The 144,179-nt window shown below is 37.7% G+C and overlaps 6 protein-coding genes, 5 long non-coding RNA genes, 2 other non-coding genes and 2 pseudogenes across 44 annotated transcripts; 7 read left to right on the forward strand and 8 right to left on the reverse strand.

Annotated features, from left to right (window-relative positions):
• Nucleotides 1-15,807: 15,807 nt before the first annotated feature.
• On the reverse strand, nt 15,808-35,158 carry LOC126628377 (alpha-N-acetylglucosaminidase). Its single transcript, XM_050298047.1, has 19 exons — nt 34,815-35,158; nt 33,935-34,008; nt 33,136-33,347; nt 32,647-32,768; nt 31,355-31,440; nt 31,112-31,206; nt 30,828-30,909; nt 30,444-30,550; nt 30,249-30,279; nt 29,742-29,859; nt 28,935-28,985; nt 19,865-19,974; nt 19,599-19,701; nt 19,248-19,346; nt 18,104-18,214; nt 17,399-17,646; nt 16,778-17,015; nt 16,382-16,460; nt 15,808-16,292 (listed from the first exon to the last, which is right to left on the reverse strand). The coding sequence occupies exons 1-19, from the start codon at nt 35,028-35,030 to the stop codon at nt 16,048-16,050; spliced, it is 2,427 nt and encodes an 808-aa protein (XP_050154004.1). The 5' UTR covers nt 35,031-35,158; the 3' UTR covers nt 15,808-16,047.
• LOC126628400 (uncharacterized) lies at nt 24,664-26,223 on the reverse strand. Its single transcript, XR_007625411.1, has 2 exons — nt 26,108-26,223; nt 24,664-26,008 (listed from the first exon to the last, which is right to left on the reverse strand). It is a non-coding gene; the product is annotated as an uncharacterized LOC126628400 (long non-coding RNA).
• LOC126630879 (small nucleolar RNA snoR138) lies at nt 31,904-32,056 on the reverse strand. The gene has a single exon (XR_007626153.1). It is a non-coding gene; the product is annotated as a small nucleolar RNA snoR138 (small nucleolar RNA).
• Nucleotides 32,106-32,217, reverse strand: LOC126630876 (small nucleolar RNA U19). The gene has a single exon (XR_007626150.1). It is a non-coding gene; the product is annotated as a small nucleolar RNA U19 (small nucleolar RNA).
• Nucleotides 35,159-38,140: 2,982 nt separating the features above from the next.
• Nucleotides 38,141-42,489, forward strand: LOC126628379 (bZIP transcription factor 17-like). The gene is made up of 2 exons (XM_050298050.1): nt 38,141-40,064; nt 41,773-42,489. Exons 1-2 carry the CDS (start codon nt 38,282-38,284, stop codon nt 42,213-42,215), a joined length of 2,226 nt encoding a protein of 741 aa, XP_050154007.1. The 5' UTR covers nt 38,141-38,281; the 3' UTR covers nt 42,216-42,489.
• A 523-nt stretch (nt 42,490-43,012) lies between these two features.
• Nucleotides 43,013-45,945, forward strand: LOC126628393 (uncharacterized; annotated as a pseudogene).
• An 815-nt stretch (nt 45,946-46,760) lies between these two features.
• Nucleotides 46,761-61,376, forward strand: LOC126628392 (uncharacterized). 2 transcript variants are annotated; one of them, XM_050298065.1, is made up of 3 exons: nt 46,761-46,936; nt 47,580-47,981; nt 61,046-61,376. In XM_050298065.1, the coding sequence occupies exons 1-3, from the start codon at nt 46,894-46,896 to the stop codon at nt 61,069-61,071; spliced, it is 471 nt and encodes a 156-aa protein (XP_050154022.1). In that variant the 5' UTR covers nt 46,761-46,893; the 3' UTR covers nt 61,072-61,376. The 2 variants fall into 2 exon arrangements, with proteins under 2 accessions (XP_050154022.1, XP_050154021.1); XM_050298064.1 differs by lacking the exon at nt 61,046-61,376 and having other exon boundaries at nt 46,761-46,906; nt 47,580-48,798.
• LOC126628396 (uncharacterized) lies at nt 52,556-58,472 on the forward strand. Of its 2 annotated transcripts, none has more exons than XR_007625406.1 (2): nt 52,556-52,763; nt 57,865-58,472. It is a non-coding gene; the product is annotated as an uncharacterized LOC126628396 (long non-coding RNA). The 2 variants fall into 2 exon arrangements; XR_007625405.1 differs by lacking the exon at nt 52,556-52,763 and adding an exon at nt 56,494-57,149.
• LOC126628394 (uncharacterized) lies at nt 59,831-61,376 on the forward strand. The gene is made up of 2 exons (XM_050298066.1): nt 59,831-59,996; nt 60,632-61,376. Exons 1-2 carry the CDS (start codon nt 59,954-59,956, stop codon nt 61,069-61,071), a joined length of 483 nt encoding a protein of 160 aa, XP_050154023.1. The 5' UTR covers nt 59,831-59,953; the 3' UTR covers nt 61,072-61,376.
• Nucleotides 61,377-62,254: 878 nt separating this feature from the next.
• On the reverse strand, nt 62,255-83,823 carry LOC126628374 (putative disease resistance protein RGA1). 29 transcript variants are annotated; one of them, XM_050298043.1, is made up of 10 exons: nt 69,234-69,685; nt 64,883-67,534; nt 64,595-64,666; nt 64,258-64,522; nt 64,092-64,169; nt 63,782-63,858; nt 63,626-63,674; nt 62,830-63,093; nt 62,603-62,748; nt 62,255-62,453 (listed from the first exon to the last, which is right to left on the reverse strand). In XM_050298043.1, the coding sequence occupies exons 1-4, from the start codon at nt 69,537-69,539 to the stop codon at nt 64,259-64,261; spliced, it is 3,294 nt and encodes a 1,097-aa protein (XP_050154000.1). In that variant the 5' UTR covers nt 69,540-69,685; the 3' UTR covers nt 62,255-62,453; nt 62,603-62,748; nt 62,830-63,093; nt 63,626-63,674; nt 63,782-63,858; nt 64,092-64,169; nt 64,258. The 29 variants fall into 29 exon arrangements, with proteins under 29 accessions (XP_050154000.1, XP_050153998.1, XP_050153993.1 ...); XM_050298041.1 differs by having other exon boundaries at nt 64,811-67,534; XM_050298036.1 differs by having other exon boundaries at nt 64,739-67,534; nt 69,234-69,684.
• LOC126628398 (uncharacterized) lies at nt 75,963-77,948 on the forward strand. Its single transcript, XR_007625409.1, has 2 exons — nt 75,963-76,027; nt 76,111-77,948. It is a non-coding gene; the product is annotated as an uncharacterized LOC126628398 (long non-coding RNA).
• Nucleotides 83,824-88,549: 4,726 nt separating the features above from the next.
• Nucleotides 88,550-90,580, reverse strand: LOC126628402 (uncharacterized). Its single transcript, XR_007625413.1, has 2 exons — nt 89,123-90,580; nt 88,550-88,994 (listed from the first exon to the last, which is right to left on the reverse strand). It is a non-coding gene; the product is annotated as an uncharacterized LOC126628402 (long non-coding RNA).
• A 4,127-nt stretch (nt 90,581-94,707) lies between these two features.
• On the reverse strand, nt 94,708-96,271 carry LOC126628397 (uncharacterized). Of its 2 annotated transcripts, XR_007625408.1 has the most exons (4): nt 96,255-96,271; nt 96,011-96,170; nt 95,778-95,905; nt 94,708-94,897 (listed from the first exon to the last, which is right to left on the reverse strand). It is a non-coding gene; the product is annotated as an uncharacterized LOC126628397 (long non-coding RNA). The 2 variants fall into 2 exon arrangements; XR_007625407.1 differs by lacking the exon at nt 96,255-96,271 and having other exon boundaries at nt 96,011-96,196.
• Nucleotides 96,272-118,926: 22,655 nt separating this feature from the next.
• Nucleotides 118,927-124,101, forward strand: LOC126628890 (pentatricopeptide repeat-containing protein At3g46790, chloroplastic-like; annotated as a pseudogene).
• Nucleotides 124,102-125,050: 949 nt separating this feature from the next.
• On the reverse strand, nt 125,051-128,486 carry LOC126628385 (phenylacetaldehyde reductase-like). Its single transcript, XM_050298057.1, has 6 exons — nt 128,293-128,486; nt 126,536-126,705; nt 126,144-126,335; nt 125,885-126,047; nt 125,535-125,721; nt 125,051-125,348 (listed from the first exon to the last, which is right to left on the reverse strand). Exons 1-6 carry the CDS (start codon nt 128,399-128,401, stop codon nt 125,204-125,206), a joined length of 966 nt encoding a protein of 321 aa, XP_050154014.1. The 5' UTR covers nt 128,402-128,486; the 3' UTR covers nt 125,051-125,203.
• Nucleotides 128,487-144,179: the final 15,693 nt, after the last annotated feature.

A 144,179-nucleotide genomic window follows, 5' to 3' on the forward strand; every position in this document is an offset into this window, starting at 1 on the left:
AAATTACATCACATAAATGTGCATTCCTGAATGGGACAGGGCCCTTACCGGAGGCATAAGGTGACAAATACAATTGAAGTTGTTGTATTCCTTGTATATTTATTGTGTTTGTAGAAAAAAAATGGACAGATAGTGGATACAGAATTCGAACAGGGTTGTTAACGAATATTTGAATGGGACAAATCAATTTATTGAATTTGCAGTTAGACACAACCGAGGTTCAACTCATATCAAGTGTTTGCGTCAAAAGTGTAACAACTCAATAAGAAAGACATTCGAAAATGTTCGATTTCATTTGGTAAGAAATTGGATGATTCAGACCTATACTAGATAGAATCATCATGGGAAACGATTAGACCATACTTTGTCTTCATACGTGACACAAAAGGAGACTGTTGGATCTAATGTGGATGCTAAAGAATAAATTATGGATATTCTAAATGACACTTACCCATACGCCTCGACTAACGACTATTAGTAAGTGGGAGATGATGTGCCTCCCATCATGGACAATGAAGCGTTTGAAAAGTATGAAAACCTATTGAAAAGTGCCAAACAAGAATTATACCAGGGTTGTGAGGACTTTCCGGTGCTCAAGGCCATTGTGGAGTCAATGCGTGGAAGATCAAGTTTCTTATGTCAAAGTGGTGTTTTGATTACTTTTGGGAGGTTTTCAAAACGCTGCTTCCAAAGGACAATTGTTATCCTAAAGATCATAAAGTGCCTAAAAGGTGTTGAATGGTTTCGGATTAGGTTAAGAAAAAAGTCACGCATGTGTAATAATTGTGTATTGTTGAGAACAAACCGTTGGACTAATGCCTTGTGTGCAATGTCTTACTTAACAAAGACCAGTCGTCACCAGAAACTCAACGCGACGACACTCTATTGTAACCTTAAACTTGTGCGATGAGAGACTTTGTCCCTTGAACTTTGGTGCGAGAAATGTCTTTGTCGCAATTCTTCGTCGTGCAAAGGATCTTGAACGACAATATTTTTTGTTTTTTGTATCGCAATTGTTTGCTTCTCGACCTTTGTGCAACAACATATAGGCAACAAAGTTTTCGTCCTGTCAATTTTGACGCGACAAAACTTTGTTTTACACAACGAATCTGTTTTCCTCGCGAAGCTATTTTATGTAGTAGTACACTTCAGTAGTAGTACGCGTGATTTAGAGACGCAGAGTACGCTTCGGTAACACAAAGCAAGCTGTAGCAACGCAAGGCAGGCAACAACAACGCAAGGCAGGCAGCAACAACGCAAGGGTTTTTGACAGCAGCAACAACGCAAGGTTATGTAGGTTTGGATTACAGTAGGCAGTGGTCAGAGGAACCCCTAGGGTTTCCGCTCTGATACCAAATTTGTTTCAGTACATTCTTCCTCTATCTACCATTGCGCTTGCTGTGTATATTATTATTCGTCATAATCCACAGATAGATCTTGCAAAGTCTTGAGAGTGACCCCAAATACCCTGGAGTAAGGAAAAAAGATTTGCGTCCCTAATTTTCTTTTTGTTGTCTATCACAGTTTGACATCAATTATTCATGTGGTGTTAAAATGGCAAATTAAAGAAAGATAGCTATATATATTGTTATTACGTACCAAATGTCCTTATTTAATTGCTTCGTAATCATAAAGCACCTGCAATCACCCCAATGCACATCTATCAAGTAATTACCAGTATATATATGATACAATTATCTACCTATGACGAAGATATTAATTATCTATCTAAGACAAAGAAATATAAAAAAAATTATATATCAATGACGGAAATTAAAGGATTATTTACCTATGGAGAAGATTGACATCATTATCTACATACAACAATATTATACAATAAACACAATTTTGTATCTATTGCAATGAAACAAAAAGAAGAAGAATTGAGTACCTACTAAATAGGTTGCAATGGGTAGAAATATAAGACGAAGACTTGAGTATGTTAATAGAAGATAAGCCCATCCATAATTTGAGCCAAATTAGAAAAGAGGTCAATACGAAGAACATGACCTCCTACATATCTCTTGTCGAGGTAGATATCATAGTAGTACGAGGAAAGAAAAAAAGAAGTATACCAATTGCATATGTATAAATCAAGTTAAGAAAAAAGAGAAAATAAAGATGACATATATGGAACCAATATGGAGATTGACCTTGCCACTTTGTTTGAATTACGTTTTTGTTTGATATTCAGTATGAAAATGACCATAAATCACATTAACAAAGATTAGGAGTTACATATGAGTAAACTCATTAACTCAAGGGCATAATAAGAAGTTAGTTGAGTGAAAAATAGGATCAATGTGTTTATAGTTTTTTTTAAGAGAAACAATAGCTTTATTGATGAAGAAAATTCAACCAGAGTTTATATCTTGGTAGAGTACATCTCTTATATCATTTGTGGATTCCTCAAGCCAAATTATAGAATCCCCACTATATATAAATTTGACTTGGCAATAGGCGATGAGCCACTCCATTACAGTTTTGCAGAATATACAAAATATTACACTCTTGTAACTTAGACGCCAGCTCATTAACATTAGAAGCAACAAAATTAAGTATTCAGTTACATTCATCAATATTTTTCCAATAACTAAAGCCGATATCTTTTCAGTAATACTAGGGAGACTAAGTTTACAAAACTTAGTCTACACGTTTAGTCTTCCTAGTATTATCCTTCTAATTAAGTTGGGCTAATAAAAATTGAACCTCTGTTGTAAAATCGACGGTTGGTGCAGTGGAATAAATGAAACAAGACACAAAATTTACGAGGTTCCTCTACAATCAGTGTGACTGGAGTACGTCCTCGGGGCAGCAGTGGTGCTTTCATTATAATCTGAAATAATAGGAGTACAAAGATAACTCTCTCTATTATCTCCTCTCATCTTCCTCTATTCTCTCTCTTCCTCTTCCTTCTCTCTCTTCCTCTTCCTTCCTTCCTCTCTTTCTTTTCCGTGAACTCGCCTCACTTCATTCATCTTCTTCCTTTATATAAACAAAAGAAAGCACTATTCACTTTACAAATTTTCCACAAATGAATAGTGAAAATACTGTGCATAAATAGTAACAAACTATTCATGTGGACCATCCACATAATATTTACAACACTCCCCCTTGGATGGCCACAAGTCTTCGATTGACTCGTTAAAATCTTGATCTGTCTTGGATGCTCCCCCTGATGAGTATCTCCCCCTGATCTCAAATCATTTAGGTTGATCGTTGATTGTTCTGCTTTAGTCTCTTAGTAAGAAGAATTGCTAAAAGAGTTGCTTTACTTATTGTTAACTTTCCACAGCCTTTTTCTTGAACTGGGTTGTAGGACTTTCTGCTAGACTAGCATTGAAGATCGGAATTTACTCCTTTTACCTGGAGCGGAATTTGATTCAAGAGTAATGAACACTTGATCTTGAATCGGACTTGTGATTTCTTCAAGGACCTTCGAAGCTTGATCTTGAATGAAATTGGACCATGAGGAGCTTCATGTGGCAAGTGATCTTCAGTTTTGTCAGGGATGAATCAGCACGCGTTTGTTGCGCTTGTCTCCACATGCTTCAATGTATCATTTTCACTTTCCTTACTTGCTCCCCTTGCTTAAGTAGTATTTTCCCTGCTTTTCCCCCATGCATGTGTGGCATCTTCTCCAGCAGTATTTGCCCTCTGATGCCGGAGTGGAGTGCAACCCTTGCATTTGGATGGTTCATCACTTCTTGGTGACTGGAGACCCAGCTCCAACCGTTGAAGATGACTACTCGAGAGCAATACTAGGTAAGCAATCAGGAAAGGTTCCAGGCAGTCGGTTCCTTACCGGGAGTTTGAGTGGAGGTTCCGACATATTGCTTTCTTTATCCTTGTTTTCGCAGGCAAGAACAAGGACAAAGGAAAAGACAGGGAGATTGCATGATATGAGATAATCTTGCTCTGGTCCCTGAAGATATGTGATAATCTTGCTCTGGTGTGACATGTTTGAAGAGGTATTCTCGGAGAGGAAGAAAACTGAGTATTTCGAGATGCTATGTTGAAGATGCATTATCGGAGATGAGGAAGAGTTAGGTATTCTTGCAGTGTTGCGGGTCTGCCTTGTTATGGAGAACAGAGGTCGACATATATAGAGATTTCCCAATAGCAAGTGGTGGTGCTGTGCTTTTACTCTTGTCAGCAACTGTGGTGTAAATAGAACAGTAAGATTTACGCGTTTTCAACTTTGTCAGATATCTTTGACAAAATTGCACGCGACATCTGAAAAAGTTGGGATTACGTCTGAAAAATGCCAACGAACTTTATTCAGGAAAATCTGGCTTTTGAAATTCGGAGAGCGGTGCCTCTTCGATCTTTGAACAAGTGGCTCTGCTGCCTCTTCTTTTATAGAGACATCAATTGTGTTCAAGAGTATGCTCAGAAAGTTGCTGCCTGTAGAAATTTCCTCTATCTTGCACTTCTGAAATTTTATTTGACCTCTGTTTTTCCTTCATCATTTCTGAAAATGACTTGCCCATCTAACATTTGTTTAGATTTGAGTCTTAGGAGTGATACAGACGAGCAGCGTCAGGATAATATTTGGCGCCCATCCTTCTTATCTTCTAATGGTCCTCTTACGGTTGGGGACTCTATGATGAAGAATAACATAACCGCTACTGTGGTAGCTAGGAATCTTCTCACTCCAATGGATAACAAGATCCTTGCAGAACGGTCTGAAGAGTCGGCCGTTCAAGACTCCTTGGCTCTCAGTGTTCAGTGTGCTGGCTCTGTGTCCAATATGGGCCAACGCCTACTTGCTCAAACTCGCCAAGTTGAATCATTAATGGCGGAGGTGGCAAGTCTTAAACAAGAGATCAGAGGGCTCAAGCACGAGAATAGGGTGTTACACGTGCTTGCAAATAGTTACTCTACGAGCATGAAAAGAAAGCTCGTCCAACTGCAGGAATCCGAAAGTCGGATTTAAAGTGATCACCAGAGGTTCGTTGCTAGATTCCGAAAGCAACTGATGCCTTCCCCTTCTGGTGTTTTGCTAAGTACTGGGGTGCCACATGATCAATCTCCAGTACCTCCCCCTTCTGGGGTACTTCCGAGTACTGAGGCTTCACATGAGCAACCTTTGTGAAGGCTCCATCCTGTTTGTTTGTTTTAACTCATGTGTATGTATATATCTGTAATTTCTTGGAGATATTAATAAATAAGCTTTATTTCATTCAATGTATTGTGCCAAATACAATAAAGCATATACTTCACTAAGATGTGGTACTTCTGGACCAAATATTAATTTATCTTTACCCTCACGAAGATAAATGATTATTCTTAGTGTCTTCATCATATGAGTATTCAACTCATAATCTTCAATCCATATGGTTCTTTTAATATCATAAATATCATGGATAAGATTCGTGTTGGTAGATTGTTCGATCTGCAGCTCGAGACAATAATTCCTTCAACACTTTATAATTTTTTTTTTTTTTTTTAGACTCTTCAGGAGTCCCAATTTAATATCATCAACTCTTCAAGAGTTCTAATTTAATGTCATTGACTCTTGCAAGAGATTTTAGTATGTTGCAACAATATTATAATGATAGTACTCACTAAGGCAATTTATATCATTCATTGGTATTGAGTACATATTTTATGTTTTACCCTTCAGAGGCTTACTTCAAGCAATTTGAATCCTTCAAGGGTTTTCTATACTTCATGACACATTTTCCTTTGGAATTTATACAGAGCAATTTGCTCCCATGTATACTTGAGGGATTTACTTATGGAGATATAATGTGGGCGACTCACAACCCTTCGTATATAATTCTCCATTCATATGAACTCGTTTACAACCTTGTGTCATATCATGTAAGTGTATTACACTGTATTACAAATGCCCATATATAACCTCCTTGGTTCAACATCCTTTGGCTATTTGTATTGTATTCAAATATATATAGGTTCATTTGTCCACGTTCTTACAAAATTGTAATGGAATTGCCTTTCTCCATTTTGGCCAATAATTTTTCTTTTGTCGACGAACAAAAGAACGTGACTCAATATTAACACAGCTCATTGATGAATATAGTAGCTACTTGTAAAAACCAAAATTACCATTGGTTATCATCAATCCGTGATCTCATATTCTCATGTGCATGCGCATGCATAAAAGCTTTTCATTTCTTTGGATATCCATTGCCTCTTCAAGGGCATGACGCTATCTCTTCCAGGATAGTCATAATTGAGAGAATGTGGATCATAACCTCCTCTTGAGCGTTATAGAGCTTGGATTTTAATCTCCACTTCCGGGAGTTGAGTCATTGGAACCTATATGTCTATTATGCTTCATGTATGAGACATCAACATTCTCATGTCTGTGGATTGTCCTATCTGGGACGTGTATCCATGCGGCGACTGTCATGCTTCTGGCATGCAACAGTTATGCTTCGGGAATGCAATAGTTCAGTAGTGCCATATTATTCTTCTTTCGAATAACTGAACCTTTTGAGTCTAAAAATCTTCCATGCTTCAGGCGTGCAACAGATAAATCATTTACTGTCTCATTATTTTATCCAACAGAGACATCAATTCTTGTAGGCACATTTGCAGTAAGTATATATGATTTCATCACTTTCGTTGCATCATTCAATTATTCATATTTCATTTTCTCATTGATTGCTTCGTGAATCAAAATAAGACAAATTCTCTTCGTTCTTCTGGAACGGTCTTTTCTCATCATTCTTTTGGAATGATATTTTCTCATCGTTCTTCTGGAACGATATTATTTTCTCCCCCTAATGGCAGGAAAATTGTCTTATCAAAATGACAGTCCGCAAACCATGCGGTAAACATATCCCCAATCAAGAATTCCAAATATTGAATGATAGATGATGTTCAACATCAATGCCTAATCTGCAATGATGCCTCATTTCAGTACGTTGTGGCAGTCTTACAGGCACATAGACAACACAACCAAAAACTCGTAAATGTATAATGTTTGGTTGGTTCCAAACCCGAGTTGTACTGAGAAGTATTGATTGTCGGTAACATGTCTCAACCGAATTAATAATGCATCATGTAAAGTTTACATGTCCCCATGTAGAAAATTGGCAATTTCGTTTTCATGAGCAGAGCGCGGGAAATCAATTTCATTCGCTTAATAAAGGCTTCTGCTAAACCATTTTGAGTATGGACATAAGAAACTTCTGGTCCTTATTTAATAGTCTGTAAACTGAGACTCTTATGGCTTTTATTACAATTAAGTTAAGGCACTGCGGCACTTCAAACTTACGGTACTCATCTAGGAACTTCATGTCCTGATCTTCAGGATCAAGGGACTTCATGCCAGATCGTTTTGTATGATGGAACTTCGGGTCCAATCATTTTATATGATGAGGATCAAGAAACTGCAGGTTCTGATCTGATCAAGGAACTTCAGGTCCTGTATATACTCATAGTAACAAAAGATAAGTACAATAAATAAATTAAAGCAATAGGCGGTAATTTCAGCCATAATGAATAAATTGCATTTAAATAAATAAAGCTTGTGACAAGGGCTTTAATTCAGCACCATTAAAACTTAAAGCAATAGGCGGTAAAACCGTCCATGGTAAATAAATTGCTTTAAAGTAAATAAAGCTTGTGACAAGGGCTTTGATTCAGCACCATTCACATAAATATCAAAGCTTTAAAGCAAAGGGTAATAATTCTACCCACTATAAATAAATTGCTTTAAATAAATAGAACTTGTGACATGGGCTTTAAACCAACACCATGCACATAAATATGCCAAAACAGAAAATGCAATGATTAAGTCCTCATGTTTTGCTTTTTCATTTTCTTGGTCTGCCACTTCTTTTGTTTCATCCCTTTTATTTTTATTATTATTTCACAGTTCGAAGTCATTTTGGTTACTCAGTAAATAATAGTAACAATAAGTTCCAATTGGTGTTCCTCTTCCGGTGAGTTTCGAAAAAGTCGAAACGATTCCCATAAGTTTTGGAGTCAAGAGTGTCTGCAACTTATGAGAAGATCAAACCGTTAGATTTAGTTCAAAATTTAGTATGATATGGATAAGAGGATACCAAACAACTTTCGTGAAGAAACAATTTCGATTTGAACTACCGAAATGGAGTTTTGGTACTCATAAGGTGGCTGCCCAGTTTTCTGCGGAAATTGGAAACGGGTTTGGTATTTCAGACATCTGCGACGATCGCACCGTTAACATGTTCTGAAATTTTGATATGTTGTAGATACTGAGCAGACGAACAACTTTCAAGAAGAAAGTATTTCAATCCGAGGTCCGCAAGTTGGAGTTCCGAGGCTATTTACATGGCTGTCAAATTCTCTTACAAATTTTGAGTCTTTTACTCTTTTGCTTCTGCAAATGATGATATACAGTCATATAACAATATATATAGTTGCTTCAAGAAAATCAATTGTACTGAGATTTGAAGATGAAATGAAATTTTTTTTTCTTATCTATGAGATTCCAGCTGGAGGAGGTGAACATGATTTGTGGCGTTGTGCTTTCCACTGACATGAGAGCTTCTCGTGCTGATAACGTGTTGTAAAATCGACGGTTGGTGCAGTGGAATAAATGAAACAAGACACAAAATTTACGAGGTTCCTCTACAATCAGTGTGACTGGAGTACGTCCTCGGGGCAGCAGTGGTGCTTTCATTATAATCTGAAATAATAGGAGTACAAAGATAACTCTCTCTATTATCTCCTCTCATCTTCCTCTATTCTCTCTCTTCCTCTTCCTTCTCTCTCTTCCTCTTCCTTCCTTCCTCTCTTTCTTTTCCGTGAACTCGCCTCACTTCATTCATCTTCTTCCTTTATATAAACAAAAGAAAGCACTATTCACTTTACAAATTTTCCACAAATGAATAGTGAAAATACTGTGCATAAATAGTAACAAACTATTCATGTGGACCATCCACATAATATTTACAACAACCTCAACATATGTGAAATATTTAAACATTACTATAGTGTGTACCCATCATGACTCAATGATTGAGATATGTTACTTACTGTGCCTTTTCAATCTTTGGCCAAGGTAACTTTTTCCAATATGAATAGATAGGGATGCCTTGTTCCATTTTCCATGTTAAAGTGGGACGGAAAGACAAAAATCTGATGAGTTCAACTTTACGTGCATTTCAAACGATTTAAGTCGGTGTGATCATATCATATGTCATTTTACCAAAACAAACCAAATCCTTGAAATGGAAAGTGACCTCCCACTTCAAGTCACATTTGCATAAATAATTGTTCGAAGGGTTTGCCTTTCTTATGTGCAATGATGTTTGGCCTTGGTTCTTTTTGAAAACACAAATATTGTATATGTATTTTTAATAAGTTGAAGTCCCAAATTCCACAACCTCCACTAGAAGCTTCTTTCTTGCTTTGGGTTTGGGGTCAACATGCTACTGTTGTTGAAATATCTAAATATCTGTTCGGAAAGTTTTGAGTTTGGACTAAAAAATTGATTTTCGTATATTTTTTTTATACTCAGGCACATTCATTTTTTTTATTTTTAATCATTAAACTAAACAAACAAAAATAATTTTACTACGTAAATAAATAAACATGTACAGAAAAAATTGCATAGAAATTGTTTTCCTTAGACAAGTAACAGCTGACTAGGTCTTTTCATCTATTGACTCAACTTGAATGATGCACTTTGAGACAGCCCCACTTATATATCTTTTTTGAACTTGTAGTTCCATTCACACATGTTTTTAGGTTTCCTACATCATTAATTCTTGACGGTTGACAATGAGAAGAACATTGTTCATTGAAATCAAGGACAACATTATACACCAGAACTTGCATTTTCTGGGGGACATAGAACCAAGATTTCAAAGAGGATAATGACAGTTGCCCGTTCGTCTCTATAGAATTGACCACCACCCGCACCGCCGCACATGAATTCTCCTTTTATCCCTAATCACTTTTCTCTCTTTATTCTAGTTTTTATTTAGTTATTTATTTATTTATTATTATTATTAAAAAGAAGAGAGGGAGAGAGTTGTAAACTATTACATTAATTTAGGAGATGGACCCGGGACACATACCACTACGGTATTGGACCACAACCTTTATTCTAGCCTTAGGGTCGAGTAAATCACATGAGAATTAAGGTTCAAAACCAATGAGAGGAATGTGTAAGGAGAAAATAAGAATGTGAAATTTACTACCTTCTTTCGTTAGTGCATAACTCTTGCTCAAATAAACCCTGAACTCAATAGCTACTTACAACTATAAAACAATTATCTCTTTGCAAAATTATTATATAGCGCCACTTCAAAATAAGTCACCATGTACTCCTTTATGATAAAGGACACATAAGGTAATACGAAAGTTATGATTTCATTCGTTGATAAAATAAGACTACATGTTGGTATATATACTAGTGACTAGTTCTTTGTTTTTTTTTTCCCAATATACTAGTGACTAGTTCACTTGTAATAACAACTAATTACAGCACATCTAACTAATTACAAACTAATCACAAAACTGTTACAATCAAATTATAACAAATTCAACTATCTTGAGTAGACTTATTTACAATACTACCCTTATTAGGAGGACTTGAAAATGTGCAAGATGGTTTTTTTAGAGTACCAGTCAAAAGTCCTTTGTTTGAGAGCATTTCCAATAATGTCAATAACAGCAAGTGTCCCAAAGTAATTATCATAGAGAAGGGTTGCTTTATTGACACCCCACATTTAGTTGACTACCCACAACTGGAATTGGATCCATCCTGGATCTTAGTATCCGGAGCCTAAGGATCAACACATCTGGATTGTTGATTAGCCTGTCAATGAAATCAGAGCTGTTGGTTTGTGTGTGATGAATAGACCCCGGACGCTAAGGTCCGGAGTGAATCCAATTCCCCACATACTTAATACGCCTCACAGCTACTTTTATATTAAAATTTATCACACCCCACATGCATTCCACTACTACCCTCGCATCCCACACCCTCTACATACACTCCACAATTACTAGTTAAACCCCACATCAAACTCATCCTCTTCATCATGGACAACTATTTAAATGTATATTATATATCGTATATTGTATGTGGGCGGTGAAGCCAACTTGCAGACATATTGATGATATACGTGATCCAAATAATGTTGCCTTTAGACTAATCACCTCTAATTGAATATTTCCGGAAAATTCAGTTTTGAATGCAAGTCCTTGCGTTAGTGAGTGCAAGGATTCATATTGGAAAATGGTGGATGCAAGTCTTTGCGTTAGTGATTACAAGGATATTGACACCCCATAATTTGTCTAACTTATCCACTTAAAATTTTAAATAGTGAATAACTTATACATACATTAAATGAAATGATTATTTAGGCCCTAAAAAATGTTTAGATACAATTTTGATCTATAAATACATCCCCAAGAAAGTCCACCCTCACAAGAATCTGGCTCATTTACTTTCCTTGTAATTATTCGATTCAATCTAACTGTGTTGATATGCTTTCTGTAAATGGAACTCTCTAGGTCTACTCTTGGAATTACATATGAATGAATACAATGGCTGATCGAAACGGTCAAGAATTCGGCAGCCCAAAACCTTTGGCGTCGCTGGTCTACATTTCAAAAAATGCAGATTCGCTTCCTTCAGTATCTATCTTCGATGGGACGCTTGACATTTCAACAGACAAACCGGTCTTCCACTTGAATGAATAGTTATCTTAATTATTTCGTCTTTTTTAATTTATTTTTCATGTATATCAATTGTTTTTCCAGTTTTGTTTTGTTGCTGGGAATTAATCAACTAACTTTTTGAGCAACGGAGAGAAAATGGAAAGACACTCATATCCCAAACTGTATATGTACGATGTACTTGATCTTTAAAAAAATAAAAAAGGTACGATATTCTTTAAGATGTGAAAACCGTACAAATTGAGGATAAGATGCATACATGGACCTCGATAAAAAATTTTGTCGGAGTTTTCAATCCGGTCGAAGGGAAAAAAAGCGTCCGACACATCTAAATTAAAGTTAACTATCCTCAAACCAAATCAAATAATACATTTTGATTTGAAAAATCTTCAAATAGCGCATCCAAAATTAATCCCGGAGGTTCATCACGCCACAGAATCTCCTGAGCACACCCCATTCCAGCACGTCCAAGTCTGAGCAACTTGATTTGCCTCCCTTTTCATGTGGCATGGCTTCGCATGAGAAAAATCTTTGAAGAAAGATCGAATATCTTTAATTGTAGGACCTAGAGGAGATGTATCTTCTCCTTGGCCATTTGATGACTGAATCTCCTTCGAAGACACAATTATTCCGGTTCAAACCAAGATTCCGGGCAAGAACAACAGCACATCATGGCTGCGATGATGTACTTGTTAATAACATTATATATAAAATCTCAAATATGTTTGTGTTGGAAATTTGATATTAAATTAATATTAAATTTCTACATATGAATGGATATTAAGTAAAGGGACTTAAGGATCATTAAGCACAAAATAACTCCCGTGTTAAAGAGTGTCTAAATATAGAGCACCGTTCCAAGTTGATAAAGCCTTCAAACTATTTATGCACAAAATAAATCCTGCGTTGGAATCGTGTTGTTTATTTAACAGGTTAAATGTGTCACGACTTGAATGTGAGACTTAACCCACCACCGCACACAATATTGTAAATAATATCATTAATAAAAAACAAAAAGTTAAAACCTGTTCTCGACCTGCATAACCTGTTTACCCACTTCACTCCACCTTCCTTGTCATCTCTGGGCCTCTCCATCGTCCTCCCACCACCACCCTCGCTCTTTCAAATAACTCCTCTTTCGGACCCAAGCACTCTTCTAAGACCATCTTCAACCCTTTTAAAATTTTAAATTTTTAGTCCGGAAAATTTAGGGCTTGTTTGGTATCCTATTTGAAAATTTTTATAATTTTTCAAAACATTTCTTAAGAATTTTTCTTGAAAACAATTTTCTTTAAGACTCAAAAACTTGTTTGATATGCGATTTAAAAATTTTAAATCTTACAACTTAAACTAGACAAAAAGATCCATAAAAAGGGGGTCGAGAGAGAAAGAGGAAAGAGGAGGAAAGAAAGTAAGAGATGATTGGAGGAAAGAGAAAGAAGTGAGAAGATCGGAGGAGTTAGAGAGAAAGAGGAGTGAGAGAAAAAACCGAGAGAATAAAGAGAGCGAATTGGAGGAGAGACGAAAAAGGTAAAATAAAAAAGAGAAGGGTGAGAGAGAAAGAAGAAAAAAGAGATAGATTTGGAGTGAGAGGGGAGGAGGGAGAGAAAAGAAAGAAGTGAGTTTAAGTTTAAAAACTCTAAAAACTCATTTTTTGTGTTTTTAGATAATAGATTATATTTTTGAGTTAATCATGAGTTCAGTTTTTGAAAATAGTCCTACCAAACAAGTTTTTAAGGTCTAAAACTTGAAAATTGTTTTTGAGTTTAAAAAATTGGATTCAAGTAGAGTACCAAACATGCTCTTAAGTTTTAAATCAGAAACAATTTTTTTGCTCCAACCCTTCTGAGTTAAAATTTTAGTTTAAAGAATGAATTTAGCCTAATTTTTTTCTTAAAGCAACTTTTTTAAAAGAAAAAAATTGGGTAGACTATCTTAATTTAATTTTATGAACATTTTAACCTAAACATAATTAGATTCAGACAAATATTGAAAAATCACTAACCGACACCATAAAACTCGTGAAACACTATAAAACAAATATGAAACACATAAAAGAATTTCTTTTTAATTACTTTAGCCGTTGAATTTAAATTTGGACCGCTAGATATTTTTTTTTTACCATTGGATTTCATCAAATTAAATCTTAATCGTTGAATTCAATGAATTTATAAATATAAAACTAATATATATATATAGTGGGCCAACCCCACTAATCCTGAGGGAATCCTGGACTAAATTTGACTCAGAAATGAGTTTTGAGTTTTAACTTATATTTGTCCCAAGGTTAGAGTAAGTTGAAGTAAGTTTAGAACCTAAAATTTAAATTTTACTCCAAGGGTTGGAGTAGGTTAAGAGAACAACCTCCTTTCGTTGCTCTGGAGACTGGCAGCACATTATCACTCGCCCCTCTCTCAACCTTATTATGCTTTTTCTTGTTGGACGATGGTTTCTGGAACTCATCGAGTTTATGGCTAAATTCAATCATTTTGGAACGGTTATTAGCAGTAGTCGCAAGTACTCGTTCCCGCCAAAATTCATCTGGGATTATGGATTGACAAATGGTTAATGACCAGTGACACCACAAAATGGGTAAAATGTGAGGGGTATTATGGTCCAACGACGAAGCTCCGAGGTGAGATCCGGACAGTCCTCTCTAGATCTTGGTATGCTTTCTTGCATGTTTGTTTTGTTTTTAGGGTTACGGTGCTTTAATTTATTTATGGTACTTGATGATGCCCAATTTTTGTGTTCTCATAAAAATTCTCTTGTTATGCTCAAAATATGTATTTTTTTTCATTTAGTTACTAATAACCAAGGAACAAAATATCGGCAAAATATATGACGATATTTTGTGACTTATCTTTTAATTATTGTTAATATATCGCGATAATATCGCGATATGAAATCCAAAAATACTTGAAAATTTCTAAAAAATCTCAATTTTGAGCATAGAAAGATTTGAACCCCTTCCATTTGACTCCTTCAACGCCTTAACCACCATATCACTTATGTTTTTATAATAATATGCTAAAATATTTATATATATGGTTTTGTTTTGAATTCTTTTTACAAGAAACAAATTTGCACATATTCCAAATTTTTTGTGGTATTATATTTTAAATTGTGTCAATTAATTACTTAGTCAATGGCATGTAGTTTTTAATTTTTTATTTGGTCACTTACATGGTAGGGCTAGAAAAAATTCCCGAAAATCCCAAACCAAACCGAAAAAGTCCCAAACCCAAACCGAAAAATCCCAAACCAAAACCATCCCGAAGTTCGGGAATCCCATCCCGAAAAATACCAAAGTATTCGGTTTCCTATTGACTTTTGGGTTTTGGTTCTTGAAAGCCATTGCTATGGTTGCTGACTACTCTTCACAATACACTTACTCTACACATAGAGATGATGAAAATAGTGAGAATTTTGAACCTCATAGGAACTCTATGTGGTACTAAGTCACTCATGTATCTTACCATGCAATGTATAAAGTGTAAAATATTGTACTAATTCAAATGATTATGGTGTGTTTAAACTTCTTTCATTAATTACTACATATTTTCTACACTCACAATGTATGCCAACTCGCTATATAATCAACTTAAATCAGTTAAATCCATCATGCAATGCATTTCCTTCCAATTTTTTTGTGATAAACTAATAGATAATTGACTAAATAAACATCCTGCAAAGTTTCAATAAAAATTTCCAAGTTTTTCTTACAATTTCCATGGTTTTTATTCAATTTTTATTGATATCGATAATATCCTGATATTTCCATCGATATTTCCGTGCTTTTAGACTACCGATATTTCCAATATCATCGATATTTTATCCCTTGCTAATAACTATGATCTCTCAACTAAAAATTCGTTAACCATTGGTCTCTTAACTCATTAAAACGTGCAGCTATGATCATGTTCATCAACTCCGTTAAAACATGAGTAAAAAAGAGTCACATAATGAAAACATAAAGAACAAACATATAATGTGTCAAGCTACTAGGAATAGCCTAGTGGTGAGGGTGTGGGGTAGATTAGATCCCAAGTTAGAGGCCTGGTGTGGGTGGGGTGGGGTTAAAAAAAAAAATATATATATATATATATAAAATGTGTGTTCATCTAAATATTTAACAAGTCTATTACAAAGTTATGCAAATTTCGAAATTTCTAATTGGATTCAAAATATTAAATACATTCTAATTCTTATCCAATTTTTTTTCGGATTTCGAATTTCGGTTTTGGATTTGAAACAGAGAATATTTTAGAAGAATGACCCAAGTTATTGTCATGCAATATGCAAAGGGCTCTTATGAGTAAGGAATAGACCTAGTACATGTTTTTGCTACTTTACAACACAATTGCTTCTCTCTTTTCTAACAATAAGAACCTATTTTGCTCGAACGAAATATTTTTCATACAATGCTTTAGAAATAGCAAGAGCATCTCCTTTTGCCTTCACCCGGTAAAGTTCGGTACCTGCTTGCCAATTGTTTGAATACGCTATCCATTCTTTTCTCCATTCCTCCAACTCGAAGTCCTTATTGTCTCTCAAGCTTTTTGACAAAAGACCAAAGTAGGTTGAAGCTCGAGGTAGATAGTAGCTTTTCAATAGCCCACTCCAGAACTTATTTGCTGTTGACAACGAGAATTTCTATGATACAGAGAAATAAGAAGTGACAAAGCTTTAAGTTAACACTAAGTGAGGTCGAAGTTTGGATTACCGTAATCATGAAGCCTGCTCTGGTTGGTTTTTGTGTTATCAAACCACATTGTCACCTGCGTCCTTGCATTCCACTCGTACTGAAAAAATAAAGTTTATAACATTTCGTAAGGCGAAATTTGGGCTGAACTCCTGATGTTTAACAGGGTGATGTAGTGCAGAAAACCCAGGAGAAAAGACAAGATGGCTCTTTTCCCTTGGATGCACAGAGAACATAAGCCTATAATGGATAAATTAAGAGCAGGAAATGGAAAAATGTGTAGCTTGCTAACCCCAATAATCGAACTAAGGTGTTGCGTCATGCTGATATGTCTAAACTAACTGTGCAATGTTATCCCCAAGAAAATTCTCATAAGCTAAAATCAAATAGGCCAAAGAGGGAAATATTTGCTCTCACCTGCTGCATTTCCGTAGGATTAGCTGCCAGATTTTTTGCACTTTCAAGCCAGGTTCCAAGTAAAAAATTATCATCAGAAGCGAGCAGTTCATCAATATCCATTATGAGTTGAACAAACTTTTGACTATGGTGACTATAAGCTTTTACATCCCTCCTCCGATAAGCTGTCACTGCATCCAGATATACTCGATTTGCTAGCTTTGAAAGTACTTGCCGTGTCAAATCAACCAAGTCATATCTGTCACGGTGCCAAGAATAATTAGGAATGATCAAATGTTTTATTTCCCTTTTCCTAAAATTGGCTTACTGGAAGTAACTGGATGCTTGAAGATAACTGTAAAATCCTATCGTGATCCATTTTTGTGTCTAAGGCGTTTTATTCAGCTGAGTTCCTTTGTCAAGAAACTAGCAGATAAAGAACTTGTATTTAACAACCTCTGGAAGGAAAGTGAACTTAAAGAGTGGTTACCATGCATGCTATGACACCAAGGAAAACAAAATCAAGACAAATGTTCTGCAGGGAGCAAGTGATTCATTCAGGAGAATTATATTTATCATGTGAATACAGGTCGGATCATATATCTCAGATTTCATAACACAAGAATGCGGTTTTTCCTTTACCTATATGTCAGGCTTCCAGAGAATTCATTTCCAGTGTCAAGGAATAGTCGTAAAGCATTGACCACCTCTTGAGTAGAATACCACAAATGTGCCTGAGGCAAATTAGAGCTGGTTTTTTGGAGCAAAACTCTTCTCTTTTTATCGAGCGGGATGAATGATTGCATCTGGTTTTGTTTTGAAATGTTCGATATGTGATTTGGTGATGGATCCCAGTCAGGGAGTTTGACTATGAAATCTGTGTTATGGTCCTGCGACAAGTTAAATATCCATATCATTCGTGGTACGGTGAAAAGACACAATCATTAACTGCAGGAATCAGACTTTATTTACATCCACCTCTCACTCCTAAGTTACTAACATCAGTAATGCATTGTAGTTAAAATTTATCGATTATGGAAACATCACATCTTGCCTCGTCAAAACTATTTAAATGAAATACATGAAACATAATCAAGGCCATAGATGCATCAAAAAGTGTCCATCCAATAACAATACCACTAACTGCTAAAGCATGGTTATGCTTTTTCCCCTTTTTCAGTCTGGATAATGTCATAGATGCATCAAATGACTTGAGATAACCACTCGCATAAGGAAGCACAGTGATGTATGATGCCCTTCATAGTTTGATGATCATTCCAAAATTATGTTTTTGAAGAAATAAAAAGTCATACGCATTGGATCAATGGAGTTTTTTGAGATACGTACAGCAATCCCATCTGTACAGTTGTAAATTGTCTGGTGAAGGATGTCCCAAGCTGCCTCAACTTGAGGAACTGCATTACCATAGCGTCTCCGGGAATAGATCTTTAGCCAATCCTGCAAAGAGCGCATGCGTACATAATTAATGTCAGCAACCAACAATCAACATAAAATGCTGTTTCTGTACTCATCTTAATTACTTTAAGTGCGTTAAGTCTATCATCTTTAACAGCTATTTGTAGAATGAAAAAAAGAAGACCCTGTTCTTTGAGAAGCAACTGCATTCTCCTCTTCCAAACATCTACGTTAAGAGGTTCCATTTTGTGATGCTTGACAATTGTATGTGTTAATGGTGCAATCATATCAGCAACCATTGAAGATAATGAAACTTTGACATATCTGTATCATGATCCAAAACCAAACTAAAGTTGTTTTCCTTATAAGTAAATAATGTGAGGTTTCCCAAGAGAGCTTGAAGTGTTCTAAATGATCAGAGCATCCCTTGACTCAATCACACATAATAGTAATGTTTTGGAAGATCAGAGCATCTCTTGGATCAATACATAATAGAAATTATCTAGACCGCAACATATGGCAACAACTTAAATAAAAAGACTGAAACATCACTTACTTAACTATTGTTGACCAACAAAATCATTTACTGTTGAAAGTAAATTATAAAATCTCCACACAGCCATGCATTGGGCTTATACCGTACCGTAAGTACCATAGCAAAGCAAGACTTATTGTACTAAATCTCTTTTGTTTAAAGCCTAAAGTTTGGTACTTTCCTGTACACTACTCTTCAAGTGGATCCTTTCATGAAAACATCTACCCTAACACCTAGAACACAAGAACTGTATTTCATCAGCTGACCATTTCAACTTGTGCGGACCTGCATCAACTTTGTTACACTTACATTGATGTTCAGAATATTTGAGAATAAATCCTTAACACTTGTTAGATGTCCAAACGGTAACTACTCATGCTCACCTATGTCCACGACTCCATGTCATAGTTGCAAATAGCCAATGTATAAACTATTTATTCTTATTAGAATACAGAAACAAATATTTACACACTTAAAAAGGAACTAACAGCATCCCTAACTACTCCAATTATTGCAAAACATTTAACAATTCATAAATACCTGAACTTGAACCTTTTCACTGCGAAATGCCATTTCAGACGTCAATTCATAAACAACTGGATTGTGCTCAATACCTTCCATGCACATGCCAACTCCAACCTATCATAATAACGAAAAGTTGCTTAAGTGTGCCTAAAATAAGTAATTTTTTATTACATAAAATTATCAAATATACTTTTACTTCCCAGTTTTATTTTATAAATAACTAAATAAATATTGGTCACAGAATATCGTTTTGTAGTGTGATGGCAAGATATTGGCACTTCTGTTTGAACATTAGAAAGTATAGACTAACATAAAAACATAAGTCTTTTACAGTAATAAGACATGCATGCAAGGTATCTGGCATACCATAGTAGAATTTTCACTAGTTCGGGCGTCAACTGGACCTGAAGAAATTGCATCCAATATGCCATACATTTCAATGTTTCCACCAAAATTGTGCAAGAGACACCTGACGTAGATAAATAGTTGGCCAAGTAAAAAAAACATTTTAATCACAGTGTTGAAACTTAATGTAAATACTAACAAATCAATGGAGGCGTATCTTGAAGATTAAGCTTCTCACTCAAGAAGTCAAGATTAACTAAAAGTTAACAAATTCAAGAGCTAATTACCAAATATAAGGAGTGCCATAAAATTGAGATGATGTTTTCCATATTGGTTTGACATCCGCAAATAGATCAAGAACTATCATTTTTCCAAACGGAACCGAATGTAGAAGAGCCTGCACATATATTTAAGTTGTTAAAGAATAAGACTAACAAATGATAAGTTTTAAGTGAAAACATGACTTTTCAAGCCACTGAATATTGCACAATGGCGTTCTAGGATTCATATAGCCAACCCCACTTAGTGGGCTAAGGCTTTGTTGTTGTTGTATGATTACAGAACCCTGACGGTGAAGGATGGAGCTTGTTCCTCTATTATCTTCCACCGAAAGCCCTACTTCAATGGCACTGCCATATACTTTTCATGCACATGGCTGGATCTGATGTCTTTCTGTTCAACTGCCTCCAGGTGTTCTGGATGCAATTAGTTCTGATTTTTTTCCCCTCATTACAGCGTTTACCAAAATGCTTAAGTTTTCCATTCCATGGTTATTAGTCACTAATCAACTTATTCCAAAAGCTGTACCAGGATTCCGGGAATCACAATATAACTAATTTATGAAGAAATCCCTTTCACATTCACACACACACACACATCAAATATTAAATTTTTTAGCCCTGCATATTTCATATGAGAACTCCGCCTATGTCTTACATGGCCGGTCCCAAGCCCGGATAAAGGAGGAGGGGAAGGGCGTCAGGTAGTCGACAGCCGGCACTCCATGATCACGTCGAATCCTTATGAAAATGAATCCAGAACAAAATTGCGCTAAAGCTAGGGCGTCACCCATAAGTGGCGCGCTGTGTGGCCCGAGCACAGTGATAAGTGAGCAAGGGTCGCTGTATCTCCATCGGCACCCGGATGCAGTGTTAAAGGAGCAAGGGGGCCATAGAAACTTCTTTTCGAACGACTCCACTCAAAGTTGTTTGGGAGCATATGCTCCTATCAACTTTACCCGGGACACACAAAAGAAGTACTTTGATCCTATTAGACGGGGGAGGGTGAAGAAGCTAGGACAGAAGGGTAGAGTTCAAGAGAGCAAAATGCGTTTAGGAACGTGGAATATAGGAACCTTAACGGGAAAATCTATGGAAGTAGTGGAAGTTATGGTGAGGAGAAGGATAAATATTATGTGCCTACAAGAAACTAAGTGGGTTGGTAGTAAGGCAAAGGATCTAGAAAACTCAGGGTTTAAACTTTGGTATTCGGGCACAAATAGAACGAGAAACGGTGTTGGCATCATCGTGGACAAGACCTTGGTACAAAATGTTGTAGATGTCAAGAGGGTAGGAGATAGAATCATGGCAATCAAGATTGTAATAGGACAAGAACTTATCAATGTGATTAGTGCGTACGCACCTCAAGTAGGGTTGGATACGAGTTCGAAGGAGAAATTTTGGGAAGATCTTGGAGACTTGGTGCAAGGAATTGCTCAGACGGAGAAGTTATTTATAGGAGGAGATTTAAATGGACACGTGGGCAGGGAGACAGGCAACTATGGAGGTTTTCATGGTGGCCATGGTTTTGGGGAGAGAAACGAGGATGGGGAAGCTATCTTGGATTTTGCAATGGCATATGATCTCTTCTTAGCCAACACCTTCTTTAAGAAGAGAGAAGAACATGTGATCACCTACAAGAGTGGGTCGTCAAAAACACAAATAGATTTTCTTCTAATGAGGAAAGGGGATCGTATAACTTGTAAGGATTGCAAAGTTATACCAGGAGAGAGCGTGGCTAATCAACATCGCTTGTTGGTGATGGATGTACATATCAAAAGAGTAAGACAAAAGAACAAAACTTGGAAGTGCCCAAGGACTAGATGGTGGAATCTAAAAGAAGAAAAACAAGCCATTTTCAAAGAGAAGGTAATCACCCAATGTGTGTGGGATAGAGAGGGGGAAGCTAGCCAAATGTGGGATTCCATGGCTAGTTGTATCCGAAAAGTAGCAAAAGAGGTATTAGGAGAGTCCAAGGGCTTTGCCCCACACCAAAAGGAATCTTGGTGGTGGAATGAGGAGGTACAAACAAAGGTGAAGGCTAAGAAGGAATGTTGTAAAGCCTTATACAAGGAGAGGACCGATGAAAATGGTGAAAGGTATAGAAAAGCGAAGCAAGAGGCGAAGAAAGCTGTCAGAGAAGCTAAGTTAGCGGCTTACGACGATATGTATAAACGACTAGATACCAAAGAAGGAGAGTTGGATATCTATAAACTATCTAGAGCAAGGGAAAAGAAGACAAGGGACCTAAACCAAGTGAGGTGCATCAAGGATGAGGATGGAAAGGTTCTTGCTACAGAGAACGCGGTTAAAGACAGATGGAGAGGTTATTTTCATAATCTTTTCAATGAAGGACATGAAATGAGTGCTTCTTTAGGGGAGTTGAGTAACTCAGAAGAGTGTAAAAACTACTCTTTTTATCGTCGAATCCGGAAGGAAGAAGTGGTTGTAGCTTTGAAGAAGATGAAGCATAAAAAAGCAATAGGCCCAGACGATATACCAATCGAAGTGTGGAAACTTTTGGGAGAGACAGGTATAACATGGCTCACTGACCTTTTCAATAGGATTTTGAAAACGAAGAAGATGCCAAATGAGTGGCGAACGAGCACTTTGGTGCCTATCTACAAGAATAAGGGCGACGTACAAAATTGCATGAACTATAGGGGTATTAAGCTAATGAGTCATACAATGAAGCTCTGGGAGAGAGCCATTGAGCATAGATTGAGGCAAGAGACACGGGTTTCGGACAACCAATTCGGATTCATGCCAGGGCGCTCAACCATGGAGGCAATCTATCTCTTACGAAGATTGATGGAAAGATATAGAGATGGGAAAAAGGATTTACACATGGTCTTTATAGATTTGGAAAAAGCGTATGATAGGGTCCCAAGAGACATTCTTTGGAGGATTTTAGAGAAGAAAGGAGTACGAGTAGCATATATCCAAGCTATAAAGGATATGTATGAAGGAGCAAAGACTGCCGTAAGAACTCATGAAGGACAAACCGAAAGCTTTCCCATAACTGTAGGATTACATCAAGGCTCATCCTTAAGTCCTTACCTTTTTGCGTTGGTAATGGATGAGTTAACAGGACATATTCAAGATGATATTCCTTGGTGTATGCTTTTCGCAGACGATATAGTGTTGATAGATAAAACTCAGGAAGGGGTAAATGCAAAGCTTAACCTTTGGAGAGAAGTGTTGGAATCTAAAGGTCTTCGCCTAAGCCGATCAAAGACAGAATATATGGAGTGCAAGTTCAGTGCAAATGGAGGCCAAAACGAGTTAGGGGTGAGGATCGGAGATCAAGAAATACCAAAGAGCGACCGTTTTCGTTACCTAGGATCTATCTTGCAAAAGAACGGAGAATTAGATGGAGATCTCAACCATAGAATACAAGCTGGATGGATGAAGTGGAAGAGTGCATCCGGCGTGTTATGTGACCGCCGTATGCCATTGAAGCTCAAGGGAAAATTTTATAGGACGGCAATAAGGCCGGCGATGCTGTATGGCACAGAATGTTGGGCGGTGAAACATCAACACGTACACAAAATGGGTGTAGCGGAGATGAGGATGCTTCGTTGGATGTGTGGGCACACGAGAAAGGATAAGATTAGGAATGAGGATATCCGGGGTAAAGTAGGAGTAGCCGAAATTGAAGGAAAGATGAGAGAAAATCGGTTACGGTGGTTTGGACATGTGCAAAGAAGGCCTACTGACGCTCCGATTAGAAGATGCGACTATGGGACAGAGGTTCAGGGCCGAAGGGGTAGAGGAAGACCTAGGAAAACTTTGGAAGAGACTCTAAGAAAAGACTTAGAGTACTTGGATCTAACGAAGGACATGACACAGGATCGAGCACAATGGCGTTCTAAGATTCATATAGCCGATCCCACTCAGTGACTTGGATTTTCCAAGTCTCCAACCGAGAAGTTTTCCTCACTCGGAAAATTAAGGGAACACTACCCCAACCTACATGCTCCACTCAGAAAGCTTCAACAAAAGAAAATTCAAAGAACTTAGCGAAGAAGGCTTTGGTGTATTTAACACAGTACGTTGAAATGAAGGAAAGCTTATTTATTGATATCCCCGATAAGCTACAAATATGTACATATACATGAGTCAAAATAAACACACAAGAGGGAGCCTTCACAAAGGTTGCTTAGGAGAAGTCTCAGCAGTCGGTAGAGCCCCAGAAAGAGAAGGCATCGGAGGGGGATCATTTGGAGCCTCAGTACTGGACAGAACCCTAGAAGGAGGAGGCATCAGAGGTTGATCATTTGGAGCTTCATTACGCGGTACAGCCCCAGAAGACGAAGGCAATAAATGCCTTTGGAACAAACCCACAAATCTCTGATGATCAAGTAAAACCTGACCATCAGTTTCCTTCATCTGGTCAAGCTTCCTCTTCATGTTTGTAGCATAGTCATGTGCGAGCCGGTGCAACTGTTTATTCTCATGCTTGAGCCCTCTAATCTCCTGTTTGAGACTCATCACTTCAGCCGCCAATGATTCAACTTGGCGGGTTCGAGCAAATAGGCGTTGGGCCATATTAGACACAGAACCTGCACACTGAACACTGAGAGCCAGCGAATCCTTAACAGCTAACTCATCAGACCGTTTGGAAAGTAGTCTGTTATCTTTGGGAGTGAGAAGGTTCCTGGCCACCACCGCAGCGGTCATATCATTCTTCATCACGGAATCCCCAACGGTAAGAGGACCAGTAGGGGAGACGAAGGATGGGCGCCATATGTTGTCTGGAGAAGGCGGGGCTGCCTCTTCAACAAGGTTCAAGTCAAAACGACGGTCGGAGGGGCCAGACATTTTCAAAGGTGTTGAAGAGAGAAGAGGTCGGACAAATCAAGATCTTAGAAGTGCAAGAATGAAGCTTCTACTGGTGGAGATTCAAGTGTGCTTTGGAACTTAATGCCAGCCCCTATAAAAATCTGCACTCGACGGAGCTTCAGAAATCGAAGAGGCGCCTGCTCAGAAATCGAAGAGGCGTTTGCTTTCTCAAAAGCTGGGCTGCTTAGAGATCACGAGGGTTGATCTCAGAAATCGAAGAGGCATTTGCTTTCTCAAAAGTTGGGCTGCTCAAAGACCACGAAGGCCGATCTCAGAAATCGAAGAGGCGCTCGCTTTCTCAAAAGCTGGGCTCCCCAGAGACCACGAGGGCCGATCTCAGAAATCGAAGAGGCACCTACTTTTCCAGCCTTGTCAGCACCTGTCACACGCACACTCAGCTTTGCGGAAATTATGGGCATTCTGTCGAAGACTTCTGGGGAAGTAGAAAACACATGAATCTTACTGTTCAATCACCCACTTCCCACACGCAACAATAGCTCATGGGTACCACAGATAACTTTGCCAAAGTTCTCTGCCAAAGTTGAGCACGTGAAGCTTGCAGCTCCCACTACATCGCTCTGACCAAGAAGGGTAAAAGAATAGCAAAGAAACAGCACTAACAAAGTTTAGACCCATAAATTTTGAAGGTCTAGCTACCATATTATTATCCACAAGGGTAAAGGAACAGTACCACTGCTGGATAATTGGAAAGTCCATGTGTGTCAACCTCTGTGCTTCGTGGCAAGGTAGACTAGCAAACATGCCCAACCTTTACTCACATTCGAGAAAACACTCCCAATAAGATTGCTTGCTCCAAAATCGAAGAGGCACCGTCCTCCGAATCTCGAGAGCCAGACTCCCAACATGACTACTTTCTTAAAAATCGAAGAGAGGGTAAATGAACAGTACCATTGCTGGATAATTGGAAAGTCCCTGTGTGTCAACCTCTGTGCTTCGTGGCAAGGTAGACTAGCAAACATGCCCAACCTTTACTCACATTCGAGAAAACACTCCCAACAAGATTGCTTGCTCCAAAATCGAAGAGGCACCGTCCTCCGAATCTCGAGAGCCAGACTCCCAACATGATTACTTTCTCAAAAATCGAAGAGACACTGCTCCCCGAATCTTCGAGAGCCAGACCCCTAGCATGATTGCTTTCTCAAAAATCGATGAGGCATCGTTCTCCGAATCAATCGAAGAGGCGCTCGCTTTCTCAAAAGCTGGGCTGCTCAGAGACCACGAGGGCCGATCTCAGAAATCGAAGAGGCACCTACTTTTCTAGCCTTGTCAGCACCTGTTACACGCACACTCAGCTTTGCAGAAATTATGGGCATTCTGTCGAAGACTTCTGGTGAAGTAGAAAGCACATCAATCTTACTGTTCAATCACCCACTTCCCACACGCAACAATAGCTCATGGGTACCACAGATAACTTTGCCAAAGTTCTCTGCCAAAGTTGAGCACGTGAAGCTTTCAGCTCCCACTACATCGCTCTGACCAAGAAAGGTAAAAGAATAGCAAAGAAACAGCACTAACAAAGTTTAGAAACATAAATTTTGAAGGTCTAGCTACCATATTATTACCCACAAGGGTAAAGGAACAGTACCACTGCTGGATAATTGGAAAGTCCCTGTGTGTCAACCTCTGTGCTTCGTGGTAAGGTAGACTAGCAAACATGCCCAACCTTTACTCACATTCGAGAAAACACTCCCAACAAGATTGCTTGCTCCAAAATCGAAGAGGCACCGTCCTCCGAATCTCGAGAGCCAGACTCCCAACATGACTACTTTCTCAAAATCGAAGAGAGGGTAAAGGAACAGTACCATTGCTGGATAATTGGAAAGTCCCTGTGTGTCAACCTTTGTGCTTCGTGGCAAGGTAGACTAGCAAACATGCCCAACCTTTACTCACATTCGAGACAACACTCCCAACAAGATTGCTTGCTCCAAAATCGAAGAGGCACCGCCCTCTGAATCTCGAGAGCCAGACTCCTAACATGATTACTTCCTCAAAAATCGAAGAGACACTGCTCTCCGAATCTCGAGAGCCAGACCCCCAGCATGATTGCTTTCTCAAAAATCGAAGAGGCATCGTTCTCTGAATCTCGAGAGCCAGATACCACAGACCACTTTTTCAAAGTGCTCTGACAGAGTTAAAACATGTGAAACTGGCAGCTCCCACTACCGTGCTATGACCAAGCAGGGTAAAGGAATAGCATTACTACTTGTTGTTAGGGAGACTCCTATATATGTCGACCTCCATCCCCAACGGATAGGCAAACCTGCAAAAATGCTCAACCCTTCATCATATTTGAGAGGGCACTCCCAAAGAAGCCTTTCGAAATATTCAGCTTTCTTTCCCCCCAATAATACCTCTGCAAACAAGCTATACTAGAGCAAGAATATCTCATATCATCAGGGTTAAAAGCAAGAGTATCCCATATCATGCTTTTTCCCTGTCTTTTCCTTTGGCCTTGTTTTTACCTGCAAGACAAGGAGAAAGAGAGCAATCAGTCAGCACTTGGAATCAAGCTTCCAGCCAGGAACTGACTGCCTGGAACCCCTTACCTGATTACTTACCTGGCATTGCTCTCGAGTACTCATCTTCAACATCTTATGTTTCCAGGGAAGATTCCGCATCTGCTTGAGGAACAGATAGGGCAAGTGCGAAGGATACAAGGAAGCATGTGGAGACAAGCGTAACAGCACACGTGCCGATACATCCATTACTCTGTCAAAAGCAAAAGTATCCCATATCAGCAGGGTGGAACGTACTCTAGATTTGATGGACTTGTTTTGACCCTCAAATTCTTCAGTCGGCCTTATACTTTGGAGGAAACCAGAAAACCCTCCAGCTCAGTTCAAGAATAAGCCTGTGGAAAGTTACTTCTTCAAAAGCAAAAGTATCTCATATCATCTCTTCTCATTTTTCTTCTCTTTATCCTTCATGCTGCTGCAAGATGGGGAGAAGGTGAACAATCAGTCGGAGCTCTGATTGCTTACCTTGTCTGTCACCTCTTTCAGCAGACCCCCTAGCTCGGCGACTTGGGGGACTCCTACTACATGGTTTGTATCGCGCTTGACCAAGCCTGAAACTACAAGTAAGCTTCAAGTGAAATTGATACATTACCTTGTGCATCTCCACCAGTTAAAGATACCACCCCTGGATGGAGGAAGAGTACTTTCAGAGAAGATGCCACATCTACCTATGAGACAGATAAGGCAAGTCAAGACGACACCACACTCCGATACTTAGAAGTTTCGTGATTACGAGATCATTCTCCCATAATATTTCCTAATGTCATTTGTACTAAATCATTCACTTGTACTCACTAAAGGAGAGCTTGAACCTATATACTTGTGTAAACCCTTCACAATTAATGAGAACTCTTCTATTCCGTGGACGTAGCCAATCTGGGTGAACCACGTACATCTTGTGTTTGCTTTCCTATCTCTATCCATTTATATACTTATCCACACTAATGACCGGAGCAATCTAGCGAAGATCACAAAAAGCGACCGTTTTCGCTACCTAGGATCTATCTTGCAAGAGAACGGAGAATTAGATGGAGATCTCAACCATAGAATACGAGCTGGATGGATGAAGTGTAAGAGTGCATCCGGCGTGTTGTGTGACCGTCGTAGGCCACTGAAGCTCAAGGGAAAATTTTATAGGACGGCAATAAGGTCAGCGATGTTGTATGGCACAGAATGTTGGGCGGTGAAGCATCAACACGTACACAAAATGGGTGTAGCGGAGATGAGGATGCTTCGTGGGATGTGTGGGCACACGAGAAAGGATAAGATTGGGAATGAGGATATCCGAGGTAAAGTAGGAGTAGCCGAAATTGTAGGAAAGATGAGAGAAAATCGGCTCCGGTGATTTGGACATGTGCAAAAAAGGCCGACTGACGCTCCGGTTCGAAGATGTGACTACGGGACAGAGGTTCAGGGCCGAAGGGGTAGAGGAAGACCTAGGAAAACTTTGGAAGAGACTCTAAGAAAAGACTTAGAGAGTACTTGGATCTAACGGAGGACATGACACAAAACCGAGCGCAATGGCGTTCTAGGATTCATATAGCCGACCCCACTTAGTGGGAAAAGGCTTTGTTGTTGTTGTTGTTGTGCATATTTCATATGAGCAAGGCTACCTTCTGCTCCAATAAACAACAGGAATTATTCAATGTATATAGCACGCTAAGATTTGTATCATTATATACAAACTAAATGCGTACTTTCATTTGAGGTGGTTTCCAAAAAGCAGAGTCTGAGTAGAAGAGCCAACCCTGCAAAATGACAAAACTTTCAGTCAGGAGTAATTATATGAATAACTGAGTCAAATTGCTCATATACAAGCAACTCAATTCCCATTTCCCACATTTATCGAACTTAGCATTGTCAAGGTCCATAACAAATAAATTGGTCATATGTGATACCCTAAAAACTAATAGAAACACCCTTGTGTATTTCCAACTGATCATGATATGAGCCAGATGATACTTTGGTTTATTTATTAAGAGCTTAGTGTACTGCCATGCAGGGTTAAAAACTTAAAAGTAAAATCATCATACCATAAATATATACATATTAACAATTGGAGATAACACCGATATGCTGCTTGCTTTTGAACTATAGCTGTGGTTAATGATTTGTATTCTGTCTCAATGCAAATTTTTGAGGGTTGGTAACCATTGATGCAAAGTATTTCCTTAATTAAAGATTAGTAGATAAAAATGAATTCATAGAAAGGGTATCATATAGCTGACCCCATTTTCCCCCTAAAGGCATTTTGAGTAGCGATTAGTTGTGTTCATTATACAATGTATAGCAAATTGACAGGGAAACTTATCGACATGATGAGTACCACTCATTGCAAACTTCGTAAATCACTGAAATCATTCAGGTCCTTCCATTTAAGATACATTATATTCAAGTCAAGAGTGGAGAGGACAGAAACTATTAAATACTAGAATTATATCATAAAAATTCAATTGAAATAGATTGAGAGGGGAAGGAGTGGTTTGAAGAACTTAGGAGCATACTTGCATTAACCACACAGCATCCTTATCACCTTTGGACATTGCTTTATACACAGCAGCTCCAAGTGATGAGATATATGCTGTATCATTTGTAGGTGGAGTATTTTCATTGAAGGTATCACTGCATTAAATACAGTATTATTTACATAAATAAACTTAGTATGCAAAATTTAAGAAATCTAATAATATGCAAGGAATATCCCGCAGTTGTCTGGAAAGATGCGAGAGAACAGTTAGTTAATAAAGTTCAAAGACGACAGAAACACCCTGCCTAAGACAGGTCTGAATGGTCGACCATAGATGCATTACCCTTAACCACCAAGGGGCGCCCAAAGGGGAACTACTAAGAATGTAAAGGTAGTTGCAACAGAAAAATATGAAAGTAGTTCGAGTTGGAAAATAACATGATTTAATAACATACTATACAACAACAAAGCCTTTTCCCACTAAGTGGGGTCGGCTAAATTTAATAACGTACTATACTATGAAAAAATAAGTGTGAGAAGTTACCAGTTATAGATGTCAGTCACATCCCCATATTCTGTACAAAATGTAAGCCATGAAAATTAGTCAAACAACCAGAAAATATAACAAGAAACTGGAGACATCATGGTTAGATTCAGTTAAATCATCCATGGTCACTATCTATGCACAAATGGACGAATGTAGCAAGTTGAAGTAATAACTAAGAGACATGAAGCAAACCTTCAACTTGTCGCCTAACAAAAGCCATCCCAATTTCAACAAATAAAGGATCAGAAGGATCAAGAAGGTATGTACAGCACCAACGAGGATCACCATCAACAGTGTTCCTAATCATAACAACAAATATGGAAAATCTCAAAAAAAATATATAGCAAATCTATTTCCAACATATTGTACATCCAGAAAGGGACACTTTTCTAACTGAAAACATGGAAGTCAAAATGAGGGTGGTAAATCTAATGCGGTTACTTTATATTTTTTGTTCACAAGTGATTTGAAGTAATTCAGCTGTAGAAATTCAGTGACCGTCTAGGTTTCATAAAGCTACGTCACATGGGACCTCTATATCGTGACAAATTTATGGTAAAATAAAAGATCACATACCACTCTCCAAGTCTGGTTATATTCGCTGAAGGATATACCTTCTTCAAAGTCACTGGAACATTTCCAGAGAATGACGGCAGCACTGAAGCAAAGAAGAGATCACACATAAGTAGCCACATCATCCAAGTGACATTGTGCTATGTCACTATATAACCCCTTGAAACATAATACATGTTTAGAAGATACGTCTAAAAGAGTGTATCACTAGTATTGGTGGAGCATCATTTGACAAAAAATTATATCGGTAATATTCTAATTTTGCAGTTAAAAAAACTTGCAATCACCTGGAGTCATGCCTAGCTCTAACATCCTAGATAATATCTGTTTCTGCAAAACCAACTGCTGGTCTAACCAATTCTGTGATAAAGGCCCACCCCACCTGTGACAAGATTAATGTCAGTTTCTTTACAGCAAAAGCAAGTGATCAAGTGCACAAGAAACATCTAGTAGAGCCTCTTCAATTGACTTAATTTTGTTTTAGAAGGCCTGTGCACAAGGTAATAAAATCTTGTATCACCTCCACTTACGCATGTAAGTTTCCCATGCGAGCCCATGCAAGGAAGGCAGATCCACCAAAGAAATCATTCAAATCTTCCTTACTAATATTGAAATCCTACAATAAGAATATTCTAGTCAAGTCTGATGAGAAGAATGATGGAGGCACCAATACTATGCTTACGTACTTAGCATATGTGCATTGCCTAGACTTTTGATAAGGCAAAAACGTTAACAGAATATAAATCTAAGTCTGAAATATCAATTATTCATTTTCCATTATGTAGAGTATCAGTCATGCTGACTTCTAGAATGAAACAAGATTTTCTTAGTAGTGTCCTTTTTTTCACTATATCAGAATTTAGAACTGGAATGACATAGAAAATTGACCAGACTGTAAGCTCCAATGACAAAGTAAAATCATCTCTAGTATGAAACTTAGTTGCAGCAGCAGAAGTGTCAGCCAGATGGGAAATAAAATAATAACATCCACGGGCAAAGTTTAGAAACTTAGAAACAGGAATGTTTATTTGTACTGGGAGTTCACTTCAGTTTTAAAATTAAAATAATTAAATGAAGTGAAATATTCGAAGCAAAGTTTTGATTTTTGAAAGATGAACCAAGGATGAAAAATGGAGTTCATCACCCTCAAATAGCTTTCAAACATCGTGTGCTCCAGTTTGAACCAAAGGTGTGGGATTTGTTTTTCGCCTTCTGGTTATTCGAAGGGCAATGATTTAAAAAAAATCAGAAAGGAAAAGGGAGGGAAAAAGGTTAGTTAGAGAATGTGTGAGGCTGCTTGGAGGACAATTGATGAGAAAGAGACAAAGAGTCCCCTCAAAAGGCCTCAGCCACAAAACGCCGAATCACTATCTGCCTCATAACTAAGCCATATATGAAATCCAAACCTATTCATAATGGCTACTCAAAAGGCATTCAATAAACATAAAGTTACAAAAGAATATCATCAACAGGAAGACACCAGAGACTAGCGCAGGTTCAAATCTATCTGTACTCAGTTGTAAAATTGTATTCTAAGTTTTCTAACTGTGATACGCATGAGCACAGAACAAAACGAGCGTATACACAATACATTGTATAGTTAATCAGAAAATTGAAAATTGAAAGTCTCTCCTGTTGAACATTCAAGGTTTTATGTTCTCCTTTTAATGCATGGCAGCCATGTGCTAACTAAGAAACTCCAGTTCCTATAAGCAAGCTATGCATACTCTATGTTAAAAGCAGCAACATATGCAAGACATATAATGTAGAAGCTTAGAATTTGATGAACACCTTCATATATGTAAGAGCTTTTATAATTTACCATGAAGACTTTCTGCCAAATTGATTCTTGCCCTGTGAATGCTAAAGGCAGGTTAATCCCCTGAAGAGCCATCCAGTCTATTTCTTTCTGCCATCTCTCCCAATCCCACCAAACAAATGAATCTGCAAAAATGTGTCATATCACATACAGTTTATTAATTTTCCATTGCCACAATAAACATATCAACTAATGTAAAAGTATTACATTACAAGTGTTTTTTTAGTGCAAATTAATTATACTTTCTTCATTTCTTAATTTACTTTTCATCCTCTTATTTCTATAATGGTTTTATTGTCAAACTCATTGAGTTTGAGTCGTAAAACCCTCTGTGAAAACACAGGCACAGTTGTTTACGTCTCAACCCCCTAGACTCCACATTAGCAGACCCTCATGCACTCAGCTGCCTTTCTTACTCTCAATGAGACAAAGTACAACAATGTATAGACAACCTGATCGAAGCAAAAGCAGATACAAAGAGTCAATACTTACAGCTAGATGTAACAACATTTTGATAATAGTTCCACGGGACTGGTCGTTGTATCCTTAACCCTTCATCTCTTACACGAGGTAGTGATCCTGGACTTGGGATGGAAGCTAGCTGAGCACCACCAGTCTTGTCCCAAGAAACATGAGCCCCACACCAGTACTTCAAATACCAGTGGAGGCCAGATGCAATTTCAACTGCTGTGGTGCCTTTAACCCTGACAGAGGACCGTGATAATCATAAAATTACAATTGCAGATGTTCCTTCTCAATTTCTTATAATCATGAGTTTTAAGCTATCTAGCTCTTCAGGTCAATTTATCCTTGCATGCTTGTGAGATAAACAATATATCCATATTGCCAAAGCAAGCAATTGAGAATATCACAGGTACGAATTAAAAAAAATGAAAACATCTAGTCATAAAACGTTAATCCCATTAGTAACTGGTTTTGGTATATCACACCTTCTTCAAATGGGACTAACTCTTGATGAAAATTTATATAATAAGCTACTTAAAACACATATCCCAAACAAATTTCAAGCAGTGCTGAATCAATACTTAACAAGTTTACATAATGTAGCCAATCATTCCCCGTCCTCAAATTTCTATGATTTAGAATGTTAAATTGTTCTAAGATCAGAAGTTTCGTTCTTACAAATTCTGCAACAATACTGAAGGCTTTAGTTATATTTTATAGGTTGAAACTTTGCATGCAAGCACATAAATATATGCCAGAACTTTTGTTTCAAAACTGGAAAAGAAGAAAAAAGTAACTATATTTGGCAAGACATAGTTCAACATACTGTATCTCAGGACCATGTCCGCTTGACAGGTTGTAATTGTTTAGCATAAAGCAACTGCGTCCACCACAAGCATCCTGATATTGAATTTGAAACAGTTAGCGTGATGAATTACAATGAAATCAATGTTTGACTAAAGCCAGAGATAGTTACAGGGAATGCCAAAGCAAAACCGAAAAATGTTTGCGGCCAATCACGTATCAGTCACTTCAATCATGAATGGTATAGTTTAAAGTTTCATACTTGCCTACGTTTTCTCAACAAGCAAACATATCATACAACCATATAGTGATTGGCCCTACTTTGAGATTATGTTGGGCCCTACTTCCTGTTTTTCGTTTTCTCCCTTTTCTCAGTAACCAAACAGAGTATCACTAGGAAGGTAAGTTTAAAACATGAAACTGGACAAGCAAACAGAACATAAAGATTTGAAAGAAATGATACCGGTCAAAAAGAGGCAATAATTAAGCAGAAAACAAACTACAACCCAAACTCAACCAAAAAACTTAAATTGAAATGCCCAATTGAAGTGTTAAAAGTGCTTTATGAACAACCAAAAGTGCTTCTAACTACGTCAAGCGGAAATACTTAAAGGCGCTTCTGTTAGTAGAAGCACTTTCTGGAGAAGCAGTTGTTAATGTTATGTGCAAACCAAACTTCATCAAGAACTTCCAGTGAGTTGACCAACAAAAAAAATTAAGAACTTCCAGTGCATTTCCACGAAGCACTTGTATTTGTAATAAAATTTTCTACATGTTTATAACAAAAGCGCTTTCACGAGCAGAAGTGCTTCCAACAAAAAGCATAAAAAAAACAACACAAATAGTCAAACCCAGAATCCAAATGTGAGAATTTTGAGCAAAAAAAGGAAAAAGAATAGTACTTGGGAGACAATCTTGAAATCGAAACTGTGAACATGGGTAGGAAGCAATCTTTCGAGAACAGCTTTAGCTGCAGCTTCTTGAACCGAAGCCGACGACCGTTTGGAGTCCAGACGGCGGAGCAACGCCGTAACTGCTTCTGCTTGTGCTGATACAGCTAGGATTGGTACAATAAAAACAGCAATCAAAATCAGCAGCTGGATTTTGAAATTCGACATGGTTTCCGATGATATGATAGAGTGGGTGGTCACCGGCTCAATTCTTGAAATTTGTTTTGAGAAGAATCATTGTTGATTGCAATGCCCTTTGTTGGCAGGTTACTGGCAGTACTTTTTTTTTTTTTTTTTTAACAAACCATATTTACCAACACTCAGAAGGGGAGGAACGGTTAAATTTCTAGTTTAAATTCGAATTTTATGAAAATCGAATATAAATATTTTTTTATTTACAGAAAAAATATATATAATTAGGTCGTAATACTAAATAAAAGAATAGTGAACTGGTAAGCTCGTTACCAACTCAATACAACCCAACATAATCACAAAAGAGCGGATCATCCTCCTGATCAGGCATATCGGGCCGTTTATTTTTTATCCAACGGCTACAAATAGAAGTCCTTCTAAAAGTTATAATAATTATAACCGTTGGATAAAAATTAATGGCCCGATAAGCTTGGTCAGGAGGATCCTCTCTGCTCAGGCTCAGGAGAGGATCCTGATCCCAAAAGAGCAGCCCCAAATACAATATGCGGACAACCAAAATATGAACCGCCAAAGCAAGCCCAAAAATAAAATTTTGAGTCCAAAACAGAAAAAACACTAACAACTTGAGAACTAGCTTCCTGCCACCACCGAGATCGGAACGCCGCTTTCCACCCGTCAGAACCAATGCTCCCAGCAAAGATCTGAATTCAAGTCATACAGAGCCCAAAAAATGAAAGAGGAAAAGACTTCAAACTCCTTCAACAGACACGACATCGTTCGGCACCGCGCAATGAAAGAAGGAAGTTAAGAAGAAGCCCACTAATAACAGTGCCATCAAGGGCATACTAAGGGAAGGAGGTGGCATAAACAACCGATCCGGACCTCTACACACCTTTCAAGAAAATCTCAAAGAAACGTGAAAAATTGCGCTATAACGTGAGAAATCGCTGTGAAGACAAGTGGGTAATAAAATGTACAAAATTACTGTTTTTGGTCAACTCCCTTAGCAATTCGGTCTAAACGCACCATGTGACACGCAAATCACCTTAGGAGTACATTAATATTAGGCAAAACACTAACAATTTAACTTAGTGAGACTTGGAGTAGATGTATTTGCAGGCTCTCATTGCTTCTCCAAATCTGATTTTTTTTTTTCTTTCCCTTCATACTTTTGGTTTTTTTCTTTTGATTTATCTATAATAAAAGGTGAAGAAGTAGGCTAAACCTCATAATATGCTAGTAATAATATGGTTTAAATTCGTCTTTGGCTAAAATCGAAACTAAGACCTCTCACTTACAAATAAAGATGAATATCACTAAACCGTAGAATTAAGTGTCTATTTCGGTGTTATTTTGACCAAAAGAAAAAAGTAATGAACGTGGGGCTCATGGGTAGAAACCTAATACCTTATCTAAAATATTGATCGCATACAACATGAACAACGATATTGGTATTGATTATCAATGCTACATTATTGATGTATTTGTTAAGAATTCTAAACCCAAGCCCTTAACCCTAAGCTCTAAGGTCCTCTTAAGAGCAACTTCACCCCTAAAAAATGTGCTGGCACACAACCCATTTAATTCACTAAATGAACAATGATATACCCCAATGAACAGTAATTGGCCAAATGCATATTCACCCTTAAAACTAAATAGCCTAGTCAATTGTTTTAAAATATTATTAATTTTTATTATAAAATAATAAAAAATAATAATTTGATTTTTAATTTATGACTTTATAAAAAATATTATTAATTTATGACATTTTATTTATTTTTTTTAAGTTTTTGGCCGAAAAATTTGGACCGATCTGAAAATCGAACGTTCCTAATTGTACCATGTCAGTAGCCATTAATTTTAAATGTCAAAATCTTTTGCTTGGGCTGGCCTATGGATTAGCTTGAGCTAGGTGCCAACCTATTTGGATGGGCTAGAGAGTTTTTAAGGGGTGCCAGCCTATGTGATTGGGGTGGAGTTGCTCTAAGAACAATCTAAGATCCTACACCCATAGCGATTAACCTCATACTTTTACGGACATTTTAAAACTCTAAACTCAAAATGATCAACCTCATACCTTGACGGACTTTATAAAACTTTTCCCTCTTAAATCTAAAGCACCTTCTAAAATCCTAAAAAAAAGAATAATCTTCGGAAGAAGATAATAGTTTTAAAATCACGTTCAGACACATATGAAAGACTTAAGTTCATGCACCTCATACACTTCACACTCACCTCATAAGTATTTTTATGAATATTTACACTAATAACTATAAGTAAATGACAAAACTAAATAGGTAAATGAATATTTTTTATTAAAATATCAAAAAGATTAACTGCAGACAAACTCAAGAATCCGTTCTACGAAATTTAAATCTCAAAAATTAAAATAAATAGTTATTTAACTTAGCTTTTTATTGGATGATGGACCACTACTCCATATCCATACGAGAGAGTTTTTAGTGTTCCCGTCACACGAAGTGGTACATCACGTGTCTCTATATAAATGGTGGGTTATGTGTGTTAAAAGGTTAATAACTTAAAAATTAAAATTTTTCACCACTTGCATAAAAACATGTGGTGTATCATCCGTATTTCCGTCACAACTAAAAATTTTCGTATACATACAAACGTATGGATCTAATAGCTTGACTCATAAGGCAAGGCAAAAGACTGTTGAAGAAACAAAACGTAAAGCAAAAGATCAAAAGACCCTCCCGCGTCAACGAAGAAAAAAAGGAAGAGGAAGTTTCGAGACACAACACCCCGATACACGTGGCAACTCCTTTTGGATTAAAATCTCAATTTTCTTTTAATTTGGAATATATTTTTCTCACACCCGCTAGACACGTTATGGTTAAATTTTAAAATTTATATAACAGATAAACAAAAATTTTATAATTTAAATTCACCAAATAATAACAAATAAAATAATATATATTACACTACTTGAGAAGGAAGCGAATAAAAAATAAACCCTTTAATTTAGTAACTAAAAATGATAAGTAATTTAATAACCAAATCTGAAAAGTAAATTGGTAACCAAATCTGAAAAATTCTATTAAATAATAAAAACTTAAAACCGTTGGGGTTTAATTCTAAAAATTAAAACCCCCTCATTTCTTTCCGCTTTTCGTCCGAAATGGTTTTAGCCAAATCAAAAGACTCTTCGTCGTCCTAATTCTCTCAGTCTTCGTCTCCCACCTCTCGCTCTCTCTCTATTTCTCTCTCTAAATTTTCAGAGAAACCTCTCTGAAAACCCTAAGATGGCACTGCCGGCGGAACCGCACTCCGGCCACAATTCGACTAATCATCCGGATCGTACCGATTTCAAATTCAATTCCGATATGGAGTCACTCGGGATCCCTCCTCTCGACCCTGAATTTTTCTCATCGGACAACGGGATGGCTGCCGGCGCTGTGCCCTCCGACGACCCATTCATGTCCGATCTCGGCTTTGGGTTCGGTGATGATGGAAATTGCGAGTTCGAGCTTACCTTCGACGACTTGGACGACCTCTACCTCCCGTCGGAGGCCGAGGACTTCCTCGTCCCCGACGGCTTAGATCCCAGCGCGGCAGCGTTGAATTCGGGGTCTCCTGAATCGGGTAGCTCCGCGATTTCGGTTTCCGGCGATGATAAGGGGGCTTTGGACATTTCCAGGTTTCTGAATTGTCCGGCCTCGTCAAATGAGTGTTCGGAGAATTCCGATGGGCCTGCGTCGTCTCAGGGCTCTGGGATTTCCGAGGCGGTGGACTCGAATTCACATTCGGGCAATTCGGATGATGAGAAGGTTAAGGTGGAGGACGAATTGGCAAAAAATTACCTTGTGAAAAGGAAGAAAGAGAGCGACGAAGGCAACGCGGAGTCGCGAAGTGCCAAGTATCGGAGGTCGGAGAACAACAACAACAACAATGCCGCTTCTGTGAATGTGAGTGCGAGTGCGAATGACGAGGACGACAAGAGGAAGGCGAGATTGATACGGAACAGAGAAAGTGCTCAGCTTTCTAGGCAGAGGAAAAAACATTATGTGGAGGAGCTTGAGGACAAGGTGAGGGCTATGCATTCAACTATTGCTGATTTGAACAATAGGATTTCTTATGTTATTGCCGAGAATGCTACTTTGAAGCAGCAATTGAGCAGTCCGCCACCGCCATCACATTTAGGGATGCACCCGCATCCTCCCATGCCACCGATGCCTTATCCATGGATGCCATATTCGCCCTATGTTGTGAACCCACAAGGGTCCCAGTCCCTTTTAGTACCCATTCCTAGATTGAAATCCCAGCAGCCAGCAGCTGCGCCCAAGTCCAGAAAGTCGGACAGTAAGAAGAGTGAGGGTAGAACTAAGAAGGTTGCTAGCGTTAGTTTTCTGGGTCTATTGTTTTTTATCTTGCTTTTTGGTGGGCTTGTTCCTATGGTGAATGTTAACTTTAGTGATGTAATGGACAGAGGTTTTGGTGGGTCTTCTTATGCTAGTGATAGGTTTAATGGTCAATACAGAGGGAGGCTTTTGAATGTTCATGGTCATTTGAACGGATCTGAAGAAATTATAGGTTCAGGAACATCCGGTGGGAAATTCGATGTCTCAAACAAAGTTCGTCATGAGAAGGGTCATCATACAAGGAATGGGCCGAAAGAACAAGGGTCACGAGCTACACCGGGTTCTGATGAATTTGCTCGTCTGCAAAATACTAGTAGTGAGCCACTTGTTGCTTCTTTGTATGTTCCAAGAAATGATAAGCTTGTCAAGATTGATGGAAACTTGATTATACATTCGGTCCTGGCCAGTGAGAAAGCTATGGCTTCCCGTGGGCCTTTTGAAAGGAAGAATAGTAAAGAGCCTGGTTTGGCTATGGCTAAAGATTTGGTTTCAGCATTAGCTATTCCTAAACGGGGAGGGAACAGAGGGATTCATGCTCCCTTATACAGAAATTCTGCTGGACCACACAAGGCTCTTACAGCTGGTTCAACTGATGTTCCAAAAGATCAAATGAAGTCAACTACAGCTGATGGTAAACTGCAACAGTGGTTCCGTGAAGGTCTTGCAGGTAATAACATTGCATCTGGTTTCTCATCTACATTAAGCTCTGTATGTGTACTTAGTGCATGCCTAACACGGTTATGGTTGGTTTGCTGTCATGACTAGTTGACATGCATTTTTATTGTATCAAGAAGTCAAGTCATTTTTTTTTTTTTAAATCGGTGATGAGGCTAATAGTTGTGTAGCTGAGTTTGATGAGACCTATTGGTAGTTATTATTAAATATGAGTTTAGCGCAATCATGCTGGCAAGGAAATATTACTTTGGGTTGATAATTCGTAAAATGAACCTTTTATTTTGTATTAGTAAAACTGACTTTGTTTGCAATATGTATAAAAAGTGTGTGAGGCTATGAGTGAGTTGCTATGATCGATAACATAGGTAAGCTTACATCTTGTGCCTGGCTGTTTTGAAAAAGTTGCTATGAGCCCGCGTTAGTGTTTTATTTGTACATATATGATGAGGTCTGGATCCATTTTCCAGTTACAGCTACTTGTCGAGAAGTTGGTGTGTGGAGCAATAATAGTATCCTTGTTTGGGTTGTAGGTCAACATTTAATAACTTAGATTTGAGCTTAAACTATACTTGGAGGTATGTCTGACAGCTTATTCATCCTTGCCTCTATTCTGAATCTTAGAAAATGTGGACGACGAACATAGAGTAAGGTCAATGTGTATATTAATAGTAGTACTCCAGACACAAGCCTACTTACACTCTTAGATTGATATCTTACAGACAGGTGATTAGCTCCCTAGCCATCATCTGGTAAGGTCCATATCTACGGTAAGGCTCTAGATTAAAACTACATACAACCCAGATTAAGATGTCACAGATAGGTAATAAGTTCCCTAGCCGTCACCTAGTAATAAATTTCATTTGCATCGTGTCTTTTTCTGCTTTGGTTTTTGTCATAGCAAAGGATCTTGTCAATTAGATTGAGGTGTAGTTTTGACCCAAAAAAAAAAAAAAAAAAAAGATTGAGGCGTGGTAGCCTTTTCCATACAGCCTCAAAATTTTGTTGTTGAATTCAAATTCAGGTCCATAAGCTTTTATTTTTATTTTTATTTTAAATTAAAAAAATATCAACAATTAATTTAATCTTTCTGTTTGATTTGAATGATTAGTTGTCGTGGGTGGCTGCTTTGGCCATCTTAGCTTTGAAGTGAAGTTGTCCAGCATGGCAATTTGACAAGTTCCAGTTTGTCCTCAAAAGAAGACTTAAATTATTTGTTTTATCTTCCTTAAGAAAAAAGTAATTGTTTTATTATTCATATTCTACATGGTGGTATGATTATAATAAAATTACATTTTCTCCAACTATTTTGTTTTCCTTCTCTTTAATATTTCACGATACATGTGCTTGTATTGTATCACATCTTCTCGTATGATCTTTTTTCCCGGTTTTGAGATCACACGGTCGGTCTCAGAATAAGAATTTTGAAGTTGCAAAAGTTTTTATTTTTCGGGTCAATGGTTAAGTAAAGTATATGAAATGAATAATATCGTAGTTTCATAGCTTGGTGTGTACTGCGTGTTTTTTAACAGATGGTCTGGAAGATTTTATATGGTAAACTGCAGGATGCTTTTATATATGACCTTGTATCAGTGTCCTAGTATGTTTGTTCTAATTCCTTTTGTCATTGTACTTCATTTGTTGGTGCTCATATCAAACACTTAGTTGCGAACTTTGTTATTGATTTCTTAAATATTCTGCAGGACCAATGTTGAGTTCTGGAATGTGCACTGAAGTGTTCCAGTTCGATGTCTCAGCTGCTACCTCTTCAGGAGGTATAATACCTGCATCTTCAGTTTCCAATGCTTCTGAACACCGTCAGAATACTACAGAGCTGAACAGGGGAAGGAATAGAAGGATCCTCCGTGGTCTCCCAATTCCCCTTCCTGGATCCGGTCATAACGTAACTGAAGAAAATGTGACGGGAAATCAACAGAACAACACCCTGCCTGGTAATAGATCGGTTTCTCCCATGGTGGTCTCTGTTCTCGTTGATCCTCGAGAGGCTGGTGATATCGACGTCGATGGCATGATCAAGCCGAAGTCACTTTCTCGAATTTTCGTTGTAGTGCTGTTAGACAGTGTGAAATATGTCACATACTCATGCGTGCTCCCTCGATCTGGTCCTCACCTGGTGACTACTTGAACATGGAGAAGCGGCTTTGGAGTTTTGAATGACGATGACAAACCATATCTACTAATTCTAGAAGCTCCCTCCCGGTTTTGTATGTTGTAAACCGAAGAAGAATTGATTGCCCGCATAACAGAGGGCTGTAACTTACTGAGGAAGGTTAGGTTGTATGCCTTTCCGGTGTAAGAAAACATGTTTAAGAAAATAATTATAATTAGTAGTGTGTGCGTGCGTATCGGGTACTGTTTTTTGATATCGTTAATGATGAAGTATTTTCGTAGTTTTTCTCCGTTTCTGAAGTGTGAGGAACTAATTTAACTAATCTAGTCCTTTCCTGCCTAATCGATATAACTTTAGTCCCTAAAACTTAATTTTCTCCACATAAAACCCAATATAAGTTTTTTTCTCGAATAAAATTTATTTACTAGATTCCACATCAGCAAATTCATTAATTATATTAAATTTTAAATGTTTAAAAAAATTAATTTTTTTTGTCATATGGCACAAATATGACAGCCACGTTAATATAAATGTGGATTCCATATTTGCCACGTCATCGCTTAACGGTCTACTTAAAAGATTTTCTAATGGATGTATAAAATTGAAATAAAATGATAAGTAAATGTATGAAATTGAAATATTTTAAAGATGTTGTAAGGAATTAAAATTGATCCCAATCCTGCCAAAATCCCCAAACCCAACTCGTGCAATCTCTCTCTCAGGCAAAACCATAAGCCGCCGAGCAGCTGGACCAGGATCAGAATCCGGGCGAAGGAAGAATCCACCAAAACCGATGAAACTCCGAGGTGAGATCCGGACTCCTCCCTCTTTTCTTGGTATGCTTTTTTGCACGTTGGTTTGGTTTTAGGGTTTGTGAGGAGGAAGAAGATTATATCTAATTTCGAATTTGCAGCTCAGTTAATTCGATGCATATGTTTTTAGGGTTACTGTGCTTGAATTTGATTAACGTGATGCCAAATTTTGTGTGTACATAATAATTCGCATGTATTATTATTTTTGTTTCATTTAATTATTAATAGCTCTAGGGATTCATATCACAATCAATTAGGTATCGCAATTTGGTTTAATTTGCCCGGCCACCAAGTAGAATTTTAAACCAAATTTTGTAGCTAAGCAAGATTTTCATTTCACAATCAATTAAGTACATTCGCAATTCGTGGCGGATTCAGTATTTGAATTTTTGAGAAATAGAGTGTGGAACACGCAATAAAATATAGTTTATTCATTGATGAGTGATATCGAGAGAATTTGTCAAGAATTATCGACGCAACTTGTCGAGATATGCATACTAATATTACATCAAACATTTTGTGGGCACATGTACAAAACATTCAAAGTCTTCTTGGTGGACCTTCAAATTCATATATCCCCATACGTCGGGTGATCCTGGGATCACCTTGGTCCCAATGTACATCAGGCCTTGTTCACAACTCTGTTTGATTTGCCCGATTACTTGTGCACCCGATTACTTGTGCAGAACTAATTCTCAACAAATTTCCTACTTTATGTAGGATTTTCATGTAGCTATTTAAAATATTTAGGTTATCCTAACAAATTAGCCACCCAGATACAGAAGAACGTATTTGGCATGAAACTTTAGTAGTAAGTATTTGATGATTTAATAAGATGGAGAATACAGAGTAATATGGTGCCCGGCCTGAATCCAAACGGCTTAATTACTAGCTTACACACACACACGTATTTGTGTGTGTATACATATATACATACATATATATATATATATATTAATGTATCTCTAAGAAACAGAACTGTAAAAATCAAGTTGTTGGATGGCAGAAACGAACTGCTCAAAATTTATATGACTGAGAGTTGAGACGTCTAAGAACTGAGCAAAACATATCTTGTTGGATTAGTTTGTTAATTGAAATCAAATCAAGCTGTTTTTATCGAGTGCACCGACCCTAACCCATGACACGACGGTAAATAGGTTGAACGTGAAGGGTATCACGGTCAAATGGTAGGAAAAGTATAGTGTATATGTAGCACCTAAACTAAAATAGCCCCCGCCAAAATCAGAAAATTCTCAAACTTATTTCATGCAATCTCTCTCTCTCTCTCTCTCTCTCTCTTCGTCCCAATAAAATCTCTCTCTCTCTCTGACAAAATCATGAGCCGCCGAGTAGCCGGAGCAGGATCAGAATCCCGGCGGGGGAAGAAACCAGCCATACCGATGAAACTCCGAGGTGAGATCCGGACTCCTCCCTCTTCTCTTGGTATGCTTTTTTTCATATTTGTTTTGGTTTTAGAGTTTGTAATGCGGAAGAAGATTATCTGTCGTTTCGAATTTGCAGGTCAATTGACTCGATGCATATGTTTTTAGGGTTACGGTTCGTCGGTGCCTGAATTTAATTAACGTGATGCCTAATTTTTGTGTTCATAATAATTCCCATGCATTATTTCTTATGTTTCATTTAATTGCTAATAGCTCAAGGATTCATATCACAATCAATTAGGTATCACAATTTTGTTTAATTTGCCTGGCTACCGAGTACAATTTGAAACCAAATTTTGTAGCCAAGCAAGATTTTCGTTTCATAATCAATTAAGTATATTCGCAATCAGTTGCGGATTCAATATTCGAACTTTTGGTGTCCCAATATTAAATGTCCAAATTTTTTAAATAGAAACAAAGTCCAAAACGTGCAAATAAGAAATTTAGTTTATTCACTGATAAGTGATGTCAAGAAAATTTGTCAGTGTTGTTGATGAAACCTGTAGAAATATATATATAAGCATTACATCAAATCAAACACTTGGTGGGCACATATACGAAACATTCCAAGGGTTCTTGGAAGACCTTCACTTGTAAATCCCCCAGACTTCGGGTGGTGCTGGGACCACTTTGGTCCCAATATGCATTCGCCCCTGATCACAATTCTGTATTGCCTGAATCCAGATGGCTTACTTAGCTGATTCACACACAATACATACATACATATATATATATATATAATTTATCTCTATCTAAATCTTCTAAAAAATTTATGTCTATCTACATTTCCGCAAACACACAGATATGAAGAAAACGGCTGTTAAAGACTCTCCGACTAACTAAAAAAAGAAAATTTTGTTCAAGAGGGTATGGCTGAGCTCCAACTTAACGAGAAGAATACTACTACTCCAAAACCAGAAGAGAGGAAAACGCGCAGCGCAGTCGTATTTACTAGACCTTTCAAATTCACAATCCCTTGTAAAGTTTGCGGTGTGGTTGGCCACTTGAATGATGATTGCCCCTACATGAAACGTGTTCCAAACAATGTAACTGAGGTTGGCAAGGGCTATGAAATAGTTACCTTCCGTGGTGAGAAGCATGCTGTTAGGATGTTATGTGGTTATTGTCATATCAGCGCTGACCACCAGAGCGATGACTGCCCGCATAAGAGCAAAATCATTGCATGGAAGAACTCCCTTCGGAAGCCCCCTCCTGTAGGTCCTCTCACCTCCTGATCTTGCTGATGCTCAGGATTGCGGCGGCACTGCCGATTTGGATGGTTATATCTACTCTTGTCTTGGAATGCTGCTGTCCTGTTCGTTTTCTTTGGATTTTAGCACTCTGTGGTCAGTCTGTCTGTACGTATGTCATGTATGTCTTTGAAGAAGCACGTTCCGTCCCGTCATTCTAACGTTAGTTGTATTCTCTATATACTTGGATTTATTCTACTCATTCTAATGGTTAGTTGTATTCTCCATATACTTAGATTTATTCTACTGGTGTTATTTCTGAGTGAAAAAACCCTTTGCGAGGACGAGGAGGATGAATTATGGCGTCGTATACTGCCTCATATCGAAACGGAACTGTAAAAATCTAAGTTGTTGGATGGCAGAAACAAACTGCTTTAAATTTATAGGACTCAGAGCTGAGACATCTAAAAACTGAGCAAACCATATCTTGTTGAATTAGTTCGTTGAGGTACCGTTTGGTACGTGGGACGGGACGGGATGGAACGGGATGAGCCGTTCCGTTCCACGTTTGGTGCGCCTAAAAACTGTGGAATGGGTTGTCCCATTGGACGAAATTTAGCTGATTTTTCGTTTCACCTCTTCCTCCTGGAACGACCTGTTCCACATCCGTGGAACACAAATTTATAACATTTTATGACAAAATTTCTCAAAATCTTTTTCAATATTTACATCATCTATTCCGTCATATTCCATCCCGTCCCGTCCCGTTCCGTCTAGTCCCGTTCTGTTCCGTCCCGTCTGGTACCTGATAGAACCAAATAGGATAGTGCTAACCATGTCCATTTTAACTTCTGCACATCCCTATTAATTTTTTGCGGTTGATCGAATTTTTGGTCATTGATCTTCCTTAATTCATTTGATCCAATGATCGAAAATAAAAAAAAATATGTAAAAAATAAAGATAAATGTGTGAATAGCAATGCACATCAAATAAAGCAGTTTTTGGGAAACAGAGTACACCGATCCAAGACATGGCGGTAAATAGGTTAAATGTGAAGGGTATTATTGTCAAATCGCTGGAAAAGTATAGTATATATACCACACAAACTACCCCCGCCAAAATCCTCAAACTCAACTCTTGCAATCTCTCTCTCTACGTCCAAAATAATCTCTCTCGGACAAAACCGTGAGCCGCCGAATAGCAGGACCAGGATCAGAATCCGAGCGGGGGAAGAATCCAGCCAAACCGATGAAACTTCGAGGTGAGATGCGGACTCCTCCCTCTTCTCTTGGTATGCATTTTTGCATGTTTCTTTTGGTTTTAGGGTTCCTGAGGAGGAAGAAGATTATCTCTAATTTCGAATTGTAGCTCAATTAACTCGATGCATATGTTTTTAACGTTATGGTGCTTGAATTTAATTGAGATGCCTAATTTTTTGCGTTCATAATAATTCCCATGTATTTTTTTTTTGTTTCATTTAATTGTTAATAGCTCTAGGGATTCATATCAGAATCAATTATGTATAGCAATTTTGTTTAATTTGCCTGGTTACTGTGTAGAATTTTATACCAAATTTTGTAGTTAAGCAAGATTTTGATTTCACAATCAATTAGGTATATTCGCAATTCTGTTTGATTTGCCCATAGAATTAATTCTCAACAAATTTCCCAATTTACATGGGATTTCCAAGTAGCTATTTCTACATATTTAGGTTATCCTAACAAATTAGCCCAGATACAGTATAAAGTAATTTAGCATGAAGCATTAGTAGTAAGTATTTGATGATTTAATTACGTCCAGAATACATAGTCATTAAGTGTCCGGCCTGAATGCATATGACTTAGCTTATACACACACACACACAATACCTACATATATATATATATATATATATATTTTAATGTATATCTGTCTACATTTCCTCAAACACACAGATATGAAGAAAACAGGTGTTAACCCGACTCAACTCAAAAAAGAAAAGGTTGTTGAAGAGGCTATGGCTCAACTCGAACTTAACAAGAATACTACTACTCCAAATTCACAACCCCATGTAAAGTTTGCTAGGCCTTTCAAATTCACAGTCCCTTCTGAAGTTTGCGGAGTGGTTGGCCACTATAATGATAGATGCCCCTACATCAAAGTAGGCCTCCCAGACAACGTAACTGAGGCTCCCAAGGGCTATGAAATAGTTACCTTTCGTGGAGGGAAGCGTGCTGTTAGGATCATGTTTTGTGGTTGTTGTAAAATGCTCCGTGACCACAAGATCAAGGACTGCCCGAATAAGAGCGAGACTGCAATAATGAACTCTATTCTGAAGGCCGATCGCCCTCCTGCAGGTCTGCTGACCACAGGATGCTGCCGCTGTTGGAGGGGGCTCTGGACGTTTCCAGGTTTCAGAATTGTCCGGCCTTGTCAAATGGGTGTTCGGAGAATTCCGGTGGGCCTGCTTTGTCTCAGGGCTCTGGGATTTCCGAGGCGGTGGACTCGAATTCACATTCGGGCAATTCTGTTTCTTCCAATGCGATTTGTAATTCGGATGATGAGAAGATTAAGGTGGAGGACGAAATGGCGAAAAACTACATTGTGAAAAGGAAGAAAGAGAGCAATGAAGGCAACATGGAGTCGTGAAGTGCCAAGTATCGGGGGGTCGGAGAACAACAACAACAACAACAATGCCGCTTCTGTGAATGTGAGTGCGAGTGCGAATGACGAGCAAGATAAGAGGAAGGCGAGATTGATACGGAACAGAGAAAGTGCTCAGCTTTCTAGGCAAAGGAAACAGCATTATGTGGAGGAGCTTGAGGACAAGGTGAGGGCTATCTATGCATTCAACTATTGCTAATTTGAACAATAGGATTTCTTATGTTATGGCCGAGAATGCTACTTTAAAGCAGCAATTGAGCAGTCCGCCACCGCCATCACATTTAGGGATGCAGCCGCATCAACGAACATAAATTAACAAAGGATACGTGAGAAGTAAGATAGGATATGTGGATAACATACCCTAATATTTTATCCTTTTTTCACGTGAGTTCCCCAATCAGTCTCCATTTCCAATTTACTATTTCCCTTTGAGGAGATGGAGAAATTTTCAATCTCGAGTGATACATTACGTGTTATTATATAAATAATTATAGAGATATTTTATTTATAATTCGGTTAAATTTTAAGAATAAGTATCGCACAATTTATATAATAATATATATTGTAACATGCCGGGTTCCTAACTGGCTACAAAATCTCTCATTTTTCACTAGAGATAAATGGTACAATTTTTCTGAAACATTACCAAAAGATGAATTTCACGCGGAGAATTACATAAAAAAAATAGATCGAATTCTCGCGGGGCCCAATAATACGCACCGCCGTTAGATTGCTTAGTTTCAACGGCTGAGATGCTACGGTGATTAGGTTAAAGTTGGAGAGACGTACGTGCAGCTATAAAAATCAAAGCCATAGGTTCAGTTGGAGTCAAAGCCTAAGTACATAGACATTTCCCCTCAAAAGCAAAATCCGCTGCAGACAATTATCAGCAGTTCAGAAGAATTTCATGTTCAATTTTTTTTTTTCCTTCTGTTTTCAGATCTCTTCTATTTCATGTTTCCTAATGAAAAATACATCTTCCGGAAATTCTTAGGGTCAGGAGGATACCCCCAAATCATGATGTGAGATGAAATAGGGAGATCTTAATGTATTTTTTTTTCTTTTCAGATCTCCTTATTTCATGTTGTCTTATGATTTAGAGCTTCGTATGTCCATCAAATCCGGCCACCTTCTAATTTTTTTTCAGGTATGATTTCTATCACATACTGGTCCGGCCACTTCCCAGGCCAGTTCCACTACCGTAGCACGATATTTTCAGTTTTGGGCTTACCATTCCCTCACGGTTTTGTTTTTGGGAACTCACGAGCAACTTCCTAGTGGGTCACCCATCCTGAGAGTGCTTTGGCCTCCTTCTCGCTTAACTTCGGAGTTCCTACGGAATCCGAAGCCAGTGAGCTCCCAAAGGCCTCGTGATAGGTAAAGATGGAAATATACATTTATCACCCCCCTGAACGATGTGTGATGTTACAATCCACCCCTTTTAGGGGCCCAACGTCCTCGTCGGCACACTTCTGGTTATGGATTGGCTCTGATACCAATTGTCACATCCGGCCTGGGATGGACCACTTCCTGGGCCAGTTCCACTACTGTAGCACAATATTACGTTGGCACACTTTTGGCCAGGGATGGCTCTGATACCAATTGTCACATCCCGGCCCGGGACGAACCACTTTCCGGGCCAGTTCCACCACTGTAGCACGATATTGTCCGCTTTGGGCTTATCATTCCCTCACGGTTTTATTTTTTGGAACTCAGGAGCAACTTCTCAGTGGGTCACCCATCCTGGGAGTGCTTTGACCTCATTCTCGCTTAACTTCAGAGTTCTTACGGAACCCGAAGCCAGTGAGCTCCCAAAATGTCTCATGCTAGGTAGGGATGAAAATATATATTTAAGGATCACTCCCCTGAACGATGTGGGATGTTACAATTTCTTAGATTCAATCACTTTTTTTTTTTTAAACGGGCCGGCCCAATGCGTATTTTTGAATCAAGTGTTGTCCATGATATCTGTTGTGGCCCAATCTTTAGTATTTTGGTATGATGATATATACCTCGTATGATGATTTATATCTGCATAACTATTTTATTTCTATTTTTTTTCTTGGGTTAAATCTATTTTTTTTCTGTTTTATAAGGTTTTTTTTATTTTTATTTTTTGGATTTTCGATTTTGTTGTGTATTTGTTTTGGATTTTCTTTCATTTTTATCAAGTATTTACTCTGGCATTTATTTTAATAGTTGGTGATTTATGTTTTTGTGAGTTGGTATTGTATATCTCTTTTTACAATACTGACAATTAGTTTTATAGTGTAACCTTGGGGTGGGCACGGGCCAGGCCGGGCCCAAATTTGAAGGAACCTGGCCCTACCTGTTTTAAAATGTAACGGGGTGGGCGGGGTCGGGTAGAGGTATTTTGAATATGGGAACTGGACTAACTCGGCCCATTTCAAATGGGCCGGTTCGGGACAGGTCCACGGGTCTAACTATTTGTTTTTCTTTTTCGATTGGGCATACTGCCACCATCCCGCGACCCCCTGTTTCCATCGCAAAGTCCGCTTGCCACATCTCACTGATCAACAAACCACACATAATAAACATTTTTCCGATCTTTTGAAAAATTTGTGATCTGGGTTATGCAGGGGATCAAACAGTTTTCAAGCATTTCTCACGCCCCAACCCCAACCTAAATCCCCAAATAGAACAAATTAATAAATAAATAAAAATCTTCAATTACAATATCGAATTCATCAAAAAATAAAATGAAACTGAATCCCTAATTAAGCTAAATCCCCAACATTTTTATGAAGTTTTCAAGCAAATGAACTGAATCTCTAATTCCTAAATCCCCACATTCGAATTCAAAATAAAACATAAATTAGATGCCAAGAAGAAGAGAAGTAGGAGCCTGGGACAACCTCGTTGAGTCTACATTCGTGCTTGAGCCCAGCCACACCATCAACTTCGGTTGGAGCCGTTGACCCTAACACACAATTGAACAAGAGACATTGTCTTCCACGGATCCCACCCTCGTCATTACAAAATCAGAAACCCACAAAGTCAAAAACCCACAAAATCAGAAACCCTAATCAATCAAAAAGCTTATGTAAAAACCCTAAATTCCTAAATCAAAAACCTCAATTCATAAATTACCTAAGGATGCCACGATGGAGAGTTATGAGAGGATGCCACGATGGTGATGGTGGTTGGCTGCTATGATGTCGACACAGTCGAGGTCGACTCAGTCAATATGGGTAGGAGATGTGGAGAGTCGATGTACAGAGATGGAAGTCTGGGCTCGAGATTGAGGTCTGAGACGAGAGAGGAAAGAAGTTTCAAGGAGGAGAGATCGAGGGAGGAGACTCGGAGTCGGGATAGAAAAAGAGGGTGAGGGGAGAGTTTGAGAGAGTGAATTGCGTCTGAGAGTTAGGGAGAAAATAAGAGAGGGAGGGTGATGGATAGATAAACGATAGAGATTTAGGTAATTAACGGCCCAGGCCGGGGGCCCGTTTTCTCCGTGTTTTAGAACCGGCCTGCCCCGTTATTTACTAGGAACCGACCTGCCCCGCCCCATTTTTTATTTTTAATTTTTGGACTCGCCCCGTACCCGTCTCGAACCGCATGTACCCGCCCCGACCCGTGGGTCCAGGACCCGTTTGCCCACCCCTAGTGTAACCTTAACTTTTTTTAGTATGAATTGCATTACATGTTTAAAAACTTATTCAAATAATTCTATGTACTTATGGGAAGGAGAAAATTTAGGGTAAGACTTCCAAAACAAGTGGGTCGTTCAACCATTCCGTATCGATATAAACATATTGATACATTGTCGACTATTGACATGCCGTCTACATGATTTATACAATTGGTTTTTCAATTATATAAATGTCCATGTCGATAGAGGTCTAGGTGAAAATAAATGAAGATGGGATAGCATCTTATGGCAACCCATGTTTAAATTTTTGTTATTGGAGCTAACTAAATTACCCAAATGCTGGTTTAGCGTGCGCAACTTAAAATGTTCTAATATTAGTTTTTCTTTTTCGAAACTAACAACCCAAGCCTTTTTCTTCTCTTGAAGCCCATCAATTATGACCTTTGTGCATGTAGAAGGTTCCAAAAAATTTAATTATTAAGTACTCTTTCCGGATGATAAATTTATCAGCCAGAAATATGATCCGGTACATAAAGTGTAATAATATAAATATTTGAAAATTTGAAGAAAAAAAAAATATTCAACCCCCTCAAATTGAAAATCGCTTCCGAGGGAAGTAAAATGGTCTGGCATTTATATAACAATACACCGCAGACAGCCAATCGGTTAAATGTGAATGGCATTATGGTCAAATAAACGAAAAGTTACAGTATATAAAAACACCCTGTTAGCGCCCTCCTCCCAGAAGCCCTAAATCCGCTCGTCTATCTCTCTCTCAATCAAAACCATGGAGTGGAGGGCCGCCTACTCGGAGTCACCAGATCCAATTTCAAGTCCTTCGCCGGACCGAAGAAACTCCGAGGTGAGATCCGGACTCCTATCTCTTGCTATGCTTTTTAACTTTGTTTGTTTTTGTTTTTAGGGTCTTTGAGGAAGAAAAAGATTATCTGTAATTCCGAATTTGCAGCTTAATTAAGGGCTCTGCTTTTAATCTGCATATGTTTTTAGGGTTACGGTGCTTGAATTTAATTGACATGATGCCTAATTTTTTGTTTTCATAATAATTCCCATGTATTATTGTTTTCTTTGGTTTCATTTAATTATTAATAGCTCTAGGGATTCAGATCAGAATCAATTAGGTATCTCAACTTTGTTTAATTCCTGGTTACCGAGTAGAATGTTAAACCAAATTTTGTAGCTAGGCAAGATTTTAATTTCACTATCAATTAAGTATATTCGCAATTCTGTTTGATTATCCTTGTTACTTTCCTTGTGTAGAATTAACTCTCAACAAATTTCTTACTTTACGTAGGAATTTCAAGTAGCTATTTATACATATTTTGATGGGGTGGAACAATTTGGTTGGACTTATTTGATCATATTTTATTAATCAATTTGGTTGGACTGAGTTTTTTGTTTATTCATTTTTTATTTTTAGAATTTGATGGGAGTAGAACAGCCTTTGTTGCTATTGTACTCTTTTCTGGAGTTGGTGTGGCTGTAGAATCGAGGATTACATCTCTTCCTCCATTGACCAAGAGTGATATTCATTCTTCTTTTTTCTTTTTTTTGTATTGTTTTATTCAGTTCTAGTGTTTTTTTTGTTACTTTATTGTTAATATCATTTGTTTTTATGTTTTTCAGCTTTATATCCTCAGCATAAACTTCACATTATTAGAGATGATCGTCCTGTTTTAGCAGGATGGTGCCATTCTAATATTGAGGGGATGACGCTAATTGATCATTTGAAAAGTAATGCGAAAAAGAAAAATCTTAAAAATATAGTAAAAACCTGGCAGAGACTATCTGAGCACTAAGACTGAAAGATTTAATGTCTAGTGCTACGGTTGAACGAGGGGTATGTTACTAATTTGTTAGATTTAATATTATGGTATCTTGATTCGATTCACTTTTATAGTTATTAATTTTGCTTTTTTGGTTTATTTTGGTTGTGCTACGTAGTAGTCCTAGCTCACATTATCAATCGTTTTTGTGACACTCTGGGGTATGCAAATTTTGTGAGCTAGGGGATCCTACATATCACAACCAAAATAAAGCAAAAAAGCAAAATTACTATAAAAGTGAATCGAATCAATCGAATCAAGATACCATAATATTAAATCTAACAAATTAGTAACGTACCCCTCGTTCAACCGAGCATACGTAGCACTGGACATTAAATCTTTCAGTCTTGGTGCTCAGATAGTCTCTGCCAAGTTTTACAATATTTTAAAGATTTTTCTTTTTCGCATTACTTTTCAAATGATGAATTAGCGTCATCCTCTCAATATTAGAATGACATCATCCTGCTAAAACAGGAGGATCATCTCTAATAATGTGAAGTTTATGTTGAGGATATAAAGCTGAAAAACACAAAAACAAACGATATTAACAATAAAGTAACAAAAACACTAGAACTGAATAAAACAATACAAAAAAGAAAGAATATCACTCTTGGTCAATGGAGGAAGATATGTAATCCTTGATTCTACTGCCACACCAACTCCAGAAAAGAGTACAATAGCAACAAAGGCTGTTCCACTCCCATCAAATTCTAAAAATTGGTTTTAGAATCTTGCAAGGCTTATAAAATGTTTGGCTACCTCCTCATATTACCAATTGGTTTTATGTTTGAACCTCAACTTTCTTCAATATGAATTCCATTACATGTTTAAGAACTTATTCAAATAATTCTATGTGCTTATGGGAAGGAGAAAATTTAGTGTAAGACTTTCTACACAAGTGGGTCGTCGAACCGTTCAATAGTGATACATTATCGATTATTGACATGTCGTCTACATGATTGATACTATTAGTTTTTCAATTCTATAAATGTCGACGTCGATAAAAGTCTAGAAGAAAATAAATGAAGATGGGATAGCATCTTATCGCATGGTTAGATAAGTTACATGATCAATCCTAAAACCCTACCCACATGCTTTAAGTTATTCTACTTGGTTGAGAGTCTTGTGACGAATTCATACTCCAACACATGTTTAAATTTTTGTTATTGTAGCTAACTAAATAACCCAAATGTTAGTTTAGCGAGTGCAACTTAAAATGTTTTAATATTAATTTTTTCTAAACTAACAACCCAAGCTTTTTTCTTCTCTTGAAGCCCATCAATTATTGTCTTTGTGCATGTAGAAGGTTCCAAAAATTTTCATTGTTAAGTACTTTTTTCGGATGAATTTTTTTTTCCGTGTGATAGGAACACAGTCTAGTATATAAAACGTAATAATATTATTGGGTGAAAATTTGAAAAATGAAAATTTCAACTAGTTAATATACCAAACTATATCCCTGCAAATTGAATATCGCTTCTTGAGACCTACTCCAACCTTTGGAGTAAAATTTAAATTTTAGGTTCTAAACTTACCCTAACTTGCTCCAACCACTGGGGCAAATATGAGTTAAAACTCAAAACTCAATTTTGGGGCAAATTTAGCCCAGGATTCTCCCTTGGGTTAGTGAGGTTGACTCACCATATATGTATATATTTTGTAGTTTTAGATTTGTAAATTCATTGAATTTGACGGTTAATATCTAATTTAATCAAATCTAACGGTAAAAAAAATATCAAACGGTCCAAATTTAAATCCAACGGCTAAAGTAATTAAAAATAAAATTTTACGTGTTTCATATTCTTTGGTAGTGTTCCATGAGTTTCATGATGTCGGTTTAATGATTTTTCAATATTTATCGGAATCTAAATATTTTTTTAAAGTTACTTTAAGAAAAAAATTATCCTAAAATCATTCTTTAATAATATCGGGCTAATATTTTAACCCCTTAAAGGTTGGAGGAGAAAAACTATTTCTATGTTAAAATCTAAATTTTTTGAGTTAAAAATTTTAGATTTTAACCCAAGAATTAGAGATGATCCGAGGAGGAGTGATCTGGCATTTATATGACAATGCACCGCAGACAGCCAATCGGTTAAATGTGAAGGGCATTATGGTCAAATAAATGAAAAAGTATGGTATATAAAAACACCTAGTTAGCGCCCTTCTCCCCAGAAGCCCCAAATTCGCTCGCCTCTCTCTCTCTCTCAGACCATCTCCAATGGTTGGGCTAAAAGCTAAATATTTTAGTCCGAAAAATTTAGCTTTTAGCCTAGAAACAATTTTTCTGCTTCAACCGTTCCGGCCTAGAAAATATTTGAGAGTAGCCTCTCTATAAATGGGGGTAAGGCTAGCCGACATTCACCTCTCCCAGACCCTGCGTAAAGCGGGAGCTTGTGCACTGGGTACGACCTTTTTTAACCGTTCCGGCCTAAAAGTTTAGCCCGATATTATTAAAGAATGAATTTAGGTTTTTTTTTTTGTTAAATTAATTTAAAAAAAAATATGTAGACTATCGTAAATTAATTTTATGAACATTTTAATCTAAAAAAGTTTAAATTCCGATAAATATTGAAAAATTATTAAATTTTTCACAAAGCAAGCCTTCAACTTTCACCAATCCTTCAACATTGGGTGAATTTTGAGTTAAATAATTTTTTTAAAATTATTTTAGCCGTTGGATTTAAATTTGGGCAGTTAGATCTTTTTTTTTTATCGTTAGATTTAAATTTGGGCAGTTAGATCTTTTTTTTTTATCGTTAGAGGTCGCACTTGGTGCGATGGCAAGTGCCTTCGCCCATGAGCGGTAGGTCTCGGGTTCGAGACTTGGGAGCAGCCTCTCCATAAATGGGGGTAAGGCTAGCCGACATTCACCTCTCCCAGACCCTGCGTAAAGCGGGAGCCTTGTGCACTGGGTACGACCCGTTAGATTTGATTATATTAGATCTCAATCGTTGGATTCAATAATATATAAATTAAAAAAAAAAAAAAATCTAGGCCATTGGATTAACCAACGGCCTGTAGATCGTGACTGTTGGATGGAAGTAGCCGTTGGAGGCGCTGCGGAACGTGGCTGACAAGCCCACATGGGTGGGGCCCTCGCTGTCTGAGGCATCGCGCGAGTTGGGCGAGTGGGTGGGCTGCGTTTGGCGCACAAACGCCCCTTTTCACTCGGTTCGGTGGAGCCCAATCCGATTTTTGGGTTAAATTTTGGGAGGAATTTGGCCTTGGTTTAACATTTAGCATTTAGTCCAAATTTTCCCCTTGGGTTGGATTGGGTTTGGGGGGAAATTTGGCTTTTAGCTCACCATTGGAGTTGGTCTCAATCAAAACCATGGGGAACCGCCGACTCGAAGTCACCAGATCCAATTTCAAGTCCCCCTCCGGACCGAAGAAACTCCAAGGTGAGATCCGGACTCCTATCTCTTGCTATGATTTTCAATTTTGTGTGTGTTTGTTTTTAGGGTCTCTGAGGAAGAAGATTATCTGTAATTCCGAATTTGCAGCTTAATTAATTGGGCTCTGTTTTCAATCTGCATATGTTTTTAGGGTTACGGTCCTTGAATTTAATTGACATGATGCCTAATTTTTTGAGTTCATAATAATTCCCATGTATTATTATTTTTTGTTTCATTTAATTATTAATAGCTCTCGGGATTCATGTCAGGATCAATTAGGTATCTCAATTTTGTTTAATTTTCCTGGTTACTGAGTAGAATTTTAAACCAAATTTTGTAGCTAGACAAGATTTTGGTTTCACAATCAATTAAGTACATTCGCAATTCTGTTTGATTTGCCCCGTTACTTTACTTGTGTAGAATTAACTCAAACAAATTTCCTACCTTACGTAGGACTTTCAAGTAGCTATATGTATACATATTTAGGTTATCCTCACAAATTATACGGCCCAGATACAGTAGAACGTAATTTAGCATGAAGCATTAGCAGTAAGTATTTGATGATCTAATGAGATGGAGAAGACAGAGTAATATAGTGCCCGGCCTGAGTACAGATGGCTTACTTAGCTGATTCACACACAATACTTGTATATATGTATTAATATCTCTATCTGCATCTTCTGAAAAATGTATCTCTATCTGCATTTCCTCAAACACACAGATATGAATAAAATGGCTGTTAAAGACTCTCCAACTCAACTCAAAAATGAAAATGTTGTTCAAGAGGGTATGGCTCAACTCCAAGTTAACGAGGAGAATACATCAAATTCACAATCCCTTGTAAAGTTTGCGGAGTGGTTGGCCACTTAAATGATGATTGCCCCTACATGATACGTGTTCCAAACAACGTAACTGAGGTTGGCAAGGGCTATGAAATAGTTACCTTCCGTGGTGAGAGGCATGCTGTTAGTATGGTATGTGGTTATTGTCACCATCAGAACAATGACTGCCCGCATAAGAGCAAAATCATTGCACGAAAAAACTCCCTTCGGAAGGCCCCTCCTGTAGGTCCTCTCACCTCCTGATCTTGCTGATGCTCAGGATTGGGACGCTGCCGCTGTTGGATGATTATATCTAGTCTAGTCTTGGAATGTTGCTGTCCTCCGTATTTTCGTTGGGTTTGAGCACTCTGTAGTCGGTCTGTATGTACGTATGTCATGTATGTCTTTGAACAAGCACGTTCCGTCCGTCTTCATTCTAACGTTAGTTGTATTCTCTATATACTTGGATTTATTCTACCCATTCTAATGGTTAGTTGTATTCTCCATATACTTAGATTTATTCTGCTGTTGTTATTTTTGAGTGAAAAACCCTTTTGCGAGGACCAGTGGTGGATCCAGACTTTTGATATTGGGTGGTCCTAATATTGGAGTTGAACAATTCGGTCGGATTGGAAACATCAGAAATTAGAGTTGAACTATTTGGAATAACATTGTCCAAACTAATCGATAATAATTTTTGCGTGTTATACCGTTTATACTTCTAATTTATACACATCAATTATTAAAGAAAACATTATATCAGTTAATGAAACTAAAGTGTGTCTATATATAAACTAACCAACACATGATCAAATTAATATCAAAACAACATCAATTACAATCTATGATTATTATAATATATTAGGGATCTAAAATTTTCATTCAATACACATCAATTTTCATAGCATTTTATATTATTAATTTGGGTTAAGACTAAAAAAATTATTTAAACTTAGAAATTAGGACATTATAAAAAAAAGAAGGAGAAATTAAGAAATTAGGTCGTGGTGGAGAGGAGAAGCGGAGCAGGTGATAGTGGCTTGGTTGGTAGAAGGAAAAAGGGAATTGGAATAGGAGGAAAAAGCGCATTGGGCTTATTGGGCATTAAGGGGTCTGTAAAGAAAATGGAAGGCGATTATATTTAAAAGAGAGAATCATGTGGCTATTAAAAAGAAGTGCATGTGTTTTTTAAATGCATTGGATCCAAACGAGTCGTTTTGGCCCATTCGCTTAAAAAGGGAACAATTTCTTCTTCATTCTCCATCTGCTGCAGCCTGCACAGCCAACAACCGCTGCTGATACCTCTCCTCCACCATGTTCAGGTGGTCCTCGAAAGTTGTTACGGCTACTTCTTCGGACCTTCGGAGGGTCCTGGGACCACCCAGATCCCTGAATGGATCCGCCTCTGGCGAGGACGAGGAGGATGAATTATGGCGTCATATACTGCCTCATATCGAAACGGAACTGTAAAAATCTAAGTTGTTGGATGGTAGAAACAAACTGCTTTAAATTTATAGGACTCAGAGCTGAGACGTCTAGAAATTGAGCAAACCATATTTTGTTGAATCAAATAGGATAATGATAACCACACATCCATTTTAACTTCTACACATCCTTATTAATTTTTTGCTGTTAATCGAATTTTTGATCATTGATCTTCCTTAATTTATTCGATCCAATGATCAAAAATTAAAAAAAATATGTAAAAAATAAAAATAGATATGTGAATAGCAATGTCCATCAAATAAACACATCGAGTACACCGGCTCTAACCCACGACACGACAGTAGGTTATGAAGGGTATTATTGTCAAATCGCAGGAAAAGTATAGTATATATACCACACAAACTACCCCCGCCAAAATCCTCAAGCTCAACTCTTGCAATCTCTCTCTTAGTCCAAAATAAATCTCTATCGGACAAAACCGTGAGCCGCCGAGTAGCCGGACCAGGATCAGAATCCGAGCGGGGGAAGAATCCAGCCAAACCGATGAAACTCCGAGGTGAGATACGGACTCCTCCCTCTTCTCTTGGTATGCATTTTTGCATGTTTCTTTTGGTTTTAGGGTTCCTGAGGAGGAAGAAATTATATCTAATTTCGAATTGTAGCTCAATTAACTCGATGCATATGTTTTTAACGTTATGGTGCTTGAATTTAATTAACGAGATGCCTAATTTGTTGCGTTCATTATAATTCCCATGTATTTTTTTTTTGTTTCATTTAATTGTTAATAGCTCTAGGGATTCATATCAGAATCAATTATGTATAGCAATTTTGTTTAATTTGCCTGGTTACTGAGTAGAATTTTATACCAAATTTTGTAGTTAAGCAAGATTTTGATTTCACAATCAATTAGGTATATTCGCAATTCTGTTTGATTTGCCCGTAGAATTAATTCTCAACAAATTTCTCAATTTACATTGGATTTCCAAGTAGCTATTTATACATATTTAGGTTATCCTAACAAATTAGCCCAGATACAGTATAACGTAATTTAGCATGAAGCATTAGTAGTAAGTATTTGATGATTTAATTACGTCGAGAATACATAGTCATTAAGTGTCCGGCCTGAATGCATATGACTTACTTAGCTTGTACACACACACAATACCTCTATATATGTATATATATTAATTTATCTCTGTCTACATTTCCTCAATCACGCAGATATGAAGAAAACGGGTGTTAAAGGCTCTCGGACTCAACTCAAAAAAGAAAAGGTGGTTGAAGAGGCTATGGCTCGACTCCAACTTGACGAGGAGAATACTACTGCTCCAAAATCACAACCCCTTGTAAAGTTTGGTGGACCTTTCAAATTCACAGTCCCTTGTGAAGTTTGCGGAGTGGTTGGCCACTATAATGATAGATGCCCCTACATCGAAGTAGGCCTCCCAGACAACGTAACTGAGGCTCCCAAGGGCTATGAAATAGTTAACTTACGTGGTGGGAAGCGTGCTGTTAGGATCATGTTTTGTGGTTGTTGTAAAATGCTCCGAGACCACAAGATCAAGGACTGCCCGAATAAGAGCAAGATGACTGCAATAATGAACTCCATTCTGAAGGCCGCTCGCCCTCCTGCAGGTCCTCTGTCCTCAGGATCTTGCTGATGCTGAGGATTGGGACGCTGCCGCTGTTGGATGGTATATACTAGTCTTGTCTTGGAATGTTGCTGTCCTCTTTATATTCTTTGGGTTTTAGCACTCTGCAGTCGGTCTGTCTGTATGTCTTTGAACACGCACATTCCGTTCGCTGTCATTCTAATGGTAGTTGTGTTTCTTTATATACTTGGAATATTCTAATGTTGTTATCTCTGAGTGGAGAAACCCTTTGCTTCTCCTGGTTTTGGATGACACACAACTAACTTGGTGACATTAATGAAACAAGAATGGATCGATCCTGTTTTATGGACCAATTGATCCAACTGTTTTTGTTCCATTGTTCACTAGAGAAAGCCCCGTCTTGGATGCGCGGTGCCTATTTGGATCGATGCTTTGCTTTAGTATGCTGTTTGATCTCTGTTGTCCTTTGCTTCGCTTTGCTTTGGGGTGTTGTTTTTAATTCACTTGATCTCCAACACAATCCTGCAACTACATTCTACAAGAAATACTTTCCTTGTGCAAGTATTATGACACAGTAAAAACCATATAACCCTGGAACGATCCAAGCATCCTTCTCCGTCCACGTATAATTTCACTCAATCTGCTTATGAGAAATTAGTAAGTGCAATTCTCGAAGATGTGTAAGATGTTGGACTCCACGAGGCAGTTGCTTCGACTCCAAGCATTCATCTCTATGATTACCACATTCGGTCAGTCGAGGGGAATGGTTTAGAGTTTAACTTGCAAGCTCTGTTTCTAATGTACAAAGCTTTCTTATGTCTTTCGGAAGCAGCGATTCAACGATCGGGAGATCTTTAATATCTAAGACCCTTTGGTAATTTGAACCCTTCAGTTGATTCAATAGAAAAGGAGTGGCCATGGTAGAAGCATATTGTTTAATTGTTTCTGCCTCATTGTTGTTTTTAACACAATTTCTCAGCTTTCAAAATTGAATGAGCAAGTTAGCGTACAAGGTCATGCACCTTGCACACTTTTACACTTCGTGGGGTTCTCTCTTAACAACATTTTACACTTATTGACTGAAATTGCTAAAGCTATACTCTGCAAAACAAAAAGGTTGCGTGGGTGGATTGCTTCCCCGCCCAGGGCTGGTCCTGAGTTTTCTGGTGCTCGGGACAAACACTCAAAATGTGCCTTTTTCCAATACATCAACATATATTAAAAAGAAAAATTTAACGAGGGCTGGAACCCAGTCAAAGCTGGGGGGCTAGGCCCTCACGCCCATATTATATTACTTGAAGGAAAAACATACAACAGGGGGGGGACATGATACCTAAACCCCGACAATCAAAAGCAAAATCATATACAACCACACCAAGCAGTCAACATGGCCATCACATATTGAATCCAAAAGGTTGAAGCCCCATTCACTGCATATAATGTACAGAAGATAACTAGATTACTACTAATAAAATCACAAACATTGAGTAAAAAGAATTATCCGAAAAGATGGAATATATGCATCAATTTTATTACAGAAGCTATTTATGCGCTATACTTTGAAGAAGATAAGAAATACCTGATCAACATATATGTTGACTATTTTAGGTGCAAATTTAGAAGTGATGCTCCAACTAGTTCTGATATTGGACAGAAAAGAGCGGCAACTTCAACTAGTTCTGCTATGTCCTGCTGGGTGAGAGCAGTTAAAGACATGATTGTTCACTAATAACATGAATAAATTGAGTAAACACCAAAAGTAGCAGCAAGGGAAGGAGATGTGAAGTAGATGAAGAGGTGTAAGACCTGTGAACGTCCAGCAACAAAGACTTTGGAGCTTGTTGTCAAATATGTGCAGCGCACCATTTCTAATAGATCAAATGAGCCAATTCCTTCCAACTCCAATCCTAAAAATCCTACAATAAAGCATAAACATTATTCTCTTCTGATGAAGATGGGTGTTCATGACTCCAACGTGTTCCATGCACATTCCCTACCCATACATTGAAACCTTCATCTGCAAGGACGAATCCAGCGATTATTCTGGAGAATTTAAGAACCATGCATCACCTGGTTAAGATCAAGAAAAGCCAGTAACCAAGTTCAATTGAGTTTGAAGCACATTAGAGCCTAATTTAAAATGTATCCCATGGATGTTCATCACTTTACCCAATAGTTAGTTTCAAGAAAGGAAATTTCAACAGAGCCTGAAAACTTCAGATCAGGGAGCACCAAATATGAGCTATACATTCAAATTTTGAAATGATTCAATGAACGGATCTTGTGGAGTATAAAAACTAAAATATTGAATATAAAATATTGATGATGTTGGTTTGGTACCATTGAATTCTCATTGATTTTGATTCAAAACTTTTGAACATTCCCACAAAATGCAACTCACACAATGCAACTTTTGTATTCTCAAGGTAATGGATTCGGCGAATAATGAATATATACACATATATATATATATATATATATATTACTCAGGTTGGATTCGGGAACGGATACAAAACCGGAATCCCTATAACCATATTTAAAGTCATAACCGAATAATATTCACGATTTCTTCCATATCCAATATATATTCAAATTTTCATACCCAAATCCGTTGTATTCGGGCCATTATCCACAATTATCAAGTTTAGCACCTGAAAAAGATAATTAGAGAAAGTTAGATGGGTATTTAGAAAACAGTGAAACAAAAAAAATGTAAAAATAAAGAGAACTGTTGAAGACTGTTCTAAGGTCCATTTACCTGCCATTGGCCATGACAGTATTTGCTCCGTCACAATCTTCACAACACTATATCACAAAAAGCGCTAGATGAACACCCTATTTACGTCACGAAAAACAGAAGAACCAAATTCATCAAATCATCCACATAAGTTGATTAATTTAGATTCTTTTTTTTTTTGATCAAAATTATTAGTTTAGATGCGATGAAACAGAAAATAGATCAAAGATGCCGATGAAGAACATATTATTGGATCAAAATAATGATTTCAATTTTTTTGGGGGGTCAAAATTGAAAAAAAAAATGAAGTTAGTGGATAAGAAATGCATACCTCTTCGCCGTGGAACAAGTGTTGCTCAATGAGAAAGCAGAAGTGCGGACGTAATCATTGATCCACATGGCATATTATCTGAAAACAAATATAAAATGTTGGTAATAATGAACAAGAATAGAATTAAGAAACGAAAATTTCAATATTTCACAGTTAGAAAACGCACCTTAATAAATATCAACGTATGGGATGTGAGCAATCTTGCGCCAGTCCTCACCTGTTTCTTTCTTGTATCTTTGGAGTAACATGGGGCAATCAACAATGTACAATCCATTTAAACAGGGGAGTCCACAAATCCCTTCTGGCAGTGATGCCAAATTAGAGCAATGAGTAATGTGAAGACGCCGAAGTGACGTGAGATTGCTTATTTCTTCCGGTAGTGCTGCCAAATTTGGGAAATTATCAATGGAAAGCGATTGTAGTGATGTGAGGTTGGCGATCCATTCCGGTAGTGCAGCCAAATTTGGGAAATTTCCAATGGAAAGCGATTGGAGTAATGTGAGGTTGGCGATCCCTTCCGGTAGTGCAGCCAAATTTGGGAAATTTCCAATGGAAAGCGATTGGAGTGATGTGAGGTTGGCGATCCCTTCCGGTAGTGCAGCCAAATTTGGAAAATTTCCAATGGAAAGCGATTGGAGTGATGTGAGGTTGGCGATCCATTCTGGTAGTGCTGCCAAATTTGGGAAATTTCCAATGGAAAGTGATTGGAGTGATGTGAGGTTGGCGATCCCTTCTGGTAGTGCTGCCAAATTTGGGCAATCTTCAATCCTAAGCGATTGGAGTGATGTGAGGTTGGCGATCCCTTCTGGTAGTGCTGCCAAATTTGGGCAATGGTCAATTACAAGCTCCTGAAGTGACGTCTGATTGCCCATCCCTTCCGACGGTATAAATTCCAAATCCTCAATTTCTTGGAGCCACATATATGTTAATTTGGAGAGAGGAGGGGAAGAAGAAGAGGCAGAAACATCAACACCAACATCATGTGTAATATCAGATGCTCCTCTAACAAACAAGGAATCAACAACCTTCCAGCTGCTCCCAGTGAGTGCTATTTTAACCACATTTGGATACAGAGGCATGGAAGTTAGATTAGGACAATTCCAGATGGTCAATGCAGAAAGAGAGGGAAAAGAAGGCAACGACAGGTTTTCCGTTGATGAAGAAGAAGCACTGTTATGAGTGTGCGCCCTCCACCATCCCTTCAGAACAGGGCAACCTTCTATGATGAGGTACTCCAGGGAGGGAAAGAATGAGATCCTCATCATCTCATCACTCATACTATTACTGCTCTCTTTCTCTGATAGTAATATGTACTCCAACTTCTCCAACCCCACAAGATGAAGAGACTTAAGGGAAGGCAAATGATGCAAGGGTGGAAGATGTTGGCATCTCTCACATTCATACAATTCGAGATTAACAATATTAATGAGAGAAGAAAACCAACTCGCAAACCTCACACCACCATAATACTCTACAGACAACTGCTTTAGATTAGAATGGGGTTGCAATACTTCCATTGACTTTATAATATCCTCCTCATCAACTCCCTTTACATCTTCATATTTCCACCTTAAATCCAACAAATGGAGATGCTGTTTGTCCTTGAGAGGTGTACCAACATTTGATTCTGACACCACATGCCTCAAATTCTTTATGAGTAACTTTCCCCTTAATTCGTTAAGGGTCCCCAGCTCAGCAAGACCAGCACTACCGCCCCTCCCCAAACAATTGCTTTCACTCAAAACAAATCTATTCAATGTACGAACACCTTTCAATTCACCAATTCCACGTGGCATTCTAGTCAATCCCCAACAGCCTTCCAAAATGAGATGCCTTAAGTTGATCATTTTTTTAATGTCTCTAGGCAATTCCACAAGTTCCTCACAGTCTCTGAGATCTAGTGTTTCCAAATTCAACAGTTCAACTATCCAATCTGGAAGTCTCTCCATGTGATCATTACCAATAAGTTCAAGATATCTCAAATGCTTCAGTTGTTTAAGACACTTGGGTAATGTTGTAATTCCATATAGACTCAACATCCGTAATGACTTAAAATTTGGAACAAATGTAGCACAAAATGAATCATATAATGACTTACCTGTATCTGTCCAATAACTTTTGTGACAAGGAAAAAGAAGAGTTCGTATCTTTTTAGCATTTAGCAAGGAAGTTGGCACTTCCCATTTCGAAGGATCAACTTGAAAATTGATAGATTCATGAAAATTCTTTTGGTTCAAATCAACTACGGCACTTCCGGCCCCCGACACTAAGATTGCGAGTTCATTCATGAGATCGTGCATTTTACAACTTTCTATTATACCAAACTCATCTATTTTTTCTTCTTGAAAAAACGATCTGCACAACAATTCCCTGTAATATTTATATGCAACATCCTCCAAACCCTCGTTTTCATCGGATGACTTAATGAACCCTTGCGCCACCCAAAGTCTAATCAATCTCTGTACAGATATCTCATAATCAGGTGGGAACAAGCTACAATAAGCAAAACAATGCTTCAAATGTGATGGGAGCACATCGTAACTCAATTTAAGTGTTGGTAAAATATCATCTTCTTCTTGATTTATTTTTGAAAGTTTCTTTTCTTTGAAATTCAACCAATCTGTTTCGTCATCATTGGTGAACAACATCCCACCTATCGTCCTTATAGCGAGTGGAACTCCCTGACATTTTCTTGCAACCTCTATCCCAACTTCCTTAATTCTTGAATTCTCTGGCTCCTTTCCATCTTTATAAGCCATTTTCTTAAATAAAGACCAACTTTGCTCTTCATTCAACCCCTTTAAGGTGTATGATTTAGCTGTGTCTGATATCGTTGTAACGGTTTTACTACGAGTGGTTATTAGTATTCTACTACCTTCTCCACCACCCATTAACAAGTTCTTCAAGCTAAGCCACTTCTTTCGATCCTCATTCCACACATCATCCAACACAAGTAGGTACTTCTTCCCGTCTACTTTATTTCTAAGATCATTTTGCAACTGCTCTATCCCATTATGCTCGGATTGAAGGATTTTCTTAACAACTATATCCAACTCAAATACATTAGAGACACATGTCCAAATTTTCAACTCAAAATGATTTTGAATCACCTCATCGTTGAATATGAGTTGGGCAAGTGCAGTTTTCCCCAATCCTCCAAATCCAACTATGGAAATGGTTGACACATTCTCAGTTGAGATGGGATCCAACAAAAGTCGGATAAGTGCCTTTTTATCTTCATCTCTCCCTATAATATTTTCCTTAGGGACAAACGAGTGACCGACCCTCTCTCTCAATATAAATCTTGTATCTTCACGATTATCGTTTAAGCCATTGGGTCTACGGGATGAAACCTCACTAAGCCTCTTGTTAATATCTCTTATCTTATGACTCATCTCTAACCCAAAAACAAGTTGATTTGAGCTAGAACAGAAAAGGCGCACCTGTAAGAATTTGAGTAGACACAATCATTATTTCGGTAGAAAACAATAATTTAGAAGACTTATTGCAGTTAATTATGAGTTGTTGAGAGACTTATTGTGCTCCTAATAGGTTAATATCAATAGGCTTACGTGACTATAAAAATGTTCTACAAGGTGCAACTAGGGGTGGAATTTTTTCCCGAAAATCCCAAACCGTCTCGATCCCGTCCCGAAATTTGACCGAAAAAATCCCGAACGGAATTTCCCGAAACCGAACCCGTCCCGAAAGTTTCGGGTTGGGATTCTACCACAGCTTTGAAAGCTTTTGGTAATCCCAAACCGAACCGATTATTATATATATTTATTTATTTATTTTTAATTTTTAATTAGAAATTACTTGAACCGTTGGATTTGTTAAAATCAAATCCAACCGTCCATTGAGTTAGGTTAGGTCATTTGTTAGGTGGGTGTTCTTTCTCTCTCAGACTCACTCCTGCTCTCGCTCAGTCCCTCTCTCACAGACTCACAGTTAGTCGGAGCGAACCCTCTCGCTGTCTCCTTCCTCTCCAGACGTAGTGTCCTCTCACGCTCGGTCGTGGTCCTCTCCAGACGTTATCCTCTCGCACTTGCTCTCCCGGCTGAAGTCCAGGTTCGTCTTCGTCTTCTTCTTCGTTTGAATCCCACCGGTTATTTGTGATTGCCTGTAAGGTGTTTGTCTAATTTCCTGATCTTTGATTTGTTTATTGAGTTTTGTTTTATTTTAGTGTGGAATTATGATTGCCTGTAAGGTGTTCGATGATATTTCTGATGTCCTGCTATTATTTCTTTTGTTTTGTTAAATGTGTCAATGGAGAATTGTGATTGCTTGGAAGGTGTTTGATAAAGTTTCATAGTGTTTTGTTATAGGTCTATAGAGAATTGTGATTTCCTGCAAGGTGTTTGATAAATTTCCTGAGTGTATTGTTATCGTTTCGGTTGTTTGGTTTTATGTGTCCATAGAGTGTTGTGATTTCCTGCGAGGTGTTTGATAAATTTCCTCAGTGTTTTCTTATCGTTTTGTTCATTTGGTTTTCTCTGTCCATGGAGTGTTGTGATTGCCTGTGAGTTGTTTGATAAATTTCCTCAGTGATATGTTATTATTCCATTTGCTTTGTTCTTAATTGCCCGCAAGCTTTTTGATAAGTTTCCACAGTGACTTGTTACTTCATTTATTTTGGTTTATGGGTTCATGTAATTCAGGTTGGTTTTGTTTGGAATTGCAGGGTTTCAGGTCTGCCATTCTCTAGGAGGAGGTACTGGGAATGCAGATGAGTGTATGGTCCTTGATAACGAAGCCCTGTCTTCTTCGGACCTATTTAACTTAGCTAGGGTCATTGACTTGCCCATCTTCGCACCTATTGCACTTAGATACATCATAATGGACTTTCAAAAGCCCAACATTTTGGGCTTCAAGGCCCAATCCCGAAGTATCCCGAAAATCCCGAAACACTTTCGGGAATCCCGAATTTCGGGAAATGCACGTTTTCGGTTCGGTTTCGGGATATAAAATCCCATCCCGAAATGTTTTGGTTTGGGATTTGGGAAAGGAGTTTCGGTTCGGGATCCGACCCGAACCACCCCTAGGTGCAACCTCTCAAATCCTCTTGTTAATATATTTTATCTAATGATTCATCTTTCGTCAGAAAGCAAGTTGATTTGAGCTAAAGAAAAAGAGGCATACCTTCTTTGACAGCTTAGTATTGCCATGTATAACTAGTCTTCGCTGAACTTCAGTATTAAACTCATCCATCACATCATCGGCTTCATAAACTGCGTCTTCTACGCTTTCGAGCCATAGTTTGACTTCACTGTTGTTGGCTTGCTTTTGCTCAGCGTCTAGAAGAACAGCTTGGAATCTGACAACGGTCTCCTTAAGCTTATTGAGCTCATCTTGGACACCCCAAATCGATCCAATCTTTTGGAAAGCATGGTTGCCAAGCCTTACAATGATCCGTTCCACAATATTAAAGAGAACTCCTTCTGCCATTTCTTGTATTCAGAACAAGCAAAAACCCAAGTGAAGTGAATTAAAATAAAAAGTTGTAACTAAGAAATTGATTTTGTGTAATGAAAGATGGCTCCTCCTGCTAGCCTTTACATGCCCATCTCTCATCCAGCCACTCCCACATCATTCAATGTATAAAATAAAAACAAAGACCTAAGAATGGTCAATATGTTACAACTGGCCTTAATAATTGAAAGTTGGTTTTTAATGCCAGCTGGGTCCTTCACAAATTACAGCCGTTGGTTCCTGTCGTTCTCTTTTCCTCTACTTTTGTGCCCTAAGTAGCTAGTAAAGTATCTACTAAAGCTGGTGTTGGAGAGATTTTTCAGTGTAACCGTCATGTAAGTTGGTACATCACGTGTTTATATATAAATAGTGAAATATGTGTGTTAAAGGTTAATAATTTAAAATTTTTCCCCACTTATATAAAAACACATGATTTATCATTTGTGTTCTCATCACAACTAAAAATTTCTCATTTGTGTTGTGTCGTTTTTCATTTGATTTCCAACGCATGTTCTCTCTTCCACGAGAAATTTTTAGGTGTTCCCGTTACCCCACATCACCCGGGACACTTGGTGTACCCATCCAATTAGGGGATGTCACGTTTCCCATTAAAGAATCTTTTTGATTTATTTTTTAAGAAAATCAATTAAACAAATATTTTAATAGGAAACATTGCATCCCTGATTGGATGGGTACACTAAATGTAATGGTGATGTGCGGTGACGGAAACACCTAAAAATTTCTCCTCTTCCACCGCTCCCTGGGCCCACACACTATTATAACCCTCCATCATTTGTACACCCACCGCTGGACCTTTCTACCCCAAGATTTTCTTTTTCTTATTTTTTTTATTTGAACAGTTACGATTAAATCACATCAATATTTTATATAAAAAAATAGAAAATGTGAAAGAAAGAGATAGAAGAAATGAAAAGAGAAGGAGAGATAATCCTAAACCTCTAGCAACCAGTCCAATTTTATTTGTATCTTCAGTACGAATTTATACACCCAGGCCTAGCACGTTTCTGGTGCCTTCTTTCATCTTTTCTTTCAGCTGAGAAAATTAGATCTCCTTCAATTTCTAGTTTCAAAAAATGAGCGTTGAAAAAAAAAAAAAACAACAACAACAACAACAACAACAAAGCCTTTTCCCACTAAGTGGGGTCGGCTATATGAATCCTAGAACGCCATTGCGCTCGGTTTTGTATCATGTCCTCCGTTAGATCCAAGTACTCTAAGTCTTTTCTTAGAGTCTCTTCCAAAGTTTTCCTAGATCTTCCTCTACCCCTTCGGCCCTAAACCTCTGTCCCGTAGTCACATCTTCGAACCGGAGCGTCATTCGGCCTTCTTTGCACATGTCCAAATCACCGGAGCCGATTTTCTCTCATCTTTCCTACAATTTCGGCTACTCCTACTTTACCTCGGATATCCTCATTCCCAATCTTATTCTTTCTCGTGTGCCCACACATCCCACGAAGCATCCTCATCTCCGCTACACCCATTTTGTGTACGTGTTGATGCTTCACCGCCCAACATTATGTGCCATACAACATCGCTGGCCTTATTGCCATCCTATAAAATTTTCCCTTGAGCTTCAGTGGCCTACGACGGTCACACAACACGCCGGATGCATTCTTACACTTCATACATCCAGCTCGTATTCTATGGTTGAGATCTCCATCTAATTCTCCGTTCTCTTGCAAGATAGATCCTAGGTAGCGAAAACGGTCGCTTTTTGTGATCTTCGCTAGATTGCTCCGGTCATTAGTGTGGATAAGTATATAAATGGATAGAGATAGGAAAGCAAACACAAGATGTACGTGGTTCACCCAGATTGGCTACGTCCACGGAATAGAAGAGTTCTCATTAATTGTGAAGGGTTTACACAAGTACATAGGTTCAAGTTCTCCTTTAGTGAGTACAAGTGAATGATTTAGTACAAATGACATTAGGAAATATTGTGGGAGAATGATCTCGTAATCACGAAACTTCTAAGTATCGGAGTGTGGTGTCGTCTTGACTTGCCTTATCTGTCTCATAGGTAGATGTGGCATCTTCTCTGGAAGTACTCTTCCTCCATCCAGGGGTGGTATCTTTAACTGGTGGAGATGCACAAGGTAATGTATCAATTTCACTTGAAGCTTACTTGTAGTTTCAAGCTTGGTCAAGCGCGATACAAACCATGTAGTAGGAGTCCCCCAAGTCGCCGAGCTAGGGGGTCTGCTGAAAGAGGTGACAGACAAGGTAAGCAATCAGAGCTCCGACTGATTGTTCACCTTCTCCCCATCTTGCAGCAGCATGAAGGATAAAGAGAAGAAAAATGAGAAGAGATGATATGAGATACTTTTGCTTTTGAAGAAGTAACTTTCCACATGCTTATTCTTGAACTGAGCTGGAGGGTTTTCTGGTTTCCTCCAGAGTATAAGGCCGACTGAAGAATTTGAGGGTCAAAACAAGTCCATCAAATCTAGAGTACGTTCCACCCTGCTGATATGGGATACTTTTGCTTTTGACAGAGTAATGGATGTATCGGCACGTGTGCTATTACGCTTGTCTCCACATGCTTCCTTGTATCCTTCGCACTTGCCCTATCTGTTCCTCAAGCAGATGCGGAATCTTCCCTGGAAACATAAGATGTTGAAGATGAGTACTCGAGAGCAATGCCAGGTAAGTAATCAGGTAAGGGGTTCCAGGCAGTCAGTTCCTGGCTGGAAGCTTGATTCCAAGTGCTGACTGATTGCTCTCTTTCTCCTTGTCTTGCAGGTAAAAACAAGGCCAAAGAAAATGACAGGGAAAAAGCATGATATGGGATACTCTTGCTTTTAACCCTGATGATATGAGATATTCTTGCTCTAGTATAGCTTGTTTGCAGAGGTATTATCGGGGGGAAAGAAAGCTGAATATTTCGAAAGGCTTCGTTGGGAGTGCCCTCTTAGATATGATGAAGGGTTGAGCATTTTTGCAGGTCTGCCTGTCTGTTGGGGATGGAGGTCAACATATATAGGAGTCTCCCTAACAAGTAGTAATGCTATTCCTTTACCCTGCTTGGTCATAGCACGGTAGTGGGAGCTGCCAGTTTCACATGTTTTAACTCTGTCAGAGCACTTTGAAAAAGTGGTCTGTGGTATCTGGCTCTCGAGATTCGGAGAACGATGCCTCTTCGATTTTTGAGAAAGCAATCATGCTGGGGGTCTGGCTCTCGAGATTCGGAGAGCAGTGTCTCTTCGATTTTTGAGAAAGTAATCATGTTGGGAGTCTGGCTCTCGAGATTCGGAGGGCGGTGCCTCTTCGATTTTGGAGCAAGCAATCTTGTTGGGAGTGTTGTCTCGAATGTGAGTAAAGGTTGGGCATGTTTGCTAGTCTACCTTGCCACGAAGCACAAAGGTTGACACACATGGACTTTCCAATTATCCAACAATGGTACTGTTCCTTTACCCTCTCTTCGATTTTGAGAAAGTAATCATGTTGGGAGTCTGGCTCTCGAGATTCGGAGGACGGTGTCTCTTCGATTTTGGAGCAAGCAATCTTGTTGGGAGTGTTTTCTCGAATGTGAGTAAAGGTTAGGCATGTTTGCTAGTCTACCTTGCCACGAAACACAGAGGTTGACAAACAGGGACTTTCCAATTATCCAGCAGTGGTACTGTTCCTTTACCCTTGTGGGTAATAATATGGTAGCTAGACCTTCAAAATTTATGTGTCTAAACTTTGTTAGTGCTGTTTCTTTGCTATTCTTTTACCTTTCTTGGTCAGAGCGATGTAGTGGGAGCTGCAAGCTTCACGTGCTCAACTTTGGCAGAGAACTTTGGCAAAGTTATCTGTGGTACCCATGAGCTATTGTTGCGTGTGGGAAGTGGGTGATTGAACAGTAAGATTCATGTGCTTTCTACTTCACCAGAAGTCTTCGATAGAATGCCCATAATTTCTGCAAAGCTGAGTGTGCGTGTGACAGGTGCTGACAAGGCTAGAAAAGTAGGTGCCTCTTCGATTTCTGAGATCGGCCCTCGTGGTCTCTGAGCAGCCCAGCTTTTGAGAAAGCGAGCGCCTCTTCGATTGATTCAGAGAACGATGCCTCATCGATTTTTGAGAAAGCAATCATGCTGGGGGTCTGGCTCTCGAAGATTCGGGGAGCAGTGTCTCTTCGATTTTTGAGAAAGTAATCATGTTTGGAGTCTGGCTCTCGAGATTCGGAGGGCGGTGCCTTTTCGATTTTGGAGCAAGCAATCTTGTTGGGAGTGTTTTCTCGAATGTGAGTAAAGGTTGGGCATGTTTGCTAGTCTACCTTGCCACGAAGCACAAAGGTTGACACACAGGGACTTTCCAATTATCTAGCAATGGTACTGTTCCTTTACCCTCTCTTCGATTTTTAAGAAAGTAGTCATGTTGGGAGTCTGGCTCTCGAGATTCGGAGGACGGTGCCTCTTCGATTTTGGAGCAAGCAATCTTATTGGGAGTGTTTTCTCGAATGTGAGTAAAGGTTGAGCATGTTTGCTGGTCTACCTTGCCACGAAGCACAGAGGTTGACACACAGGGACTTTCCAATTATCCAGCAGTGGTACTGTTCCTTTACCCTTGTGGGTAATAATATGGTAGCTAGACCTTCAAAATTTATGGGTCTAAACTTTGTTAGTGTTGTTTCTTTGCTATTCTTTTACCCTTCTTGGTCAGAGCGATGTAGTGGGAGCTGCAAGCTTCACGTGCTCAACTTTGGCAGAGAACTTTGGCAAAGTTATCTGTGGTACCCATGAGCTATTGTTGCGTGTGGGAAGTGGGTGATTGAACAGTAAGATTCATGTGTTTTCTACTTCCCCAGAAGTCTTCTACAGAATGCCCATAATTTCCGCAAAGCTGAGTGTGCGTGTGACAGGTGCTGACAAGGCTGGAAAAGTAGGCGCCTCTTCGATTTCTGAGATCGGCCCTCGTGGTCTCTGGGGAGCCCAGCTTTTGAGAAAGCGAGCGCCTCTTCGATTTCTGAGATCAGCCTTCGAGGTCTTTGAGCAGCCCAACTTTTGAGAAAGCAAACGCCTCTTCGATTTCTGAGATCAACCCTCGTGATCTCTAAGCAGCCCAGCTTTTGAGAAAGCAAACGCCTCTTCGATTTCTGAGCAGGCGCCTCTTCGATTTCTGAAGCTCCGTCGAGTGCAGATTTTTATAGGGGCTAGCATTAAGTTCCAAAGCACACTTGAATCTCCACCAGTAGAAGCTTCATTCTTGCACTTCTAAGATCTTGATTTGTCCGACCTCTTCTCTCTTCAACACCTTTGAAAATGTCTGGCCCCTCCGACCGTCGTTTTGACTTGAACCTTGTTGAAGAGGCAGCCCCGCCTTCTCCAGACAACATATGGCGCCCATCCTTCGTCTCCCCTACTGGTTCTCTTACCGTTGGGGATTCCGTGATGAAGAATGATATGACCGCCGCGGTGGTGGCCAGGAACCTTCTCACTCCCAAAGATAACAGACTACTTTCCAAACGGTCTGATGAGTTAGCTGTTAAGGATTCGCTGGCTCTCAGTGTTCAGTGTGCAGGTTCTGTGTCTAATATGGCCCAACGCCTATTTGCTCGAACCCGCCAAGTTGAATCATTGGCGGCTGAAGTGATGAGTCTCAAACAGGAGATTAGAGGGCTCAAGCATGAGAATAAACAGTTGCACCGGCTCGCACATGACTATGCTACAAACATGAAGAGGAAGCTTGACCAGATGAAGGAAACTGATGGTCAGGTTTTACTTGATCATCATAGATTTGTGGGTTTGTTCCAAAGGCATTTATTGCCTTCGTCTTCTGGGGCTGTACCGCGTAATGAAGCTCCAAATGATCAACCTCTGATGCCTCCTCCTTCTAGGGTTCTGTCCAGTACTGAGGCTCCAAATGATCCCCCTCCGGTGCCTTCTCTTTCTGGGGCTCTACCGACTGCTGAGACTTCTCCTAAGCAACCTTTGTGAAGGCTCCCTCTTGTGTGTTTATTTTGACTCATGTATATGTGCATATTTGTAGCTTATCGGGAATATCAATAAATAAGCTTTCCTTCATTTCAACGTATTGTGTTAGATACACCAAAGCCTTCTTCTCTAAGTTCTTTGAATTTTCTTTTGTTGAAGCTTGTATGTTGAAGCTTTCTGAGTGGAGCATGTAGGTTGGGGTAGTGTTCCCTTATATTCTGTCTTTGATCGGCTTAGGCGAAGACCTTTAGATTCCAACACTTCTCTCCAAAGGTTAAGCTTTGCATTTACCCCTTCCTGAGTTTCATCTATCAACACTATATCGTCTGCGAAAAGCATACACCAAGGAATATCATCTTGAATATGTCCTGTTAACTCATCCATTACCAACGCAAAAAGGTAAGGACTTAAGGATGAGCCTTGATGTAATCCTACAGTTATGGGAAAGCTTTCGGTTTGTCCTTCGAGGTGGAAAATGATACCTTCGTGTTCGTGAAGACCATACGAGTCTAGTGGTACGCATTTCAGGTAAGAATTCCATCGTTTTCACGTCGAAATCGAAACCCGATTTCCATGCGCTATTCATGCAATTTTTATTCTTCAATTTTTAGGGGATTTCAAGTTTGTAGGAAGCTTTAGGAGGTCCCAGGGAGACTCGGGGTAGTTCGTTTGAAGAATTTGGACGTCGGGATCGCAAGAAACGACGAGTTACAAGGAACCAGGTGTCGGTCTTGTTTTACTTTTTTTTAATTGAATACACCCGATCACAAAATGAATGTTTTATTACGATGGTAATAGACTCGAGTTTGTATGACTAGTAAGGGTTTGGTTTGGCGTCCGGTTTCGCGTCCTGGGTTTGCAACTAGTTTGTGCAATCTTGTTACTTGTTTTGTTACTAATTTGTTTGGGTTTTACATTCCACATTCAGAACAAAACTGTCGAGAAAAGGACAAGTTCACCGAATAATGCTCCTGCCAATGCTTGCATACTAATTGATCTTTATCACTCTTTTTACATTTTTATTCATTACATATAACTGAAATATTTTAGTAATAAGTCACTTGGTTAACAAGTACTTTAAATTTTCTAGTTTTTATGAAACCTGATGATAGAGCTCCTGCGTGATATAGTCAAGGGTCACTACAATAATCGAGCTTGGTAAATCTTCAATTTCATCGGATTTTACCTCCCACATCCGAACATGTAACTTCTTGCTACCTCACAATAGCTAAGAATACAGCTGATAAACACGAATTCCATACCATAGCTCTTACATTTTCTACAAGTCGGCAGCACAAAAGTAGTAAATCCTTTAAAAGTAACAAGGTACCAGATGTTCATTCAGCCAGAAAGATGCAGAAAACAGTTAGGACGTTAACATCTCTCCAGGAGGTTCCCATGAACAAACCAGATGTCTACGTACGACTTATCTACAGACTTGGATGAAAAATATCCAAATCTTAGAATCTCATATTCCATTCAGGGTAACCACAACTTTCCGTGCTGTAGAATAGTCACGATGCTCACACAACCATATTCCCTGAAGCAGCATCAATACAAGGAAAAAAATAAACAATATTCCATAAGCTATAACACACCGGAAATTTTGATTTATTAGAGAGCCAAACAATGATGCAATGGAAACAGAATGTGATGTTTATAAAAAAGCAAAAACCAGAGTAATTGTTAGCCGAAGAGTGTAATTCCATAGCGCCATTCATTGCCTCACTCACATGCCCCTTAGAAATTAAAAGGGTTGATGAAATCTTTAAAAAAGGCCTATGCATATCTTATCTATCATTCTGTTCTCATGAATTCATACTCCATACTCAGCTTACATACTCAAATACAAGAAATTTACACCTAGTCAAGATGCTTACAGGAAGGTCTGTAAAACATTCCATCATGTACTAACGCCTTTGACAATTGTGTTAATTTGGAGAGATGAGGGGAAGAAGAAGAGGCAGAAACATCAACACCAACATCATGTGTAATATCAGATGCTCCTCTAACAAACAAGGATTCAACAACCTTCCAGCTGGTCTTCGCAAGAACTATTCTCTCCACATTTGGATACAGAGGCATGGAACTTAGATTAGGACAATCCTCGATCTCCAATGTAGAAAGAGAGGGGAAAGAAGGCAACGACAGATTTTCCGTTGATGAAGAAGAAGAAGAAGCACTGTTATGAGTGTGAGCCCTACACCATCCCTTCAGAACAGGGCAAGCTTCTATGCTGAGGTACTCCAGGGAGGGAAAGAATGAGATCCACATCATCTCATCACTCATACTATTACTGCTCTCTTTCTCTGATATGTACTCCAACTTCTCCAGACACCAAAGCTTAAGAAACTTAAGGGAAGGCAAATGATCTAAGGGTGGAAGATGTTGGAATCTCTCACAGTCATACAATCTGAGATGAACAATATTAATGAGAGAAGAAAACCAACTCGCAAACCTCACACCACCATAATACTCCACGGTCAACTGCTTTAGATTAGAATGGGGTTGCAATACTTCCATTGACTTTATAATATCCTCCTCATCAACTCCCTTTACATCTTCTCGAGGTATCCACCACAATTGCAACGAATGGAGATGCTGTTTGTCCTTGAGAGGTGTACCAACATTTGATTCTGAAACCACATCTTTCTCGTGCCTCAAATTCCATATTTGTAAGTCTCCCCTTAATTCCTTAAGGCTCCCCAGCTCAGCAAGACCAACACTACCGCCCCTCCCCAAACAATTGCTTTCGCTCAAAACAAATCTATCCAATGTACGAACACCATTCAATTCACCAATTCCACGTGGCATTCCACTCAATCCCCAACAGCCTTCCAAGATGAGATGCCTTAAGTTGATCATTTTTTTAATGTCTCTAGGCAATTCCACAAGTTTCACACAATATGAGAGATCTAGTGTTTCCAAATTCGAAAGTTCAACTATCCAATTTGGAAGCCTCTCCATGGGATTCCCACTAAGATCAAGATATCTCAAATGTTTCATTTTTCTAAGACAATTAGGTAATGTTGTAATTTTTAAATCATTGAGACTCAACATACGTAATGACTTAAAATTTGAAACAATTGTAGCACAAAATGAATCACATAATGACCCATCTCTATTTGTGTAAGACTTTTGGCAAAGAAAAAGAAAAGTTTGTATCTTATTTGCTTTTAGCAAGGAAGTGGGTACTTCCCATTTCAACAAATCAATATCAAAATTGAAAGATACGTGACGAAGTTTTTCATGAAAATTCTTTTGGTTCATATCAACTACGGTGCTTCTGAATCCCGACACTAAGGGGGTGTATTCAATTAGGATTCTCAGAGAGTTTCAGGGAATTAATAATTCCAGGGGTATTCAATTAGGAATTTAAAAGATTTTATAAAAATCTTGGTGTATTCAATTGAGATTCTTAAAGACTTCTTACAATTCCCTATAAATTTAGGTGTATTCAATCATAACTTTTTGAAAGTCTCTAAAAGTTTAGGTGTATTGAAAAAGGAATTGGATTTTAACGGATTTGTGATTTGGTGGATTTTGGAGGATTTCAAGGTGATATGTATAAATACCAAAGAGCTTGGCAAATCTCACCTCAACCCTAGAAACTTTGAGAGATTTTGAGTGTGCTGCTCTCTCCTCTCTAGTCTCCGTTCGAGCGAATGTACAATCTCTGCAACTTCTTCCCATTATTCGTCTGCTTCCATTTTGTCCTTGTTGTGAAGGCTGCGAATTTGTTTCTTTTACCAAACAACTACGGCCAATGAAAATTCCCATATGCCTTAGATATCTTACAAATCTGGGATATGCAGAAACCGAACCAACAGACAAATATAAATTCAAAGCTTACTTGTCCAGTCTCCAATTTTTTTATTTATTTTTGGTTATTTTTTGGTTAGGCATGAGGAAAATTTACCCTGAATATTTTATCATCCATGTCATGCTAAGGAAAATTGAATATTTTTATGTTGTTCTTTCTAGATTAGTGGAAATTTATATAATATAGTTAGTCCAGTGCCAAGTCTTCCAGTGCCAAGTCTTTCTATGTTAGGGTTAATAAAACAAAAATCTAACTACAGAAACCAAGCAGGTTTAAAACCCTAATTGAAGCGAAGAAACAAAGGGAAAAAACGACCTGCTCGTTTGTTGTTATAGTCATTATACTTGTTGCATAATCCCTATTAATAATATGTCAATATGTTGTCCCAATCCTTTTTATAGTAATTTATACTTGTAATCTCTATTATCATGTTATGCTTTTATAGTCTTTTTTAGCTCTATTTCGAGGTATTCGATATCATCTCCAAGATTTTGTTGGTAACGGTCGTGACCCCGTAAATGCGAATGAATTGTTTAATCTTCGACATGCTTCCTTGAGAAACGTAGTGGAGAGGATATTTGGTGTATTTAAATCTCGTTTCACAATTTTTAAGTTTGCACCTCCATTTCCAATTAAAACACAAGCAGAGTTAGTGTTAGCTTGTGCAGGGTTGCACAACTTTCTTCGCAAGGAGTGTTGTTCTGATGAATTTCCAATCGAACCAGAAGATGATGAATCTGAAGATGAAGATAATGATGATGAACTAGGTAATCAAACTCAAGAGCAACAACGACAGATTGCTAATGCATGGAGAGCTGGCATAGCTACAAATATGTGGACAGATGCTGTGAATGATAGCATTCAAAGATGAGAAATAGAGAATTAATTGTTTTTACAGATTGGAGTATGCAAACACCTGGAGAGCAGCAATATAACCTGGAGAGTATTCAAACATGGTTGAATGCTAGATAAATCTTTTTGCTTTGAGTAGTTATGTTTATATAAAATTGTTGGGTTTTTTTAAAAAACTTTGATAACTAGTTTATTTTGACACTAATCGATCGGTTCCTCTTTCATTTTGATAGCTAGTTGAAAACATTGCATATGAACTTGGTATTGCAATTTGGTATTAGTAGGATGAAAATTTGGCTTCTAAAGAGAAGGAAATTGTTGATCAAATTCTCTTCAATTCTCTAAACTTGGTATTGCAATTTGGTATTAGTAGGATGAAAATTTGGCTTCTAAAGAGAAGGAAATTGTTGATCAAATTCTCTTCAATTCTCTAACCCCATGTAAAAAATTCTCTCACAATTCATGTAAAGAATTCTCTCACAATTCATGTGAATTCTCTGGAAGTTATAATTAATTCACTCAAAATCTCTAGGAATTCATTTTTTTTTTCTCTCAAACTTTCTCAAATTCTATAGATTTAAATTCCCTGAAACTCTCTAAGAATCCTAATTGAATACACCCCCCTAAGATTGCAAGTTCATTAATGAGATCGTGCATTTTACAACTTCGTATTATACCAAACGCATCTTTTTCTTCTTCTTGAAAAAACGATCTCCGCAACAACTCCCTATAATATTCATACGCAACATCCTCTAAGCACTCGTTTTCGTCGGATGACTTAATGAACCCTTGCGCCATCCAAAGTTTGTTGGAATTTAAGGTTTTTATTTAAGTTATTGTTTTGGGTATTTTCTTTGTTAGGGTATTTTCGTTATTTTGTTTATTAGGGTTTGCTTGAGGTTTTACTATTTAAACCGTGCTTTGTATTAGGTTTTTTTTTAAGTTGTTCAATAATATGTTTCTTTCCATTCTGTTCATCTTGGTATCAAGAGCAGTTCGTTGGACTTGTCTCTCTCTGAACCACTGCGCTTAGCCTGAACATGTACCTGTCGGTTTGTAGAAAGTCAGATCAGTGATCCCCGTCTGCCCAGCCCAGGTCGCGCCCACACCACCACCATCGGAACATCACTGCACTGCACCACTGTCCGTTCCCAGATTGCTGATCGCATTACCTTGATGCCCATCGCTGATCGACTACCTTGACGCCCCATTTGTTGTTCCTTGCCGTCTTTGTTCCTTCACTGTTCTTCCTGAAACTGCTTGTCTGAACCAGTTGTAGACTTGTTGCTGCTACTGCCTGATTAACCACTGCCACCAGATTTGAACTTGTATCGGCCTGCACAACCAAAACATCAGGTATCTCTTTGTTACGACTGTCTTTGTGAATATGGCATCTTCAAAAGATGATTCCCTGCAAGCTATTGGTGTGAAATTAAATGGAAATAATTATGTGTATTGGGCATATGTGATGAAGAATTTTCTAATTGGAAAAGGATTGTGGGGCTATGTGTCTGGAAAAGTTTCCATTCCAAATAACCCTAAAGATGAAAAACATGACGACTTGCTTGCTGCTTGGGAGATGAATAATTCAAATATTTTTACTTGGATTAATAACTCTGTTGATTTGGCTATTGGAATACAACTTGCTAAGTTCTCTACATCCAAGGAAGTTTGGGATCACTTAGAAAAATTGTATACCAAGGCCAATTTTGCTAAGAGATATCAATTAGAAATGGAGGTTCGTGCAATCCAGCAAGGTGATAAGAGTATTCAAAATTTTTATAATGAAATGACCAGTCTCTGGGACCAACTTGCACTGACTGAGCCTAAAGGACTTGGTACTATGGAGCTCTATCGTCAATATAGAGAAGAACAACGTCTTGTTCAGTTTCTGATGCCTCTTCGAGATGAGTTTGAGACTCTCCGTAGCTCTATCCTACATCGGACTCCACTTCCATCTGTTGATTCTGTTCTTAGTGAATTACATGCAGAAGAAGTCTGTGTGCAATCACAGTCGCATAGACTCTCTTCGCCTATGTAGAACTCTTCGACATTGGTTGCTTCTATTAGACCGAGAACTCATACTAGAACTGTTGTTGCTGGGGATGCGTGTGCTTACTGCAAGGAAAAAGGGCATTGGAAAGTGGATTGTCCGTGGAAATTTAAGAAACCGCCTGGAGCTGCTGAGAAATCCACCAAAAGTATTAGCCATGTTGACTCCGGAACTAAGTACAACTGACCGTGTCGACGACTTCGACTTTGGTTGGTGATGCATGCATGTCTCTGTTCCTGTCTGCATAGCAAAGCCTACCTATCTGTCTGTCTGTTTGTCCGCGTTGTGAAACCTGCCTGTTTGTCCGCGTTGCGGAGCCTGCCTGTCTGTCTATTTTCCTAACGGAGCCAGTCTGCATCTGCTTGTTGGCAAACTCATGACATGTACCGCCATGAGTTTGACGGGGGGTGTTGGAATTTAAGGTTTTTATTTAAGTTATTGTTTTGGGTATTTTCTTTGTTAGGGTATTTTCGTTATTTTGTTTATTAGGGTTTGCTTGAGGTTTTACTATTTAAACCGTGCTTTGTATTAGGTTTTTTTTAAGTTGTTCAATAATATGTTTCTTTCCATTCTGTTCATCTAAGTTTAATCAATCTTTGTACATAGATCTCATAATCAGGTGGGACCATGCTACAATAAGCAAAACAATGCTTCAAATGTGATGGAAGCATATCATAACTTAGTTTAAGTGTTGATACAATTCCATTTTCTTTCTGGCTTATTGTTGAAAGCTTCTTTTCTTTAAAATTCAACCAATCTGTTTCGTGATCTTTGGTGCGCAACATCCCACCTATCGTTCTTATAGCGAGTGGAACTCCCAGACATTTTCTTGCAACCTCCTTCCCAACTGCCTTAATTGTCAAATTCCCTGGCTCTTTTCCATCTTTAAAAGCCATTTTCTTAAATAAAGACCAACTATTCTCTTCATTCAAACCCATTAAGGTGTATGGTTTAGCCGTGTCTGATATCATCGCAACGGTTTCAGTACGAGTGGTAATTAGTATTCTACTACCTTTTCCCCCACCCATTAACAAGCACTTCAATCTAAGCCATTTCTCCATATCATCATTCCACACATCATCCAACACAAGTAGGTACTTCTTCCCATCTACTTTTTTTCTAAGCTCATTTTGCAACTGCTCTATCCCATTATGTTCGGATTGAAGGATTTTCTTAACAACTATATCCAACTCAAATATGTTAGAGACATATGTCCATATTTTCAACTCAAAATGATTTTGAATCACATCATCGTTGAATATGAGTTGGGCAAGTGCAGTTTTCCCCAGTCCTCCAAATCCAACTATGGTAATGGTTGACACATTCTCAGTTGAGATGGGATCCAACAAAAGTTGGATTATTGCCCTTTTTTCTTCATCTCTCCCTATAATAATTTTCTCCTTAGGGACAAATGAGTGAGCGACCCTCTCTCTCATTGTAAATCGTGTATCTTCACGATTATCTCTTAAGTCATTAGGTCTACGAGATGCAACCTCATTAAGCCTCTTGTTAATATCTTTTATCTTATGACCCATCTTTAGCCCAAAAGTAAGTTGATTTGAGCTATAAAAGAAAAGGCGCACATGTAAGAATTTAAGTAGACATAATCAATATTTCGATAGAACCGTATTAATTAAGTTTAAGAGTTTTGTAACGGTAAGTTATATGAAACATTCAAAACAATAATGTAGAGGACTTTGCAGTTAATTGTGAGTTATTGAGAAATCTATTGTATTCCTAATAGGTGGATATCAATAGGCTTATGTGACTATGAAAAAGTTCTATGAGATGCATCCTCACCAAGCCTCTTGTTAATATCTTTTGGGGTTAATCTCAATTTACTACCTTGAAGTTTCATGGGTTTCTACATTTGATACCTGAAGTTTTTTTCATCCTCCAATCATACCTCAAGTCTTAATTTTGGAACAGTCTCATGCATCCGTTTAGTTGTTAAAACCTCTGTTAACCGATGATGTGGTGTCTACATAAACAATGACTGAACGTTATGTGTCAATATGGCGCCACATAGACATTAACTATTAAAACATTAAAAAAATCTAAAATCTAAAAATTTGGCCCCACGTATCCCTCACGACTTGCCTCTCTCTTTCTCACGCCATTGAAGCCATTAGAATTTAGGAGGGTGTAGTTAATTTGGATTTTACAAGATTTTAAAAGACTTTTTTAAGTAATAGATTTCAAAGGATTGTAGAATCCTTACAACTTTCAAATGGATTTTCAAGGATTCTTATGGATTTTGATTAAAGATTTGAATGGATTTTGAGTGATTTCTTGTCATTTAAAATATTATTTTTTAAATAGAAAATAAAGATTTAAAAAAAAAAAAAAAACCTTGAAAAAAAAATTTAAGAACTTTACCCAGTTCTCCCTGACGAATTCCACCCATTAATTTAAAATGCCTTGCCATCCAAGATGAACCGAGTGCCATTCCTCCCCACAAAACTCAACTTCGTATTGTCACAAATTCGACCCAAGTAACCGAAAGACATGTAGATGAAGGCTACATATATACGACGTGAATCCAACAATTGGACATAGCACATGCCATTTCCTACCATTTTATTCCTCGTTGCAGAGGACCTCAAAATCATAAAATGGAAGAACTGCTTCAGCATTACATCAGCCTTTCAAGAGCAACGAAAGACTTCTCACAAGCAACCGGCACCAAAGCATTGTTGACGCATTAAGGAAAATATATTGTTCAACCATGAAGGGACACAAACAACAGTAATCAGAGGGATTCAATAGTCAACCCATACCAATCACATTGGTATTTACGGAATTTCAGGAAGAACATGCCACAATGAATTGGAAAATTCAGTTACCAAGTCAGCTTCCTCCAAAAACTTGAGAGAGAGAGAGAAAGAAATCGAAAGGGGTTGAAAGAAATTCTAGAGGTGGAGGTAAGATTATTTATAGTCTTCTAAGATTACTATCTCTTCATTTTATGTTCTCAATACAAATGGCATGCCCGGACCGGGCTTCGGTGGAAAGTAACCCCACGTCTGGAAGAGATTTTTCAATATTTTCGGAACATAAAGCGATACACTAGAATATAAGTAGTGAGATACTTACGTTAAAAATTTAACAACTTACAAAATAAAACTTCCCCTCATTTATACAATGACACCTGTGTTTCAAGTACATTTGGCATTGTGTTGAGAATATTAAAAATGATGATGATGCTTGAGAAATTTTTTTGTAATTCATTTCTTACTAATTTAGTCGCAATCGCTAACAAACAATCCATCACCCAAACAAAGACTGGAAAACAAATGAAAGGGAAATCCTTTAAAATCTATAAAAAATTTAAAGGAAAACTAATAAAAAGGGTTTGAAAACTTTAAAAGTTAATCAAAAGCCATGTAAAAACTTTATTTAATGGTTAGGACAAAGCCCAACACTAAACTAGTCTAATCAAAATGGCTCAAACATTGAGTTCCCTATTTTACCCCTGATGCTAAGCTCTGCCCGTTCATTAACTCTTTCCCTTTCTTGATCTCTCCATCTATTCTCTGCTATTATTTTTACTTCCAATTCAATTCCACTTCCTCCATTGTTGCAATTGGATTGATTGAATCTCTCTCTCTCTCTCTCCCTCTTTCGATCTCTCCACCCAACTTGCTTTTCATTTTCAATTCGAATTCCATTTTTCGAATCAACTGAATCGATCGAATCCGATAGCACGGGTGAGCGTCTCAGCATCGAGCCTCTGGAGCTCAGTTTCGCTTGTGATCAATATAACGCGCTATCTTTCTCGTTCAATCGGTTTCTTGTTTAAAAGATTTGTTTATTGCAATTTCATTTCTGATTTCAATTTACAGTTCTGTTTTTGTTATTGAATTTCTGCAATCGAATAATGATGAAGGTGAAGACGACGGCGACCGGGAAGCTGGAGCTGCTGTGTTTGTTTTTGTTACTGAATTTTCGGCATTGAAATTCTTGAGTGAGGAAATATTTTTCTTTTTTCATTTAAAGTTACTGAGTGCAGGTTTGATGCTCCCCTGATTGTTGAAAGTACAACAAAGAGGTTTGATGGAGGAGTGCCATTTTTTTGAGATTTATGAATGGCTTTTTCCTTTTGGGTGGGTTAGTTTAGGAATTAGTTGCTGTCTTTCTTATTTACCTCTAATTTGAAGAGAATTGCATTTCTGGTTAACTAATCAAATTACGACATGGAGGATTTTATTAATTTAATCAGTAAGAAACCAGAAGGGGATAAGAAAATCTTATGAGGGATCTAATATATGAAAAGTACTACTAAGAACTTTGAATTTTGCTTAAGAAAGGTTGTATCTGAGCGCATATTTGACCACCCCACCTCCTTTGTTGGCCGCTGCTAGTTGCCGTGAAGTGTCAGGTCTTTCTTTATAACCATTATCTTATACTATACATCACAAATGCAATTGCTTGACATGTAAGTGATGGTTTTTCCTGAGGTTTCAGGGATGCCTTCTTCCAGCTCCTATCTATGATTAAAGGGCAAATACGTTTCAGCTTCAATACAAAACACTATTTCTGAAACTAAGCTAAAAAAACTCATACTATTTTTGGAATTATAGCAAAATTACCCATATTATTTCTAAAAACTTAACCAAAATAACCCACATTATTTCTAGAACTACAGCAAAATAACACACACTATTTCTAAAACAGATCCAAAATAACTCACTATTTCTGAAACAGAACCAAAGTAACAACACTAAGGGCAATGATTTGTATACTTCACTAAGGGGTGATTAGACGTTCACCAGATTAAGTTGCTTGTAAAAGGATAGAGATCAAACAAATAATTCTCGCAGTCCTGCCGCATGTTGCTCGTTTATATAGAACCAAAATAAATACTATTTCTTGAAGGGAACAAAATAACTCATACTATTTCTGAAATAGAATCATAATAACCTACACTATTTTTGGAACTATAGCAAAATAACTCACAATATTTCTGAAATGGAACAAAATAAACATTGTTTCTGAAACTATAACAAAATAACGAACATTATTTCTGAAACTGAACCAAAATAACCCATACAATTCCTGAAACTATAACAAAATTACCCACGTTTTATCTGAAACTGAACAAAAACAACGCACACTATTTCTGAAAGGGAACAAAATAAACACTATTTCTGAAACTATATTAAAATAACTCACTTTTCTGAAACAGAACAAAAACAACGCACACTAGTTAGCGTTTAGTTTACAAAATAGCGATAGTGCTAGTATTCGATTTTAAGAAATAGTCAGTGTTGAGTTTACGAAATAGTTAGTTTTTGGTTTAAGAAATAGTCAGTGCTTAATTTACGAAATAGTGACAGTACTAGTTTACGAAACAGTGATAATACTAGTGTTTAGTGACAGTACTAGTTTACGAAACAGTGATAATACTAGTGTTTGGTTTGAAAAATAGTCAGTGCTTAGTTTACGAAATAGTGATAGTATAATTACTTGGTTTAATAAATAGTCTATTTAGTTTACGAAATAGTGATAGTATTAGTGTTAGGTTTAAGAAATAATAAGTGTTTAGTTTACAAGGTGTTCGGTTTAAGAAATAGTTAGTGTTTAGTTTACGAAATAGTAATAGTACTAGCGTTCAGTTTAAGAAATAGTCAGTGTTCAGTTTACGAAATAGTCAGTGTTCAGTTCAAGAAGTAATGATAGTATTAGTGTCATTTATAATTGTCATTTTCTATAATGTGAGAAAGTTTACATTTATCATATTCAACGATGTGATTTAACTTCAATTAAATTGTTGTTGACATTCTCATTATAATTTTTTTAGCAAAAACAAAAAAAAAGGTAAGAAGTATTTAAGAAATAGTAATAATACATGTGTTCAATTTAAGAAATAGTTAGTGTTTAGTTTACGAAATAGTAATAGTACTCGTGTTAAGTTAAGAAATAGTGTTAGTATATGTGTCAGTTTAAGAAATAGTTAGTCTTAAATTTAAGAAATAATGATATTACTAGTGTTAAGTTTAAGAAATAGTGTTAGTAACCATGTTCAGTTTAAAAAAAAAAGCGATAGTGCCCGTGTTAAGTTTACGAAATAGTGATAATACCTATATTCAGTTCAAGAAATAATCAGTGTTCAATTCTATCAATATCCCGTAAAATAATTGGATATTTAATTTTATAATGTAGCCTTCAAGGGGTATATAATTGGACGAAGAACAAAGACATGGAGCCTAATGAATGTTGCTGGATGTTGGGAACCCATAGGATTCATTTGGCAGACATGGAGGAAAAGAATGAAGAGGCTATTGCTGCCTTCATTGAAGAAGTCCACTTAAGCCATTAATTTGGTAGACATCGAGGAGAAAAACATGATATAATGTAAATATGCATATATAAGTTCAATGAGCAGCCTTCCATACAAAAAAAAATATTGAATTACAACCTTGTGGAGATTTGAAGGGCACAATAGGCATTAAAATTTACAACAGAGAGAAAAATTGGAATAATAAATATTAGCTGACTCATTATAAATTCAAAGACATTGCACATCACCAAAGCATTACGAATTATGAAAGGCAACTGACATTAGTCTCACCAACACAAAAACAGCAATTAATATTTAAGGTTTAAAAAAAAAAAAAAAAAAAAACAGCTTCATACAGAACTTGTGCAGAATCATAATCGCTTTCTAAAGCTGTAGTTGAGTACCCAAATTGCAATCAAAATGATTGCTGAGAAGACTTAAGCATTTGCGGCTGCTTCCTTATTCCTTGGTGCAGCTTCGGTACCTATTCAAAACAAAATTCCTAATATGAAAACGAATTCAAGCACAAAACTCAAACCGAAGAAAACAAATGAAGAACAAACAAACAGAGCAAGACCATAAAAATCTCCCAAAAAATTATTTGATTATTACCTTCTCTGAAACAGCTCTTGAATCTTTGAGGCACACTGCGCTGATACCTCAGCCTTCCGATTCCAATGGTCTTCCTTCGGATCTCCTTTTGGCTAACGGGCCTGGGTTAGGCTCCGTTAGGGGCAATTTTGGAATATTAATTGTTATACCGTTTGGGCTTTTTGGTGTGTTTTAGTTTTTATAGGGTCTGAGATAAAAGTTTTGTATCCTTATGATTAAAATTTAAGCCATTTTTATTAAATAATAGTTTATGGTGGTTTTTCATTAAATAAAAGTTAGCTCAAGTCCTTTTCATTAAAACTCTCAAATTTTAATTAATATAGATTTGCATAGACTCAATAAAACTCCTTTAAAATCCTACTTAACTACACCATAATTCTAAAATCTTTTAAAATCCTTTAGTTGACTACTCCTCCTGTATTTTAATAGACACTCTTAAATTCTTTTAAAATCCTAGTTTACTGCACCTCAATTCTAAAGTCTTTTAAAATCCTTTAAAATCTATCTAAATCCTTATTTGACTGCACCCTCGTTCAAGCGTTCTCAGATTACAAAAACCCTAATCCCATGTGAATCCAATTACACAGGGAGATTAATTAACCCTTAATCTCAATCCTTAATCCGCCATGAATTTACACTAACAACCCCGAAATTCTAATCCTAATTTCTCATTTTTCCCGTCTCTGCAAATCTCCCAATTTTTCCAGTTTCCAGTCTCTGCAAATCTGAGCTTGGCGTAGACGGCGGGTTCTGGTTGTTTTCGAGTGACGGCGCCTCCTTCTTCAAGTTCCCACCACCCTCAACGCCCAATCGGATCTCCTCCCTATTATCCCTTCCCTCTTCTCCCGCTTCAAACCCAAACCAACAAAAAACAATAGATTGACCAAAATCACAAGAATAGAGTGAGAGAAAGTAAAGAGTGAACCTTGATTGTTCTTCTTGAAGCCGCCATTAGAGTGAAAGCCACAATCTTCATGCCGCCGTCTTTTACGAGTATCCATAATTCCAGAACCCAGATCGAGATCCGAAACGAATCCAACCCATTACAAAACGACAACGGAAAAGCACAGAAACGATGAAAGAATCCTTAATTGGTGCTGGGTCCGATTGGGCGTTGAGGGCGGTGGGAACTTGCAAGATTTGGGTTCAGTGGGTGAGGACTTGGTGGGTTTAGGTCTGGGTCTGGGTTGGGGTGCAGGATAATGAGGAGGAAGAAGACGGTGGGGGGTAGGAGAGGAATGGTGGAGAAGGTGGTGGTTGTGGAGACCAAGGGGGAGGGGGGAAATTTGGAAAAATAACCAAATTTTGGACTCTGTACGCTACCTTTCAAAATTTGTGATATTATTAACCAAAATGTGATATGAAAGTACTAATTTATCCTTAATGACTAAAATTCTTGAACAAGGGGTTTGTAACTGTAAGGGTCTCCTCAGCCGTCGCCGTGACTTTAATTGTTCTGCAACTTAAGTACAGCAGATGTGGGTTCTCCTCAGCCGTCGCCGTGACTTTAATTGTTCTGCAACTTAAGTACAGCAGATGTGGGTTCCTACCTGAGCAATATTATATGCGAGGGACACATAATTTAAAGCTAAAACTTATCCATATATCCACACACACATATGATATATATACATATACTAGAAGAAAATGAATAGGAATATTGTCTGGAAAACTGAATTTTCATACTGTTAAAGAAGAAGAGGAGGAGGAAATGGTTCGTATTTGGGCGTTGAGGATAGCAGGAGAAGATCGATGTTAATACAAGAGGTTGTGGTTCGTTTACAGTTAAGACCAGAAAGAAGATGATTTTAGTTATTCAGGGTAAATTAGTATTTTCATACCAAATTTTGGTTATAATTATCATAATCTTTAAATAATGGCTATAATCCTAAATAGGGTTAAGATTTTGGTTATTTTCCAAATTTTCCAAGTGCAGATGGAGGGGGAGTCGAAGAAGAAAGGGGGACAGAAAGGTTTAGGTTTATTTTTTCAATTTTTAAAACTTTTTTATTTTTTATTTTTTATAGTTTTTATTTTTAGACTTTTACTGTTCATATGGTCGTACATTGACATATGACGCTCTATTATTATCCACGTGCCACGTCATCAGTTAACGGAGATTTTGACGGAAAACTTAACGAATATATGAGACTATGTCAAAATTAAGACTTGAGGTATGACTTTGTACCAAATGTTAAAAATCACGAAACTTCATAATAGTAAACTAAAATTTATATTTTTTATTTTATGATCCACCTTTAGCCCAAAAAAAAAGTTGATTTGAGTTAGTTAGTGAAGAAGAGGTGTACCTTTTTTGAAACCATTGTCTTTCCACGCACCACTTGTCTTCGCTGAGCTTCAGTATTAAACTCATCCAACACGTCATCGGCTTCATAAACTGCATCTTCTACGCTTTGGAGCCACCGTTTGACTTCATTGTTGCTGTCTTGCTTTTGCTCAGCGTCAAGAAGAACATCTTGGAATCCTTCAACTGTTTCCCTCAGCTTCTGGAACTCATCTTTGACACCCCAAATCAATCCAATCTCTTGGAAAGCAAGGAAGCCAAGCCTTCCAATGATCCCTCCTGCAATGTTGAAGAGAACTCCTGCCATTTCTTGAATTCAGGACAAACACAAACACAGCGAAGCGAATTAAAGTATAAACTTGTAATTGAGAATAAGGTTTTGCGTAATACGGCTCGTCCCTGCTTGTCTTTTTAAATGCTCCACTCATCCAACCACTCATACATCATTCCACGAATAAATTAAAAACAAAAACTTATCACCAATTCACTAATGTCGGCCTGATCCTTAAAGTTATGTTGTATTTTTTAAACCCATCTGCAATTTTATCAGTCCGTGAAACATTATTATAAATTGACCAATACCAATTACACGCCACCTCCAATATATATTGAATTAATTGCACTTCCATCCAAGTACCCATACACCACTCCATACATAAAATAAAAACAAAGACTTGTCACAATATCACTAATGCCGGCTTGGTTCTAACGTTATGTTGTATTTTTAAATCCATTCGTAATTTTATCGGCCCGTGAAACATTAATATAAATTGGTCAAATTAAAATACAGGTCATTGTCATTGTCACTATATTATGAATTAATTGCGCTTTCATCCAACAACTCATACATTATTTCATGAATAAAATGAATATATTAATAAAAAGGAGAAGTTGGAATAATAATAAACAATACAACGAACATGTATAAGTGAAAGTTGTATTTTTTCAACCCATTTGCAATTTCATCGGTCTTCAACAGGACCAATATTCATCCACCCATTCGTCCAAATGTAAATATAGATTTTATATAGGTGGACGAGAATTATTAAGAGAACTCTCTTAAAAATGAAACACTATGTAACTTTCTATCATCTTATATTTTTTGCATAATAATATATTATGTTGACACAGTTTCATCGGGCTCCGATACCAAATTTTTTCATCCATTCTTTTTATATAAAAGCATAAAACAATTGATGAGTCGATATTATACTATATATTTTACCCTAATCTTAGCCAAACGTAGCCCCGCTCTTAGCTTTTTTTTAGGGACCCAGCTCCACAGTTGCAATAATTGATTCAAATTGAACGGTTATATTTGAAAATATTCAAAGGTAGTTTAATTGAATTAACTAATAAGTTTAAAATATAAACTTAAAACTAATTAATTATTGAGGAAGTTATATTTAGCTCATTCAGTTGGAGATGATATATGAGTATGGCCTGACATTGTTCATTTAACATTAATTTTTTGAAGAGCTATAATTCTGGACGGGTCTAACAAGGACGGGGCTATAGTTAGCCCTTTCGGTTGGAGATGACCTAAGAGGACTCTCTACGTACTCTATGACACCTCATGTTTTTTGCACAGTATTTATAATGTTGACACAATTTAATCGGTCTTCAATGCCAATTTATGCATCTACCCAATTTATACAAGGTTCTAAAAGACGTTAGGCCTAATCAGGTGGCGAGCTGGAGCCTAACGCCAGACGGACTAGGCAGATCTAAGTAAATTTATTATATGTTGTATAAGTAAATGTCTATTTATACTTAAAAAAAACACATAATTGTAGTGGGATACATAATTGTAAAATAGAATAACATATGTTATAAAGTATTAGAACATATTGAATTCATCCAAGTATTCAACAAGTCTTTTACATTTTATTGACAAAATAAAATGCAAAATGAAAGTTATCGATTTTCTGTTTAAGTGAGAGAGGTGGGTGCCTAGTTGGGTTTAGGCGAGCTAGGCGGACGTCTAGGCTTCCGCATAAGCGCTCGAGTCTAAATGCACTTTCTTAATTTTCAAACGTCTAAGGATTAATTGGGGTGGTGACTAACCGCCTAGTGCCTAGGCGAGGTCTAAGCAACAGTAGACGAAATTTTTTAGAACAATGATTTTACATAAAAGTACAAAGCAACGGCACTAATGCAATAATATACCTTTTTATGTAAGGAAAACTAATGAAAAGAGTTTGAAAACTTTAAGTTTTAATGAAAATGACAAAATAAAGGGTAAAGTGAATAGTACCATAATTGACTTTTTAGTGTAAAAATGTGGTTTTTCGTTAAAGTGAATAATACCGGAAGTTTTTCGTTAAAGTTCTTTTTTATATAAGCAGAAAGCAACGACATTAAAGTTGAAAGAGAGTAGAGCCAATTGCGTAGTGGTAGGTAAGATAAATAGAAGGCCAAATTGGATTGTTCATACCCGTGGTCATAGGAGACTTGCATGTTGACCCCCGTGGTGAAAAAACTAGGAATTAAACCCTTGTGGTCAAGAATGTTAGCAAATTTAGTCCAAAAGTAAGATTTCTGTTAAATGACTGTTAAAAGTATGGGTAAAACTGTATTTTCAGTTCCAATTGACATTGAAAATAAATATTTTTTTTATAACAATTAGCAGTCATTTAACATAAATCCTACTTTTGGATTAAATTTGCTAACATTCTAGACCACAAGGGTTTAATTCCTAGTTTTTTCACCACGAAGGTCATCATGCAAGTCTCTTATGACCACCGAGATAAACAATCCAATTTGGCCTAAATAGAAAACACGTCTTCAATTATTCAAAATGTCTACCGCGTCGTCGATAAGAGGAATAGAATCCTTTGAAGACTATCCATTCCATTTCTATATATGTATACACAGCCCCCATCGAGTTTTGATAATATCCAGACGTCATCCTTTTTTCAATTTCAACGTTCTCATCTGTAGACATTCATAAAAGTCACAGAGGGGCACATTCCATAATTGTCAAAATCTTCAACATACACTCATCCACTCCACAAAAACTTTATAGAAAACTAGATTTTAATCCTTAAATAAGATAAAGTTTAGAAAAATGTCTTATATAAAATTAAAAATTGATTTTAGTCCCTATACTCTATTAAATGACAGCATATGTATTCAATGTCTCTTTTTTTTTTTATATATAATTTTATGGTGTTTATAAATTAAATTTGGTCAAATCGGATAAATGGTCCCTGTGATCCTAAGGTATTCGGAACATAACCCATGTGGTAAAAAAACTCGGATTTAAACTCATGTGGTATAGTGACACACCCCGTTCCGAAGGAGGGCATGCTGGCCGTCACGTGAGAGTGACGTAACCATTTGCACAGTACAGAAGCTTTAAGATACAATTTATAATTGATACACCCGAAGGTGAGTCTTAATTTTGTCCAATCTGTCAGAACACCATCGAATTTCTCGTAGTCACCATACCTTTGTGATTCCTGAACCTGGAGGGGCGCAAAACCAAAATTGAGTGGGTCAGTAAAACAATTCTTTTCCAAATCCAAACATTTCTCAAAACGTTGTAACCCCTTTCCGTAAAACCTGTATACTTTCCCAGAAATGTAAAATATAAATATACATATATATTCTCAAACTTCATTTTTACTATCTCAACATTTTTCTTTATCAATCATGCCATGCCAGGTCTAATTCAACAGTTAAGTATGGATGCATCAACAATAATCATATCAGGTGCAAGAAAGTAATTAACCGGAGGCCCTCTAATAGCCCTGTACGGTTGAACCTAGAGCTCAAATTCTATCACTCTCACTCTACCGGAGTCACCTCTGTGACCTGTCCGGCCTTTTGCACACAAGTTACGCTCTAGTGCTTTCTCATCAATCATCTGTGCACATAATCTAAGGTCACCCACCAGTCGAAATCTCACTAACACTCTACGACTGGCCCGTCGCACCCACTCCGCGTGGACTGTGCGACCAGCATCTACTTGGATCCAAGGCGAGCGTGCGATGCGGTGAATACTATAAGCACTAAACCATGGTGCAGGATTTGAGCTCAATATATATCAACATCATCATAACAGTATTTAAATACTCACCTGATACTCACCTGTGCGTCCGCCGCACCATTCATTCATATGCATCATATCTCAATTCATACTTTTCATATCATTTCATGCATGGCAATTCGATTCACATTTCTATATACTTTGCATATACTTTTATGCATGGCATCTCAATTCACATTTCAATATACTTTTCATATAATTTTATACATTGCATTTAAAGCATACTTTCATTAAATTTCAATTTCTGGAAAAACGTCAAGTATATATATATACGGAAAACAAAACTGCCCACTCACCTGGAGTTCGCCCTACAACTCCCTAGCACAATACGCCAAGGCGTCATGACGATCGCCGCCTTGCACAACACCTAGTTCGCCGTGGTTTGGCCGGAAACTGCCTCGAAAGCCTCGGAGGTCGCCGGAAACTGGGTATTTTTCAAATGAGTATAACTTCTTCAATACTCAACGAAATTGAGTGAAACAAAAAGGAAAGTTGTAGTACTTGACGAGAAGAAGAGATTGATACCTACCTCGACTCCTAACTCACAGAAGATTCGCCGGAAAATGCCTCGAAAGCTCCGGCCAAACTTTGAACTTGTCGATCTCCGTGTTCTTTCGTCCAAAAACTTCCAACGAAGCACTCCGAGCTTCCTTGGGACCTCACTAAGCTCGCTGTGATCTTGTTTTAGCCTAAATCGTAACCATTTAAAAGATCATGAACAATACATAAACACGGGACCTTAAAAACTAGGGTTTTCCCGAAGTAGAACTTACCTGAAATGGGTACCATTGTGTTCGTGTGGTCTTCAGGGTTCCAATGGTGGTCTTAGATTCGTCGTTGGTATAGATTTTGGGTGGTTTTGTGGCGGTCCGTGTGAGTTCGAAGGAGAGGGAGAGAGAACTGAGAGTTTCGTGAGGGAGGAGAGAGAGAGAGACAATGTTACGGGTTATGGGGAGGGTTTTGAGGTGTGGGGATCCCACGTGTCCAACTCAATCCAAATTGTTAAATTTTCACCCCTTAGTCCCGTTTAAGGGCATTTTCGTCTTTTCATGTCATCGGAATTAAAATTCCGGGACGGGCTGTGACATATAGTCCGTTAAAAAATAAAAAACTCGGATTTAAACCCATGTGGCATAGTCTGTTAAAAAATTTAGTCCAAAAGTATTAGTTCCGTTAAATACATGGATAGAATTGTATTTTCACAAAACCTTCTTCCTCTTGCCTTGTCTGGAATGTGTATTTTCACAAAACCATGTCTGAGATCAACCTCATCACTGATCTCGATGGATAGAATTGTATTTTCACAAAACCTTCTTCCTCATGCCTTGTCTGGAATGTGTATTTTCACAAAACCATGTCTGAGATCAACCTCATCACTGATCTCGATGCCATCCCACTCAGAGCCCTGAATACACTTTCCACAAATCCATCTGCTACAACTTTGGCAGGGATACCTAGGACCAATACTGGTGGTGTTTGTATTGCAATCGCAACACATCTTGCTATCGTTACTGGGCATATCAAACTCGCCAGACAAAACCCCCGAGTACCTAATTTGTCTATTTGATCTTAGTAGTGAACGATCAGGTATTCCCATGGAATGGTAACAACCCAACAAGAAGAGAACCCAGAATTTTCTTTTTACTTTTTTCTCGAGAAACAAACACACTGGCCTCGAAATTTGTCAATGATACGACCTCTCAGCTTTAAAGAAAGAAGAAGAATTACAACCCAAAAATGGAAAAAGAAAAGCAACTTACTTTATTAATATCATGGTTCATAGCAGCAGCAGCTTTCATGGTCTGAAGATTAGTGCGTACTCTGGTATTCATTTTTTTTCTTTCTGGAAAAAAATGAGATAAACAAACTATGATGCAAATTTAATGCATCCTGAAAAGATAAACAGAGGGATGTCAACTAGAGATAGAAAAAACGAGAGAGGGAGAGAGAGAGAGAGATAATATATCATATATGGTTAAGAGAGCGGGAAAGTTGAAGTGGGTAAGACTTAGAAAAAGAAATGGCTGCATTTGTTGTATTCAGGGCTCTGAGTGGGATGGCATCGAGATAAGTGATGAGGTTGATCTCAGACATGGTTTTGTGAAAGGATGAGGATTCTCTCCTCCTTTTTTCCCTCATCCACTTTTATCATCCTCTTGTTTGTTTGACCACGATTAAGCCACGTAAACATCTTATATTTATTTTTTTATAGAGATAATAAGATAAAAAGACGTGACTTAACCGTGACCATACAAATAGGAAGAAGATGGAAGTGAATGGGAGAAAAGGAGGAGGATCTCCTCCTTTGTGAAAATACACATTCCAGAGAAAGCATGAGGAAGAAGGTTTTGTGAAAATACAATTCTATCCATGTATTTAATGGACACTTAACGGAACTAATATTTTTGGACTAAATTTGCTAACGGACTATACCACATGGGTTTAAATCCGATTTTTTTTACCACATGAGCTATGTTCCGAATACTTTAGGACCACATGGACCATTTGTCCGATTTGACCATTAAATTTTAAGAAATTATTATAAATTTTAATTCTCATTATGGTGAGTATCTTATATAAGAAAATATTTTCGTAGAGATTTTTCGGTACACTTATGTTTTTGCATATTTTCTTATGTGTCACTAATTCATTATAATATATTTAGGTAATAATATTTCGGTACACTGAGTTAGTATAATATGTTTAGGTACGGACATTTAGGTACACTAGTTTAATATAATATATTTAGGTATCGACATTTCGGTACACTAGTTTAGTATCATGTAGTTAGGTACGGAATTTTCGGTACACTTATATTTTTGCATATTTTCTTATGTGCGACTAATTAACTACAATATATTTAGGTACGGATATTTTGGTACACTAAATTAGTAAAATATATTATGATACAGACGTTTAGGTACACTAATTAGAGGAAGTTAAATAAAATTAATGAATTAAAATGTGTATAATAATAAATTTAAAATTTAATGTAATGACATTAAATAAGATATCTATTAAATATTAAAACAAAGATATAATATAAATTTGAATTAAGTACACATTACAACAACAACAACAACAACAACAACAACAAAGCCTTTTCCCACTAAGTGGGGTCGGCTATATGAATCCTAGAACGCCATTGCGCTCGGTTTTGTGTCATGTCCTCCGTTAGATCCAAGTACTCTAAGCCTTTTCTTAGAGTCTATTCCAAAGTTTTCCTAGGTCTTCCTCTACCCTTTCGGCCCTGAACCTCTGTCCCGTAGTCACATCTTCGAACCGGAGCGTCAGTCGGCCTTCTTTGCACATGTCCAATCACCGGAACCGATTTTCTCTCATCTTTCCTTCAATTTCGGCTACTCCTACTTTACCTCGGATATCCTCATTCTCAATCTTATCATTTCTCGTGTGCCCACACATCCCACGAAGCATCCTCATCTCCGCTACACCCATTTTGTGTACGTGTTGATGTTTCACCGCCCCAACATTCTGTGCCATACAACATCGCTGGCCTTATTGCCGTCCTATAAAATTTTCCCTTGAGCTTCAGTGGCCTACGACGGTCACACAACACGCCGGATGCACTCTTACACTTCATCCATCCAGCTCGTATTCTATGGTTGAGATCTCCATCTAATTCTCCGTTCTCTTGCAAGATAGATCCTAGGTAGCGAAAACGGTCACTTTTTGTGATCTTCGCTAGATTGCTCCGGTCATTAGTGTGGATAAGTATATAAATGGATAGAGATAGGAAAGCAAACACAAGATGTACGTGGTTCACCCAGATTGGCTACGTCCACGGAATAGAAGAGTTCTCATTAATTGTGAAGGGTTTACACAAGTACATAGATTCAAGCTCTCCTTTAGTGAGTACAAGTGAATGGTTTAGTACAAATGACATTAGAGTACAAGTGACATTAGGAAATATTGTGGGAGAATGATCTCGTAATCACGAAACTTCTAAGTATCGGAGTGTGGTATCATCTTGACTTGCCTTATCTGTCTCATAGGTAGATGTGGCAGCTTCTCTGGAAGTACTCTTCCTCCATCCAGGGGTGGTATCTTTAACTGGTGGAGATGCACAAGGTAATGTATCAATTTCACTTGAAGCTTACTTGTAGTTTCAGGCTTGGTCAAGCGCGATACAAACCATGTAGTAGGAGTCCCCCAAGTCGCCGAGCTAGCGGATCTGCTGAAAGAGGTGACAGACAAGGTAAGCAATCAGAGCTCCGGCTGATTGTTCACCTTCTCCCCATCTTGCAGCAGCATGAAGGATAAAGAGAAGAAAAATGAGAAGAGATGATATGAGATACTTTTGCTTTTGAAGAAGTAACTTTCCACAGGCTTATTCTTGAACTGAGCTGGAGGGTTTTCTGGTTTCCTCCAGAGTATAAGGCCGACTGAAGAATTTGAGGGTCAAAACAAGTCCATCAAATCTAAAGTACGTTCGACCTTGCTGATATGAGATACTTTTGCTTTTGACAGAGTAATGGATGTATCGGCACGTGTGTTGTTACGCTTGTCTCCACATGCTTCCTTGTATCCTTCGCACTTGCCCTATCTGTTCCTCAAGCAGATGCAGTATCTTCCCTGGAAACATAAGATGTTGAAGATGAGTACTCGAGAGCAATGCCAGGTAAGTAATCAGGTAAGGGGTTCCAGGCAGTCAGTTCCTGGCTGGGAGCTTGATTTCAAGTGCTGACTGATTGCTCTCTTTCTCCTTGTCTTGCAGGTAAAAACAAGGCCAAAGGAAAAGACAGGGAAAAAGCATGATATGGGATACTCTTGCTTTTAACCCTGATGATATGAGATATTCTTGCTCTAGTATAGCTTGTTTGCAGAGATATTATCGGGGGGAAAGAAAGCTGAATATTTCGAAAGGCTTCGTTGGGAGTGCCCTTTCAGATATGAGGAAGGGTTGAGCATTTTTGCAGGTCTGCCTGTCCGTTGGGGATGGAGGTCGACATATATAGGAGTCTCCCTAACAACAAGTAGTAATGCTATTCCTTTACCCTGCTTGGTCATAGCACGGTAGTGGGAGCTGCCAGCTTCACATGTTTTAACTCTGTCAGAGCACTTTGAAAAAGTGGTATGTGGTATCTGTCTCTTGAGATTCGGAGAACGATGCTTCTTCGATTTTTGAGAAAGCAATCATGCTAGGGGTCTGGCTCTCGAGATTCGGGGAGCAGTGTCTCTTCGATTTTTGAGAAAGTAATTGTTGGAAATGTGCCCTAAAGCCAATCATATGATGATACTTTACGGACATTTCACATGTTAAACTAATCTAGTTTTACATATAAAAGGCAAAGATTATTGTTTGAGCCGTCTCATATAAATGTTATATGCTTAAACGATAACGTCCAAGGAATATGTGATTGGGAGAATGTAATCTAATGAAGTTAGATTCATGAGACCATTCTTTCGTAGACACATCCTAAATGTTCCTGATCATAGGATTGTCAATTGGGCATTGACAGTCCGTAAAGATCGGTACGTACTATGTCTTCTCTCAGGGAGAGTGATTAGTCTCGAGTCATTGGTGTGTGTGACATCAAGACAAGTACGTAGGTGCTCAATAGAGAATGAGTACACTGAACGTGATCAACGAAGAGTTCTTATATTCCATGTCACATGAGAACTCATAGTTGGGATAATGCAAAGTAGTCCTTTGACCTGAGGCATCACAGTTGTCTTGTGGTTAAGTCCTTGATCTTTGATTATGTCAAAGTCACCCCCTCGGGGTGTCCATGGCATCGTTGGGGTTAAGCCACTTAGCTATGGAGACAAGTGAATGCGCAACAAGGGATCTCTAACCTTCAAACAGTTGAGGGAGAATACTCTATGATATGATTTGGAATCTCTGGCCAGAGTATGAATGAGATTAGGGAATGCGTTCCAAATCACATTCAAGGAAATCATATAAGCACACGAATCACATTGGATAGTAGACATGAATAAATAAACTATCATACCAAACAATGTGGTCAAGAGTATTAGATTAGAGAAGGACCGTATTGCATTTGTAATCCTAAACTGAATAGGTTCTCTATCCTCTTCTGATTAGCTTGGGTAACCATGATATGCTGCTAGGTGTCACTCATGGTTTGTGGAAGCCCTAAACGTGTGTAATCACTAAAGGGAGAATTGAAAATAGTTTCAATTCACAATCGATGTAAAATGGTTTTAATCGCCCACTACCTCGCTAAAAGGAACCTAATGGATCGCACACCATAAAAGGTGGAGATTGAAGATTAAACTGAAATGAGTAAGAATGATTAAATGGTTTAATCATTTATTTATGGCAATGATTAATTAATATGTTAATTAATCAAACGAATAAGTTCGTTAAAGACCTCGGGATAGTTTTGGACCTTAAGGCCCAATGGGCTTCGAACGTCAAGCTCATTGACTTAAGTTGTATGACAACTTAATGAATAAAGATTCACAAAGGCCCAAAAGCCCAAAAATCCCAAGGTAGGCCGGCCATGTATGATGAATTAGGGTTTTGGTTCTTTAGGTCACTTATTTGAAGGGACTATAAAAAGGACTTTATAGCCAAATATTCATTAAGTGATTAAGGGTTTATTTTTGGGGGAAGATTGGTGAGAATTGTCTCTCCATTTTCTCTCTAAAGAGGCCAACACCTTGGAGGGTACATCTAGCAATCCTACTACTCCAAGGTCACTCATTTCTTCTACAATCAAACCTTGGTGAAGAGACTTAGAGGTTCTCAATTTTGGGAACTAGGAGAACCTATTCTTTCATCCAAATCCATGGATCTAAGAAGCAAGGAATGAAGGCCCTATCTCTTTGGGTGATTAGCCTTTGCTTATGCAAAGAGGAATCTACAAAGGTAATAATTTCAACTCACTTTGTTTTTGAGTTGATTATTGGTTCACCAATCTACTAGGCTTTGAATTTCATGGTAATGTTTTGTTTTTGAGTGCATGCAAGCATGATTCCGCATTTAATTGTTAATTGCATGCTATATGATGTTGCTCAAATGAACATGTTTTTCAAAATAATTCCTTCAGTAATCATGTTGGGAGTCTGGCTCTTGAGATTCGGAGGGCGGTGCCTCTTCGATTTTGGAGTAAGCAATCTTGTTGGGAGTGTTTTCTCGGATGTGAGTAAAGGTTGGGCATGTTTGCTAGTCTACCTTGCCACGAAGCACGGAGGTTGACACACAGGGACTTTCCAATTATCCAGCAGTGGTACTGTTCCTTTACCCTTGTGGGTAATAATATGGTAGCTAGACCTTCAAAATTTATGTGTCTAAACTTTGTTAGTGCTATTCTTTGTTATTCTTTTACCTTTCTTGGTCAGAGCGATGTAGTGGGAGTTGCAAGCTTCACGTGCTCAACTTTGGCAGAGACTTTGGCAAAGTTATCTGTGGTACCCATGAGCTATTGTTGCGTGTAGGAAGTGGGTGATTGAACAGTAAGATTCATGTGCTTTCTACTTTACCAGAAGTCTTCGACAGAATGCCCATAATTTCCGTAAAGCTGAGTGTGCGTGTGACAGGTGCTGACAAGGCTAGAAAAGTAGGTGCCTCTTCGATTTCTGAGATCGGCCCTCGTGGTCTCTGAGCAGCCCAGCTTTTGAGAAAGCGAGCGCCTCTTCGATTGATTCGGAGAACGATGCCTCTTCGATTTTTGAGAAAGCAATCATGCTGGGGGTCTGGCTCTCGAGATTCGGGGAGCAGTGTCTCTTCGATTTTTGAGAAAGTAATCATGTTGGGAGTCTGGCTCTCGAGATTCGGAGGGCGGTGCCTCTTCGATTTTGGAGCAAGCAATCTTGTTGGGAATGTTTTCTCGAATATGAGTAAAGGTTGGGCATGTTTGCTAGTCTACCTTGCCACGAAGCACAGAGGTTGACACACAGGGACTTTCCAATTATCCAGCAATGGTACTGTTCCTTTACTCTCTCTTCGATTTTTGAGAAAGTAGTCATGTTGGGAGTCTGGCTCTCGAGATTCGGAGGACGGTGCCTCTTCGATTTTGGAGCAAGCAATCTTATTGGGAGTGTTTTCTCGAATATGAGTAAAGGTTGGGCATGTTTGCTAGTCTACCTTGCCACGCGGCACAGAGGTTGCCACACATGGACTTTCCAATTATCCAGCAGTGGTACTGTTCCTTTACCCTTGTGGGTAATAATATGGTAGCTAGACCTTCAAAATTTATGGGTCTAAACTTTGTTAGTGCTGTTTCTTTGCTATTCTTTTACCCTTCTTGGTCAGAGCGATGTAGTGGGAGCTGCAAGCTTCACGTGCTCAACTTTGGCAAAGTTATTTGTGGTACCCATGAGCAATTGTTGCGTGTGAGAAGTTGGTGATTGGACAGTAAGATTCATGTGTTTTCTACTTCCCCAGAAGGCTTCGACAGAATACCCATAATTTCCGCAAAGCTGAGTGTGCGTGTGACAGATGCTGACAAGGCTGGAAAAGTAGGTGCCTCTTCGATTTCTGAGATCGGCCCTCGTGGTCTCTGAGGAGCCCAGCTTTTGAGACAGTGAGCGCCTCTTCGATTTCTGAGATCGGCTTTCGTGGTCTTTGAGCAGCCCAACTTTTGAGAAAGCAAACACCTCTTCAATTTATGAGATCAACCCTCGTGGTCTCTAAGCAGCCCAGCTTTTGAGAAAGCAAACGCCTCTTCGATTTCTGAGCAGGCGCCTCTTCGATGTCTGAAGTTCCGTCGAGTGCAGCTTTTTATAGGGGCTGGCATTAAGTTCCAAAGCACACTTGAATCTCCACCAGTAGAAGCTCCATTCTTGCACTTCTAAGATCTTGATTTGTCCGACCTCTTCTTTCTTCAACACCTTTGAAAATGTCTGGCCCCTCCGACCGTCGTTTTGACTTGAACCTTGTTGAAGAGGTAGCCCCGCCTTCTCCAGACAACATATGGCGCTCATCCTTCGTCTCCCCTACTGGTCCTCTTACCGTTGGGGATTCCGTGATGAAGAATGATAACAGACTACTTTCCAAACGGTCTGATGAGTTAGCTGTTAAGGATTCGCTGACTCTCAGTGTTCAGTGTGCAGGTTCTGTGTCTAATATGGCCCAACGCCTATTTGCTCGAACCCGCCAAGTTGAATCATTGGCGGCCGAAGTGATGAGTCTCAAACAGGAGATTAGAGGGCTCAAGCATGAGAATAAACAGTTGCACCGGCTCGCACATGACTATGCTACAAACATGAAGAGGAAGCTTGACCAGATGAAGGAAACTGATGGTCAGGTTTTACTTGATCATCAGAGATTTGTGGGTTTGTTCCAAAGGCATTTATTGCCTTCGTCTTCTGGGGCTGTACCGCGTAATGAAGTTCCAAATGATCAACCTCTGATGCCTCCTCATTCTAGGGTTCTGTCCAGTACTGAGGCTCCGAATGATCCCCCTCCGATGCCTTCTCTTTCTGGGGCTCTACCGACTGCTGAGACTTCTCCTAAGCAACCTTTGTGAAGGCTCCATCTTGTTTGTTTATTTTGACTCATGTATATGTACATATTTGTAGCTTATCGGGGATATCAATAAATAAGCTTTCCTTCATTTCCACGTATTGTGTTAAATACACCAAAGACTTCTTCGCTAAGTTCTTTGAATTAAGTACACATTAAAGGACTAAAATCAATATCCAATCTAACATCAGATTTTTATTAAATTTTAATCTTCTTGAATTATTAAAGTTGAAAAATCCCATAACTTTATTTAGAATTCTATTACATGCAGTTCGCGACACCCGAGCATGCCTTTTATCCCACAACTGGATCGCCATCCAGCAACCAATTCTGTGTCAAGAAAAAAAAAAACAAATCCAACAGTAGTTATATTTCAGTATTATATGCATATACAACGCTTTTGAATCCAATGAGACCTGACTTTCATGTATCCAATCAGACCAGCTTTCAAATCCATGTTCAGTGTAAAATCCGGAGAAGAAGTAACGATGTGAGACTGAAATAATAATCGAGTGCACCAAAACGAGAGAAATCAGATAATACAAGGTTTGTTTTCAGCCTCATGTTCCAGAAAAGCGACAATTAAGATCAAATGAATGTATGAATAAGAAAAAAATTGGCTTAAATGTTAAAATGATCCATGTGTTTTAGTTATTGGGTCAATTTAGTCTATGTGTTTTCAATTTGGTCAATTTGGTCATTGTGTTTATCTTCATTGGCCAATTAAGGACATTTCCAGCTAATTTATGTAAAAAAAATTGTACATTATTATAAACTTATTTATAAAATTATTTATTTGATTTAAAATATGGGAATTGTTATTGGCACTCCAAATTCCTCATTCTACACTTTAAACTTTCTATATTTAGAAAGAAAAATACTCTTGTGAGGAGTGTAGAATGAGATTTTTGGAGTGCCAATAACACTTTCTTAAAATATTTAAAAATGAAATAAAATTAAAAACTAAAAGAAATATTATTCTCCTCCCAACTTGCCGATCTCTTCTCTAATATTACCCCCTCTCTTTTTTAAGTCACAACCTTAATCATTTTTCATATTGAAAATTTTATCTCTTATATGTGTTATTTCTTTGCATTTTTATGTAAAGAGAAATGGTAATTATATTCTCATATAATTTTTCTTATGAATTTTTTAAAAGAGATTGAATGAAATATCCTTACTTGGCTAAAAAAGACAAACACGAAGACTAAATTAGCAAAATAAAAAACACAGGAACTAAATTGGCCATATACCTATAATACATGGACCATTTTGACATTTAAGCCAAAAGAATTCATACCTCCAATATCATTAAAGGGAAATATATACTGCAGGTAAAATTATCCTTAAAAAAAAGCCAAAGTGCCTGAACCACACCTTGCAAACCACTCGATTGCAATTGCAAAAACCAGCATGAGAGCTGCGCATGTGTTCCTTGTTGCAAAAATATCCTGCAAATCTAAGCAGAAGTGAAGCACACGGCATTTTTTTATGAGAATCATCAATGAAGGGAAAATCATCAATGTGCAACTTGTTGCAAAAATATCCTGTGTTCCAATATATTATGAATTAATTGCGTTTTCAATCAACTACTCATACACCATTTCATGCATAAAATAAAAACAAAGACTTCACAATGTCACTAATGCCGGCTTGGTTCTTAACGTTGTGTTGTTTTTTTCTAATCCATTTGTAATTTTATTGGTTCGTGAAACACTAATATAAATCGATCAGATTAAAATACAGACCATCGCCAATACATTATGAATTAATTGCGTTCTCATTCAACAAGTCATACATCATTCTATAAATTAAATAAATATATTAATAAAGAGAAGAAGCTAGAATAATATTAAACAACACAATGAACATGTATGATTGAAAGTTGAACTTTTTAAACCAATTTGCAATTTCATCGGTCTCCAACAGGATCAAATACCAATATGCTAAGAGAACTCTCTCAAAAATAAAACACTCCATAACTCTTTACCACCTTATATTTTTCACTTAATGCTATATAATGACACAATTTCATCGGTCTCAAATACCAAATTTATTCATCCATTCTTTTTACATAAAAGCATAAAGCAACGGCACCAATGTAATAAATTAATAATATACCTTTTAATATATAAACTGAAAGCAGCATTAAAAATTGAGTGAGGATAGAACCAATTGCGTAGTGTTGGGTCAACCAACGGCATTAAAAATCGAAAATATGAAAAAAGCCAAAACCACGCGCCAAATTCTCATCTCGTCAAACCAAATTACAGCTGTTGGTTCCCTTTCTTTTTCTTTTTCTCTACTTTTGCGTTCCCATGCAACGTGGCCACCCCATAAATGCAGGGATGAGTCTTAGGAATCTTTAGATTTTATTTATGAGTAATGTTATTTATTCTATATTTTTGTACGACATTTTCATACTAGCTTAGCTGTCATTTGATATGAACAGCAACATCATTTGAATTAAACAAATTTTTAAATTTAGTTTATTATTTAATAAACTAATAATTAAGAAAAACTAGTTAGCTAAATGATGATTGTGGTATACGAGAAGTCTTTCTCCTTCATTTCCTTGGGTTTTGCAAATTTTTCAAATGATGTGACTATCCACATCAGATGCCACCTAAGGTGGTATAGAAATGTGGTATAAAAACATGGTATGAATAGCATTACTCTTTATTCATTCGTCGTAAATCTTACGATTAGTTTTGTTAGGTACTATTTGTATTTAATTTTAAATAAAAAATTCAAAATAATTTATGACCTCACAATAGATAAAACGAATAGTATATGAGGATCTCAAAATGGATAAAATGTGAAGATCCTAGGCAAAGAGGATCATAATAGGATCCAAATCCTAAATCCAGCTCTCCACCATGATCCCTCTCCCACTCTCTGGGCCTCACACATAGGGCCGGCCGTGATATTTTTGAAACCAGATGCCACTCAAAATTGCGACACAGCTCTTCTTTAGTGTATCCGGAACATCGGGTGAAAAATAAATATTAGTATAAGAATTATACTGACCATATACTTGTACTGACTCACCAACACATATAGGTCTAACCTCTATTAAAAAGATGATACAAATATATGGTATGATAAAAATTTTTAATATAAATTGACCAAATTCAAATACACGCCATTGCCAATATATTATGAATTAATTGCGCTTTCATCCAACAACTCAATACATCATCATTCCATGCATAAATTGAAAACAAAGACTCCAATACCAATTTCTTCATCCACCTATTTTTTCTTTGTCAAATATTCATCCACCTAGTGTATATAATTGGACAAGAATTGAGATTCTCTATGGACTCTTTACCACCTACGATCCTACCATACAACTTTTTTATATTTATTAAAGGATCACTTTGTTGCGGTCCCTGGCCACCTGAATTGTTAGATTGAAACCTTATTGTTTTTTATTTATTTTATTTTTTTTGTCAAAGTCCTTCGACTTTGTACACTTAAGCATTTTAGTATTTATTACATTTCCATTTCATTTTTTTATTTTTAAAATTCAAAATTGTTGATTAAAGTGTAGCATTTAAAACACTTGTTTGTTTCATTTCAAAATTGCTCTAATTAACTGCATTCAAGGGATTTAAATCTAAGAATTAATGTAAATCAAAATGGTGGAAATGTGTTGAGCCATTGCATAGCGGCGTGGGTTCAAACTCCTTCGGTGGCTAATCAAACAAAATCTATTGTTTGACAAAAGAAATGATTTCAATCCAAGAATTAATGGAATTCAAAATTCTAATAACTATGAAATTCAGTCAATCATCAAATCTAAAAAAAGTTTGAAATTGTAAAAATCCCAAAATTTATGGGATTATGGATTTACAATCTCATGGATTATGAAAATCTTCCACATACTTCTGCAAAATTTATGTACCCCATTAAATTTATTATGGGTACATACAAAAACAATGTATCCATGAACTTGACAAAAAAAGTACCAATGAACATAAAAAAATTTACCTACCCGAAACACACAATAACAATGGGTTCATATACTGAATTTACAAGAAAATTATAATTAACATTTAACATTTGTTGATCCTAAAAACTACCAAGCCTACGTGGCACGCAGGGCGAGTAATCTATGAGCTAACTACGCCATTCAGTTGTGTGCGGGGCGTGCCAACTTGACGGCCGAGCTCGGCCGGTGAGTGAAATATGTGGATGTGGCGTTGAGCACACTGCTGACTTCTGAATCTTGCGACTGCGGCCAAAGAAGGAACACGTCTCGGCCTTCGGATTTTAGAGCCTGAAGACAAGGTTGCTAGTTTTGCGAAGTTCAAAATCAAATTCGGCTTTCAATGTGCCGAATGTAGTAACTTGTAACACCTCACTTCGCCGAGAAAGCTAATGAGATGACCTCTGCCAATAAGGATTCGAAAATCCTTCTCGACCGAGACTTGGATAGATAACCAGTCGGCCTCGTCGCAGTGCTGTTTATCCAAACTGAAGGTACTCCGCGGTCGGCTGATTCTACGGCTCTAGTGTTGTTTATCCAAACTGAAGATGTCACCGGTTGCCTTCACAGTGCTGTTTATCCAAACTGAAGATATGTCGGCGGGGAAAGAGGAGAAGAATAGAGTTCTCAAGGTTGTTGAGAGGTTTTGCATAGAGCGAGAATTTATGCAGGGCAGATTTATGTGTTGAGTTGGAGAGAGGCCTTGAAATGTTGCACAATGTGTGTATTTATAGGGACAAGTACGTGGTTGATAATTTTGTGGACTCCAATTGCAACTCTGCCACCTCCTCCCCGTGCTAATACGTGATATCACCTCCACATTTTAATTCTTGATAAGCCAATCCCCTTGCTAATAATTATCAAATACTTGACCACGTGCATGCACAATACTGTCTCTGGGAAACAATTCCAATAATTCATGGTATGCCATCCTTATCTCCTGCACATCCCGTGCATGATACTCACGTGGCGTATCCTCTTTTGACCGGCCAAGTGAAAATATTACAGATGCCTCCTCAAGCTGAACCCCATCGAGTCTATCATAAGTGAGATTAGACCTCTAATCTGATGGATAACTGTGGCCACGTGTTTATTTGCAGCAACCTGATGCTCTTCCACTTTAATAGCACATCCGGGACATGCACGGCATTAATCAAACACCACCCATATTGCTAACTTCTTCAAATTGGACTCTTATTTGCATGGAATTAATCTCCAAATAAAAGCCTCTCCATGGCCTCACGCTGCATGCAAATGCAATCCCATCTGTAATAACCTTGTGCTGATTTCCTACTCCAAGCTGTTCCACTCTACGTATCCCAAGTCAACTTGAACTCTTTCCATCCAACGGTTGGGAAAAATGATTTGCCTCATCACTTATCTTCAAACAACCAGCTGGATATAACTAATATTAGGCTTAGATAATCTTATATATATTAAGAGATAATATTATGATTAAAAGTTAAAACCACAATATTATTCCTTAATAATAATTGAAAATCATCTTAACCACTTTGTCATCCAATGGCTTGAAATTCTACTCAACCAACGGTCTAGATTACTTGGGCCGATAATGTAAAATCGGGTCCAAACAACATTGTACCCAAATAAAAATAAATATGAGAGCGAAAAATTCTGGGTATATGCTCATGGAAAAGAATGTACCACATTGGTATGTAAGCATGCATGGGCACATAAAAATGCAACAATCAAAACCATTTACCTAATTTTCTTTAAAAAAAAAACATTGTACCCATATCAATGTGTATAACAAAATTGCAGTCACAAAACACATTGTACCAATATATATATGTGAATGAAATAACATGTAAAATAAAGTTGTACCCATGAAATATAAAAGTGTAGCCACCCATACATTGAATAATCAAGATTAATATTCAATAATAAAGGAAAATAAAAAATAAAAAAGAAGAAAGGAAGTTGACTGCATATATCGTCTAGGGATGTTGCTGCTACGTTGAGAGAGAGAGAGATAGTCTGGGCATTTGGCGTATGGTTGATGAGTTTGGGGTGTTGTAGGATGTGCATAAGGGATGAAAGAATGGAGGAGCTTAAGAGTTTATTTGAATGTGTTTTTATAATGACTGAAAAAGCTTTTGATGAAAATATTTTTAGAACCAATTCTTAGTAAAAATGCAAATGAATCCTGAAAAAACACTTAAAGTGCTTCATGGAAGAATCACATAATTGGTGCTTCTTGCAGAAAGCACTTTTAAGTGATTTTGGAATCCAAAAATATTTTCTCTAAAAGCGCACATCCAAACGAGCCCTAAATAGTTGTTTATTTACCTTAAATTTAGGAAGGGATGAGATTTTAATTATCAACTAAAAATCCGGACAAAGAAATTAATATTAATTACAAAAAAAAAGGCAAATACTTGAACAAATATAGCAAAGTGTTGACATATAAAATTTTAAATTCTAAAAATAATGGCATGGACGCCACTTAGTACTACGCTATAGTGGTATTCATTTTCACTTATAAGTGAGAGGTCATATGTTCGAATTTGAACCGCATTATTGCTAGCCCCTTCCATTTAGTTAAGAAAATAAAGAAGATATAGTTTTGTAATTAATTTGGTTTTTTTTTTTGTGAAGAAACGATATTATCTATATTAAGGGGGAAGGGGTGGGTTTAGCCTCACAATGGGCTAGCAATAATGTGATTCAAACTCGCCTTTGTCGAGAATCGAACCTAAAACCTCTCACTTACAAGTGAAGAGGAATACCATAAGATAATATCGAACCTAAGCACCCCACATTATGTTGAATACATGATACTTTAAAATTTGATATTAAATGAGTTATATATCTTAATATAGAATGACAATTTCGACCTTATAAGATTTTAAAAATAAATAAATAAACTTTAAATAAATCTCAAATCACTTTTAACATGTATATCCCAAGATTATTTATCTTCTTCATGGCTCACCCCGGTCCCCGACCCGGAATGTCCACTTGGACTCCGAATCGAGCTGTGCTGGCCGGCACCAGGAAGGTGACGAAACCATAAAGTGAAGTGATGTGGAAAATGTGAATAAATTTAAAACTAAAATGCCTAAATGCAAAAGTGCGTTTGTGAACGGGAATGAAACCATTTTACACGTGATGTCAAAGCATAAGTAAAGTACAGTAAAATTAGAATAAGAACTATACCATCAGAAGTAGTCTCAGATAACAGCGTTTGATAGAAATCCTCGTCGACACGAACAATGCCACTAAAACCTGGAGGGGTGAAAAACAAGGGTGAGTGGGCCTAAAAATAAAGCTTTGTAAAAACCTTTTTGAAAACATTATAACCCCTCACCGTAAAACAAGTATAGTTTCCACATATAACATACTACATATAGTATGAAAATATTTACCATAACCAGCAATACCTCAATAATGCAATACTTCACAATAATTTGTAAATAAGCAAATGACTTCCGGTAATCACAATATCTCGCAGAAATAAACATATCATATCCTCATCGATACATGCTAACATACGAGTTCATGCAAATGTATTCTGACATGAACATGACTGGTCGTAATAATGATTTATGCTTTAGTACTACAATCACGTGAAGATTGGCGTTATGCGCGTCACATACGAGTCCTAATTGCCTATAACAATCTAGGATAGGACTGGAACCTACAACGGATCAAAGTGAGGGTATGGTGCAATGTGAACATACATATGAAGTCTGGCCCTGACCCATGCGAGTACAAATACCGGTGTAGCACACAATGAGCATATAACGTAATTATAATCATGTAACGGTAAATCGATAATTTGATAATTCTAATAAACACAATACTATTCATATCCGTAAATCTCATTAAGGCATCCCCTTATAGTAAACTTACACATGCATCCCATAGGATTATTTCACAATTTCCCAACAATACAACATTTCTTATAAACGTTAATTTAATTATGGCAATCACGTAGACAATTCATTAATAAATGTATATGTGGAAACTAGCAAATATATATATACTATATAAAAGAAAAGATCAACTCACAGATACTTGCGAGGTCGCAGCCGTTCAAACTAGGATAGCCGGAGTCTTCGATAGTATTCGCACTTAAGCATAAAACTCCACCAAGACAATTAAATTTGGAAAAAAGGAGTGCATATTTGGAATCAGGGCATCGAAATACATTAAGGAGGGTCCCCGAAAATTTTTACAAAAGGTCAACGGTCAACCTAAAAAGTCAACCAAGCCGCCCCAACTGTCAACTACGTTAAAACTTTAAAATTTCACTAAATAGATGTTAAAAACATACTCGGAGCGTCAAAATTAGCCAAGGAGGGTTTCCAAGAAATTTCGAAAAAGTCAATGCAAGGAATATTCCAGAGAATATTCCAAGAATATTTCAGGGAATATTCCAGAAAATATTTTCAGATATGGGACGAATCGGGTCAACGGCCCAAAGGCTTGGGCCGGGCTTGGATCAGATTTTGGTTACCTAGATGGTTGATAAGGTTAAAACAACTACGAATTTATTGTCCTAAAACAGGGCTTGCTCCTAAGTCTCTAGGATTGTAATTTCTTCGACTCAGGTAGTCACTGTTAATCAATCTATCAGTCACGCTGCTAATTAATGCATATATGATATTTTAATATTGTTCATTACCCTAAAATTGTAAACCAGCGTTTTGGCACCAAGGTATCACTCCCAGATACTAACAGGTGTCCGGTATCAGAAATCATACCGCCTAAATACTGGTTAACAGTTCATGAATATCGGACAATATCGTCAAGTAGTAATGCCACCGTAATCGATTACAGGTTAGAGCCCGTTCGGTTGGATGGTTTCAGATGATTGGTAAGAAATTGGTCTTGTAAGTTGGGTTCGTTGATTCCAAGGGAAATTGATTACTGCTTCTAGGATTTCTGCTAACCGAAGGTATAACAACTCGTACTCTCATGCCAATACTCATCAAAATGACGAGTACAACATCGAAATGAATTATGGGAACTAGTGTTGGTTACAACGTCCTAAGGTCAGAAATAGAATTTGCTAATAATCTACTTTAGAACGGGGTTCAATGGACATCGATCTTCCTCCTAAAGATCCGGAATTATAACTACGCTGGAAAGATGAGTATAGTTGGGGACCAAAGGTGAATGTCCCCCAGATATTCTTTCATCGAGTGCTACCACTTTAGCACCACATTGTCGTTCGTTCGAGACATTTCCAGAGATTTCAACAAAAAGTAAAATTTCGTAGGAATTATGATAGGTGGTATACTAACAGGTACTGCCAAGGAATCAAAATTATTTCTGGTTTCCTATCTTGGAAGGTTTGATAATGATGGATGGAGAATAGTGATGGGATTGACAAGTAAAATCTCTGGCGGTGCACAATCAGTGATACATTAGCCCTGCGTCAGGTCCATCAACTCATTCCAAATTGGGATCTTCCTTGGCAGGGAGGTTCTTATTTAGATCTAGTGACAGTCGCCAAAATGTTCTTCCATGAGGTCAATAAATCATCTAAGTCACTCGAAATTTAGAGAAAGTTAGTACATTTTTTTGTGTGTCGACGAAGTGACAAGATTCGAAAATTAGGCTTAAGGACAGAGAATGCTTACATCACTCGTCTGATGAACGTAATACTACCCAAACTTATGCTCTGATACCAAACTGACACAACTTGATTTGGAGTCCAGGTGGACATTTCGGGTCAGGATGTGTCACTTTAACTCTTAAAACCACTCTCACCTTCCTCCGTTACATGCAACAATGGAGGGAAGTAGCAAGGTTCAGACAAGCTCATGCCTTATTTAGCACCAATTAGGTAAATGCATGCATAAAATTTTTAGACAAAATATTCAAATATGTGGTTCAGAAGGATAATTTAACAATGTAATACGCTAGATCATCAATGTATGTGTGTATGTATGTATTTATGTGTGTATGTATATGTGTACATATATGTGTATGTATGTATTTATCTATATATGTGTGTATTTATGTATCCTAACGATGTCATCACTGTCAACCTGGAGATTTGAGGTTCTAAAATCTTGTGAATTGTAGCTGTGAAATCCCGTTCCTGGATTTCACTGTTATCACCTATATATTTGTATTATTGAGATTTTATATTATTTCTCGAGAATTTATTTTAATTTGTTGAATTTAAATTTAAATTAAATTAGTTATTAACGTTTGAAGTTTGAGGCATTTTAAAAATAAATAGAAAAATCTGGAATTTTCTTATGAAATATGGTGTGCCACATGGGTGGCCCAGATTTAATGAAAAGGAAAATGGATGGTGGAGATGCAAAGGAAAGGATTTGAAAGAGGAGTGGAAAGCATGGGCACTGCCCAATCAGAAATTAAGAAAGGAGGGAAAAGAGAGAAGAAAAAGAAGGAAGAAAGGGAGAAACGGGTCCCTACGACCTGTGGGTATTGCCGGCCACCCATCTCCATTTCCCGAAGGTTTTCCGATGAATTTCTTCAAACAACCACTTGGAAACACTCCCTTGACCTTCCTTCTACATGTTTCACCCAAAAAATCAAGGGTTTTGGACTTGAATTAGGGAGAAACAACACTAAGGGTGCGGCGGGTGTGTGTGTTCAAATCTCCCAAATCCAAAATGTTTACACCCAATGACCACCACCAAAAGACTTCCCTTGAGCTCCTGAACAAAGCCCAAGCAGTGTTGGAGGCGTCAAAGTTCGATTGGAAGCCGAATCAAAGCACCCTCTTTTCTAGGGTTTCGGCGGGTTTGAGTGAAATTGAGGTGTTTCCCGGCCAAATTGGACTTGGCCACAGGTATAAAGTTTGTTCTACTCTTTGAGATATTCATTTTTGTAATTTGTGATAATTTTTAAAAATAGTTGAATTTTTCCGGCAAGTCGGGGCGGCCGACAGTCACCCGCGGCGGCGCGTGCGGCGGTGGCCTGGCTAATGGACCGATGATGTCCTTTTAAGTTCAAATAGATGTCTTGATTTCATAATTGATATCCGTATGACGTAATTTGATTGTTTGGGACGTAGTTTCATTACGATACCTTACTTGGTCAAAATATGAATCAACGATCTGACTGTTGGATCATCACTAAACTTTAATGCGTCATAGGATGTAGTATTTGAGGATAGTGGGAACTGACGGATTGGGAATCCGACATACGGATCTTCTTGATTTGGATTTCTAAGTTTGTAAAATCAAACGTTGGTCGCCACTTGAAATTGTAATTAGCGGGGATCCGACCATCGGATTATGATGAAATTTTGGTAGGTTATTTTAGAAGCATAATGTGGACTTCAGAAGGTTACGGATCTATAATCCAATGTGCGGATCTTCCATATTGAATTGTGCAGAATTGTGGATTATACATTTGACCGAGAGTTGACTTTTGGTTAACATGTCTTCAAACGTTCTTAATACTAAATTTAGTACTACGAGAGACTTAAGTGAAGTCTAGTGGGCCTACATTGGTTGGAGAGTGACTTGAATATTTGTGATATGGTTATTACTTTAATTGTTTATGTTAAAATCATTTGTGAATATGAATTGGTCTTATAAATATGATTTCTATTGAAATGTGATTTTCATATATTTAGCCATAGACTTACGTTTATTAAACATGATTTGGCTTGTGTATTGATGATAATGGTAATATATGGATGTTTAATTATTTCTAGTAATGTGAATGATAAGTATGATAAATGTTATGACCATGTGATCGTAGAATCCTATTAGAAGTATTCTGTGGAACTTATATGCTGGTGGAACATATTAGTTGGTGGCCACGAGAAGTGAATATGGTAGGTGACTACGTTGTAATTATGGAGATGATGAGGTTTAGATATACCTGGTACATTTGGTATGTACCATATGCTTGTTTGGATTCCGTTAAGAGATGGTCCGGAATCCCTTCTATTAAGTGATTCCGTTGAGTGATGGTCCGGAATCATATGCTTGTTTAGATTCCATTGAGAGATGGTCCGGAATCCCTTCTACTCTGCGATTCCGTTGAGTGATGTTCCGGAATCGTATCTAACTTGGGTTTCATTTAGTGGTTGTTATGCATTGTGCTCTGCGATTCCGTTGAGTGATGGTCTGGAATCGTATCCTGGATTGGATTCCGTTGAGTGATGGTCCGGAATCCCCTTTGTTGTCTTGGCTCTGTTATGTGGTTCGGATTCTATTGAGTGATGGTCCGGAATCCCTTTTGGTATCTTGGTTCCGTTGAGAGGCCCGAAATCCCTATTTCAGAAAAGTAGGCTTGGCCTAACAGTGTCACTCTAGCCTTAGCTTTATATATATTGGTGACAATGGTTTCAAGAATCTTGTGAATTGATTAGAAAAGATGTTAGACGTCTGGATGATTCTTTCAGGATTTTCTACGATTCGATTATGATTTCTTCAAGTATGAATTTAGAAAATATGGGAATGATTGTTATTATTTTGATCAGATTAATTATTTAAAGTGGCTAGAGAATGGTTTTATGCTTCATCGGTTCTTAAATATGACATATATTGTGAATGGTGATGTGATGAGACATAATGATTTATATGTTGGATGAAAGTGAAATCATGATTTTCATGGGGGGGGTTTTGTTATGTAGCTTGAGTCCAAGAATTTCATGCTGTCAGGTTATTTTAAATGATGGAGGAATGCTATACTTTTCTGCTTGAACTGGGTGTGATAAACATTTGATTTTGTGAGTGTTGAACTACAAATGGCTTGATCTCTAATGAGGGTACGTAGGCAGTCTAACGAAGTAGTTAGATGCAGCCATAAAGCTTACGAAAAATTATTACGTAGTTGGATCTTGAGTTATGCCTTGTACATATCTCAGAGGCGGGATCTGTTAGATATACGGATGCTGGGTGACGTCACGCGTCGATCCTGGACGTATGTTGGGTTCGGGGCGTGACAATAGCTTTTTATGGTTTTTTCATTATCAAAGAGTAGGCTGGCTTCTGGAAAAGTAAGAAGCAATTCAAAAATAGTATTCATGAAGTTAAGTTAATGCAAAATCATTATGCTATGCATTTCTAAATCCTTTTTTTGCCACAAAATGATGGATTCTCAAACTTTTTTTGTTCGATAATGGTGGATTCTCAAATCTATATCTTTATTGTTTGGAAGGGAGGAGAGATAACATAGAAACAACCTATTCGAATAAACAAATAAGATCTTTGGTTGACCTTATGTAGTTGCATTTAAGATGTGAAGAGCGTGGAGTGTATGAAGGAAATTTAAGGTATATATTGAGAGTTGATGTGTGGGTATTATAGAAAAGTATGTTGGGTGTATTAAGATACATTTTAATTAAAAAAGCAATTGTGTGGTGTATTAAGTATGTAGGATATATTCACTAATATGTGGGGTGTTAATATAACAATCCTAATTCATTTCATACTTTTATGCTAATTTAAAAATTTGTTACTCTAACCATTTTTTTTAACAACCTCGACGGCACAAAGAAATTTTATTGATATGATAAAAAAAAGGATCAATTAGGATCTGATATTCAAACGTATTACACATATCATAATACAAATAAGAAAAATGATATATTTTTTTTGCTGTACTTTACTTATTTTATAATACATCGAGTAACCACTTTAAGTACGATCACTTTGATATCGTGATTGTAATCGTAGTTTCTCTCTTTGAATGAATTTTTTTTTCCACCAAAATAAAATACCGGTCACTTCAAAAAAATCTGTAACCCAACAAAACAAAAGCCAAGGGGTTTAAACCTATCCGAATTGCGAAGGGTTTTAGAAACTGCCAACGGTATCTTCTTCTTGGAGATGGATTCTCTACTCTCCCACTTCCCATTCACTTCATCATTCGTTGTTTGTGTGATCACGGTTAAACCACGTTAACATTTTATATTATTATTACTTTTTATCTTATTATTTTTATTAAAAAATTAATATAAAATATTGACGTGACTTAACCGTGACCACACAAACAACAGAAGAAATAAGTGCATGGGAAGTGGGAGAGTAGATAATCCATCTCCCTTCTTCTTTCCCAAAAACCCTAGCCATTTGAATGTAGTCTCTGAAATCCCCAATTCCAATCCCAATTCCAATGCTGCTCCCGCTTCACCAATAAAGGGAAAGGGAAAGGGTCATGGCTGCTCTGGCTCACGCCCTGCTCGGCATTCCATCCCGCTGTGGTCTTTGTCGGGCCGTTGATCCCAAGGACAATTACAAGCTCTGCGTTTGGGGGTTTTCCAGAGCAATTGCTGGATACGGAATCTCCACTTCCAGGGTTCCGACGAGGAAGAAGGAGGTTGGTAATCTCTCCGGCCCGTGGGCACTGAATGCAGCTGACGCCCTTACGTCGTCCACAATGCTCCGGCTCACAACACTGTCGAAATCCCCGTTACCTGTTACCAGGTCACTGCTTCATTCCGCTGTTATATTGATTATCTTTAATTTCTCTCTGTTTGTTTTGATAATTTTTTGAATTGGGTACTGATTTAGTTGTAAATTGTGGGCTACCTGTTGTTCAATCCTAATTTTTAAATGTAACATGCGTGACGAAAAGCGTGATTGTACTTAATTTTCTGTTGTTTATACTCTAGTGTGAACTGTGTTTTGGATTTCGACCTGTCCATATGGGGCAATCTTCTATCTTTCGATAAATTTGTGTATGTATAAAGGTTAGACATGCTACCAGAATTTTATGTTGTGATTGTACAGTCAGATAGCGAAACGGATGCCTTTAACTAAAATGATGAGCTTTGGTTTCTTTCGAAATTGCAACATTGGATTTACAGATTGGATGTCTAATTGTGTAGCCAATAATGATTATTTAGATAGTTGAGATTCAGTATATTCCTGTCATTTATTTCTCTACCGTGTTATTAGCCCTGTCTGTGTGCGATAGGTTTGTGAATTGATATTTTGTTTGGCCACATTCCTAATTTTGTTAATTCATTTCCCTATTTCCCATATTCTTGTTGTTTCTGCATTTTTGTGTGCGGAAGAGAGCTTGAAAAGTTGAAAATGCTCTGAGATAGTTATAGACTTATAGTAGTTCTCAGAGTCTGTTTTGTATATGAAATTTGTGTTATGTTGACTTGGGAACATGATTATGAATGCATTACTTGTTCTAACATATACATATTTTCTAAATTTTTTTATTTCTCTGCATTGAGTAACTTAATCCCTACAGAATCAACTTGCAGCTTATTGGTATTCCTGAACAAGCTGAAAGGGATGTGGTTGTTGAATCTGTATTTGATTTGAAGAGTGCTAAAATTGATTAAGGTTACACCAAGGATGCTATTAAGTCTCATAAGGTAGGGAGTAGGGACTTGACATTGTTAATGTGTTGTAAATTTTCGTCCAATCTTAAGAATTCATTTTGCTTCCGTATTATAGCACATGGTAAAAGCTTTCTTCTTAGTTGTCTTTTGGGTTCCTTTGCAGGACCTTCTAATGAATGTGAGAAAGAAGCTTATATCACACACCTAAATATTCTTAGTTGTCTATTTGCAGGACCTTCCTTTGCAGGACCTTCTTAGTTGTCTTTTTACTACCAGCATGTTCTTAGTTGTCTATTTGAACCAGAATATGATGGTAGTAAAAAGGAAAATATCCCACCTAAATCCTCCTTTTGGATCCCTTGGGCATGGCTGCCAGCTGCTCTTTGCCTCCTTGAAGAGGTTCAGCTTTGTTTTTATACAATATACTTGGTTTAGTGTAGGATTAGCTTTCACTATTCAGCTTTCAGCTCTTTTTATTTTCTTTTTAAATATAAGTATATACATATATATGTAATGTTAAATTCTCATTTTTCGGGAAATTTATTTAGTATACTTTGTAGTGAACATATTTTGGCACCCCTGGTTTTTTTGTATGGACCATCTTTGTTACATTTATTAAGTGTGATATTTTTGGTTTTGAAAGATGGATACTAGTGGATTTCTGGAATCCAGGTTGGGGAAGTCAAGCTTGTGCAAGATATTGGTCAGGCAGCTGTTCAGCATCCAGATGCTAAGCCCTATACTCACGATATTCTTCTTTCAATGGCACTAGCTGAGGTAAGAAATGTTAGAAAGTAGGTCAGTATCTTGTACCATCCTTTTTGCTGGAGTCTCCTTTTCTTACCTTAGGTATTTTCTTGAAGTGTGCAACTGCAAAGATTGGTTTTGAGAAGAGCAAGGTCTCCCAAGGATTTGAAGCTCTTACTCGTGCTCAGTGTCTCTAGACTCTCTACGGAGTAAAAAATCTCTTGAGAAAATATCATTGTTATCTCAGGTAACGCTCATGTCTTCTATAAGGCATTTCTCTGAGGTGCTAGATTTGTATAGACAAATGAATACAATTGGGATTTCGTCAGATCGGTTTATGTATACATATGTACTCAAAGCTTGTGTTGTTTCTGAGTGTTTGAGTTCATCCTACAGAAGGGGAAGGAGATTCATGGACATATTTTGCGGAACAGGTATGGGGCACATGTTCATGTTATGACCACTTTGTTGGATGTGTATGCGAGGTTTGGGCGTGTTTCTTATTAGTGTGCTTCAAGCTTGTGAAGCTCTTACTGCTTTGGAGCAGGGGAGGTTCATTTATGGGTACATCCTCAGAAGGGGTCTTGATTCAATCCTTCCAGTTATGAGTGCTCTTATAACAATGTATGCGAGATGCGGTAAGCTTGACTTGGGGGAACGAGTTTTCAGTATGATGAATAAGAAGGCTGTTGTTTCATGATATTCCTTGATCTCAGGTTATGGCATTCATGGATATGGAAAAAGGGCAATACAAATTTTTGAAGACATGATCAATCACGGAGTTTCACTGAGTCACATTTCATTTGTTAGTGTCTTGGGGGCTTGTAGTCACGCAGATCTTGTTGAAGAGGGGAAAATATTGTTTGATTCTATGGTTAAGGAACATGGATTATATCCCAGTGTTGAGCACTATGCTCCTATGGTGGATCTTCTTGGTCGTGCCAATCGGTTAGATGAAGCAGCCAAAGTCATAGATAGTATGCGGATTGAGCCAGGAGCTAAAGTTTGGGGCGCTCTTCTTGGATCACGTAGAATCAGTGTTTTAAAAGGCTCGCCTCAGGGCATGCCTAGGCTTCCTCTGAGCCTGGGCATCAGTGTACCCGCCTCTGTTTTGAGGGAGTGGGCGGAAGGCTTCGCCGGAGTGCGCCTAGGCATGCCTTAGGGCATCCGGGGCGTTAATCTGGGCGTTTCTTTTCTTCAAAAATCCAGGTTTTTTGAAATGTTTTTTGCCATTCTAGTTTCAACGAAGAAGGAGAGACTTTCTCCCTCCAAATCCCATAAATTTCTATAATAATTGCTCCACTTAGCATTTATTTCATTTTAAACACCCGATAAATACTCCACTCAACCCTTTATTTTCGCCATTTATTTCATTTTAAATACCCTATAAATACTTCATCCCGTTTATTTCATTTTAAATGCCCTATAAATAGTTCACGCAACCCTTTATTTTCCTTTAAATTCCCATGATTATTGCTTTATACATTTTAAATACCCTATAACTACTCCACTCAGCCTTTATTTCCTTTTAAATTACTTATAATTGCAACATTGAGCGTTTATTTTGCTTCAAATTTTCCTATAATTGTGACCATTCATTCTTATTTTCCTTGAAGTTCTCTATAATTGCTTACAATAAAATAAATGATTATAACATTTTGAGACTATATGACATAGTTTCCAAGTACAACTGCACATAGTAATAAAGAAGATGATATTATCTTTGATTTAGTTATAGTTATATTTGTTTTTACAAAGTATTATATTGTTATAAATATACTTATATATATAATATTAAAATTTTAGGTTCCGTGAGGCTTCGCCTCACGCCTTGCGCCTAGGCTGGGCTATCCATTGGATACCTCGGCCACTCCCCCACCTTTTAATACATTGTGTAGAATACATTGTAAGAGCAGCCCCAACATATGCTGGAGCCTGATGGACAGGTGACTTTGAAGAACCACATGCCCTAACAACAACCTCCAACCCATGTGGGCGATTGGGGAGGGAGGGGGCCTGAGTGAGAGGCTCGGCGCGAATTGGTGGCTCGAGAGCCTGAGGGCTGTCTGATGCGTGGTTAATGTCAGGGTGACGTCCGCCACGTTTAAAATTAATAAAAAAAATGCAAAAAAGCAATAAATGTAAACAATTAATAAAAAATCCAATTTTTTTTTTTAAATTAAAAAAAAAAGATTTAATTTCTCTATAAATATCGTATCATTAACTTACACCTTACACCATAGTTTTATATTTTCACCAATACTTTGGGTTGTAATTTCTTATTTAATGAAATGTGGTACAACGAGATTGATTACAAATCATATCTGAAATTTGAAATAAAATTATTTTTATTATTTTATAAAAGAAAAAATACTAGTATTTTATTGCATATTGTCATGGTTATTCAATTTAGGGGTGGAGATGCAAAAGGCAGTTATTGTTCATTAAAGGCAATTACTGTTCATTGAAGGCTATTCAATAGCGACTTGCCTTAGGGGGCCTTTGCAACGTTGGAGTTGCTCTAACGTTGAGCTAGCGAGAGAGCAAGTAGAAGGCTATTTGAGCTTGAGCCTAGGAATGCTGGGAACTATGTACTTCTAGCTGATATTTATGCTGAAGCCAAGTTGTGGGACGATGTAAAAAGAGTGAAGAAGCATTTAGAAGCTTGAGAACTCCAAAAGGTCCCAGGTCGGAATTGGATTGAAGTTAAAAGGAAGATATACTCATTCATTTCCATTGACGAGTCCATGCATTGTTGGCTGAATTGTCAGCAGAGATGAAAGACCAGGGATATAAGCCGCAAACTAAAGTTGCCCTGTATGGTGTCGACGAGGAAAAGAAGGAACGAATGGTATTAGGCCATAGTGAAAAATTAGCAGTTGCATTTGGACTCGTAAATTCCAAAAGAGGGGAAACTATTAGGATTTCCAAGAACTTAAGGCTATGTGAAGATTGTCACCCTGTTACAAAGTTCATTTCCAAATTCGCCAATAGAGAGATTCTGGTTCGAGATGTGAATCGGTTTCACCATTTCCGTGACGGGGTTTGTTCACGTGGAGATTATTGGTAGTTCCAGGTAGATATTTTTTCCTAATATCTAAAGGGGAGATTTGGGAGGTTTATAGAGATTTTAAAGATGTATAGTGTATACTAGGAACACCGTTAAGAATTAATAAACAATTTTTCTATTTTATGATTCATATGTTGGTTTGTGATCTGTTAACTCTTCTTCTCTTCTTTGTACTCAATTGGATTGACATCCATAAATTAAAAGGAAAACTAACGAAAAGTTCAAAAAAACTTCCCTTTTAATGAAAAGCCCTTTTTAAAAGTATAGTGAATAGTGACAGTTAAAGGTAAAAATGTGATTTTTCGTTAAAAAGTGAACAATACCATGAGTGTTTTGTTAAAACTCCCTAAATTAAATGATTGATTCGTAAACATAGATTGCATGTGCATTCTTTTCATGGTGGATGTACATTGGGACGAAGGTGGTCTCAAGACCACTCAAGGCTGGGAAAGAAGCATGTGAAGGTCTTATGGAGATCCTCCGAATATTTGGTATAGGTTCCCTTTTTGCCAACCAAGTGCGATGTAATGCTTGTTAGGTATATTCACAGTAACAATCAACAAGTTGTGTCGACAACATTCAACAAATGCCCTCGATGGTACTTATGAGATTGCTTTGGTAAATGTCGATATTTGTTGACATATGCAAAATATGGTTCGATTGACAACAACAAGCCCACTAAGTGCTCCATGAATAAACTGAAATTTGTTGCGCATTTCGCGCTATATTTCTATCTAAAAAACTTGGACCTCCAACATTAGGATCTCCAAAGTTCAAATTCTGAATCTGCCGTCTGAATCTAAATCATAATTATGCATATGCAATCAGGCCATATATTATTGAAATAACCGAAAAAATATTGAAAGGTTCTAATAATTTTTATTATAAAACCAAACGGTACGTAGCTCAATTGGTAAACTTCTTCAAACAAGGGGTATGTTGCTCTGATACAGAGTTTTCACCCCTGGAAGGTCCCGACTCCCGAGTTCGATTCTTCCTTCCCCCAATATCTCTTGTATAAAGAAAGAAAAAACATATTCAAACAACCTTTCTTAAATTCAGGCACCAAGAGTTGATAGCAACTTCTGAACATTCGTGCGCCATTGCGGATGAATTTAGAAAATCTGAACATGAACAATGTAATGTTCACCGTCTCTTGAGAGATGGTGCAGAAACAAACACTTGAATTCAAAGCTTGAGGAAGCCCTTCTCTTTGAGGCTTTCAATAGTGTCCCTAAGACTTACTTCCAATGGAAGAAAATTAACTCCCAAACTTTTTGCTTTTTCCTTTGATATTTGATAGCCTGGTTCACAAGGTTTGTCATCATCCCATCTGCCAAACAATGCACGAAACAGATATTCCTTAAAAATTTACCTCATTCGGTGAGCTTTGATCAATGGCGTACTTAATGAATACGAAAACTGGGAATTTGATCGACAGCAATCTTTTGAAGATCGATCCGCATAAACTTGAAGAAACAAAATACAAATTTGTGGGATTTTGAAAATGAAAACTTACTTTTCAGGTGGGAAAAAAGTGGGATGGAGTTCATGTAAAATACTCAGAGCCTTGGACATGGGTGTAACATGGCCAACGAAACAATATCTGCCACTAGCCGAAGGGACTTCAAATGCTTGAACATGAGCAAAGGCAACATCTCTGACATCACTAGATGGATAATTTGAACTGATTATACTTGGGATATCTGCATAGAAACGAAACATTTAAAACTTGAATCACAAGAAATACTTGAAACTTGCATCACATGAATCATCTAATTTGCTAGGAAACGGCCTGCGAGCATCTACAAACAATCATGTTCTGCCCTAACCAAGAAAGAGAGAAATAATCCGGTTGTGGAAGTGTACCATTTTTGAGATTCAGAATCATCTCCACAGAGAGATTAAGAGTTGGCTGTAGGAGCGGACCAATCACATATGATGGATTGATTGTAACCAAGTCAATCCCATTTTCTTTGGAAAATTTCCAAGCAGCCTCCTCAGCTAGAGTTTTTGAAAGAAAATACCATTCCTGCACAGACATGGAAATTTCACAAATTCATTAAAGAATAAAAGGTGAAAACTTGGAAGAAAATAATACGTATGTATGGTAACACACAAAACGTACCTTCAACTGCTCACAAATTGCTTGATCCGAATACCATGTTTCGTCAATTACCACATCAGGGTTCAAAGGTCTTCCATTCACCATGACTGCCGCCATGGAAGATGTTAAAATCACTCTCTTGACAGTAGGAAATTTTACGCACGATTTTAGAACATTGAGTGTTCCCTTCACTGCAGGGTCAGTTAGTTCTGTCTGAGACGCAGAACGAAAGAATCATTCAGTGTTTACATAAAGAATATGTATACTGAAAAGAGAGAAAGAGTCCGTACCATTGGGTAACCTAGAAACTTAAAAAGAATTTCATGGCGAAAGCACACTTGGTCCTCGTAATTTGATAGGGTTTCCAATCTGATCAAAGTTCAACTATATATGTAAGTAAAAGGATGAAGTACCTGCGGATCAGTGGCTGAAAGTTGTACAGGCGATGCTGTATGAAAAACACCTTCACATCCATCGACTGCAGGGTCGAAAGATCCTTCTTCTAATAAATTTGCTTTGAACAACTGAAGCCTTTCTTTTGCTCCATCAAGTGCGAGCAGGTGTTCTGTTTTCCTTGAATCATCTGCATGCATACACAAAACATTCATAATATGTCCTTGAAATAATCCCAATTGCCATTCAGCACTAAAATACTCTATCCGAAAAGAATACTCAAAGAACTTGTAATTAATATCCTTGTAATAGAAGTATTTTGTGATTCAAAAAAAAAAAAAAAAAAAAAAAAACGAAAAGAAAGTGTTTTGTGCTCTACCCATAGATGCACAATTTCTACCTCTTCCCTTGCTACATCTTCGCCTTTACACGAGGGAAATTATTTCTGCACATATTTTTTCATATTTTGCATATTCATTTTAATTTTGTCCTGAATTTTGTCTCGATATATTCAATGTAAAAACTAATATATATATATATATATATATAAAGACAAGAACTAGAAGCGTGTGAAAGTCATTTTCCTTGACCATATTATATTGCCCACTTGGCTAGTTGGCTCACTGCAAAATTCAATCCATATCTAATTATTTTCTTCAGAATTTGAAATTTCTTATCTTATATATGTTATATCCAAAACTCAAAAAAATGCGGATCGATTTTCAGTTGAAACTACAAGTCTACAATTCATCTTCAAGTCCAGAGTAAAATGAACATAAGAGTTCATTGTTGTAACTTGTAACTTACAGAGTCGGCCCTGAGATTTTAGGGGCCCTGTGCCAAAGTGAATTGAAGGCCCTAAAAAATAATAAGAATTTAATTTTTTTTTCAAAATAATAATTTTAGTTTTTAATTGAGCTTCTATAAATTCTAATAGCACAAACAAATTTAACAAATTAAAGGTGGCGTATTGTTTTTCCGTAACTATTTAGAGGATCAGGTTTTGAATTTTCTTGTTATTGTGTGGAAGTTTATGCATTTAATAAAAATATAAACTAACAAAAAGATGGAGATGAGTTTTGAACCCATCCCCTAGGCCGATGTAAAGAAGCAATAATTCCACTTACACTAAGACTCAAGTTTGTAATATTCTACACTTACTACTATATATACGTATATGCATGCAAAATTGAAACAAACATTTATTTGTGTACCAAAAAAAAAACATTTATTTTACTGCGTTAATCGCTTGTGTTAAAAGTTACATCGAAATTTTGTATACAAAAATCTGAATTTTCCTTCGAAAAGCATTCAAAAGTAGTCTTTGGATGAGAAATAACTGAAAAGTGCTTTTATACTGCATAGAGACCAGTAATTTTTCGTGGAATTGGATCCTCTCTTGAGCTCAGGACGGGGATCCTCTTGAGTAGCCCATCTGGGCCGTTGAAATTTGATCTAACGGCTCCAAATAAAGAGCCCCTCTAAAAGTTATAATAATTGCAGCCGTTGAATCAAGTTTAAACGGCCCGGATAGGTTACTCATGAGGATCTCCATCCTGAGCTGAGGAGACGATCCAGTTCCATTTTTCGTTACCAAACATTGTCATAGGTGCAGTATTCATCTCTTACAGCCCTAGCCTCTAGGCCATGAATTGTTAATCAATAAAAACCCAGACTTTAAATAATGAAATTTACTGAAACAATGTATATATAAGATGAGCAAGATTATTAAGCAAGAAACTAAGAAAATGGTAGGGAGGGAGATATATATACTGACTTGGTTCACGAACAGTGGCTTTGACAATATAACCTCGTTGCAGTAAGAGCTTCACCAGCCATGATGCTATGTAACCGGAGGCTCCTGTTACGCACACCACCTTCCTCATCTTCTCTCTTTAAATCTGTCTCTCTCTCTCTCTGTCTCTCTCTATGTGTGTGAAACTCAGAAAGAAGGTTTATCTTAGACATATAGTTGCCAGAGTTGGTGCTTTTATGGTGCGGTGAGAGATCAGAAATGTCAATGAAGGCAGCGGCAGCTAAACACAGCAGTCGTTTATTCTAATTCGTAACAAAAATGGAAACAAATACTCGTTTATCCTGTATTACATAAAAAATAATATCTTGAGAAACTATTATTAACACAATAAAATAACTCAGAGTCGTCTTTTGTAAAATATGTTATTATATATAGTGTTTGGTTTGTCTTAAGGAAATTAAATGGGTAAACTAAATTTTGTAAATCAAATAACATAAATATTAATGCTTAGATTATTACTTAATTACTGAGCAATTTGTTTATTTTTATTGGTGATACATAATTTAGGTTGCAAAATTAGTTTACATATTTAGTCTTCTTAGCACTAGTTATAATATTTTAATATTTATAAAAACTGACCCTTTTTTGTAAATATTTCGCTCTATTAAATAAAAGTGAAAACGACCAATACAAGATTTCATAGTATCTAATATTCTTACCAGATTTTATAAAACAAAGTTGGATTAAAGATCTCATATTGGATATATCAATTTTTTTTTTTTTTTTGTCAAGAGGTAATTTGATTACCAACAACAATACATTACACTCACAGAGCCTAAAAATACACTAAATACAAAGAAACATGGACCCAAAAACACACAAAAAAGCCCAAAGTCTACTTGGAGCCCATCACTTGCAAACCATAAAAATAGGAAAAACCCTAAGCACCCACAGCTACTGGAGCTGCATTCCCCACCGCTGATGCTTCCCAAAACGGAGCACACAGTGGCAGAACTAGAATTTTATGTGAGGAGGGGCCTCACATACATGTCCAAACAATAAAACAAAGAGATAATATTGTTAAGAGAGTAGAATTCATGCTTGAATTGTTAGCTAATTAAAATTTTTTAGGTGCTAAATTTTTCAGAAATTAGCCTTCTAATATCAAGTCAATATAGAGAGTAATTAATTGAGAATTTTCGAACAAAAAAAAAGAGAAAAATGGATTGAGAATTTAAAGAACAAAATATATGAAATTTTATAAATTTAGTAAAAAGTTAAAGAGAACATAGAGATTTATAAACATTAATATTGTTTTGGGTTGGAATTTGGAGGACAAATATATGAAATTTCACGAAGGAGAGGAGAAAAACTCAAAGTTTATTATTCTTTGTGTTGGACAATGTGAAAAAAATATTTTTTGATAAAACTAAATAAGACTTTACATTTTGATTTTAAGAGTTGATTTTTTTTTTATAAAACAAGATGTTAAATTTAGTTTTAAGATGAGTGGTGTTGGAATTGAAAATAATAAGAGACCTTTTATTTTAATTATTGATAAATAGAATTTAAGAATTTTGTATAGACTAAAAGATAGATAATACTAAATTTACCAAAAAAAAAAAAAAGAAACATATTACAAATTATTTAGAAAGGATGAAAAAGTGAGGGTAGGCCTATGTAGTGCCTCTGCCACCAGACATCAAACCATCCAGATTCTCAAATTTAAAGAAGAAATTGCTGCTCCATCCTCCATGGACCACCAAAATGAACGCCAACAAGAAACAAAGGAATCCAACCGGAAGAGAGATCTGACATCGCCAACCAAGGCGAACATCAGGAAGGACCAACAAAGGTCAATAAGGGCAGTGGTGTGAATATCTGAGCCAAAACTCTATAAACTCTCCAGTAAAAATGCGAGAAATCACAGGAAAAGGTAGGTGAATTGAATTATGAGTTAATGGATATATCTAAGAGTCTGTTTGGTATTCTACTTGAATTCAACTTTTTAAACTAAAAAACAATTTTCAAGTTTTAGGCTTTAAAAATTTGTTTGGTAGGACTATTTTAAAAAATTGAACTCAACACTAACTAAAAAATATAGCCTATTATCTAAAAACACAAAAAGTGAGTTTTTAAACTTAAACTCACTCCTTTCTTCCCCCCCCCCCCCTCCTCCCCATCTCACTCCAAATTTATCTCTTTTCTTCTTTTTCTCCCCCTTCTCTTTTTTTTTTTAACATTTTTAGTCTCTCCTTCAATCCGCTCTCTTCATTCTCTCGGTTTTTTCTCTCACTCCTCTTCCTCTGTATCTCCTCCGATCCTCTCACTTCTTTCTCTTTCCTCCAATCATCTCTTACTTTCTTTCCTCCTCACTCCTCTTTCTCTCTCGACCCTCTCTTTTTGGATCTTTTTGTCCAATTTAAGTTGTAAGATTTAAAAATTTTAAATTGAATACCAAACAAGTTTTCGAGTCTTCAAAAAAATTGTTTTCAAGAAAAATTCTTAAGAAATGTTTTGAGAAATTATAAAAAATTTCAAATAGGATACGAAACAAGCCCTAATGTTTTAGCATTGATGATTTTGTTATGTTGCTGTTTGCTCCCTAAATCCGCCATGGCGCCTTGCGGGCAAGTCGGGGATTTACTGCACATACGAGATTGGTGGGTGCGGGCGTGCCACTACTAGATGCCGCTAGTAGACGGGATTTGAATGATTGAGGTTGCGCCTTTTGACTTCAAATCAAGAGATTGTGCTATTTGAGTGGGAGTTGCTCAAATTAAGGTTCTTTGTTTGCCTTAAAAATAAGGACTCTACTTATATGGAGAGATAGAACAATATGTAAATGACAAGGTTGCTTGGAAATATAAATGACAGAGGAAAGTGACTAATATTGCAGATTGCTTGTAATTTATATGGCTGGAAATGAATACATAAAGGCTACAAATGAGATCGATACCGCAAGTGAGCAGCAGAGCTAATAAACTAGATAAAAGAAGGCTTTTGACAAATTTGGTTTGAGTAGAGTTTGTGCTTTTGTTTGTTTGATTGAGTGTCTCTAATCCTTGTGCATCTGCTCCTTTATATAGAGGTTTGGAGGAAACCCTCTTGCTGAGGTTTTGTACTTGCCCGAAAGAAGCTTGGGCAGCTTGCATTTCATTGCTTGGGTAGCTTGCATTGCATTTGCCAACTTGCATGGAGAAATAATATTAAAATGGGAACTTGCATTTCCACCACATGCTTTCATCACATGTCCTTCCACTTGTAATAAACTAACATTTAAAAGAAGCAAGTTGGCTTCTTTCATTTGTTCCTTATCCGAAGGTTCTCTCATCCACTTGCAATACATGCATGTATCTTGATTAAACAAAGGCTTGACAAACCTCTACCATCCAAATAAATGGGAAAAACAATATTATAGTGCCAAACTCATCCACTTGCAGCCAAATATCTTTCCAAGTTAGCTTTCTTGCATATTAATCCTTCAAATGCCATATTATACCCCAATGATCCAAATGAGTAAAAATGGGTATATTTTGAGTGCAAACAGTTGCATGTGTTTGTCAGTTGTCCCACTCCGCTATTTTTAAGTTTCTAAATTTTTATTTTGATATATATAACGATATTTTGGCATTTTACATTGAACGGGTTTTGAAGTTTTTGTTACATGTGCATCTCTTCAAACCATTCAAAACAATTCTATCCTTTTTTCTCTGCACAATTTATGTGAAAAAGAAAGAATGAATGACCAAGACATGGTTTGGGTAGTTCCAAATGAGGTACACTAAATGTGCCATGAACATGACCAAATGTGTTGGGAACATAGTGTGGTACATCAAGTATAACAATATAAGTGGTTGAATTTTATTTTTAAGTATCCAATCACTTGTATTGTGATAATTGATATATCAAACCATGTTTCTGGTTACTAAAAAATCTCTCATCTTTGTATATCTCTAACAAGTTCAGGTATGTAATTTAATGGTAGAGTTGGTGGTTTCTTATGGTGGAAAGTTAGCTGAACAACATAAGTTATGAACTTATGTAATGTTTCAGTCAGAAATTCAAAAAATTTGAAATCTCTAAATGCATTCCAAATTTTCAAAAATATTCGTATTTAGAATTTTCGGGTTCGAATTCACAAATTTTAGAGTGGAAATTGGAAATACCGCTCCAACTTGCATCTCACATTTTAATTTTATTAGACTAGCTATTGTAATTACAGTGTGAATCATAGCTTAATTCAGGGTTTAGACTTGTTCACGAATTGGGGCGTGAAAGCTCATCCAACTAAATTGTGTAGGTTTATAACTAGGCAATCAAATAGGGTAAACATAATGAGGTCGAATTATATAGGAGGCTTGGAATTTTATTATTTCTTGTATGCTTGTAAAGATTATTATTTTTTATAAGAATTTTTTTTTATTGTAATTATATTTTATCCTATTTAGTTTTCAATTATTTATTAAATTTTAACCCTGAATTCGGATTCGAGGTTTTCACCGATCCTAGGCCCGGGGTATGACAACTACGAATTACTTTGGTTGGTGAACCACATGGATTTTCATGTACTCAAGAAATCTTAGTTTTCAACATGATAAATTCGAATATGGCTAGTTTTATCAAATTTATAAATGCGAGGGTGAATAATATCTCAATAGTAGATACGGAATTGTATATGTTTCCATAACTTCACAAAAAATTTCGCCATTTTTCACTATAAATAAACCCGAATACTCTTCTCGAGAAAACATTAGAAATTCGTGATTTCATAGCAACTAACGAGTCACTCAAAATGGTTTAGAACAAGATCAGAATTATTTTCATAACACAATCAAACTAGCTATTGGTGTTGTTAAGTTTCTTTAGTCCTACAAATCTATAACATTTCAAGTTGTATATCTTTGAGTATGCATACCAAGAATGATGAAGTTCATGTTCAATCGAATCGATGAATTACCAGATTATATGAATACGTTCTGCCCAGTTTAGGATATGACTAATACATCTCTTTTATAATTACTTTAAAAGTTCTTTTTATTGTCTATTCTAAATGCTTTATAATTACTATTCTGTAGTTTAGTGGTTGTAGGTAACCACCACAGAATCTCTTTCATCCTCTTCTTCTTCGTCTTCCTCATCATCAAGAGGAAGAGAGGGAGCTGCTAGCAGACTTGGAGGTCAAGCAGACTAGACTCCCAATCTTTCTGGATCTAATGTGGCCTGCCAAAGCCGGTGGAGAAGTGTGAAGAGAATGGAGCATCGGTTGGGGCTACGGATGGACTACTCTTTGAACTTGCAAAGAAGAACAGACACAAACTGTTTCAGAAACAAGTTTTTGGAATTTTGGAGAGGTAATAATATTCATGTGCATAGAAGGATCAGATGGTATGTTGCTGTAATTTGTATTGCCAATTGTAAAGGAAGTTTTTGTTGTTGTAGTCAGTTTTTTAGTCAACTAATTAGAGGACTTAGCTTGTGTATGTTACTAGATTGTATAGGTTTTGTAGTTACACACACATTTTCTTCATATATAGTAGGTACTAAACAATACTTTAGTTTGAGTATTTAAATATTCAAAATCCAAAAGCCTTTTTTAAAATTAAAAAAAAATTTGGAGAACCTCTATAGTACGAGGGAAATTTTATTGATAAAGTAAAATTAAGTTACACTTAGTCAGAGGAGACATAAACCTAATCCCTCATAGTACAAGGAAAAAAAAAAGAAAAAAAGAAAAAAAGAAAACATGAAAAAGAAGGGGGGACATAAAACCTTACCCTTCTAGAAACAAAAACAATAATGATATAGGGAAAAAAAAGGGGGGGGGACATGAAATCTAGCCCCTCTAAAAGCAAATCTAAAAATGTCTAAACTTGCAAAACAAATCAAGCAACATCACAGGTTAAGAAAAGAACATAAGAAAGTTAGACAAACATGTATGCCGAGATGCACATTAAGTTGAGAAGCAGAAGTCAGGAAACCCAACATAGTTTGAAAACAAAGCAGCACGAGCTGCCATTGAAGGGGAATCATGCAATACCAAAGTTGTTGAAGACAAGCCCATGTTAGCAAAATTTTGCACAACAACGTTTCCCTCGCAATATATGTGAGAGGCGTAGAAACTCGTCTTCCGAATACAGTCCAAACAAATAAACAATTATGTACAAAGAGGCCAAGGAGGAACAAAATCAATTGATTGGAGAGCAGAAATAACACTAGAAGAGTCACTTGCCAACCAAAGACAATGCCAACCCAACTAATATGCAAACTCTATACCAATAATAATTGCTGATAATTATGCAAAGAAAGAGTTACGAAGACTGATCCCTTGGTAGAAACCACCAAGAAATTGACCATGACAATCCTTGAAAACTCCTCCACAGGCAGCAGGACCAGGATTTCCTTTACACAAACCATCTGTATTAAGTTTAATCCAAGGAAACCAAGGAAAATACTAAAGCACAGGACGAACAGCCGACGCCTTGCGAGGAGTAGGTTGGATCCACAAAGAAGAAATGATACATGTGTCAAAACTCTGAGCGTAACCAGGAATAAACTTTCCACCATGCACGATCCCAGAGTATATAGACATGCAAAGGCGATGAAAATATATTGGGTGACCCTAATAAATAAACTTATTTTGAGCTTTCCAAATAGCTGAAATAGTAAAAAAGACCCACAAAAATCCAGAGATTATGCAACTATTTGGAAAAAGGCTTATGTATATAAGCATCCCAAAAGATAGCCAAAGAATTAGATAAAGGCAAAGAGGTACCAAATTGACATGCTAACCACCTCTGAAGTTGCCTGATATCCGACAACCGAAGAAAAGATGAATAGTAGATTCTCAGAATTATGACATAAACAACAAATGGACACCAAAGAAATTCCACGTCGTTGTAGTGCACCTTCGATAGGAAGTTGTCATGAAAAAGATGCCAAGCCAAAATAGATAGTTGAGGCGGAATAAAATGACAGCTAGAAGAAAAGGAAAATTTCCTAGTAGACGTAGGTTCCCAAATCAATTTGTCATCTTCTACATTTAAAGGCAAAGGTAAACGTAGAATATGTTGTACCACATAAGGGAATAAATCTCCAAAATAATCTGGCAAAGACCAACTTTGAGCTTCAATAACATTTAAAACCCTGGGAAGAACTGTAGGTGAAATGACCGAAGCGAATGAAGGGCCAATAATCGGGCCATCCAACCATTTGTCGAACCAAAAGGAAACTGATCTCCCATCACCAATAATCCAGTGACTATTGTTATTTAGAATAGGCAAAGCGCGCTTCAAACCATGCCATACAGAAGATTGTAAATAGATATCTTGCTTTTTGTAAGGTGCAAGAGGAAAACGTTGGCGAGTAAAAGAACCCCACAAAGAAGAGGATTGTAAAGCATCCTAGCCAAAACTAAGCAAAGCCGTCAAGTTTAAAACAACCATATCATGAAGACCAAGCCCCCCTCATGCTTAGGTCCACATATCATACTCCAATCAACAGTTACTAACTTTCGTGTTGCCAAGTCCCCTGACCAAATAAAATTCCTTGCATAAGCAAAAATATGCTTTAAAAAGAAAGCTGACCATTGATAAACTGATAAGCTATGAAGAAACAAGCTTTGATAAACAGATTGTACCAACTGGAGCCGTCCAACCATTGAGAGAAGTTTACCTTTTCAACCTGAAAGTCAAGTTTTAATCTTATCTACCAAAGCTTGGAAGTGAATTCTACTTGGCTTACCACGAAAAATGGGTACCTCAAGATAAATGAAAGGAACAACACCTATATGAAAGCCAAGATATCTCAAGACATGCACTCTACGATGGGCAGAGGTAGAGTCGAGATAAAAAGTACCCTTAGTTGCATTAACAAGTTATCCTGATGCACAACCAAACTCATCCAAAAACTTTCGAAGAGATCGAGCATTCCCACGACAAAAAAGTAAAAACGTCATTAGCATATAGCATATGAGTTGGAGGTCAACAACCTCATAGAGTTGAAATAGCAGTGATCCATCCAGTAAAGAAAAGCACAGATAAACCTCTGCTAGACAGAAAAGAAGTGGAGAAAGAGGATCTACTTGATGTACACCTTGAAAGCAAGAGAAAAATCCATGAGGTGTGCCATTTATCAAAATTGAAAGACGAGCTGACTGTAACAAAACATGCACCCAATCCACAAAAATATGAGAAAATCCAAAGCTAGAAAACATGTGGAGAAGAAAATTCCAGTTTAAAGTATCAAAAGCGTTAGCAATATCAACTTTTATGCCCACATTACCACTTTGTCCATAAAATTGAAGCCTTCTGAAACTAGCTCAATGCAGTCAGAAATACGTTTACCCTTCATAAATGATGTTTGCTGAGGAGAAATTATGAGAATGGCAGCCCCATCCACTTTAGGGATAAGCACCACAAAGTTGCAATTAGCATTAGGATAAAGCCCTCACGCTTAAAAAAATCTTGAACAAAAGAAATAACATCCAAACCAATAATATCCCAGCACGACTGATAGAAAGAACCAGGAAAACCATCAAGTCCTGGAGCACTCGAATGATCCATAGAAAAAACTGCATTTTTAATCTCATCAGCTGAAGGTAAATAATAAAAGGCAAGATTTTCCTCTTCATTAACCATAGGTGGAATTACACCACAAATATCTTCAATTCCACTTGGAATGAACGATAAGTTATATAAAGATTGATAATAGTTTAACACATGACCAACAATATCAATAGGGGAAGAAAGTACATTATCAGCATCCAAAATAGTAACAATCTTGGAAGATGATCACTCCAGAAAGCTTCTTGCATATGAAGAGCATCGAGGACAGTTGTCTTAGCAACAACTTCCTCATTAAACCTCTCTTCAGAATTCCCATCAGAAGAAACAATATTTTGGATGTTATGAAGTCTTTCATTAGCAAATGTAACATTTCTATAAACATTACCAAAAAGATTAGAGTTCCAATCTCAAAGGTAGCGCTTAAGAACCTTGAGCTTTTCCAACATAATAAACATGGGACACCCATAGGCAATAGTTGACTGCCAGCACTTTACAACCAAATCAGAAAAGCCTAAATGTAAAGTCCACATGGATTAAAACCGAAACGGTAGGGGCCCTCCAAGAACCTTAGCAGAAGTTGAGAAAACAAGACAATTATTATCAGAAACTACCTTGGGCAAAGCTGAACAACTAGTATGAGGCGAAGACTATAACCAACGTGTGTCACAAAGAGAGCAGTCAAGACACCTCTCTATATACACATGGACACTCCAACCATTAGCTCAAGTATAAAAAGTACCATTTGTGGATGCAAATTTCTTCCTCTTTGTTCTTGGACAAAATTGCACCTACAAAACAAATAACACCTTAGGTCAAGGCCAATAACATCATGCGCCCACGATGAATTAGGGGGGGGGCTTGGCCGAAGAACCTTCGATGTCAAAGTTAGAATTTTAAGGAAAAAGTGTTTGGGGGATTTTAAGTATTTAGCAAGAGTGTAGACCTGGGTTTTTAGAGAAAATGGAGTAGTATATATAAGGCATGGTGGGCCTCCTTGGGGGAGAAGGTGGCCGGCCCTTTGTGGTGTTTTTGAGTGTATTTTGTAGTTCATTGCTAATTTAATTAGCCATTAATAGATTAATTAGGTAATAAATCTATTAATTAGCTAATTAACATAATTTAAAAGGAAGGTTTTGGGGGTTACCTTGTGGAGAAAATGGATGAAATAGGTTTTGAATAAATACGTATTTTGGGCACTTTTGACTTGATTGTGGGATAATTGTCCATTGCTCGCGCGTGGGAGTTCTGGTGCTTCTCAAGGGTAATTTTGTCATTTCTACCTAAAAATCCACGTGTCGTGTATTGATTATTTTTGGCTCCACAAATGCCCCTACACCTGTTGGGCTGTTCGCGGGAAAGGGTAGCAGGTGTAGAGATCTCCAACTTTGATGCAAATTCTCTATTGGACTTGGAATTAGATTCTTCTAGGAAAGGGAAATAAATCGCCTCCAAAGTCTATTGAAGCCTACCTTAAGTAGGGGATTAAATCAACTTCGGAGGGTAATTATTTATCCCTACAAGAAAGAGAGAAAACGATATTTGTTCCCTCTCCCCTAGCACTCTTCTTTGCTTGCCCGTGCAAAGAACCGTCTTCCGTTGATTTCATTGTCTTCTTCGCGCCACAATGATGTAAGAAAAACTTAATTCTTATTGTCTTCTTCTTGGGAGATGCTGCCACGGGGCAGCTGTCGGGGTGGTGTGGCACGTCGGCTGGTAGAGGTCAGGAGTCAGCTTGGCATAGGCCAATGGGGTGGTGTGGCAGGGGCCATTGCTTGTGCTACTTGGCTTAATTGAAGCCAAGGATTGGCTCGGCATGGGCCGAGAAAGTGGCGTGGCATGGGGAACAGTTTGGGTTGCCACGTATGGGCTGCTTACTAAAAATGAGTAAACTGCTTGAGTTTGATTTCTTAGTTGCCATAGATGGAGCAGTCAAGGGTGTAGCTGCCAAGATCGGAGCTATTAAAGATGAAGTGTCGGATGAGCTAACTATTAAGTGCAAATATGGTTGCTGCCCCCTGACCATTTGCTGCCTAGTTGATCTTCAAGCATTCGATATTTTGAGCTATGTGGCCTTCTCGCACTGGAGAGCTTACCCAGATGGGTGTCGGGGAATTAGTTTACTCTCTCGCACTCGAGAGCAATTAGTTTACCCTCTCGTACTGGAGAGCAATTAGTTTATCCTCTCTCACTGGAGAGCAGACCCATATGGGTGTCGAGAAATTGGTTTACCCTATCGCACCAGAGATCAATTAGTTTATCCTCTCGCACTAGAAAGCAGACCCATATAAGTGTTGAGGAATTGGTTTACCTTCTCGCACTGGAGATCAATTAGTTTATCCTCTTGCACTGAAGAGCAATTAGTTTATCTTCTCGCACTGAAGAGTAGACCCATATGGGTGTCGGGGAATTGGTTTACCCTCTCGCACTAGAGAGCAATTAGTTTATACTCTCGCACTGGAGAGCAGACCCATATGGGTGTCGGGTAATTGGTTTACCCTCTCGCACTTGAGAGCAATTAGTTTATCTTCTCGCACTGGAGAGCAGACCTAGAAAGGGTTTTTAGCAGTTATTGTGGATAGTAGTTGAGGAAAATTGGACTACTGGATAACTGAAATAATCATCAGCCTACGAGGTCTTGTTTAGCGAACTGCTTGAGACTTCGAACTACTTATGGAACCCACGTAAAGGTGTAAGCGTAGTGAGCTGCTACTAGAATTATTGCGCCATCATTAGGTGTTTCGTCGTGTGCTATTTTAAGGCTTGGTTGACTCGAGCAACATGGTAAAATCGGCACGACTGGGAGTCGTGGTGCAAGATTGACACTGTTATAAGCCATGGTGATAAGTCAATGGCTGGCATGAGCTGTGGAGCAGGTAGACATGGCTGTGAAAGCAGGGCTTGGGCCAGGTTGCGTAGCAGGAGGAATTGGACCACTAGGTCCGTGATGCTCGGCTACTGATGATGTGTTGCTTCAATATTGAATTGTCTTGAGTGTTGAGAACAAGACCTACCTTCGGTTCTTGGTAGTTGGGCTGGTGTGTCATTCTGGTACTCATCTGCCCTCGGGGTCCCATTAAGCTGAGCTGCTACGTTTGTCGGAACATAAGTAGTCTTTGTATCTGGAAATCTATGTGGGGTAGTCCCGTCTGCTCGATGTTGTCATTGAAATATGACTCGGTTATGTTGGTCATGTCTCATCGAAGCACCTTGTCAATAGCTTCGTTGCGTGGGAAATCGCGTAATCGATTGGTCAGAAACCTTTCTACTTCTTCCTGAATTTGCCTTTGTTAGGGGTGGTAGAGCTCTCGGCTGCCCCCGGTCGTGACCTACTGGTCTAGGCTGCTCATCTATGTGTTTGGCTCGTTTACGGTGTGTCTGCGGTGCATGTGGTATATTCCTAGCAGGCGAGTAGGTAACTCCCAGGCTGTTGGCTGAACTTGAGCCAGATTGAGTGACTGCTTCTTTCCGTTCGATGTGCTGCCTACTTTGATGTAAGGTGGATGATGCTTTTTGCGAGCCTTACCGTGAATGAACACTTCGCTTAGAAAGTTACTTATGTTGATTATCGGAGTGTGGCCCTAACCGTGAGTGTATGTTTATCTATGGGCCTAACTGAGAATGCATGTTCCTCCACGCGCTAAGACGGGGAGCATACGTTATCTTGGGGGCCTAGTCGGGAGTGTACTCCGTTAGAACGCTCGGTTCGTGACTAGTCAAGTGGCTGCTTGTTGGGACGCTTCTGGAGAGATTCTTCGTCTGTCATTGTCTTACTTCGGGACACCTCATCAGAGGCACATTGCATCTCGATGCGCTGCAAGAGCTGATTCACCAAGGTCGTCGACTATGCAAGGGCACTTGTCAAGACAAATATTGTTCTCCATTTGGGTTGGAAGAGCTTGGAAGGAATGTATCCCATTGAGCAGTGGAACTATGGTAGACTCTTGACTCAAGATTTAAGTTGGGAAATGTCAAATCCGCAGAAAAATGTGGTGAAAATGCTCCCAGTTCGATCGTCGGTCCAGAAATTTGGAGTCGGGATGGTTGAATTAATCTTGAACTGATTTGGGTTGCTTGGAAGGCCATTGGAGTAAGCTGGGCCACTGAAGTAGGCTGTTCGGCGGGAGTGGGCTGTTCAATGGAAGCAGGCTGGGCCACGGGAGCAGGTTGGGCCACGAGAGCATGTTGGGCTATCGGAGTAGGCTACTTGGCGTGTGGCGCATGCGGGTGTGAGGCTTGGGCTTGGCTTAACAACGTGTTGGGCTTATGTTGGACGTGGAGTGACTTGGCTTGGACCGTGACCTTGGTGTAGTGGGCCTTGGATGACACGGTTCGGGCCATGGTGGTGACACAATGGACCTCGTCACGGGTGGCTACCGTAGTAGCCACCGCGATGATTCCCATGGTGGAAACTCGTGGTTGTGGTGCCGCTCCACTTATTGTCACATTTAGCCTTGTGGATCGCCGTGGTCCCATCTTTTGAATATTGGAATATTCACTTTTTGAATTTTCTAAATTTCTAGCTATTGTAGTTCTTTTTTACGTTTTATCAAAGAATTTTTGCAAATAAAAAATTCTAATAATAAAAACGTACGAAAAATCTACAAATGGACAAAAAAAATAGAAAAACCTTGGATGTGAGAGTCTTCTTCGAGTGTGGGACTCAGCTCTCAATGAAAGCACCAAGTTGTGGATGCAAATTTCTTCCTCCTTGTTCTTGGACAAAATTGCACCTACAAAACAAATAACACCTTAGGTCGAGACCAATAGCCTCACGTGCCCATGATGAATTGGGAGGGTTTTGGCCGAAAAACCTCTAATGCCAAAGTTAGAATTTTAAGGGAGAAGTGTTTGGAGAATTTTGAGTATTTAGCAATAGTGTAGACCTAGGTTTTTAGAGAAAATTGGGTAGTGTATATAGGGCATGGCGGGCCTCCTTGGGGGAGAAGGTGGCCGACCATTTGTGGTGTTTTTGAATGTTTTTGGGGGTTACCTTTTGGAGAAGACGGATGAAATAGGTTTTGAGTAAATACCTATTTTGGGCACTTTTGACTTGATTGTGGGATGATTGTCCATTGCTTGCGTGTGAGAATTCCGATGCTCCTCAAGGGTAATTTTGTCCTTTATGCCCAAAAATCCACATGTCATGTCTTGATTATTTTTGGCTCCACACCAGTAGTATCCATATGGGTAAAATTACAAAGCTTAGTGGTGTTACAAAAGTCCTTACATGAAGCTCAAGAAGGTAGATGGGCGCCCATCTATTCATGAGCTCCAAGAATAACATTAAAGTAACCAATTGTCATCCTTGGTACTGTAGTATGAAAACGAATATCTAAAAGATCACACCATAAAGCACGGCGAAGACATGCAGTAGTAGCTACATAAATAATAGTAAACTGAGAAAGAGGAAGCTTGACCAGCTGAAGGAATCTGATTGTCAAATTAAAGCTAGTCTGTAATCTTCACACGCAACATCAAGCATGAGAATAAACAGTTGCATCGGCTCACACATGACTATGCTACAAACATGAAGAGGAAGCTTGACCAGATGAAGGAATCTGATGGTCAGATTTTACTTGATCATCAGAGGTTTGTGGGTTTGTTCCAAAGGCATTTACTGCCTTCGTCTTCTGGGGCTGTACCGCGTAATGAAGCTCCAAATGATCAACCTCCGATGCCTCCTCCTTCTAGGGTTCTGTCCAGTACTGAGGCTCCGAATGATCCTCCTCCGGTACCTTCTCTTTTTGGGGCTCTACCGACTGCTGAGACTTCTCCTAAGCAACCTTTGTGAAAGCGCGCTCTTGTTTGTTTATTTTGACTCATGCATATGTACATATTTTTAACTTATCGGAGATATTAATAAATAAGCTTTGCTTCATTTCAACGTATTGTGTTAAATACACCAAAGCCTTCTTCACTAAGTTCTTTGAATTTTTCTTTTGTTGAAGCTTGTATGTTGAGGCTTTGTGAGTGGAGCATGTAGGTTGAGGTAGTGTTCCCTTAATTTCCCGAGTGAGGAAAACTTCTCGGTTGGAGATTTGAAAAATCCAAGTCACTGAGTGGGGTCAGCTATATGAATCTTAGAACACCATTGTGCTCGGTCCTGTGTCATGTCCTCCGTTAGATCCAAGTACTTTAAGTCTTTTATTAGAGTCTCTTCCAAAGTTTTCCTAGGTCTTCCTCTACCCCTTCGGCCCTGAACCTCTGTCCAGTAGTCGCATATTCTAACCGGAGCGTCAGTAGGCCTTCTTTGGACATGTCCAAACCACCGTAACCGATTTTCTCTCAGCTTTCCTTCAATTTCGGCTACTCCTACTTTACCCCGGATATCCTCATTCCTAATCTTATCCTACTTTTGGTTTTGCGCCCCTTTCAGGATTTAGGTTTGAGGCACACGATCCTGGCACCAGGGCACTTCCGCTTAGGTATCTTTGAATCTTCTCAGTGTAGGACTTATTCCTTTGTTCGTATCTTTCTAAAATAATTCTTTCAATTATTTTTTATTAGTTGTATGTTCTGAACACAGTTCTACACAAAAGTTAATAGTGTTAAATTTGAGTTAAATTAACAGATACGTGTCAAAATATTAGAAAAAAAACACAAAGGAAACACAAAGTGGGGACAGCAGACCTATGGCTGTCCATTTGAGGCAATAATATAGTGGTAGCTATCTTTACCTTTTAAGATGTGTGGTTTTCCGCTAGAATGATGATCAGTTGCCAGATGCGTCAACTGGTAATCATACCACAGCGCATCAAAGGAGTAAAATTGGAGTTTACAAATCCAAGACAGATATGAAATCAGAAGTCATGGCACCTTTGGCACCTTTTGTCAACTTTGCTTCTCGCCTTTTTGTCAACTTTGGACGGATATGAAATCAGAAATCATGGCACCTTTGGCACCTTTTGCCAACTTTGGCTCACCTTTAATCCCTTGTTTTGGGGGATACACGTGTAGATTACTTTAGCATTGTGTTTGATGTAATCGGTAATCCCTTAAATTAAACAGTCCTTGTTAGGATATGGATTAGGATTTTCTCTCTCTTCTTTCTATTCCCTTTCATCCCTTATTCTCACATTCCTTATTTTATCTTTCTCTTTCTATAAAAAAAGTAATACAAAATATTGACGTAGCTTAACCGTAACCGTTCAAATAGGAGGAGAGGGAAGGAAAGAGAAAAAAAGAGAGATAATTTTACTCCGTTAGGATATAGCTTTATCCAGTCTGTAGGTTTTAGTCTAAGGATGGTTGGTTGTAACCACTCCTCTTTTTCTTTGTGTTATTGTACATTCACACAAGATATGAAATACACCAGAAACTCAAACCAAATTTTTACAAGTA

Source organism: Malus sylvestris, chromosome 7, assembly GCF_916048215.2.
Source record: "Malus sylvestris chromosome 7, drMalSylv7.2, whole genome shotgun sequence".
Lineage (NCBI taxonomy): Eukaryota > Viridiplantae > Streptophyta > Magnoliopsida > Rosales > Rosaceae > Malus > Malus sylvestris.

Bases quoted from the DNA above. Each gene is read 5' to 3' on its own strand.
- LOC126628377 (XM_050298047.1), bottom strand. From the start codon at position 35,030: ATGTCGAATTTCAAAATCCAGCTGCTGATTTTGATTGCTGTTTTTATT. The intron at 30,910-31,111 runs GTGATTGCAAGT...TCTTTGCTTCAG, and splicing joins AGAGCTAGGCATGACTCCAG to TGCTGCCGTCATTCTCTGGA. The intron at 17,016-17,398 runs GTAAAGGAAAAA...GCACCGTGACAG, and splicing joins TCTGGAAGCCTGACATATAG to ATATGACTTGGTTGATTTGA.
- LOC126628379 (XM_050298050.1), top strand. From the start codon at position 38,282: ATGGCACTGCCGGCGGAACCGCACTCCGGCCACAATTCGACTAATCAT. The intron at 40,065-41,772 runs GTAATAACATTG...AATATTCTGCAG, and splicing joins GTTCCGTGAAGGTCTTGCAG to GACCAATGTTGAGTTCTGGA.
- LOC126628394 (XM_050298066.1), top strand. From the start codon at position 59,954: ATGAAACTCCGAGGTGAGATACGGACTCCTCCCTCTTCTCTTG. The intron at 59,997-60,631 runs GTATGCATTTTT...TCAATCACGCAG, and splicing joins GACTCCTCCCTCTTCTCTTG to ATATGAAGAAAACGGGTGTT.
- LOC126628374 (XM_050298032.1), bottom strand. From the start codon at position 69,539: ATGGCAGAAGGAGTTCTCTTTAATATTGTGGAACGGATCATTGTAAGG. The intron at 67,535-69,233 runs GTATGCCTCTTT...AAATTCTTACAG, and splicing joins ATACTAAGCTGTCAAAGAAG to GTGCGCCTTTTCTGTTCTAG.
- LOC126628385 (XM_050298057.1), bottom strand. From the start codon at position 128,401: ATGAGGAAGGTGGTGTGCGTAACAGGAGCCTCCGGTTACATAGCATCA. The intron at 126,706-128,292 runs GTCAGTATATAT...GTATGCATGCAG, and splicing joins AGCCACTGTTCGTGAACCAA to ATGATTCAAGGAAAACAGAA. The intron at 126,048-126,143 runs GTACGTTTTGTG...ATGTCTGTGCAG, and splicing joins CAATTTGTGAGCAGTTGAAG to GAATGGTATTTTCTTTCAAA.